Source organism: Oncorhynchus keta, chromosome 24 (genome assembly GCF_023373465.1).
Source record: "Oncorhynchus keta strain PuntledgeMale-10-30-2019 chromosome 24, Oket_V2, whole genome shotgun sequence".
Classification (NCBI taxonomy): Eukaryota; Metazoa; Chordata; class Actinopteri; order Salmoniformes; family Salmonidae; genus Oncorhynchus; species Oncorhynchus keta.
The window spans coordinates 29,253,250-29,361,602 of NC_068444.1; the positions used below are offsets into that span (position 1 = coordinate 29,253,250).

A 108,353-nucleotide genomic window follows, 5' to 3' on the forward strand; every position below is an offset into this window, starting at 1 on the left:
AACAAAAAGAAGGAGAGCCATCTCTGATGAGATTAGGGCAACACTTGTTGATCATGTGATCAACCACGGTTTGACCATGAGAGAGGCACATCCTCCATCACAATGCCACACTGGGTCCGTACAACACCGGCCATATGCTCACTTTTCTGGATGCAATTTACACAATGCTTGTCCCTGATCCAGATCAGGAGCCTGCTAGATTTGTGGTTTTATGGGACAATGTTAGTTTTCACCGGGCTGTTCTGGTCCAAAACTGGTTTGCCACCCATCCACAATTTGTAGTTTTGTACCTACCCCATATTCACCTTTTCTAAATCCCATAGAGGAATTGTTCTCAGCCTGGTGCTAGAAAGTGTATGATCGCCAACCCTATGCCCGCATGCCGCTTCTCCAGGCAATGGAGGACGCATGTGGGGACATAGAGGTTGCCTCTGTCCAAGGTTGGATACGTCATGCTAGGAGATACTTCCCTCCATGTGGGGACATAGAGGTTGCCTCTGTCCAAGGTTGGATACGCCATGCTAGGAGATACTTCCCTCCATGTGGGGACATAGAGGTTGCCTCTGTCCAAGGTTGGATACGCCATGCTAGGAGATACTTCCCTCCATGTGGGGACATAGAGGTTGCCTCTGTCCAAGGTTGGATACGTCATGCTAGGAGATACTTCCCTCCATGTGGGGACATAAAGGTTGCCTCTGTCCAAGGTTGGATACGTCATGCTAGGAGATACTTCCCTCCATGTGGGGACATAGAGGTTGCCTCTGTCCAAGGTTGGATACGCCATGCTAGGAGATACTTCCCTCCATGTGGGGACATAGAGGTTGCCTCTGTCCAAGGTTGGATACGCCATGCTAGGAGATACTTCCCTCCATGTGGGGACATAGAGGTTGCCTCTGTCCAAGGTTGGATACGCCACGCTAGGAGATACTTCCCTCCATGTGGGGACATAGAGGTTGCCTCTGTCCAAGGTTGGATACGCCATGCTAGGAGATACCTCCATGTGGGGACATAGAGGTTGCCTCTGTCCAAGGTTGGATACGCCATGCTAGGAGATACTTCCCTCCATGTGGGGACATAGAGGTTGCCTCTGTCCAAGGTTGGATACGCCATGCTAGGAGATACCTCCATGTGGGGACATAGAGGTTGCCTCTGTCCAAGGTTGGATACGCCATGCTAGGAGATACTTCCCTCCATGTGGGGACATAGAGGTTGCCTCTGTCCAAGGTTGGATACGCCACGCTAGGAGATACTTCCCTCCATGTGGGGACATAGAGGTTGCCTCTGTCCAAGGTTGGATACACCATGCTAGGAGATACTTCCCTCCATGTGGGGACATAGAGGTTGCCTCTGTCCAAGGTTGGATACGCCATGCTAGGAGATACTTCCCTCCATGTGGGGACATAGAGGTTGCCTCTGTCCAAGGTTGGATACGCCATGCTAGGAGATACTTCCCTCCATGTGGAGACATAGAGGTTGCCTCTGTCCAAGGTTGGATACGCCACGCTAGGAGATACTTCCCTCCATGTGGGGACATAGAGGTTGCCTCTGTCCAAGGTTGGATACGCCATGCTAGGAGATACTTCCCTCCATGTGGAGACATAGAGGTTGCCTCTGTCCAAGGTTGGATACGCCATGCTAGGAGATACTTCCCTCCATGTGGGGACATAGAGGTTGCCTCTGTCCAAGGTTGGATACGCCATGCTAGGAGATACTTCCCTCCATGTGGGGACATAGAGGTTGCCTCTGTCCAAGGTTGGATACGCCATGCTAGGAGATACTTCCCTACTTCCCTCCATGTGGGGACATAGAGGTTGCCTCTGTCCAAGGTTGGATACACCATGCTAGGAGATACTTCCCTCCATGTGGGGACATAGAGGTTGCCTCTGTCCAAGGTTGGATACGCCATGCTAGGAGATACTTCCCTCCATGTGGGGACATAGAGGTTGCCTCTGTCCAAGGTTGGATACGCCATGCTAGGAGATACTAGGAGATACTTCCCTCCATGTGGGGACATAGAGGTTGCCTCTGTCCAAGGTTGTGGGGATACGTCATGCTAGGAGATACTTCCCTCCATGTGGGGACATAGAGGTTGCCTCTGTCCAAGGTTGGATACGCCATGCTAGGAGATACTTCCCTCCATGTGGGGACATAGAGGTTGCCTCTGTCCAAGGTTGGATACGCCATGCTAGGAGATACTTCCCTCCATGTGGGGACATAGAGGTTGCCTCTGTCCAAGGTTGGATACGCCATGCTAGGAGATACTTCCCTCCATGTGGGGACATAGAGGTTGCCTCTGTCCAAGGTTGGATACGCCATGCTAGGAGATACTTCCCTCCATGTGGGGACATAGAGGTTGCCTCTGTCCAAGGTTGGATACACCATGCTAGGAGATACTTCCCTCCATGTGGGGACATAGAGGTTGTCTCTGTCCAAGGTTGGATACGCCATGCTAGGAGATACTTCCCTCAATGTGGGGACATAGAGGTTGCCTCTGTCCAAGGTTGGATACGCCATGCTAGGAGATACTTCCCTCCATGTGGGGACATAGAGGTTGTCTCTGTCCAAGGTTGGATACGCCATGCTAGGAGATACTTCCCTCCATGTGGGGACATAGAGGTTGCCTCTGTCCAAGGTTGGATACGCCATGCTAGGAGATACTTCCCTCCATGTGGGGACATAGAGGTTGCCTCTGTCCAAGGTTGGATACACCATGCTAGGAGATACGTTTTCTCTTGCCATACATCGAGGAAAGTATCTTGTGATGTGGACAAAGTATTGTGGCCAGACCCAGACCCAGGCCCCCCCTACCAATTCCTGGACTGCCCCCCGGGACCCCACACACACACAATTGTGTTCTTTACTGTATTCTAAATAATATACTTTTGGTTTACATATGTTTATGGTTTTGTTGTATGCTACTGTATACCACAGTAATGTTTGGCCTAATACATATTTTCTGTTTCTACATTGCATTGGTGTTAACAGTGTACTTGTTACCCCTCTCAGCAGATTACTTTCACTGTAGAACATTGTATTGAAATGTAGATATAAGCCTATGAAAGACCAAAGAGCTTTAGATTTAGAACAGTGTTAACATGGTATATCCAGACATGTGCTATTATGAAAGCAGTGTTTGTCGTTTGATGCAAATGCTTCATTCTGACATGTGTTTATGGCATTTTGAATGCAGTGTTACATTTTGAAGGAGATGTGAGGCATTTTGCATTTTGTGTGTGCAGTTTTGGGAATTGTGTGTAGAGATTTGAAAAAACGGAGACAGTTTTGAAAAAGTGGGTAAGCAGTTGGAAAAAACTGTAATTGTCTGAAATATTGAGGATGAGAAATTGGAGTGAGATGAATTTTTCTAATATATTATGGCTGAATGTGATATTTTTGTGTAGACTGTTTAACATTACTGTAAAGCATTCTGGTATTCTTTCACCGCTTTCCACATGTGCTACAGGAGCATACAGTAGGGCAACAAAATATTTAGTCAGGCACCAAGTTCTCCCACTTAAAAAGATGAGAGAGGCCTGTAATTTTCATCATAGGTACACTTCAACTATGACAGACAAAATGAGAAGAAAAATATCCAGAAAATCACATTGTAGGATTTTTAATGAATTTATTTGAAAATAATTTTTTGCCCCACTGTACATGTCGTAGAAATAAATAGAATACAGGACATGAGGTCAACTACATTTCATTTAAAGGATCATGCTGTTGCTCTTTAACATCTGTGCAGTGTCATGGGTAGTCCCCGTCAGACAGACATACCTGTACTATAATGGATATGTTCAACATCCTCTCTATCCTAAACACGTACCACATTGTAAACATGTCAGGTATTCTATCTCTTTTGGAGGTGTTTATGGTTAGTTATGGCCAACGTGTGAAGTGTTTTAAGACACAGGTCAAATGTACTATGGACAAGAAGAGACACATTCAGAGAACCCAGACAAGTAGGCCAGATCGAAACTGGCCTCAAGACGTGTACCCTTCCAGATGCAAGAACATGGCAGTCTGAGCAGATGTCAAACAAATATGTCTCTCTGATGATGTGTTTAATATGAGGGTTCCTTCTCTCCATTGAAGACTCCAGTCTATAATTACAACATTAAGGCTGGTGGAAACTTAAGATCGCATTCCTTCATGCAACAGAAGATTATTTAGCACCCGTGTTTCCTTTATAATTAGCTGATCAAAAGCAGAAAGTCAGTCAAACATCTGCTGTAATTATAAATCAACCAAGAAAGAAACAACTGAATCCTGCCGTTGCCATTTCCTCTGTTATTGAAGGGGCTCCCTGATGACAGCTTGTCTAATGAAAAGGCCTCTCATTGATTTGTCCATATGTTGAGCAGTGGACATTGGGGTTTCATGACCATGATATCAGCCTGCCTGGTTACTTCACTGACCGTTAAAAGAGGAATCAAAGACATGAGAAAGAGGAAGTAAGAGCTACGGAGAAATATCAGCACAGGGATCAACAGATCATCAGACAAGAGGAGGATCCGAGTTAATTGATGATAAAAGCTGATTCAACCCTTCATGAGATGAAGCAGGGAGAGAGAGAGGGCAGCAGCCAGATCGACCCTCAGGGAGAGTCATTAACGGTAAATTAAGCTTACCCCTGAGTGGATATTCACGAGTGACCTCTGACCTCTTCAGTACATTTTAAAGATCTCTGCCCTCACCATCTGAAACTATAGCAAAACTAATGCCCAGAGACAGATTGCGTGTGTGTGTGTGTGTGTGTGTGTGTGTGTGTGTGTGTGTGTGTGTGTGTGTGTGTGTGTGTGTGTGTGTGTGTGTGCGTGCGTGCGTGCGTGCGTGCGTGCGTGCGTGCGTGCGTGCGTGCGTGCGTGTGTGTGTGCGTGTGTAAGCTAGGAGGACAATGTCTGTTCATTAGAACGGTTGAGTGGCTTCACTCCCCTATAGTACCTATTATTACTATCCTCCGTCTCTGTGTTCAGCCTGTGATTATACGGATGTTTCCGAAGCCTACGCTCACCACCTGTCCTGTACTCTGCCCACTACAAATCCCCTGCACTGCTCAGAGGGAACAAGGGGCTCCCTCACCCCCCTTCCCTCGCCCCTTTCAAAACTGGTCACCCTCCAAAAAGTAAATTAGATCCAATGCCACTTAACAGATGTTCAATGTTCCTTGGAGAGGGAGTCAGATCTCCTCTGGTCTGGTGGATGGAAGGTGATGCCTCAGACTAACGTTCTATGGTCTGGATGGGATGGCCTCTCTATTGTTCTCTCTGAGGAGGGAGACATGGTGCCTGATCAGCTATCAGCCACTTCATTTCCATCTAAGTGAGGAGAGAGGAGGAAAGGAGAGAGGGAGCCCCCTAGGTCATTCAGTGGATGAAGCAGAACACTGGAGACCTGACATAGGGGCATGTTTAAACTAATTCACAACACAGTGAGGTCACTTCCGTGCCAGTTGTATAAACTTAAGTGTTTTCAATTTACTAGATTCACGAGATGGTGTAGAAGTCAAAGATGATTCATTCAAAATGTCTTCTCCTGTGTATGTTAATTTTATCATGTTTTTTTAAATATACGACATATTTATCCTCACAGATCACCAGACAAAATGGGCAGGCCCATACAAAATGCTGACACTCTGCTCACATTGAATAAGTATTTTCTCCAGCGATTAGTGACTAAATCTGAGACAATGTCCACTTCCTGTGGGCATTCCTTGGCTTCGGTTCATTACCACATCTCTAGGTCAAGAAAAAGACAGGCAATATATTGTACCTCAAGCCCCCAGGGCCTGAACTATAGCAGAGAACACCTCCCCAACTCTCATTATTTAATATTAAAGTGCTTGTGTGAGAGGCTGATTGGGGGTCAGAGTTTTATGACGATATTCAATAAGACCCGTGTCACATATGGCCTTGGAGCAGTGGATTTGCTGCCTGCCTGCCCACACACACACACACACACACACACATGCACACACACACACACACACACACACACACACACACACACACACACACACACACACACACACACACACACACACACACACACACACACACACACACACACACACACACACACACACACACACACACACACACACACACACACACACACACACACACACACACACACACACACACACACACACACACACACACACACACACACACACACACACACACACACACACACACACACACACACACACACACACACACACACACACACACACACACACACACACACACACACACACACACACACATGCACACACACACACATGCACACACACACACACACATGCACACACATGCACACACACACACACACACACACACGCACACACACACACACACACGCCTAATGATAATGTTCATAGACATCATCAACAGCCATCAGGATCAGAAACATTTGGCTTCACCATTAAACAGTTTCTGATGTCAAGAAAATGACAAGAGAACCGAGGGTACAATTAATTATTATTCATGTCTTTCTGTCTACCATTCTGTCTGCCATTGTCATACTTTGGAAATAAAGTCAGCCTTAGGCAAACTGTTCCCTAAAGACAATAGATCACTCTGACATTCTGTGATTTGAGGGATGAGAAAAACCAGACATTGACAAAGACAAAAAACGGAATATATGAATACTAATTGCCCATTATTTTAACTGTCACTCCAGATGCCCAAAGACATACAATTGCAATGACATCCTTTCACCACACAAAATTGTAAACAGACTGTTTACAGTTTTTTTCGACTGCTAAACGACAGTGGACACAACTGGAGTCACATGTGCAAAACTCTAACTACAGTCTGCACAGCAGCAGTTCATGTGGACCAAACTCTAGTTCGTTTTTCATTGCTTGAACACAGTTTTCAAAACTCTACACACTTATCCCATGACTTGAACCACAACCTGCACAACACTGTGGATTTACAGCACTTTGTTCAAATGCTAACACACTGCTGTCAAAACTGTGAACCACACATTCAAAACGGAATAGATTTCAGCCTTGTGCCTTTCAAACACTGCTGATTGCAATTTCAGCTGAAAGGCTAAGCAGGTGTCTTGTTTTAGACTTGTTAGTGAACACACACACATATTACAGTATATATAGGTAGAGCTCAGAAAGACTCATTTTGGCAATGGAACAAGGAAGATGGGTTCGTGGAGGGAGAAGGGTGGCAGGGAGAGGGCGGATGCGTGGAGGAAGACAAAGAAGACAAAGAGCTGTTATTTCAGATGAAATAAGGGCTACACTTATAGACCATGTCGTGAACCATGGTCTCTCATTGAGAGAGGCAGGGTTGAGGGTGCAACCCAATCTGCAAAGATCCACAGTGACATCTGTAATGCGAATTTTCCATCATGCAAACAGGTGAGAGTTACATCCTTACAGTAAATTAAAACATTACAGGAATCTATTTTGTATTGCAATTATAGAATATTTACACAGATATATATTACAGTAAGTTTGACTGTAAAATATATTTTTACAACAGGACCCAAAGGCTGCCCCCAACAGGGGGAAGAGGAAAAATATTTTCAGTAAAAAACAACACTAGCATTTCTACAGTAAAACTGTGCACTTACTGTATTTCAGAGAGTAATGGAGGTGGAAGCACTGGAAAGACCACATTCATTTGTATTTATCGATGAAGCTGGATTTAACCTTGCCAAAACACGGCACAGAGGAAGGAATGTTATAGGTCAAAGGGCCACTGTGGAGGTTCCAGGCCAAAGGGGGGGAAATATCACCATGTGTGCTGCAATGGCCAATGATGGTTTGCTTTTCAACACACCACTCATTGGCCCATACAACACAGAAAGGCTTATAGCTTTCCTAGAACAGCTCTATGCTCAGCTAGTGCCAGCAGAACAGGGGGAGCCAGTAAGCAACCCCCAAGTTTTTGTCATAGTTTGTGATAACGTTGCTTTTCACCACTCTGCAGCTGTCACAGATTGGTTTGCAGCACATCACAGATGTATGGTTTTGTACCTGCCTGCATATTCACCCTTCCTCAACCCAATAGAGGAGTTTTTCTCTGCCTGGAGGTGGAAAGTGTTTGGTCACCACCCACATGACCAAATGTCTCTTTTGGAAGCCATGCGTGCCGGATATGAGGACACGAGTCCAGAGGACTGCCAGAGATGGATAAGGCACTCCAGAAGGTTCTTCCCCAGGTGCATGGCAAGAGAAAACATTAGATGTGATTTTGAAGAAAACCTGTGGCCTGATGCTAGAGAGAGGCAGGATTAGCCACTCAATTATTTGTTCGAATTACAGTATGTACTTTTAGTTTCTACCTTTTTTTTCTCATTACTGTAATTCCGTAAATTACTACAGACTATTGAAGCAAACTGCTAATTTTAATTTACCTTAAAGAATTGTTATGTTCTAAAAATTAAAATAAATCATGTGAAAGAATGTCACTCTTTTCTTTGAAGAAAATATTACTTTGTATGAAGTCACTGAAATTGTTCAAACTGTAAAGATGAAAAGTTAGTATTTTCTGTATTGGTGTTTGATGCTAGTGTTTTTACTCTCAGTGTGTTCTGAGTGACAGTGTGTGTTATCTCAGTGAGGGTTGTGCATAGTGTTTGGCTGCACTGAGCGTGTTTTGAGCCATGTGTTAAGAGTTGTGTTGCTTGGAATGAGTTTTGCAGGTGATGTGAACTGTTTAGCTCAGGTGACTGTTGGTAGTGCAGACTGTAGTTAGAGTTTTGCACATGTGACTCCAGTTGTGCCCACTGTCATTTAGCAATCGAAAAAAACTGTAAACTGACATTAAACTCTGGCATTACGCTATGGCCGCATTTGCAATGTGCATATAGGCTAGCTACCTAGAACCGTGACTATGGAGTATCTTAAAACTACATCAGTCCACTGTAAAACACTGACTAGTGCCAAGAGGTTTTAGAGAACTCCTCCAGAGACAATAGGTAACCATCTACACCATGGAGACGAGACACACTGCAATCAGAGACCTTTCACACTCCCAGCGATCGATCAGCAGCTAGCAGCCTGTGACCATGATGCTGTCCAGTGTCCAGGCCACTATCTGACAGTCAGGTTCAGGTAATAGAGCATGTCCTAATCCACACATGGCCAGGCTCAGGGCCTGCTGGGATCAAAACACAACTAAAAGAACAGGTAATGTGATATTGATGGGCTCCCGATGATAAGGGGATATGGAGAAGGGATGGTGTGTGTGTGTGTGTGTGTGTTTAACTTAATGTGTATTCTAACAATATAAATGTATCTTTACACAGGCTGACATTGCCATGTATTTCTAACCACTGCATACTCTGTTTCATCTTGCCTGAGTTGATCAAGCTGACGTATTGGTGTGTTCAGACTAATGGAAATCAATGAGACATAGAGTGTGCTGTTAATAAGAGCAGTGCATTTGCTCTTAATCAAGATGAACCAGTTGGTAAGACCGAACAGTAGCCACAGCCCCATCTGAGTAATGGGATAGCTCATCAGAAGTGCTAAATGCCGTCATTACAGTGTAATGGAAGACAAGCATCACAGTAAGTAATTCACAGTAGATTCACTATAGTCCTTCACTTCAATAGATTAAACTGTGACTACATGCCTGGTGATACGTTATCTAATAACGTGACAATAAAACGAGCAACATATTTTTGCCTTATTTGGTTAGGAAACTAGAAGTTGTCTAAAGCAATAACATACTGGCATCAAGGATCCATACAGCCAGGGTGGCATGAAGGTCAATTTGGAAACCAACTATGATGAGACACTTAGCAATACATAAATACTACATTTAGGGACCCAATACAAGATGATGCAGACAGTCTATGAGAGATAGCGGAGCCAGGGCCCCAGCCTACCGTGCTGTACATCTAACCTGTCACTTCACAGAATGGATGCTGATTTAAGGACAGAGGTGTCAGCCACTTCTCTGCCAACCCACTAGAAATCTCACTTTCACTGGCACAGTGAGTAGTGGTATGTGTGTGTAGGGGCTGATTGAAAGACAGACATGTCACTCGCTCTAGGGACAGGGGTCAGGTCTTCTCTTCCCACCCACAAATTTGGTTTCACTTGTCACCGTTTAGCGCTGACACTGATATTTCTTAATTGCTTTGTTTTTGTGTGTGTGTGGGAGGGGGGGTATCTTTTTGGTTATTGTATTGCTTGATATAATTGCACTGTTGGAGATGCACCTGCAATAACATCTGCTTAATCTGTGTATGCAACCAATAGTATACATTTTGATTCGACACTATCTATACATATTCTGAGGAGCCTGTTATATTCTAGGGAGCTGTTATATTCTAGGGAGCTGTTATATTCTGAGGAGCCTGTTATATTCTGAGGAGCCTGTTATATTCTAGGGAGCCTGTTATATTCTAGGGAGCTGTTATATTCTAGGGAGCTGTTATATTCTGAGGAGCCTGTTATATTCTAGGGAGCTGTTATATTCTGAAGAGCTGTTATATTCTAGGGAGCCTGATATATTCTAGGGAGCTGTTATATTCTAGGGAGCTGTTATATTCTGAGGAGCCTGTTATATTCTAGGGAGCTGTTATATTCTGAAGAGCTGTTATATTCTAGGGAGCCTGTTATATTCTGAGGAGCCTGTTATATTCTAGGGAGCCTGTTATATTCTGAGGAACCTGTTATATTCTAGGGAGCCTGTTATATTCTAGGGAGCTGTTATATTCTAGGGAGCTGTTATATTCTGAGGAGCCTGTTATATTCTAGGGAGCTGTTATATTCTGAAGAGCTGTTATATTCTAGGGAGCCTGTTATATTCTGAGGAGCCTGTTATATTCTAGGGAGCCTGTTATATTCTGAGGAACCTGTTATATTCTAGGGAGCTGTTATATTCTAGGGAGCCTGTTATATTCTGAGGAGCCTGTTATATTCTAGGGAGCCTGTTATATTCTGAGGAACCTGTTATATTCTAGGGAGCTGTTATATTCTAGGGAGCTGTTATATTCTGAGGAGCCTGTTATATTCTAGGGAGCTGTTATATTCTGAAGAGCTGTTATATTCTAGGGAGCCTGTTATATTCTGAGGAGCCTGTTATATTCTAGGGAGCCTGTTATATTCTGAGGAACCTGTTATATTCTAGGGAGCTGTTATATTCTAGGGAGCTGTTATATTCTGAGGAGCCTGTTATATTCTAGGGAGCTGTTATATTCTGAAGAGCTGTTATATTCTAGGGAGCCTGTTATATTCTGAGGAGCCTGTTATATTCTAGGGAGCCTGTTATATTCTGAGGAGCTGTTATATTCTAGGGAGCCTGTTATATTCTGAGGAGCCTGTTATATTCTAGGGAGCCTGTTATATTCTAGGGAGCCTGTTATATTCTAGGGAGCCTGTTATATTCTAGGGAGCCTGTTATATTCTAGGGAGCCTGTTATATTCTAGGGAGCTGTTATATTCTGAGGAGCTGTTATATTCTAGGGAGCCTGTTATATTCTGAGGAGCCTGTTATATTCTAGGGAGCCTGTTATATTCTAGGGAGCCTGTTATATTCTAAGGAGCCTGTTATATTCTGAGGAGCTGTTATATTCTGAGGAGCCTGTTATATTCTGAGGAGCCTGTTATATTCTAGGGAGCCTGTTATATTCTAGGGAGCCTGTTATATTCTGAGGAGCTGTTATATTCTGAGGAGCCTGTTATATTCTGAGGAGCCTGTTATATTCTAGGGAGCCTGTTATATTCTGAGGAGCTGTTATATTCTGAGGAGCCTGTTATATTCTGAGGAGCCTGTTATATTCTAGGGAGCCTGTTATATTCTAGGGAGCCTGTTATATTCTAGGGAGCCTGTTATATTCTAGGGAGCCTGTTATATTCTGAGGAGCTGTTATATTCTAGGGAGCCTGTTATATTCTAGGGAGCCTGTTATATTCTAGGGAGCCTGTTATATTCTAGGGAGCCTGTTATATTCTAGGGAGCCTGTTATATTCTAGGGAGCCTGTTATATTCTAGGGATCCTGTTATATTCTAGGGAGCCTGTTATATTCTAGGGAGCCTGTTATATTCTGAGGAGCTGTTATATTCTGAGGAGCCTGTTATATTCTGAGGAGCCTGTTATATTCTAGGGAGCTGCTATATTCTGAGGAGCTGTTATATTCTGAGGAGCCTGTTATATTCTGAGGAGCCTGTTATATTCTGAGGAGCTGTTATATTCTGAGGAGCCTGTTATATTCTGAGGAGCCTGTTATATTCTGAGGAGCCTGTTATATTCTGAGGAGCCTGTTATATTCTGAGGGGCTGCTATATTCTGAGGAGCTGTTATATTCTGAGGAGCCTGTTATATTCTGAGGAGCCTGTTATATTCTGAGGGGCTGCTATATTCTGAGGAGCTGTTATATTCTGAGGAGCCTGTTATATTCTGAGGAGCCTGTTATATTCTAGGGAGCTGCTATATTCTGAGGAGCTGTTATATTCTGAGGAGCTGTTATATTCTGAGGGGCCTGTTATATTCTGAGGGGCTGTTATATTCTGAGGAGCTGTTATATTCTGAGGAGCTGTTATATTCTGAGGAGCTGTTATATTCTGAGGAACCTGTTATATTCTGAGGGCTGTTATATTCTGAGGGCTGTTATATTCTGAGGGGCCTGTTGTATTCTGAGGGGCTGTAATATTCTCAGGAGCCTGTTATATTCTGAGGGGCTGCTATATTCTGAGGAGCCTGTTATATTCTGAGGGGCTGTTATATTCTGAGGAGCCTGTTATATTCTGAGGAGCCTGTTATATTCTGAGGGACTGTTATATTCTGAGGGGCTGTTATATTCTGAGGGGCTGTTATATTCTGAGGGGCTGTTATATTCTGAGGGGCTGTTATATTCTGAGGAGCCTGTTATATTCTGAGGAGCCTGTTATATACTGAGGGACTGTTATATTCTGAGGAGCCTGTTATATTCTGAGGAGCCTGTTATATTGTGAGGGACTGTTATATTCTGAGGGGCTGTTATATTCTGAGGGGCTGTTATATTCTGAGGGGCTAGTTATATTCTGAGGAGCCTGTTATAATCTGAGGAGCTGTTATATTCTAAGGAGCCTGTTATATTCTGAGGAACCTGTTATATTCTGAGGGGCTGTTATATTCTGAGGGGCTGTTATATTCTGAGGAGCCTGTTATATTCTGAGGAGCCTGTTATATTCTGAGGAGCCTGTTATATTCTGAGGAGCCTGTTATATTCTGAGGAACCTGTTATATTCTGAGGGGCTGTTATATTCTGAGCGGCTGTTATATTCTAAGGAGCCTGTTATATTCTGAGGAACCTGTTATATTCTGAGGGGCTGTTATATTCTGAGGGGCTGTTATATTCTGAGGAGCCTGTTATATTCTGAGGAGCCTGTTATATTCTGAGGAGCCTGTTATATTCTGAGGAGCCTGTTATATTCTGAGGAACCTGTTATATTCTAAGGGGCTGTTATATTCTGAGGGGCTGTTATATTCTGAGGAGCTGTTATATTCTGAGGAGCCTGTTATATTCTGAGGAGCCTGTTATATTCTGAGGGGCTGTTATATTCTGAGGAGCCTGTTATATTCTGAGGAGCCTGTTATATTCTGAGGAGCCTGTTATATTCTGAGGAGCCTGTTATATTCTGAGGAACCTATTATATTCTGAGGAGCTGTTATATTCTGAGGGGCTGTTATATTCTGAGAAGCTGTTATATTCTGAGGGGCCTGTTATATTCTGAGGAGCTGTTATATTCTGAGGGGCCTGTTATATTCTGAGGAGCCTGTTATATTCTGAGGAGCTGTTATATTCTGAGGAACCTGTTATATACTAAGGAGCCTGTTATATTCTGAGGGGCTGTTATATTCTGAGAAGCTGTTATATTCTGAGGGGCCTGTTATATTCTAAGGAGCTGTTATATTCTGAGGAACCTGTTATATTCTGAGGGGCCTGTTATATTCTGAGGGGCTGTTATATTCTGAGAAGCTGTTATATTCTGAGGGGCCTGTTATATTCTAAGGAGCTGTTATATTCTGAGGAGTCTGTTATATTCTGAGGGGCCTGTTATATTCTGAGGAGCTGTTATATTCTGAGGAACCTGTTATATTCTGAGGGGCTGTTATATTCTGAGAAGCTGTTATATTCTGAGGGGCCTGTTATATTCTAAGGAGCTGTTATATTCTGAGGAGTCTGTTATATTCTGAGGGGCCTGTTATATTCTGAGGAGCTGTTATATTCTGAGGAACCTGTTATATTCTAAGGAGCCTGTTATATTCTGAGGAACCTGTTATATTCTGAGGGGCCTGTTATATTCTGAGGGGCTGTTATATTCTAAGGAGCCTGTTATATTCTAAGGAGCCTGTTATATTCTGAGGAACCTGTTATATTCTGAGGGGCTGTTATATTCTGAGGGGCTGTTATATTCTGAGGAGCCTGTTATATTCTGAGGAGCCTGTTATATTCTGAGGAGCCTGTTATATTCTGAGGAGCCTGTTATATTCTGAGGAACCTGTTATATTCTGAGGGGCTGTTATATTCTGAGGGGCTGTTATATTCTGAGGGGCTGTTATATTCAGAGGAGCCTGTTATATTCTGAGGAGCCTGTTATATTCTGAGGAACCTGTTATATTCTGAGGAACCTGTTATATTCTGAGGGGCTGTTATATTCTGAGAAGCTGTTATATTCTGAGGGGCCTGTTATATTCTAAGGAGCTGTTATATTCTGAGGAGTCTGTTATATTCTGAGGGGCCTGTTATATTCTGAGGAGCTGTTATATTCTGAGGAACCTGTTATATTCTGAGGGGCTGTTATATTCTGAGAAGCTGTTATATTCTGAGGAGCTGTTATATTCTGAGGAGCTGTTATATTCTGAGGAACCTGTTATATTCTGAGGGGCTGTTATATTCTGAGAAGCTGTTATATTCTGAGGGGCCTGTTATATTCTAAGGAGCTGTTATATTCTGAGGAGTCTGTTATATTCTGAGGGGCCTGTTATATTCTGAGGAGCTGTTATATTCTGAGGAACCTGTTATATTCTAAGGAGCCTGTTATATTCTGAGGAACCTGTTATATTCTGAGGGGCCTGTTATATTCTGAGGGGCCTGTTATATTCTGAGGGGCTGTTATATTCTAAGGAGCCTGTTATATTCTAAGGAGCCTGTTATATTCTGAGGAACCTGTTATATTCTGAGGGGCTGTTATATTCTGAGGGGCTGTTATATTCTGAGGAGCCTGTTATATTCTGAGGAGCCTGTTATATTCTGAGGAGCCTGTTATATTCTGAGGAGCCTGTTATATTCTGAGGAACCTGTTATATTCTGAGGGGCTGTTATATTCTGGGGGGCTGTTATATTCTGAGGAGCCTGTGATATTCTGAGGAGCCTGTTATATTCTGAGGGGCTCTTATATTCTGAGGAGCCTGTTATATTCTGAGGAGCCTGTTATATTCTGAGGAGCCTGTTATATTCTGAGGAGCCTGTTATATTCTGAGGAACCTGTTATATTCTGAGGAGCTGTTATATTCTGAGGGGCTGTTATATTCTGAGAAGCTGTTATATTCTGAGGGGCCTGTTATATTCTGAGGAACCTGTTATATTCTAAGGAGCCTGTTATATTCTGAGGAACCTGTTATATTCTGAGGGGCCTGTTATATTCTGAGGAGCCTGTTATATTCTGAGAAGCTGTAATATTCTGAGGGGCCTGTTATATTCTAAGGAGCCTGTTATATTCTGAGGAACCTGTTATATTCTAGGGAGCCTGTTATATTCTAGGGAGCTGTTATATTCTAGGGAGCTGTTATATTCTGAGGAGCCTGTTATATTCTAGGGAGCTGTTATATTCTGAAGAGCTGTTATATTCTAGGGAGCCTGTTATATTCTGAGGAGCCTGTTATATTCTAGGGAGCCTGTTATATTCTGAGGAACCTGTTATATTCTAGGGAGCTGTTATATTCTAGGGAGCCTGTTATATTCTGAGGAGCCTGTTATATTCTAGGGAGCCTGTTATATTCTGAGGAACCTGTTATATTCTAGGGAGCTGTTATATTCTAGGGAGCTGTTATATTCTGAGGAGCCTGTTATATTCTAGGGAGCTGTTATATTCTGAAGAGCTGTTATATTCTAGGGAGCCTGTTATATTCTGAGGAGCCTGTTATATTCTAGGGAGCCTGTTATATTCTGAGGAACCTGTTATATTCTAGGGAGCTGTTATATTCTAGGGAGCTGTTATATTCTGAGGAGCCTGTTATATTCTAGGGAGCTGTTATATTCTGAAGAGCTGTTATATTCTAGGGAGCCTGTTATATTCTGAGGAGCCTGTTATATTCTAGGGAGCCTGTTATATTCTGAGGAGCTGTTATATTCTAGGGAGCCTGTTATATTCTGAGGAGCCTGTTATATTCTAGGGAGCCTGTTATATTCTAGGGAGCCTGTTATATTCTAGGGAGCCTGTTATATTCTAGGGAGCCTGTTATATTCTAGGGAGCCTGTTATATTCTAGGGAGCTGTTATATTCTGAGGAGCTGTTATATTCTAGGGAGCCTGTTATATTCTGAGGAGCCTGTTATATTCTAGGGAGCCTGTTATATTCTAGGGAGCCTGTTATATTCTAAGGAGCCTGTTATATTCTGAGGAGCTGTTATATTCTGAGGAGCCTGTTATATTCTGAGGAGCCTGTTATATTCTAGGGAGCCTGTTATATTCTAGGGAGCCTGTTATATTCTGAGGAGCTGTTATATTCTGAGGAGCCTGTTATATTCTGAGGAGCCTGTTATATTCTAGGGAGCCTGTTATATTCTGAGGAGCTGTTATATTCTGAGGAGCCTGTTATATTCTGAGGAGCCTGTTATATTCTAGGGAGCCTGTTATATTCTAGGGAGCCTGTTATATTCTAGGGAGCCTGTTATATTCTAGGGAGCCTGTTATATTCTGAGGAGCTGTTATATTCTAGGGAGCCTGTTATATTCTAGGGAGCCTGTTATATTCTAGGGAGCCTGTTATATTCTAGGGAGCCTGTTATATTCTAGGGAGCCTGTTATATTCTAGGGAGCCTGTTATATTCTAGGGATCCTGTTATATTCTAGGGAGCCTGTTATATTCTAGGGAGCCTGTTATATTCTGAGGAGCTGTTATATTCTGAGGAGCCTGTTATATTCTGAGGAGCCTGTTATATTCTAGGGAGCTGCTATATTCTGAGGAGCTGTTATATTCTGAGGAGCCTGTTATATTCTGAGGAGCCTGTTATATTCTGAGGAGCTGTTATATTCTGAGGAGCCTGTTATATTCTGAGGAGCCTGTTATATTCTGAGGAGCCTGTTATATTCTGAGGAGCCTGTTATATTCTGAGGGCTGCTATATTCTGAGGAGCTGTTATATTCTGAGGAGCCTGTTATATTCTGAGGAGCCTGTTATATTCTGAGGGGCTGCTATATTCTGAGGAGCTGTTATATTCTGAGGAGCCTGTTATATTCTGAGGAGCCTGTTATATTCTAGGGAGCTGCTATATTCTGAGGAGCTGTTATATTCTGAGGAGCTGTTATATTCTGAGGGGCCTGTTATATTCTGAGGGCTGTTATATTCTGAGGAGCTGTTATATTCTGAGGAGCTGTTATATTCTGAGGAGCTGTTATATTCTGAGGAACCTGTTATATTCTGAGGGGCTGTTATATTCTGAGGGGCTGTTATATTCTGAGGGGCCTGTTATATTCTGAGGGGCTGTAATATTCTCAGGAGCCTGTTATATTCTGAGGGGCTGTTATATTCTGAGGAGCCTGTTATATTCTGAGGGGCTGTTATATTCTGAGGAGCCTGTTATATTCTGAGGAGCCTGTTATATTCTGAGGGACTGTTATATTCTGAGGGGCTGTTATATTCTGAGGGGCTGTTATATTCTGAGGGGCTGTTATATTCTGAGGGGCTGTTATATTCTGAGGAGCCTGTTATATTCTGAGGAGCCTGTTATATACTGAGGAGCCTGTTATATTCTGAGGAGCCTGTTATATTCTGAGGAGCCTGTTATATTGTGAGGGACTGTTATATTCTGAGGGGCTGTTATATTCTGAGGGCTGTTATATTCTGAGGGGCCTGTTATATTCTGAGGAGCCTGTTATAATCTGAGGAGCTGTTATATTCTAAGGAGCCTGTTATATTCTGAGGAACCTGTTATATTCTGAGGGGCTGTTATATTCTGAGGGGCTGTTATATTCTGAGGAGCCTGTTATATTCTGAGGAGCCTGTTATATTCTGAGGAGCCTGTTATATTCTGAGGAGCCTGTTATATTCTGAGGAACCTGTTATATTCTGAGGGGCTGTTATATTCTGAGGGGCTGTTATATTCTAAGGAGCCTGTTATATTCTGAGGAACCTGTTATATTCTGAGAAGCTGTAATATTCTGAGGGGCCTGTTATATTCTAAGGAGCCTGTTATATTCTGAGGAACCTGTTATATTCTAGGGAGCCTGTTATATTCTAGGGAGCTGTTATATTCTAGGGAGCTGTTATATTCTGAGGAGCCTGTTATATTCTAGGGAGCTGTTATATTCTGAAGAGCTGTTATATTCTAGGGAGCCTGTTATATTCTGAGGAGCCTGTTATATTCTAGGGAGCCTGTTATATTCTGAGGAACCTGTTATATTCTAGGGAGCTGTTATATTCTAGGGAGCCTGTTATATTCTGAGGAGCCTGTTATATTCTAGGGAGCCTGTTATATTCTGAGGAACCTGTTATATTCTAGGGAGCTGTTATATTCTAGGGAGCTGTTATATTCTGAGGAGCCTGTTATATTCTAGGGAGCTGTTATATTCTGAAGAGCTGTTATATTCTAGGGAGCCTGTTATATTCTGAGGAGCCTGTTATATTCTAGGGAGCCTGTTATATTCTGAGGAACCTGTTATATTCTAGGGAGCTGTTATATTCTAGGGAGCTGTTATATTCTGAGGAGCCTGTTATATTCTAGGGAGCTGTTATATTCTGAAGAGCTGTTATATTCTAGGGAGCCTGTTATATTCTGAGGAGCCTGTTATATTCTAGGGAGCCTGTTATATTCTGAGGAGCTGTTATATTCTAGGGAGCCTGTTATATTCTGAGGAGCCTGTTATATTCTAGGGAGCCTGTTATATTCTAGGGAGCCTGTTATATTCTAGGGAGCCTGTTATATTCTAGGGAGCCTGTTATATTCTAGGGAGCCTGTTATATTCTAGGGAGCTGTTATATTCTGAGGAGCTGTTATATTCTAGGGAGCCTGTTATATTCTGAGGAGCCTGTTATATTCTAGGGAGCCTGTTATATTCTAGGGAGCCTGTTATATTCTAAGGAGCCTGTTATATTCTGAGGAGCTGTTATATTCTGAGGAGCCTGTTATATTCTGAGGAGCCTGTTATATTCTAGGGAGCCTGTTATATTCTAGGGAGCCTGTTATATTCTGAGGAGCTGTTATATTCTGAGGAGCCTGTTATATTCTGAGGAGCCTGTTATATTCTAGGGAGCCTGTTATATTCTGAGGAGCTGTTATATTCTGAGGAGCCTGTTATATTCTGAGGAGCCTGTTATATTCTAGGGAGCCTGTTATATTCTAGGGAGCCTTGTTATATTCTAGGGAGCCTGTTATATTCTAGGGAGCCTGTTATATTCTGAGGAGCTGTTATATTCTAGGGAGCCTGTTATATTCTAGGGAGCCTGTTATATTCTAGGGAGCCTGTTATATTCTAGGAGCCTGTTATATTCTAGGGAGCCTGTTATATTCTAGGGAGCCTGTTATATTCTAGGGATCCTGTTATATTCTAGGGAGCCTGTTATATTCTAGGGAGCCTGTTATATTCTGAGGAGCTGTTATATTCTGAGGAGCCTGTTATATTCTGAGGAGCCTGTTACATTCTAGGGAGCTGCTATATTCTGAGGAGCTGTTATATTCTGAGGAGCCTGTTATATTCTGAGGAGCCTGTTATATTCTGAGGAGCTGTTATATTCTGAGGAGCCTGTTATATTCTGAGGAGCCTGTTATATTCTGAGGAGCCTGTTATATTCTGAGGAGCCTGTTATATTCTGAGGGGCTGCTATATTCTGAGGAGCTGTTATATTCTGAGGAGCCTGTTATATTCTGAGGAGCCTGTTATATTCTGAGGGGCTGCTATATTCTGAGGAGCTGTTATATTCTGAGGAGCCTGTTATATTCTGAGGAGCCTGTTATATTCTAGGGAGCTGCTATATTCTGAGGAGCTGTTATATTCTGAGGAGCTGTTATATTCTGAGGGGCCTGTTATATTCTGAGGGGCTGTTATATTCTGAGGAGCTGTTATATTCTGAGGAGCTGTTATATTCTGAGGAGCTGTTATATTCTGAGGAACCTGTTATATTCTGAGGGGCTGTTATATTCTGAGGGGCTGTTATATTCTGAGGGGCCTGTTATATTCTGAGGGGCTGTAATATTCTCAGGAGCCTGTTATATTCTGAGGGGCTGTTATATTCTGAGGAGCCTGTTATATTCTGAGGGGCTGTTATATTCTGAGGAGCCTGTTATATTCTGAGGAGCCTGTTATATTCTGAGGGACTGTTATATTCTGAGGGGCTGTTATATTCTGAGGGGCTGTTATATTCTGAGGGGCTGTTATATTCTGAGGGGCTGTTATATTCTGAGGAGCCTGTTATATTCTGAGGAGCCTGTTATATACTGAGGAGCCTGTTATATTCTGAGGAGCCTGTTATATTCTGAGGAGCCTGTTATATTGTGAGGGACTGTTATATTCTGAGGGGCTGTTATATTCTGAGGGGCTGTTATATTCTGAGGGGCCTGTTATATTCTGAGGAGCCTGTTATAATCTGAGGAGCTGTTATATTCTAAGGAGCCTGTTATATTCTGAGGAACCTGTTATATTCTGAGGGGCTGTTATATTCTGAGGGGCTGTTATATTCTGAGGAGCCTGTTATATTCTGAGGAGCCTGTTATATTCTGAGGAGCCTGTTATATTCTGAGGAGCCTGTTATATTCTGAGGAACCTGTTATATTCTGAGGGGCTGTTATATTCTGAGGGGCTGTTATATTCTAAGGAGCCTGTTATATTCTGAGGAACCTGTTATATTCTGAGGGGCTGTTATATTCTGAGGGGCTGTTATATTCTGAGGAGCCTGTTATATTCTGAGGAGCCTGTTATATTCTGAGGAGCCTGTTATATTCTGAGGAGCCTGTTATATTCTGAGGAACCTGTTATATTCTAAGGGGCTGTTATATTCTGAGGGGCTGTTATATTCTGAGGAGCTGTTATATTCTGAGGAGCCTGTTATATTCTGAGGAGCCTGTTATATTCTGAGGGGCTGTTATATTCTGAGGAGCCTGTTATATTCTGAGGAGCCTGTTATATTCTGAGGAGCCTGTTATATTCTGAGGAGCCTGTTATATTCTGAGGAACCTATTATATTCTGAGGAGCTGTTATATTCTGAGGGGCTGTTATATTCTGAGAAGCTGTTATATTCTGAGGGGCCTGTTATATTCTGAGGAGCTGTTATATTCTGAGGGGCCTGTTATATTCTGAGGAGCCTGTTATATTCTGAGGAGCTGTTATATTCTGAGGAACCTGTTATATACTAAGGAGCCTGTTATATTCTGAGGGGCTGTTATATTCTGAGAAGCTGTTATATTCTGAGGGGCCTGTTATATTCTAAGGAGCTGTTATATTCTGAGGAACCTGTTATATTCTGAGGGGCCTGTTATATTCTGAGGGGCTGTTATATTCTGAGAAGCTGTTATATTCTGAGGGGCCTGTTATATTCTAAGGAGCTGTTATATTCTGAGGAGTCTGTTATATTCTGAGGGGCCTGTTATATTCTGAGGAGCTGTTATATTCTGAGGAACCTGTTATATTCTGAGGGGCTGTTATATTCTGAGAAGCTGTTATATTCTGAGGGGCCTGTTATATTCTAAGGAGCTGTTATATTCTGAGGAGTCTGTTATATTCTGAGGGGCCTGTTATATTCTGAGGAGCTGTTATATTCTGAGGAACCTGTTATATTCTAAGGAGCCTGTTATATTCTGAGGAACCTGTTATATTCTGAGGGGCCTGTTATATTCTGAGGGGCTGTTATATTCTAAGGAGCCTGTTATATTCTAAGGAGCCTGTTATATTCTAAGGAGCCTGTTATATTCTGAGGAGCTGTTATATTCTGAGGGGCTGTTATATTCTGTTATATATATTTCAAGACTAGTCATTCAACTGAGACTGCTCTTCTCTGTATCACGGAGGCGCTCCGCACCGCTAAAGCTAACTCTCTCTCCTCTGCTCTCATCCTTCTAGACCTATCGGCTGCCTTCGATACTGTGAACCATCAGATCCTCCTCTCCACCCTCTCCGAGTTGGGCATCTCCGGCGCGGCCCACGCTTGGATTGCGTCCTACCTGACAGGTCGCTGTTATATTCTGAGGAACCTGTTATATTCTGAGGAACCTGTTATATTCTGAGGGGCTGTTATATTCTGAGAAGCTGTTATATTCTGAGGGGCCTGTTATATTCTAAGGAGCTGTTATATTCTGAGGAGTCTGTTATATTCTGAGGGGCCTGTTATATTCTGAGGAGCTGTTATATTCTGAGGAACCTGTTATATTCTGAGGGGCTGTTATATTCTGAGAAGCTGTTATATTCTGAGGGGCCTGTTATATTCTAAGGAGCTGTTATATTCTGAGGAGTCTGTTATATTCTGAGGGGCCTGTTATATTCTGAGGAGCTGTTATATTCTGAGGAACCTGTTATATTCTAAGGAGCCTGTTATATTCTGAGGAACCTGTTATATTCTGAGGGGCCTGTTATATTCTGAGGGGCCTGTTATATTCTGAGGGGCTGTTATATTCTAAGGAGCCTGTTATATTCTAAGGAGCCTGTTATATTCTGAGGAACCTGTTATATTCTGAGGGGCTGTTATATTCTGAGGGCTGTTATATTCTGAGGAGCCTGTTATATTCTGAGGAGCCTGTTATATTCTGAGGAGCCTGTTATATTCTGAGGAGCCTGTTATATTCTGAGGAACCTGTTATATTCTGAGGGGCTGTTATATTCTGGGGGCTGTTATATTCTGAGGAGCTGTTATATTCTGAGGGGCTGTTATATTCTGAGGAACCTGTTATATTCTGAGGAGCCTGTGATATTCTGAGGAGCCTGTTATATTCTGAGGGGCTCTTATATTCTGAGGAGCCTGTTATATTCTGAGGAGCCTGTTATATTCTGAGGAGCCTGTTATATTCTGAGGAGCCTGTTATATTCTGAGGAACCTGTTATATTCTGAGGAGCTGTTATATTCTGAGGGGCTGTTATATTCTGAGAAGCTGTTATATTCTGAGGGGCCTGTTATATTCTGAGGAACCTGTTATATTCTAAGGAGCCTGTTATATTCTGAGGAACCTGTTATATTCTGAGGGGCCTGTTATATTCTGAGGAGCCTGTTATATTCTGAGAAGCTGTAATATTCTGAGGGGCCTGTTATATTCTAAGGAGCCTGTTATATTCTGAGGAGCTGTTATATTCTGAGGGGCTGTTATATTCTGAGAAGCTGTTATATTCTGAGGGGCCTGTTATATTCTAAGGAGCCTGTTATATTCTGAGGGGCTGTTATATTCTGAGAAGCTGTAATATTCTGAGGGGCCTGTTATATTCTAAGGAGCCTGTTATATTCTGAGGAGCTGTTATATTCTAAGCCCCTGTTATATTCTAAGGAGCCCGTTATATTCTGAGGGGCTGTTATATTCTGAGGAACCTGTTATATTCTGAGGGGCTGTTATATTCTGAGAAACTGTTATATTCTGAGGGGCTGTTATATTCTGAGGAGCCTGTTATATTCTGAGGAGCCTGTTATATTCTGAGGAGCCTGTTATATTCTAAGGAGCCTGTTATATTCTGAGGAACCTGTTATATTCTGAGGGGCTGTTATATTCTGAGGGGCTGTTATATTCTGAGAAACTGTTATATTCTGAGGGGCTGTTATATTCTGAGGAGCCTGTTATATTCTGAGGAGCCTGTTATATTCTGAGGAGCCTGTCTAGGGTCTGTGGTGTCTGTAGACTCGCTGTGTGTTCCGTGTTTCTGACGTCTGTAGATATGCTGTGTGTTGCTGCAGTAGTAGGGTTTGTGACGTCTGTAGACTCGCTGTCAGTTCTGTGTCTGTGATGTCGATAGACTTGCTGTGTGTTCTCCCCCCAACCACTGTACGAATCCCAAGGGCCTGCTCAGTAATTACTGGGAAGCCTTGCTCTTCCACCAGTCAAATTCCTGCACTCTGTCATCTCTCCAATCCCTGGAATGGCTTTTGGCCACACTTGTGCTCTACTTCAATGGGATAAGTCCATAATTCGTTCCACGCTTTTTTATTAAAACCCAAGCCACACTGTTATTAATGCTTCATGAAGGGTTGCCTATAACAGAATGTGATTGCTACCATATGTGACATATAACGACCAGTACCAGCATACCATCCAGCAGGAGATTAACTGAAAGAGACGGGTGAGACCGACCCTTTCGGTCTAATAGCAGAGTTGGATTTGAAAGAAGCCAATGTGTCATTGAAAAGGGCGAATTAGTGAGACATTTAGTTCTTGGAGGAGGGACATATCGATGCTACTACAGGATTCCACATTTTACCATCCTTTTCACAACCTTACCAGTAACAGATTCACAGATGCTCTCTTGGGATTCATTCCAGTGTACCACAGAATCCGATACCGTCCACCTTCAATAAGCCACTTGAGACCTGGATGGATAACCTGGATTAAAGATGTGATATCCTGGGGAGATTCATGGTGTTTTGGGCTGGTGTGATACATCAACAGTGAAACTGAATGACTCCCCTATAACCAACCAGAGTGGCTTACACATGATTTTGCTTATGCAACTTAATGCACAATAACACAAATATGATTCATGTAAAAAATCTTATTTTCAAACATGTTACATACTGAAGCTAGCATATCGAATCAGCTCATAAACGGTGCAATTATTGTAAGAGCCTAACTCACCATGAAACTGAACTCGCCATGTCCCACTTCATACCCCCCTTTTTGTGTTGGAGAACTAAATGGACTCATTGTTCAGCGGAGCACATGCAGCAGAGAAAAATGAAAGCTTCTGTTTAAAATGTTCTCACAAATATAATTGAACAAATGTGTGTTCCTTCTGATTTGGCACTTCAAAGGCTTGTTTTATTGAGAAAATGAAGAACTCTGGGGTCAAACTCAGAGCGAGATAGTTCTGTCTGTCAAGGACGATTCTGAGGAGAACAAACCTAAACATGATCTGTTCTGACTCTGAATGCATCTCAGATAGAGACCGGGTGAACCTTTGATGCTGGTGAAATACTGCACTGGGTCTTTCCAGAGTAAAGACGAAAACAGGAGAGACATCTCTCTAGGTAACGTCATACTGAGAGTCAGTCACTGCATTTCAAGCTGGAGTTTTATTTTGAGTGGATAAAAAGCGAGTATTGAGTGAGGTGAAAGCAGTTTAAACTGATTTAAACTCATGCATAATGCAAAATGCACAAGCACACTCACTAAAAGTAGACCAGCTAATGTCTCAGCATTGATGTGCTGATTGCTGTCATCATGCAGCGTAATGTCACTGCTCTCTACCTCCGCACTGGTTTTCTTCAGCACCTTATTAAGATGATTAATAAGGCCTCTGCGAAAATAATACCAGGTCTATTGAACCTGATAGACGACAGACAGAGAGCACTGTTCTACTAAAACGCTCAGCTGGATTAGGCCCAAATGGCTACATACTATACTGTAGGCCCAAATGGCTACATAATATACTGTAGGCCCAAATGGCTACATACTATACTGTAGGCCCAAATGGCTACATACTATACTGTAGGCCCAAATGGCTACATACTATACTGTAGGCCCAAATGGCTACATACTATACTGTAGGCCCAAATGGCTACATACTATACTGTAGGCCCAAATGGCTACATACTATACTGTAGGCCCAAATGGCTACATACTATACTGTAGGCCCAAATGGCTACATACTATACTGTAGGCCCAAATGGCTACATACTATACTGTAGGCCCAAATGGCTACATACTATACTGTAGGCCCAAATGGCTACATACTATACTGTAGGCCCAAATGGCTACATACTATACTGTAGGCCCAAATGGCTACATACTATACTGTAGGCCCAAATGGCTACATACTATACTGTAGGCCCAAATGGCTACATACTATACTGTAGGCCCAAATGGCTACTGTAGGCTTAAAGAAAAGCAGTTGCACAGGTGTTAGGAATATTGGAGAGAAGTATACATAGAGTACCTCTATTGTACTTTAGACTTTTTCCACTTTAGAAACACACACCCATTCAACCACCACCATGTTCATTGGCCAGTGATTGTAAAATGCTAGATTTTCTGCTTTGATTTGAACTCTACAGCATCGATGTAGTGGTCAGTGTATTACCATTTTGCACCACTGATTTGACTCTTGACAATAGTTCCATTGTTAGTCTGTGGATTCTAACTCTTTGCTCCACCTGTAACCTAACCCCTGGAAATGTTAAGTAGTTAGCTCTCCCTCCAGTTTCCAAATGGCACATGACTGTACCATAACTTTGCTTCTCTCCCCCTGTTTGGGTATATGGAGTGACAGATAACAGATAACGGCATTACTCATATAACCAAGATAAAAAAGTACATTGGAAAAGTGTTCAAAAGTCACCAGATTATGCCTACTATAAAATGCTTTCACTGGAGGGTTGAGTGAGGACAACACTGACTCTGCCTTACCATAGAGACTGCTGTAGTCCCAGTGGATAACATGGACCTGGCTCTGGGCTGGTCAGAGTCACAGGTCAGGTGTTACATGGCTGCCCTCTAGGCCACTGAAATAGGTTAACTGGTTTGATTAATAGTTCAGGAGGGTGAACGGTCAATAGTCAGGGGCCAGCAGACCACTCCAGTCCTCCTTGGTGTGGACTCATGGGAACCGAGTCAGACGACCCTTAGACGAGGGGCCAGCCAATCACAGAGCATTCCATCAGTGCCTCTGTTTGAAAGCCTGTGTATTTCCTGCTCGACTCATGAAACATGTAAGCAATGTCACAAGTGGCATTCCAAAGCATCCAATAGGTGATAAATGTGATTTCTAAATTCATACAAATTGTGAATTAAAGTGTATAGTAGTAAACGTTGATTCTCCATTATGTTGAATACAAAATAATAGTACGTTAGTATACATGTAGATTTAACATACGTATTTTTTTTGTAATTTAGTATTCGGTGCAGTCAATGGAATCACAAACCCTGTTAGGAAATGCCTAATGAAGTTTTCATTTGTAATATGATAATTGAATACCTAAATGACTCTCGGCCTACATGCCTTTGCATGGAATTATAATGTTTATCACTGCCACTATCAACATTACTTCAAAGCTGTCAAATAAACTATATTTGATATATAGTATAGCATATTGTCATATAACAACATACAGGTGTTGTAGCATACATAGTAGCCATTTATAACATAAGGCTCTTAAGTAGCCTATGTATACAGTGCATTTGGAAAGTATTCATACCCCTAGACTTTTTCCACATATTGTTACATTACAGCCTTATTCTAAAATGGATTAAATCGTTGTTTTTTTTCAATCATCAATCACCACTCCATAATGACAAAGCAAAAACAGGTTTTTTGAAATTATTGCACATTTTTACTTAGTACTTTCTTGAAGCACCATTGGCAGCGATTACAAAATCAAATCAAATCAAATGTATGTATATAGCCCTTCGTACATCAGCTGATATCTCAAAGTGCTGTACAGAAACCCAGCCTAAAACCCCAAACAGCAAGCAATGCAGGTGTAGAAGCACGGTGGCTAGGAAAAACTCCCTAGAAAGGCCAAAACCTAGGAAGAAACCTAGAGAGGAACCAGGCTATGTGGGGTGACCAGTCCTCTTCTGGCTGTGCCGGGTGGAGATTATAACAGAACATGGCCAAGATGTTCAAATGTTCATAAATGACCAGCATGGTCGTATAATAATAAGGCAGAACAGTTGAAACTGGAGTAGCAGCACGGTCAGGTGGACTGGGGACAGCAAGGAGTCATCATGTCAGGTAGTCCTGGGGCATGGTCCTGGGGCTCAGGTCCTCCGAGAGAGAGAGAGAAAGAAAGAGAGAATTAGAGAGAGCATATGTGGGGTGGCCAGTCCTCTTCTGGCTGTGCTGGGTGGAGATTATAACAGAACATGGCCAAGATGTTAAAATGTTCATAAATGACCAGCATGGTCGAATAATAATAAGGCAGAACAGTTGAAACTGGAGCAGCAGCACGGCCAGGTGGACTGGGGACAGCAAGGAGTCATCATGTCAGGTAGTCCTGGGGCATGGTCCTAGGGCTCAGGTCCTCCGAGAGAGAGAAAGAAAGAGAGAAGGAGAGAATTAGAGAACGCACACTTAGATTCACACAGGACACCGAATAGGACAGGAGAAGTACTCCAGATATAACAAACTGACCCTAGCCCCCCGACACAAACTACTGCAGCATAAATACTGGAGGCTGAGACAGGAGGAGTCAGGCTCGAGTCGTCTTTGGTATGGTGCTAAAATTTTGGCACACCTGTATTTGGGGAGTTTCACCCATTCCTCTCAGCAGATCCTCTCAAGCTCTGTCAGGTTGGATGGGGGAGAGTCGCTGCACAGCTATTTTCTCTCCAGAGATGTTCGATCGGGTTCAAGTCCGGGCTCTGGCTGGGCCACTCAAGGACATACAGAGACTTGTCCCGAAGCCACTCCTGCATTGTCTTGGTGTAACAGTTTTGCTTCCATCTCTCTCCTCGCCCCTACCTGGGCTCGAACCAGGGACCCTCTGCACACATCAACAACTGACACCCTCGAAGCATCGTTACCTATCGCTCCAAAAAAGCTGCGGCCCTTGCAGAGCAAGGGAAACAACTACTTCAAGGTCTCAGAGCGAGTGACATCACCGATTGAAACACTATTAGCGCGCATCCCGCTAACTAGCTAGCCATTACACACCGGTTACATTGGCTGTGTGCTTAGGGTTGGAAGGTGAACCTTCACCCCAATCTGAGGTCTTGAGCGCTCTGGAGCAGGTTTTCATCAAGGATCTCTCTGTACTTTGCTCCATTCATCTTTCCCTCGATCCTGACTAGTATCCCAGTCCCTGCCGCTGAAAAACATCCGCATAGCATGATGCTGCCACCACACCACTATGGGATTGTGCCATGTTTCCTCCAGACGTGACGCTTGGCATTCAGGCCAAAGAGTTCAATGTGGGTTTCATCAGACCAGAGAATCTTGTTTCTCATGGTCTGAGCATCCTTTAGGTGCCTATAGCGGGCTGTCATGTGCCTTTTACTGAGGAGTGGCTTCGGTCTGGCCACTCTACCATAAAGGCCTGACTGGTGGAGTGCTGCAGAGATGGTTGTCCTTCTGGAAGTGTTTCCCGTCTCCACAGAGAAAGTCTGGAGCTCTGTCAGAGTGACCATCGGGTTCTTGGTCACCTTCCTGACCAAGGCCCTTCTCCCCCAATTGCTTAGTTTGGCCGGATGGCCAGCCTTAAGAAGAGTCTTGGTGGTTCCAAACTTCTTCCATTTAAGAATGATGGAGGCCACTATGTTCTTGGGGACCTTCAATACAGCAGACATTGGTACCCTTCGCCAGATCTGTGCCTCGACACAATCCTGTCTCAGAGCTCTATGGACAATTCCTTCGACCTCATGGTTTGGTTTTTGCTCTGACATGCACTGTCAACTGTAGGATCTTATATAGACAGGTGTTTGCCTTTCCAAATGATGTCCAATCAATTGAATGTACCACAGGTGTACTCTAATTAAGATGTATAAACATCTCAAGGATGATCGATGGAAACAGGATGCACCTGAGCTCAATTTCGAATCTCATAGCAAAGGGTGTGAATACTTATGTAAATTAGTATTTCTGTTTCTTTTTTATACATTTTCAAAAACCTGTTTTGTCTTCATCATTATGGGATATTGGGTGTAGATTGATGAGGCATTTTGTTTATTTAATCCATTTAATGATAAGACTGGAACACTACAAAATGTGAAAAAAGTTAAGGGGTCTGAATACTTTCCGAATGCACCGTATCTTGCATGACATCCTGATTTCAAATACGACGTAAACTAAAAACAGAAAACATATTTTGGATGAAAATCACAACCAGTCAGTATCTGATCCAAAAAACACAACACACAGCGAAAAGGATTACAGTAAGGAATTTGACTGACGACAAACAATGTGGTTTCCAATTACACCTTTTGTTATCCATTCATCTGTGAAACACACTGTATTGTGTTCCAGCTCCAGCTTAGTGTATCAAAGCAGCTCCCACCATTTGGTGAAGGGAGGAGCTGTCACAGCTGTCTCATCAAATACAGACACCAATGACTGAGAGGCAAGTACGATCATCTTAGGTCTCAAAACAGGGACAATACCGTAGGCTGTGGCACTGCTGTTATCCCCTCTTTGTAATGACAACATCTCAAATGGCAATGCTACGGAACAGAACAGCCAGGCCGTGCCAGACTATTCTACTTGTAGATCGCACCTGTGCATCATCGCCAGTTTCGTCATTGTTCATGTAGGTTTTGTGTTTGTACAGCTGCCTGCTCTGCATGGCCGTTCTTTGGAAGGTTTATTAAACATGGTTGCATCTGAAAGTTAAAGCTTAATTCTAGCAATAATCTTACTGGGGCTAGATCTACAGTATAACATTTAGAATAAAATCTCAAACTGAGTGAGTCAAAGGTGGAGAGTCATAGCCTTCGCATATTTGGTTTGCCCATAGTCTATAAGGATTGGGCTGCTTGCAAAACACAGGACAGTGATTGAGATGTATTTACCTCGTAAAAAAAGATAGAGCCCATTTCTTTTAATGCTCTGGCTATAAACTGCTCTCTGGCTATAAACTGCTCTAGGGCCTCCTCTATGATAGTGTAATGTAATGTAATGTAATGTAATGTCTGGCTATTACAAAGTACACTGTACTTACTACTGAGGTAGCCTAAAGTCTACATGTGGAAACCGGCTGGTTTACATCACGACAGTTCAGTAAGGTCATGTCTCAAAATGGTCTGGATTGACGTAGCAGCCTACTGCAGTAGACCCATTCTCCATGTCAAGGACTAAGTCTGTAGCCAAGGGAATGTATTCATCCTCAACCACAAGTCATAAATCCTTTCAATAAGGAGTGAGAAGTCCTTGGATGCGGCTGATAAATGTTTATCTGTTTTTTAAATGAATGCCAAGAAAAGTGGGCGGTGGAGAAGAGCATTACAGAGAGGAAGTTGTGTCCAAGGAACAGTTTTATCAAATAAGTCAGAGTTGGGCAAAATGTCAACATGTGGTTGTCCATCAGTAGTTTTTTATTGCTATGTCAGTCATTGACAGTCACTCACCCATGTCAGCAAAAACATTTTGATTAGTAAATTGTAGTAATCATTGTCGAAATACCGTCTGGGGGCTCCCATGGATTTTGTTAGTCACTAACACTCAGATATCATATTAAAAAATACTAACATTTCTCCCCACTTCTATGCAAAACTGTGTGGAAATTAGCTGTACAACTGCAAGTGTTTCTCTCCATCATATGGCAAAATGAGTAGAATTGCATGAAATGTGTTATAAAATGGCGAAATCTTCTAAAGTGCCCCATGATAAAATGTGTAGAATTGCAGCAAACTTGCTTTACAACTGCAACATTTTCTCTACGACCATGGCAAAATGTGTAGAATTCCAGGGGGGAAAAAATATTATAATCTCCGCTGTCAAGAGAGGGCCCAACTAAACAAAATTGTGTTATCTCAAAAGACTAAGGCCAGCTCTGACTGCATGTGTGGTTATGGATGTGGCCAGTGGTGGAAAAAGTATCCAATTGTCATACTTGAGTAAAAGTAAAGATACCTTAATTGAAAATGACTCAAGTAAAAGTGAAAGTCGCCCAGTAAAATACTACTTGAGTAAAAGTCTAAAAGTAATTGGTTTTCAATAAACTTTAGTATCAAAAGTAACTGTAATCGCTAAAATGTACTTAAGTATCAAAAGTAAAAAGTAAAAGTATAAATCATTTCAAATTCCTTATATTAAGCAAACCAGACGGCACCATTTTCTTGTTTTAAAAATGTACAGATAGCCAGGGGCATACTCCAACATTTAGACATCATTTACAAACGAAGCATGGGTGTTAAATGAGTCCGCCACATCAGAGGCAGTAGGGATGACCAGGAATGATCTGTTGATAAGTGTGTGAACTGGACTATTTTCCCATGCTGCTAAGCATTCAAAATGTCACTTTTGGGTGTCAGGGAAAATGTATGGAGTAAAGAGTACAATATTTTCTTTAGGAATGTAGTGAAGTAAATGTAAAAGTAGTCAAAAATATAAATAGTAAAGTAAAGAACAGATACCCCAAAAAATGACTTAAGTTGTACTTTAAAGTAAAATACTTTACACCACTGGATATGGGTACACAGACAAACTAGCCACTGTGGCATGATGAGCTCAGTTTTGTTGTGGGCCTCATTTCCATCAAAGTTTCCCGTCCCTGATATAAGCCGTACAATCAAAGAACAAGCACATGATGTAAAGGCCTAAAAGAATACCTTGGTTGAAAGAATCTGAATAAATCCAGTTTCACAACCAAAAAAAGTAAAAGGAAGCGCTCTCTCAATGCAGATGAGACAATAGCATCAGCCATAGAGCACCATGTGTTAGTCTATCAACCATCCACAAGGGTGCAGTGGGTGGGTTAACAACATGGCTCGAGCGGGCGGGATTTTCTTGCAGAAAAAAATCAACTTAAATCCTGAGGCATACCAGGTCATCTCAATGGCTTTTCTAACAAATACTAAGGGTTCTTGATTTTTTTATATTGTAAACTCAGCAACAAAAAGAACCGCCCCTTTTTCAGGATCCTGTCTTTCAAAGATAATTCGTAAAAATCTAAATAACTTCACAGATCTTCATTGTGAAGGGTTTAAACACTGTTTCCCATGCTTGCTTAATGAACCATAAACAACGAATGGACATGCACCTGTGGAACGGTCGTTAAGACACTAACAGCTTACAGACTGTAGGCAATTAAGGTCACAATTAAGAAAACTTAGGACAGTAAAAGAAGCCTTTCTACTGACTGAAAAACACCAAAAGAAAGATGCCCAAGGTCCCTGCTCATCTGCGTGAACGTGCCTTAGGCATGCTGCAAGGAGGCATGAGGACTGCAGATGTGGCCAGGGCAATAAATTGCAATGTCCGTACTGTGAGACAGCGCTACAGGGAGACAGGGCGGACAGCTGATCGTCCTCGCAGTGGCAGACCACGTGTAGCAACATCTGCACTGGATCAGTACATCCGAACATCACACCTGCGGGACAGGTACAGGATGGCAACAACAACTGCCCGAGTTACACCAGGAAAGCACAATACCTCCATCAGTGCTCAGAGTGTCCGCAATAGGCTGAGAGAGGCTGGACTGAAGGCGTGTAGGCCTGTTGTAAGGCAAGTCCTCACCAGACATCACCGGCAACAACGTCACCTATGGGCACAAACCCACCGTCGCTGGACCAGACAGGACTGGAAAAAAGTGCTCTTCACTGACGAGTCGCGGTTTTGTCTCACCAGGGATGATGGTCGGATTCGCGTTTATCGTCGAAGTAATGAGCATTACACGAGGCCTGTACTCTGGAGCAGGATTGATTTGGAGGTGGAGGATCCGTCATGGTCTGGGGCGGTGTGTCACAGCATCATCGGACTGAGCTTGTTGTCATTGGAGGCAATCTCAATGCTGTGCGTTACAGGGAAGACATCCTCCTCCCTCATGTGGCACCCTTCCTGCAGGCTCATCCTGACATGACCCTCCAGCAGGACAATGCCACCAGCCATACTGCTCATTCTGTGTGTGATTTCCTGCAAGACAGGAATGTCAGTGTTCTGCCATGGCCAGCGAAGAGCCTGGATCTCAATCCCATTGAGCATGTCTGGGACCTGTTAGATCGGAGGGTGAGGGCTAGGGCCATTCCCCCCAGAAATGTCTGGGAATTTGCAGGTGCCTTGGTGGAAGAGTGGGGTAACATCACAGCAAGAACTGGCAAATCTGGTGCAGTCCATGAGGAGGAGATGCACTGCAGTACTTAATGCAGCTGGTGGCCACACCAGACTGTTACTTTTGATTTTGACCCCCCTTTTGTTCAGGGACACATTATTCCGTTTATGTTAGTCACATGTCTGTGGAACTTGTTCAGTTTATGTCTCAGTTGTTGAATCTTGTTACGTTCATACCAATATTTACACATGTTAAGTTTTCTGAAAATAAACGCAGTTGACAGTGAGAGGACGTTTTTTTTTGTTGAGTTTATTTGACATAGTTTGTTCATTGATCTTCAAGAAAATGTTTGCCTTACCTGGCTTTTAGCCTGCAAAGGTGAGTCGTGGTAGGTAATCTGGCAGGAAGCAGTTGCCAGAGCAGTTAGCTAGCTTCGGCCAATAATGTCACATTTGCCAGTAATTATTTACTAACTCATACATGTTGAATATCAGACAGGTGTGTTTTCCATTCATCTTATTTCAGCAGCTTCTCCACCTTAGAACAGGATACACATTTTTTAAATGGCATACAACGGGCAAGCTCAGTACTTTGTTGCCATTTCTGACTTACATCAAAACGCAAGACATAGTTTCAGGTGGCAGGTTTCATAGTTTCAGGTGGCACCTGGTGGTTAGAGCATTGGGCCAGTAACCGAAAGGTTGCTAGATTGAATCCCCAAGGTAAAAATCTGTCATTCTGCCCCTGAACAAGGCAGTTAACCCACTGTTCCTAGGCTGTCATGGTAAATAAGAATTTGTTCTTAACTGACTTGCCTAGTTAAATTAAAATAATGTTATATGATACAATTGATACAGTAGCCTAAGTTGTGTGGACTCATTGTCATTGTAACGGTTTTCTAATGGTGAAGGAGAGTCGGACCAAACTGCAGCGTGTAGATTGCGATCCATGTTTAATAAAACAAACGTAACACGAATCAAAACACAAACTCAACAAAAACAATAAATGTAATGAAAGCCGAAACAGCCTAAACTGGTGCAAACTAACACAGAAAGGACATCAAGACACTCAGGACAATCACCCACAACACAACCAAAGAATATGGCTGACTAAATATGGTTCCCAATCAGAGACAACGATAAACACCTGCCTCTGATTGAGAACCACTTCAGACAGCCATAGACTTGCCTAGAACATCCCACTAAGCTACAATCCCACTACATACACACCACATACAAAAACCCATGTCACACCCTGGCCTGACCAAATAAATGAAGATAAACACAAAATACTTCGACCAGGGCGTGACAGAACCCCCCCCCCCTAAGGTGCGGACTCCCGAACGCACCTCAAAACAATAGGGAGGGTCCGGGTGGGCGTCTGTCCATGGTGGCGGCTCCGGCGCGGGACGTGGACTCCACTCAACCACTGTCTTAGTCCCTCCTCGCGTCCTTGAATAGTCCACCCTCGCCGCCGACCATGGCCTAGTAGTCCTCACCCAGAACCCCACTAGACTGAGGAGTAGATCGGGACTGAGGGGCAGCTCGGGACTGAGGCAGCTCGGGACTGAGGGGCAGCTCGGGACTGAGGCAGCTCGGGACTGAGGGGAAGCTCGGGACTGAGGGGAAGCTCGGGACTGAGGGGAAGCTCAGGAGTGAAAGGAAGCTCAGGAGTGAAAGGAAGCTCAGGCAGGTTGATGAATCTACCAGATCCTGGCAGACTGGCGAATCCTGGCCGACTGGCGGATCCTGGCCGACTGGCAGATCCTGGCCGACTGGCAGATCCTGGCCGACTGGCAGATCCTGGCCGACTGGCACCTCTGGCGGATCCTGGCTGATCCTGGCTGACTGGCACTTCTGGCGGATCCTGGCAGACTGGTGGATCCTGGCAGACTGGCGGATCTTTGCAGACTGGCAGCTCTTTGAAGACTGGCAGCTCTTTGAAGACTGGCAGCTCTTTGCAGACTGGCAGCTCTGGCTGCTTCATGCAGACTGACAGCTCTGGCTGCTTCATGCAGACTGACAGCTCTGGCTGCTCCATACAGACTGACAGCTCTGGCTGCTCCATGCAGGCTGGCAGCACCTTGCAGACTGGCAGCTCCTTGCAGACTGGCAGCTCCTTGCAGACTGACAGCTCTGGCTGCTCCATGCAGGCTGACAGCTCCTTGCAGACTGGCAGCTCCTTGCAGACTGACAGCTCCTTGCAGACTGACAGCTCCTTGCAGACTGACAGCTCTGGCTGCTTCATGCAGACTGACAGCTCTGGCTGCTTCATGCAGACTGACAGCTCTGGCTGCTCCATGCAGACTGACAGCTCTGACTGCTCCATGCAGGCTGGCAGCACCTTGCAGACTGGCAGCTCCTTGCAGACTGACAGCTCTGGCTGCTCCATGCAGACTGGCAGCTCTGGCTGCTCCATGCAGGCTGACAGCTCTGGCTGCTCCATGCAGGCAGGCAGCACCTTGCAGACTGGCAGCACCTTGCAGCTCTGGCTGCTCCATGTAGACTGGCAGCTCTGGCTGATCCATGTAGACTGACAGCTCTGGCTGATCCATGTAGACTGACAGCTCTGGCTGATCCATGTAGACTGACAGCTCTGGCTGCTTCATGCAGACTGACAGCTCTGGCTGCTCCATGCAGACTGACAGCTCTGATTGCTCCATGCAGGCTGGCAGCTCTGGCTGCTCCATGCAGGCTGGCAGTACCTTGCAGACTGGCAGCTCCTTGCAGACTGGCAGCTCCTTGCAGACTGACAGCTCTGGCTGCTCCATGCAGGCTGACAGCTCCTTGCAGACTGGCAGCTCCTTGCAGACTGACAGCTCCTTGCAGACTGACAGCTCCTTGCAGACTGACAGCTCTGGCTGCTTCATGCAGACTGACAGCTCTGGCTGCTTCATGCAGACTGACAGCTCTGGCTGCTCCATGCAGACTGACAGCTCTGGCTGCTCCATGCAGACTGACAGCTCTGACTGCTCCATGCAGGCTGGCAGCACCTTGCAGACTGGCAGCTCCTTGCAGACTGACAGCTCTGGCTGCTCCATGCAGACTGGCAGCTCTGGCTGCTCCATGCAGGCTGACAGCTCTGGCTGCTCCATGCAGGCTGGCAGCACCTTGCAGACTGGCAGCTCCTTGCAGCTCTGGCTGCTCCTTGCAGCTCTGGCTGCTCCATGTAGACTGGCAGCTCTGGCTGATCCATGTAGACTGACAGCTCTGGCTGATCCATGTAGACTGACAGCTCTGGCTGATCCATGTAGACTGACAGCTCTGGCTGCGCTGAACAGACAGGAGACTCCAGCAGCGCTGTAGAGGAAGAAGGCTCTAGATGCGCTGAACAGACAGGAGACTCCAGCAGCGCTGTAGAGGAGGAAGGCTCTAGATGCGCTGAACAGGCGGGAGGCTCCGGCAGCGCTGTAGAGGAAGAAGGCTCTCACAAGGATAAACACCTGCCTCTGATTGAGAACCACTTCAGACAGCCATAGACTTGCCTTGAACACCCCACTAAGCTACAATCCCACTACATACACACCACATACAAAAACCCATGTCACACCCTGGCCTGACCAAATAAATGAAGATAAACACAAAATACTTCGACCAGGGCGTGACAGTCATAAAAAAAATCAATACCTTGAAGTGAAATAAACTGTCAAGACTACATCAATAATTTGGATCGTGACTGTTGTATTGATTTGGCTAAATGTTTTAAAGCCTACAAAATGTTGAAATATCTATTGTGTTTTTCAGAGCATGGCTGGAGTGATCATTGGAAAAACTGATGTCAAAAGCCATCCAGACCGGAAAAGTTGAGGATTCAATTTCATTATATTTACCCCATTATTTAATACTGGGGAATACTGGGATCTAATAGTCTATATACATTTTCAAGTATTCATGATTGGTATCAAATACAGTGAGGCCTCTTGACTCTGTCTGTCCTCCCCAAGCATAGACTTTCTCCAAGGCATGCCTGCACTGTAGTCTACTGTGCTCAAGTTTATTACTTGCTCACTGGTATCCTCTTCTGGCAGGTTTCTAAACTGAACTCTCTCCTTTCTCATCATTTCAGGTTTTGATTTTGACCAGTGGTGACCCATCATTCATGGCAGGTGAGGCAAAGCCCAACATTTTTAGCAATTTTTTAAATAGATAATTATTTTTGGCAGGGCTTTCCTGTTTTTCACGTTATTTTGCCATTAATACATGTCACATATCACTTTGTAAACAACGTACAAAAAATATTTAAAATTGAGTTAATAAAGCCGCATACAAACATGGTCTCTTTTTTGTTTTCTTGAGTAAGGCAGCTCCAAAATGCAGGTGTTTCAGCCTAGCTCAGTGCTTTCTGTGGTGTTGGGGCAAGCCAGCAGAAAATACGAAGCGTTGCGCCATGATTGGCTTCGTGTTCTGTCACTCATGGGGACACTACGTCACCACCAAGTCTAAGTGTAGACCTACAAAATTCTAGCCCTTTGGTGCTGTCATAGAGTTACATTAGAAGTGCCCATCCAAGAAGGCTCAAGATCATTGGCCACAGATAAAATGACATCAAATCACATTATATGTACAGTAGCTTTGATTAGACTGATCATGTCAAAATCATACTTTCAAAATCTTAGCTAGCATTCATCATCATGAATCAAGTCGACAATCTACTGGCAAATCATTTTTAATCCTTGTCATATGAAGATAAATAATTAAGAGAAATTAAAGATAAAATGTATCGGTGATCATCGGCCATTCAACATAAACATTACACAACAAGTGAGTGGTTTGGAAGGAAAAAGGAATCAGTGACAGTGGCTGTGTGGTCCCAAATGAGATTAAGGGGCTCTTTTCCAAGTTTAAAATGATAAACATTCAACATTGGTCATGCTGTCAATTAACTGTAAACTCTAAACTTTACTTCAGTGAGTTCAAGACAACTGGGAAGTCGGGAATAAACAAGCTACGACTGGGAAAATACGCTTTGAACGGTCATCCAACTCAGAATGTAAATCCGGCCTCTTTCTAGAGCTACAACCTGAAGATCAATGACATCATCATGATTCAACCTTGTTTTCTTTCCGAGTTCCCAGTTGTTTTGAAAGCACCATAAATCCAGAGAGTGTCAGACTTTGATGACATAATTTGGCCTGTCAGGACCGCTGCGCCACCTTCCTGTTCAAGTGAGCACAGCACAACAAGGTGAGTCCAAAAATGTATTGTATGCTGCTGCATAAATGATGCAATATGCCAGGGAGATATGTATACTATAGCTAAGAAAGTAATACTAAGTGTATGTTGTGTAGTAAGATGTTAGTAGCCCATGTGCCTCACCCTAATAATTTGGTATATTTACCATCTTAATTTTAACTACTGTTCTGACTTGGTGGTGCACATGTAGCCTATGGCCTGTTTTGGTGAAATGTAATCATATAATATCGTAAGAGCTTTCATTGTCTCATTGTCTCATTATGTATATGCCCCCTTTATTTATCCTATGGTTTGGACTTGGTATACAGGGAAAACACTAAGAACGACTCACAGTTCTGAATTCTGTCGCTTATAAGGGCACAATGCGAGACCAAGATGCAGATACAGGAGACAGATGGTTTGAGTCTTTGATATTTATTAATAATCCAAAAGGAGTAGGCAAGAGAATGGTTGTGGACAGGCAAAAGGTCAAAACTGGTTCAGAGTCCAGGAGGTACAGTGTGGCAGGCAGGCTCGAGGTCAGGGCAGGCAGAATGGTCAGGCAGGCGGGTACAGAGTCCAGAAAACATGCAAGGGTCGAAACCAGGGATGACTAGCAAAAGAGAATAGAACAGGCGGGCGCACGGGGAAAAACACACTGGTTGACTTGGAACATTCAAGACAAACTGGCACAAACAGACACAAAACACAGGTTTAAATACCCAGGGGTTCATGGGGAAGATGGTTGACACCTGGAGGGGGTGGAGACAAGCACAGAGGAAACAGATCAGGGTGTTACACGCTATACATTTCAAAAGATCTAAACAAATAGTTATATTGACTACGTCTGTCCTAGCTCTTATCCACTTGTTGTCCCCTTATGCCATAGTTTGAACATCTCAATTCTCATTAGAAACCACATTTCTTTAAGCAAGTCAGCCATATCAGCTATGTTTTTTTAAAGGCAGTAAATGAGGCTGAATTAACTATTTCGCTACCTTATAAGACTCTGCTGATAGCCAAGTGTAGCAGTGGTAAGATTTTGGGACTGCTGTTGGGACAGCTTTATATAGGCCCTAACATTTTGTGGGCACTGTTTGTCACCGTTCAAGTGCAATTCTGTCCTACCAAACAAAAAGACAGTAACTGCTCATAGAGTGGAACTGAGAAAAAATTATTTTATTTACCTTGGTTTCACAGTAGCTTTATGCAGTTACTACTAACATGACCTCCATTTTCTCCAAAACACAATACAATAGAGGCAGGATACTTGTCCACGTGATTAAACATGTATTTATTGTAGAAAAAAATGCCCAAAATGAATTTTTGACCAAATGAGCAGTTACTGCCTTTTTGCTTGTTAGGGCAGAATGAATGTATTGTTTAGTGTTATGTAGTGGCTTTGCTGGCATGCATCCCACTTTCCCCCCACCAAGACCTACATGCTAAAATCGCCACTGGTTTTGACAGATTTACTTTTGTCTTCACAATCAAGGACTCGCCAGACTATTTCATTAATGTCTCCTTGTGGGGCAATGATGAATACATCAATGGACTGTCTAACACTTTCAGCGTAGGAGACTGTGGTGAGATTATACATTCAATTCAATTATATCGCTATGAAGATAGATTATAGATCGTGTACAAATACAATGTGTCAGTCTTTTTTTATGATATTTCTAAGACATTTATAATTACAATAATTTATCTGTATTTGATCCCCCTTAAGTTATTATAGAAAATCCTTTAGTTGCTACCAAAGATCCTGAGAAAGAGGACAGATTCTGCCCCTCAACTCCCAGGTACTGTAGTAAACATTACTATAGTCGAAGTAATATAAGTAACAAAACCAGTTTCTCTGTCTCAGCTTCTACAGGTTGCTGGTAAGTGAAGCTCACTCCCAGCTATCAATATGCTCTGACATCGAAATTACAAACAGAACACTGCCTCTGCTCCACCTGCCTGTGAAGAACTCCAGGGACTTCGACTCTCTGGGAGACATTCGTGGCCAAAGGACAGAGCCTGGACGAGAATGTCATTGACATACTTGCTGCCGTTCAGTCGGTAAGATCTGAGAGTGCATCGAGTGAAGTAGGTCTTGAGTAGGGTACTATCTTATCTGGTAGGGTTGTGTAAGAGCCATAAACTAGGCCTTGTCATCACACGTCCAGCAGTATAAGTACCATATGTAATAGAAACACTAAAAGCATTCAGCAAGAAAAAGAGAAGTGTTGTAAATATTTTCCAAACCACTATTTCTGCCCACTAGATTGCAGAGCCAAAGTATTTCACCACAGCCGATGGACACGAAGGGCAGAGGCTGGAAGGGAAGCTTTTTGATGATTCTGTCACATCCTTTCCCTTAGTATGATAGGAACTAAGATGTACCACTGTACCCCTTCTTCAATATCCCCATCCTCTCCCCTGAGTAACCATAACAACCTCTGTATCACACAGCTGGGACAGAGAGGCGATTCAGCTAGTTTAGACTGATACCAAGAGAAACAGGTTGGTATACAGTGGGCACTTATTCTCTGTTACTTGTTCAATGGAAATGTGTGAGTTTTTGTGTTTGTTTAAAAGGTTTTGGACTGAATTAGACTTTTCTCTGTACTTCCAAGTGTTCTTTATCTCGGATACCAGGATTGGTTTTGACAGCTTCCGGGACTGCATGACAGCTACAGTCAATTCTAAAGCCATAATCACTGTCAACCCGGGTAAGGATATCACTTCATCTGGACTGATCACATCTGTTTACAACACGTGCATTTTCTGCATTGAGAAACAGCAGATAATTGTTTTTTTTTAAGAGCATATTTTAATGTTCACATTATTCATTTAATACAGTACCTAATACTGTAATTAATGTAATTATGTTTGAGATACATAAGATACGAAGGAAGCCAGCCTTCTGTTCAGCTATGCCAACGAGGTCTCTGAATCTTTTGGATGAGGATGACAGGTCTGGAAATGTGCCTGGTATGTAACAACTATGACTGTATTAGTATTATCCTACATTTGAGACTTTGCAATCATGATTTTATGATCACATTTTGTTACATGCGCCGAATACAACAGGCGTAGAATTCACTGTGAAATGCTAACTTAGGAGTCCTTTCGCAACAATGCAGAGTAAAAAAACTAAGGAAATAAGATCAAAAATGTATCGGAAATAGCAACACATTAAAATAATAACAATGAGGCTATATACAGGAGTCAGTACCAAGTCAATGTTCAGGGGTACAAGGTAGTTGAGGTAATATGTACATTTAGGCACGGTTGGGTAGGTTACTTTCTAAATGTAATCTGTTACAGTTACTAGTTACCTGTTCAAAATTGTAATCAGTAACACAACTTTTGGATTAACCAAACTAAGTAATGTAATCTGATTAATTCAGTTACTTTTAGATTACTTTCCCCTTAAGAGGCATTAGAATAAGACAAAAATGTATGTTACCAATTGAACCACATCTATTGCAGGATAAATCAATGTTAAAGTTTATACAGCAGGCCATATGGATGTTACATTTTACTTTATGGGTTGGTTATGTAGGCTTCTAACCCATCGCTTTCTCCTACATATAATAATACGATTAAATGATATATTTACTTTGAAAACCAAAGTCTATCAGAATTCCAGAAATTCCAATAAATGTTATAGCCCTTGATTTTCAAGAATAAGACTTATATGGAAGTATAGATGAGCCAAATTGTTTTACCTGAGCATAACCCCAAAACTAAGAACTTATTTGCCAGCCCTACTCTGTTGTTTATGGAATGGCATGCTTTGAGCACTACTGCATTTAATATATACTGCATTTAATATATTTAACCTTATATTTAAAAAAAAGTGATATTTACATGTGAAAAATGAATGCCATATGCTGCATTTGCTATAGGACTATTGTTTAACTGTTTGTCAGTGACACTTAAATATCTTGATAATATTCAGCTGTTCAAAGGGCAAATCCACAGATGAAACAATAACAAAACAGTTGCCCCACCTCTGTTTTGGTAAAAAGCTGAGGGATGGGCCTGGAGAAATGTAACCACTCTCAGATTAATTGACAAGGATGCAAGTACATCCATCATATCAACATGATTGTTTTAACCATGTTATGTTTACATTTACAGAGAAAAACAAGCTTATATTTTGGGTTCTTATGGAGTGTGAATCTTCAAGAATCAATGTATGTATGTATATACAGTGGGGTAGGGGGGAAAGTATTCAGTCAGCCACCACTGTGCGGTGTTCTCTCATTTGTGTCTGGAAGCAGCTAGCCAACTAGCCACCATCAGCCAGTTAGCTGGGTGCTTGACTGCCCTTGTGAGGTCAGAACGCTCGGATCAACCCTACTCCTCCGTCAGAGCGTCCAATGTGGCTCTGAATTTACAAACGCGGACTCTGGCACTCCAGATTGAATTTACGAACGCACCCTTTGTCTATATTATATTGTTACTTAAAAATGTAAATAAACAAAGATATCGAGCTACCTAGCTATCAGACACATTTTCGTATATGAAGCCAGTAGGCGGTGGTAATAAGCTAGTAAGGAGAAGCTAACCGGAACCAATATAATTTGATCCCGGAACCTAGCGTAAAGTACTTATTGTAGTGAGGGAACTATTAGTCAGACGCCCTACAGTATTTCCGGGGAAAAAAACATAAGCAAGGCTATTTACAGCTTTCACATCACTTTTGTCATTAAAATATTACATATCTTGGAGGTAAGATAATATTTTTCATAGCTAGTGCCATTTGCACATGATTTGTTTAGATGTCAACCATGTCACCAAATGGTTTAACAAACTAAATAGACAAGGCGACTAGCTAGCATAGCTAGATAACTTTGCTCTAGTCCATGGCGCGATGACAATACGAGTTGCCCTTGCTCTCTGTGGCACCTTAAATTGATTATTTCATAGAGTTTTGAATATTTTTTAAATGACTGACTTGAATATATTATAGAAACTCACCAAAGTAAAAATGTTACTACTGTGCTTGAGAAACACTAAATGTAGCTCTGGTTAACACCATATCATGCGCATAGACCAGAGCTACTAAAGGATAGCTCGGCTTACGTCTGGCAAGTTGTTGGCGTGCTGTCAGAAAAACTTGATAGCTAAGTAACAGTGACAAAGTTATTGTTCACTGGCATTATTGCTCTTCAATGCCTCTAATATTTGACACTGTTTTACGGCTCGTTTTGCAGTGACAACATACAGCACTCGAACATGAACGTGAACCAGGGTCAGGGGACAGTGGGGAGTGACCCGGTGATTCTGGCCACCGCTGGATATGACCACACAGTGCGGTTCTGGCAGGCCCACAGCGGCATATGCACCAGGACAGTCCAGCACCAGGACTCTGTATCCTTACCTTCACCTGCTTCACACATCTTTCAAGAGAGACATTGCTTGCTGGTTTTGCCTTTATTTCATTTCAAGATCCCATGTCATTGTTGATTGTAACAACTTAGAAAGGCCTCCAACTCCTTGATTAGAGATCTTTTTTAAATAAACAACATCCCCTAGTGAGCACAATATGTTGATAACATATTTGCAAACAAAAATAGTATTTTGATCCTAAGGCTGTTATTGCACAATCATTATAGCTTGGCTGCCTTGAATTATTTTCTTAACCAATACTTTCAGCAAGTGAACTCCCTCGAAGTTACTCCCGACAGAAGTATGATTGCTGCTGCAGGTTTGTGCAGAAATAAGATATTTACACCCATACTCATCATAATCATTAACATGGTACTTGACTGTGTATCTTTTCTTCTATTCCAAAGGTTATCAACACATTCGTATGTATGATCTAAATTCCAACAACCCAAACCCGGTCATAAACTATGATGGTGTCAGTAAGAACATTACGTCAGTGGGTTTCCATGAGGACGGCCGCTGGATGTACACAGGAGGAGAGGACTGCATGGCTCGCATCTGGGACCTGAGGTACTCTTGATAATATGGCGACTGTCGCTTCCTGCTGTGGTTCTGCTTGCCTGCTATGGAATTCTCACCAAGCTACATATATCGCTCTGGTCCTAGGTCAAGGAACCTGCAATGTCAGAGGATCTTTCAGGTCAATGCTCCCATCAACTGTGTATGCCTTCATCCCAACCAGGTAAGTCAGTGTCTCAAAAGCGATGAATGGAATATGCCACCACTAGAGGGAGCACTGTGACTGATACAGAACTGTCTTGAGTTGTACCAAAGACGATACAGTATGAAGGTAGGCTAAAACTGCTTCTCCAAAATAAATCCATGATCACACGTGTAGGCTAGGCTCATGCGTAGAAACACGTCATTGGGTCTAACTGTCGTCTCGCGCCGAACTGCGCATGTGGAGGCCGTCAAATCAAAGGCACTCCTTCGATATAAAAGTTGTTTTGACGAAAATGAAAATCTGTTTGTCACTTTCATGAGGTTGGCGTAGTAACCTGTTCAATTACTTAAGACAGTGGCTAAAATCTAGGTTGCCCCTTTAGATTTTGAGAAGATGAACAACATTGACTTCTCAAACCCCAGCCTGGTTTGTTTCGCAAGTGTTCCCGGAAGTCTTGCAATGTTGCGCCTCTGAGTTCAGAAATTCTGTGGTTGTACTGTAACTGTTGATAAACACCTAGGTTAATCCTTGCCTTCTTTAAAGCAGCAATCAGCAGTTGAAACAAAAACAAAGCGTACTCAAATCAAACGTTATTGGTCACATGGTGATATTATTGCGGGTGTAGCGAAATGCTTGTGTTCTTAGCTCTAACAGTGCTGTAGTATATAACAATACACACATCTAAAATAATGGAATTAAGAAACATAAATATTAGGCCTCCCGGGTGATGCAGTGGTCTAGGGTGGCGGGCCGGGCGCAATGCACGCTGACCAGGTCGCTAGATGCACAGTGTTTCCTCTGACACATTGGTGCAGCTGGCTTCCGGGTTGGATGCGCGCTATGTTAAGAAGCAGTGCGGCTTGGTTGGGTTTTCGGAGGACGGATGGCTCTCGTCCTTCGTCTCTCCCGAGCCCGTACGGGAGATGTAGCGATGAGACAAGATAGTAACTACTAACAAATGGATACCACGAAAAAGGTGGTAAAATTCAAAAACATACATAAATATTAGGACTAGCAATGCCTGAGTGGCATTGACTATAATACAGTAGAATACAGCAGTATGTAAACACTATTAAAGTGACTATTGTTCCATTATTAAAGTGGCCAGTGATTCCAAGTCTATGTATATAGGACAGCAGCCGCTAAGGTGCAGGGTTGAGTAAAGTCTCATGGCCTTGAGATAGAAGCTGTTTTTCAGTCTCTCGGTGCCAGCTTTGATGTACCTGCAATAACCTCACCTTCTGGATGATAGCGGGGTGAACAGGCTGTGCCTCGGGTGGTTGATGTACTTGATGTTCTCTTTGGCCTTCCTGTGACATTGGGTGCTGTAGGTGTCCTGGAGGGCAGACAGTGCCCCCGATGTTGCGTTGGGAAGTTTGAGGGTCTTAGGGGCCAATCCGAACTTCTTCAGTCTCCTTAGTTTGAAGAGGCGCTATTATGCCTTGTACCCCACACTGTCTGTGTGGACCATTTCAGTTTGTCAGTGATGTGTACGCTGAGGGACTTGAAGCTTTTCACCTTCTCCTCTGCGGTCCCATCGATGTAGATGAGTGTGCTCCTTCTGCTGTATCCTGAAGTCCACAATCAGCTCCTTCGTTTTGTTCATGTTGATATTTTTTTCCTGGCACCACTCCGCCAGGGCCCTCACCTCCTCCCTGTAGGCTGTCTTGTCATTGTCTGTAATCAGGTCTACTACTGTTGTGTCATCTGAACTTGATGTTGGAGTGTGTGGTCATGCGGTCATGGGTGAACAGAGAGTACAGGAGGGGGCTGAGCATGCACCCTTGTGGGGTCCCTGTGTTGAGGATCTGCGAAGTGCAGGTGTTGTTTACTACCTTCACCACCTGGGGGTGGCCCATCAGGAAGTCCAGGATCCAGTTGCACAGTTCAGACGTAGGGCCTCGAGCTTAATGATGAGCTTGGAGGGTACTATGGTGTTGAAGACTGAGCTATAGTCAATGAACAGGATTCTTATATATGTATTCCTTTTATCCAGATGGGATAGGGCAGTGCGATGGCGATTGCATCGTCTGTGGATCTATGGGGGCGGTAAGCAAATTGAAGTGGGTCTAGGATGTCAGGTAAGGTAGAGGTGATATGATCCTTAACTAGCCTCTCAAAGCACTTCATGATGACAGTAGTGAGTGCTATGAGGCAATAGTCATTTAGTTCAGTTTCCTTTGCTTTCCTGAATACAGGAACAATGGTGGACATCTTGAAGCAAATGGGAACAGCAGACTGGGATAGGGAGAGATTGAATATGTCCGTAAATAATCCAGCCAGCTGGTCCCTGCCACTGTTTTGGTAAATAGCGGAGGGATTGGGCTGGAGAAATGTAACCACTCTCAAATTCATGGACAGAGCTATGAATGCAAAGACTGACTATCCATGATAACAAACTTATAGTTTTAGCCATGTTCTGATGGTCTACAGTGTTTCTTTACATTTACTGTGTTTACAGACATAGTAAAATGATCTTATTTTGGGTTTTGATGGGGTATGGAAGTTGAACTTAGCTCATGGGTACATATAATTAATTTAGAAGTCCAAAAATGTATGTAGCAACTGCATATTGACCCTTTTTTTAAATTCTGCTTATTGTATCTAATTGATTCTCAATCAGGCTTGTGTATTTTCCAGGCTGAATTGATCGTGGGGGACCAGAGCGGTGTGATCCATATCTGGGATCTGAAGACCGATCACAACGAGCAGCTTATTCCTGAACCAGAAGTGTCCATCAACTCAGTCCACATTGACCCAGACGCCAGCTACATGGCAGCAGTCAATAGCTCGGTCAGTATGCTGAAAAATATAATTTTGTTATACTGGACACTCTAGTACAGGGATGGGCAACTTTGATGGGGTTGAGGCCAGAAAACATCTGAACTCGTCATGAGGTGCCACAGTTTCTCACGGGTCTGTGCAACTATAGTGCCAGTCAAAAGTTTGGACACACCTACTCATTCAAGGGTTTTTCTTTATCTTTACTATTTTCTACATTGTAGAATAATAGTGAAGAAATCAGAACTATGAAATAACACATGGAATCATGTAGTAACCAATTGTTTTTTAAACAAATCAAAGTATATTATATCTGAGTGAGACTCCATAACCAAATCAACGTGGGGCCCCCAGCCGGTAATATTTCTGTTCAAAATGTTGTATCAAGACTGCCCAAATGTGCCTAATTGGTTTATTAATACATGTTCAAGTTCATAACTATGCACACTCAAACAATAGCTTGGTATTCTTTCACTGTAATAGCTACTGTAAATTGGACAGTGCAGTTAGATTAAAACAAATTTTAGCTTTCTGCCCATATCAGATGTGTCTATGTTCTTGTTACTTACAACCTCATGCTAATCACATTAGCGCACATTAGCTCAACCATCCCGCAGGGGGGACACAGATCCTGTAGAGGTTTTAATCAGCTTCTTGATATGCCACACCTGTCAGGTGGATGGATTATCTTGGCAAACGAGAAATGGTCACTAACAGGGATGTAAACAAATTTGTGCACAAAATTTGAGAGAAAAGCTTTTTGTGCGCATGGAACATTTCTGGAATGGTTTTTTATTTCAGCGCATGAAACATGGGACCAGCACTTTACATGTTACGTTTTATATTTTTGTTAAGAATAATTTACCAATTAAAAAAAAAAAGTGCTAATTTGAGTTTAAATTGTGATCACTGTCCATCTCTCACAGGGAAACTGTTACGTGTGGAACCTGGCAGGAGGGATGGGTGACGAGGTGACACAGCTCATCCCCAAAACCAAGATCCCTGCTCATAAGCGCTACTCCCTCCGCTGCAAATTTAGTCCTGATTCCACGTGAGTACATCACACACATTTTTTTAAGGAATGTGTGCATAATCCAACATTAACTATTTAGAAGTAGGAGGCTTTGATTGCATGTCTTGTATAGTTACTGTATCTTTTCTCCACAGTCTGCTGGCGACCTGCTCGGCGGACCAGACGTGTAAGATCTGGAGAACATCTAACTTCTCTCTGATGACGGAGCTGAGCATCAAGAGTAATAACCCTGGAGAGACGTCCCGAGGTTGGATGTGGGACTGTGCCTTCTCTGGAGACTCACAGTACATTGTAACAGGTCAGTGTTATATTTCTTCCCAGTGTGTTTTATTATGCACGATAACAACTAAATGATTAATGTGTATTTACACTTTATCTAGCTCTGTTCCTGTAGGTTTCCACTCCAACCCTAATCTAGCGCACCCGATTCTAACAATTAGCTGGTTGATAAGCTGATCGGTTTAGTTACAACTGGGGTTTGAGCATCAACTTACAGCAGGGTAGCTCTCCAGGAACAGGGTTGGAGAGCCCTGATCTAGGGTAAGGGATAGTTTTTGCTGTTGGAAAGTGACTGACTTCCATCCTTTCTAGAGTGGCTAGATTGTGATGATTAATCCTGAGCCGCGACTGCATGGAGCCTCACTCATTAGTTAACTCACTTTTGGGCAGTTCTGACTTGTGCTCCAACGGATCAATCAGTAAATGTGATGAATTTCCTTCCAGCCTCCTCTGACAACCTGGCACGGCTGTGGTGTGTGGAGACTGGTGAGATCAAGAGGGAGTACAGCGGCCATCAGAAAGCTGTGGTGTGTCTGGCCTTTAACGACAGCGTGCTGGGCTGAGGAGACAGCAGTGGACTCCAGTGGATGAGAAGGAGCTACACTACAGCGAAGCTCTGTGACTGTATATATATATCTATATCCACACACCCGTCTGTCTGCTTCCACAAAAGCTTTTGATTTATCAGGATAAGAGGGGGGAGAGGCTGTTTTTATATTTCTCATAAGGACCACATTTCGACAGATTGGGGATACAAGGAGGTCTATGGGCTTGCTTGGGCGAGGAGTTCACTTACCATGAAAAACTCTGGGCCATAGCTAGATTCATGTATTTGGGTTCAATAGCTTAATCAAAGGTGAAAAGCCTCAAATGTGAGGTCTTTGAAAAACTGATGGATATCTGTAATGTGGACTGAGTCCCAATGTGTGACTGTACAGGATATGATGAATTCCAGTAAAGACTAACTGGTATGTATAACATTTACATTTGTCTTTTGTCTTGATTCTCTGTTTAATACATCATAACAGGAACTACCACAAAGGCTTTGTTTTTTTAGTCTGAAGTGTTGGAAAGATTCTATTTCCCTTCTCTATAGTAAGAGACAATCCGTATTTTACACAACTGTTCTTTATTGGAGGGATCAAGTCATTTTAACACAATCCAATAAACAGGAATGGTTACACACACAATGACTCATCTGCTGTGGGTTGCAGTACAGGAAATAACAAGCACAAAAAAAACTGACTCTTATACTCTCCAAAACTGCCACAAGGGAAGGTATTAAACATGAAGGGAGGGTGACGAGGGGAGTCTGCAGATAAACTTGACAGCTTGTTTCCGTCCCTCGGAATGGAAAGGACTGGGGCGAAAGCTTAGAAGGGACTAAGGTAGCTGCAGTATTGAGTCAAAGCTGGCTGCTGTTCCCCGGTTGTATTCAAATAGGGTTTTTTTTGCAGCCGGCGACTTAGCAGGGATGAGAAGGATTACTTTGTTTCCCTGATCAGCGTTGGTATGTGCTGCCTGAGAGTGGGATGATGGCAGGTCACTCCGGCAGGTAGTAGAAGCAGACAGACACACAGATGTTACTAGGGAAGCAGATGTCAATACAGAAGTAGACCAGACGCTGTTTACCTGGACCTTCAGAGAGAGAGAGGGTTTGTTACTAAACAGGCAGTTTGGTAGCGAAGACCAACAAAACCCAAGTGGCGTAAAGTAAAAATAGCAGTGAGTTCAGCCTAAAGGTTGTGCTTCTTATTTACTTCTGGCACACTGCAAATGTCACACAGCACTTCAATTTAGCATTATGCTAACTAACTGTAGCAGGAAGATCACCAGTGCAATATCTAACCCGTACTATAGCAGAGAGCACTGATGGCTACTCTGAATCCCCAGGTGAGTAAAACTGGAAATACGGTTCCATTAACAGATGGTAGTTGGCTTGCATACTTTGGGGTTTTGCAGTGATGAAAAAAAGTACTCAATTGTCATACTTGAGTAAAAGTAAAGATTACTTACTAGAAAATGTCAAGTAAAAGTCACCCAGTAAAATACTACTTGAGTAACAGTCTAAGTTTACTGCTGCGACACTGCAAAGGTCACACAGCACAGTAGTTTAGGATTATGTTTCTCACTCTGCCCTATTCTGGAAAGAGCTGCCAACACACAAAGACACAGGGAGCAAGCTCTCCCTCAGTCTGAAGAACTTGTTTTACAAAAGAGCCCCTGGTCTTTCCTTTGTATGAAATATGACTATTGATTTATCCCAGAATTTAATATAAAATTGGTCCCACTTTAAAATAAAACAGTCCACAGTTACAAATGTACATCATTGTGTGAATGTGTATTTAGCATGTAGCTATAAATGTGAAGGGTACTCACCGTCTTGTCTCCTGGTCCAGTGGATGGAGCTGTGTCGACACAGGGCCTGTAGAGGCTCCTCCAGGGTGGACACATCAACCTGACTGCCCCCCATCACCCCCAGGAACTCTGTCTGTCTCTGGGTCTCATTCCCCAACAACACCTCCTGGCAGAAGAGGAACACATTTGTCTCGGGATTATGAATAATGAGAGCAAGCTAAAGGGACAGCAAAATAATTATGATTGCACTGCTTGTGAGGTCACCTCAGTGGTTTTTCTAACAACAAATACAAGTTGTGTCAATTAAGATTATATATAAGGATAGAACAGTGTGCTTTGGCAGACCTGAAACTCAAGCTGCCATTATAGAGCAGTGTCTCTATTAGATCACTTCAGTGGCCTATGCCAGGTTATACACTCAACCCTGCATCATTCTCAGCTGAACTCTGGTCTCTCATTTGGCACAATGGCCATTTAGTAATTGCACCACTTACACTGGTGATGAGTCCGATAGGGACCACTTAAAGTGCCGTTATGCCTGAGCGAGCCTTCTAACAGTCCGATTCCCTCCACTCTAAAGAGCATTATGCTGCAGAACAGATATTTTGCTCTCAGAAAGGCCCAGCCTTTTCTATGTGGATGAAGTCTATCCATTAAATCAGACACTTAATGACCAAAATCAGTGGGTGGTTCTCGTGCTGAAGTATAGTTCTACGAGATACTTAATACCGTGAGAGTCAGAACTCAAATACAAACGACTATATTTCTATCAGATAGCATGAGAAAAGGATAAAACACTTGGAATTTTGGCATACGTGGCATATTTCTCTTTTGAGTTTATATGCAACTTAAGTCTGTACAACCACTTAATGATTGAATGAGTCCAGCTGCACAATGGCCCATAACTGTGGGGTAATGAACCGGTAATTAACTAATGACATGAGTAATCATACACCAGCTCTTGTGAATAAATGAATTATCCTAGGCCCTGATAACCATGATTCAATCTGATATGAGCAAGTAATCGACTCATAAAGTAAAACGTTAATGGGCCTCAAAATAAAATAACTAACAAATACCCAGCAAGGACACTGGTAGATATCGACATGGCCCTATAGATACACAGTACCACAGCAGAAAAGCAACCCATCCATTCTGCAATGACCATTGACATTGACCAAACATAGCAAAAAAATCACACCTCATTAAAGATGTCCACTGTAGGACTGGCCCTTCCCTCGCTAACCAACCATAGTCTCGCCACTTTCTCCAGCCCAGTGAAGCCTTAACAAACCCAGTAGTCCCCAGACAGAGTGGCCATTGTGCAGATCTGAGCCTCACTGCTGTCCCAACCTGTAAGGGGATCCAGGGAAGAGAGAGGTCTAGGAGGATCAGATGCCCTGAGGAATTCAGTCCTGGAGAGACACTACACTATAAACATTTAAGGCCTTGTTCGGCCTATTACCTCCCACTCGTTCTCTGGACAGGGAGAGGAGAGGGATGCTAAAATCAACACTTCTAACTCCAATAGGGTCTGGCTGGCCATGGAGTGAGACAGAGATGGCACTAAGCTATGAGTCACTTACAATTATCCACCCCCACTGCCAACTCACACATTAGCAACAGTGTAAGGTAACAGGGCACCTTCAACTGAGAGCCGGCTGACACAGTAGGGTGTTTCTGCGTACTCTTTAGTTGTTGCCATGCCAATAAGTCCCTATGTGACATATTTCCTTTGCATGGTAACAGGCTCATATAAAGTGAAATCCAAAATAGTATATTTCATACACTGTTATATGTTGGAAAGGTAAAACATCTTTACCGTTTGCATTGACTGCTGGAGAAGGGACTGCATGTTTTCATAGTCAGATTTCTCCATCTTACTCAGGTAGCAATTCTCCTGGTTCATAGGTTTGTAACATATCAAACCCTGCACAAACAAACATAACACAATATCAGTTCAGCACCCATTGAAGCTCAGTTCTAGCATGGGAATCTGTTTCTAGACAACCAGCCTTTTACAATGCAACAATGTGGAACAAGGAAACAGAAAGGTGCACTGCAGCTTGCCTCAGTTCAATACACTTTGAACAGGTCTGCTTCTTACATGTTTGACGTCAAAGAGCACGGTGGATGTGTGGTTGGCCGGTGAGGTCACAGTATAGGTCACCAGGTCGTTGTGCTTGTCCACCAATGCTGATTGTTTGATCAGGGTTCCAGTCAGATCCGGAACTGTGATTCTGACAACCTGTAAGGACCACAGTAGAGGGATAGGTTTACTCAATGTAAACTCATCATCAACATTGTGATTGTACAAGTGTGAGCGAATATTTTGTACATCAACCACAGTCATGTGTGCATCTATGTTAGATTGGGCTACAACACCTCACAGTTTTAATGCCAAATACAAAGCAACGTGTTCCCGACAGGTGAATCAGGTGAGAGTTGTGTCTCCCACCTGTGCGTCGGGCTGTCTGACCCATAGATGCCCCCTGACACCGAGGGCGATGATGACCAGGAGGAGAGTGGCACTGAGGGTCACCCAGAATGCCTTGTGTGGGAACTGGCAGGACACTGTTGGACCCTCATCCTGAGGAGACATACACAACAACAGCTTATCACAATCTACATAGCCACTTGTCTGGGTGAGTGTCTGACTGTTTCTGGATTCAACAAGTTTGTTAAAACTGAAATAGAATGGACTATGACAGTGATCAACGGGATTCAGCCGGGGGAGTATTTTATTCTTGAGCAAATAGTCAGGGGGTCGGAACATAATGACAAGTAATTTGTAGACTTCAAATTGACTGCAAGCCCAAACAGATATATTTAACTAAAACATAATAATTTCAAACCTTGCTTACATTTGTATACAATCATGTCTCTCTCTATATGCTTGGGAATACTTGGGAAAAGATTTCCAAAATTTCAATCACTTGGAGCTGATTTCCTGGTATTTTTTGCTCAGAAAACTTGGGGTGCCAAATAAAGCCGCCAGTTGGGGACCCTGCTCTGTGAGTGTTGCACAAATAACATTACCACAACTTAGTCTTTCTATCTGTATGAAAATAACTTTTCCAATAGCAACAAAATCATTGAGGCTAATAAAAAAAAATCAGACTTTTGCCACAGATCATTTAAGCCACCACTGAGCAAGGTACAGATGAGTCCCACTCCTACCATGCGTTGTGAATCCTCCAACCCGGTGGTTTCTGAACGTTTCCAACACCTCACCATCCTGTGTCCGGTGACTTCTCTTCTCTCACTCCGACTTCACCCTTCTTCTCTCACCTATCTACATCGAGCTGCGGTCATGACCAGCACCGAGTGAGACGCTCTGCGATACACCTGGCCAACTTCTCTCTCTCGCTCTCTGTAGACCTGTCTCCCCCTCTCCTCGCCTACCTCCCCCTCACACAGACACACACGTGACAGTCCAAACCTTTGGCCGGCTACCCTCACCTTAGACAATGGACAAAGGGGTGAGACAAACTCACCTCTGTGGACAGGCTCGGTCATCGGCCATGGCAGGGTGATATGAGGAATGGACTGAAGGACCGTCCAGTCGATGAAAGGCCAAGGTGACTTTAAGAGCTTCTGTGTTAATAACACCAGGGTCCAGCACAGCCCGCTGTGTTGAAGTTGACACAATCCACAGGGAAGCCTTTAATTTTGGAAAAGGTATGTTTATTTTTTATCAGTGTTTGATTGACTTGAGTCAAGGTGAATACTGTTGTCATGGACAGAGGATGATACAGTAGTTTGATTATTGTATTGGCAGTACAGACAATCTAACGTATTATAGACAGTTACTAAAAAAACTGACATTATGTTACATTAAAACACACTTAACAAGATCATTGATTATTGCGCAAACCCCTAACCTTCTAAATGAATGGGAACAAAAGGTAGTTATATTTTTACATGTAGAATACATCAGGATACAATAAGAGTATAACCCAGTTTATGTATACTTCCTCACGTGAATGGGTACTGTAAATGGCAATAGACACAGCATTGGTACAGTGAATGAGAGTGGACAACATAAGATATATAATTCCTGATGAATTGTCAGTGCACTCCAGTTTACTGTATTTCTGCATAGCTCCCTGCTTTAGATAAATATTGAGTGACGTGATTTTAAATGTATGCACACAGATGAGGGAAACACCCAAAAGAAGTGTGTACACATTTCCTCCGACTGTGTTTGAGATCATTGCTACAGAGGGATATTGAGCAAAGAACACAGGCCATTCATAGCACTTCTTCCTTTTCACCCAAACACACAGCACATACTTCACTACCATTTCCTGAACAATTCTTGAAAAAATAATGTGAAATCCATTTATCAACACCGGAAATCAGGAGTGGCTAACCCTCGTCCTGGAGAGCTACTGGGTGTGCTGGGCAGGCTTTTGTTCCAGCCCTACTATTCCTTTCCTTTTTTGCTGCTGAATCTATGTGGTGCATTAGAGCAGGGCTGGAACAAAGGCTTGCACACCCAGTAGCTCTCCATGAGGAGTCGGCTACACCGGCTGTATATCTTGAATATACATATTCAGCCATAGCATACTGTAGTTAAAATAACTTTAATATAGGTTTGTTTTGTTGCAGTCTTAGTATAATCGAAGCAGTTGATTAACTCTCTGTACCTTCCTGAATTTTCACATCCGTAATCCGGAAACAAGCCTGGGTTTTCAGACGCACACAGTCCTTAACGGTCCTTTATAATTAGTCAATATTAATCTAATTATCATCTATCAAGGCTAAAGTCTCATTGAGATAAAAAAACAATTTTTCTTTTCCACACCCTGACTGGTTATCCTTGTAGAGCAGGCAGGAGTTCTGCAATACTCTCTACGTAGTAGTCAGGCACCATCCCAAGGCGTTTTGGACAGCCACTCTCCTGATGGGCCTCAGCGTCGGCCACAGTGGACACCCCGGTCAGGGTCAGCAGGGTCTTCAGGCCACAGTTGGACCCCAGCAGGATGTCCGTGTCCAACCGGTCCCCCACCATGAGGCAGCGGGTGCGGTCCAGGCCGAACTGGCTGGCCACACAGTCGTACATGAAGTGGTTGGGCTTTCCCACAGTCTGGGCCTGGCGCTGGGCTGCGGTCTCCACAGCCTTCAGGATGCAGCCCGTCCCTGGTGGAGACAGAGAGGGGAAGACATTCAGTGTTGTTGACACATGCTTAAACATACAGTAAGAGATGAAAGATCTGACTTGGGGCAGTGGAAAACCCCTCATGTTATCACATCACACTGGCTCGCTATAAGCTACTAAAGATCATTAACAGCACTCATGTAGCCTCCCTGTATGTGAGCACTACGGACTATGCCACAGAGGTCTGGCCCGTTGTGGCACAGATGGTGTGCACTCCATGTGTACGGTAACCACAGTCGTGTTGGTTAATACTTCAGCTGTTGTCTCTGCACAGCCAACATCCTACTTACCTGGGACAGCTTTGCCTCCTTCCAGGGGCAGTCTGGTGTCAGTGTTGGTTCCCACCAGTAGACAGTCAGGGTTGTTGAGGTACTGCAGGGCTCTGTTCAGTTTCATGTAACTGAAGTGCTCATCAAACCCAACAACCACAGCCTTCACCTCAGGGTCCAGGGGCACGTTTGCCCAATCGATCTGGACACCTGATATCGGATCAGGCCCCACACCTGTCTGCTGGATCCCAACCTTTTCTAGTTCCTGCCTCATTGCATTGCTTCCTATGAGATACACTTTGCCCTGTAGTCTGGAGACATGTTTTAGGTACATTGCAGAGCAGTACGCCGTTCCAAACACTTCATCTTCAGTTGCGTTGAATCCCATTAATGCCATTTTGTCTGCATACATCTTTCTAGTTTTAGTGCTGTTGTTGGTGACGAAAAACACTTTCTTTCCATTCTTCTTGAGCAGGTTGATAACGTCAGGGGCGCCAGGGATTGCCTGATCCCCTCGCCAGATGACACCATCACAGTCGAAGAGGACACTGTCCACAGAATCTAACATTTGCTTTATTAAGGGACCGTTCAGCCGGGTGCATTTTGACACAGCCATTGGGAAAACGTGTGCGTACTGTCAGCTACCGGTATCTCTTGTTCCTCGATCAGTCAAGTGTCCAAAAATAACTGGCAAGCTACTGTATGCTACCACTTTCTTGCAGACTAGCTACGACGTTTAGCGAAAAATGTACGAGAACAATCTCCCCGAAGAAATATGACATTCAATTTAAGCACGAGTACTATTTCGTTTGATCTTGCAGTTGAATCATTTGGTGTCTTCAATAACGATTTATTGCGAAGTTTCCTGACCTTATATCATTGCATCAAATCCATACTGTAACACACTTCCGCACCGGTTTAAAGTGACAGGAGCAGTCATGTGCCCTCTTCCGGGTTCCTTGCTAGGTTCAATATATACAGGTTAAGGGTGCGTTCGTAAATGAACTTTGGCTATGTACGATTTCAGAGCACTCTCGTCTGTGTGCAAGAGCGCTGAATAACGGATGCATTTACAAACGTGCAACACGTTACATATGACCATTGTCAGTAAACGTCGGCAAAAAAACCTAATTAAATTGTTACCAGCAGCACAGTTATAGTCACCAAACGATATGGATAACATGAAAACAGCCTAACCAGCTCTGCTAGGGCGAGTAAAATGGTCAGAGTGAGGTGTTCTCTCATTTGTGTCTGGAAGCAGCTAGCCAACGAGCCACCGTCAGCCAGTTAGCTGGGTGCTTGACTGCCCTTGTGAGGTCAGAACGCTCGGATCAACCCTACTCCTCCGTCAGAGCGTCCAATGTGGCTCTGAATTTACGAACGCCAACAGCGCAATTTACGAACACACCACCTAGGTTCCACTTCATACTCCCCCGTCAGCTCTGAGACGCAAAATAGTGTTATTTTATTTTGGAATGTTGAACATTTCAAATTCGCGGATCATTCTTCAGTCAACTGACAGATGATGCAAGACTCACAAACGACCTGGAGGATTTACAAACTGTTACAAAAGTATTTTAATATGTAATGTATGTTTAGCCCAAACAATATTTAGTCCATATGAAGAAATATGTTAATGACATATTGTTTTATATTATGCAGACTCTGGTTAGCTATCTAGTAGCTAACAACTGGCATTAGATAGCATAACAATTATAGTTTAAAAAAAATGATGTAGCTAGCTAGTTATATCTCTGAAAGGCTTGTTACTTTTTTTCAGTTGCCCGTTAAGGTATGCGGGATCAGAAAAAGGAGAAGGGATCATGTCAAATGTCTCAACCTCGGTGATAGCTCAGCCATCACCTCATGATTATATCCAGATTTTTCAAGACATGTTGAGTCAAAGCTGATCTACTCTAACAGCTGACTGCAGTTATTGTATTTTCTGTGCAGTTTTATTTAATAGAGAATACATCTAAATGTTACATGAAAAAATGCCCAAATAGCTGGTGGATTAGATTTTTTTGTTTTGTTGATCAACCTCACGTGCTGCAGAGTAGACTGGATTTATCTGAGTGCTAACCTCTATGCATGGATATGCTGATGAGGTAAATTATGAATGGATGCTTGTATCTGCTTTTTGTTTTTACATGTGCTTTAATAGTTGTGTAATGAACATGGCCCATTTCTCCTTTGTCAGGATATAAGGACGGAATACATGTCAACAACTCCAACAAGGTAAGCGGTCACCCAGCAAATACAAGTGAGAGCAGTGCATCCAAAAATGAACAAGACATGTCATGTTAATTTCTTCCCATGAGAACAGTGCTTAACTGACTCATTATATTTTCAGACTGGACATAGGACCCTAGTTGTATTCTATCTGGTGTCAAACATTAAGCTCTCATGGATGGTAGGGCTTTCTGCTTCAGGTGAGCTATTCAGAATTAAGTTACAAGAAAATAGCAGGGTAGAGGCAGTATTGTTATTGATGTTGCTGTATTTATGATACATAACTACATACTTTCCAGGAGATTAAGCAATAGAAGCTCAGATCCCCAAACAAGAGATGACAATCTGGCTGTAAAGACTTGAAGATAGTTGAGCCCTATAACACATTTGCCAAGTTATTTTGTTGCTTCTGCCTTGTATTTGTCAATAAATCTAGATTACTTTGATTTGGTGTGCAGGTCAATTTGTGCTATGGATGTGCATGAGTTCTGGAGTGAGTGATTAGTATTTAGAATTAATAAAACATCAAGACATATTTCCAAGACGTGTCTAGAGACAGTCTTAGACGTCTTCATTTTAGTCTTAAAACATCAAGATGTCACAAGACATGGTTAGTGATGGCTGGTTATGTTGTGCAAGCACCGAGCAAAGCTCCAAATGCATGTGTGTATACAGCAAGCATTGAATGAAAATGAATTACCTGTAGGCATGATATGCATCCTTGCTTCCTCTAATACACAATTAAACTTGATAGGCATAGACCATCTGCAAATTCATCTCAAGGAACAGACAACAGGGAAAAGGTGTATACAGAAGCTTTATTGCCAGTTAGAAAAATATTTAAGATCCCCCAAAATCCACATACAAACAATATCTTAAAAAAAAAAAAATACAAATGACAAACATTCAGTACTGTAGCTAGTGGGCCTATAAACTGCCTCTGTTGAACTCAATTATCTTTTTTCTGCACAGGGCGGAGGGGGAAAAATATCTCCCCCAGGTTTCTAAGCACCCCTCTACTATAGAACCACCTTTTGGACTGGTCAGAGGCTGGCAGACCACAGAAGTGGTCAGGTGAGGGGTGGCAGTGCTGGCAGACATTCCCTCGTCCCTTGTACCACTCATTGGAGGTCTGGTTGACCAGAGCTAGGTAGGAGTGGAACATGGTGTAGCCTGCCAGGAGCAGGAAGACGAAGACCAGGAAACCCAGCATAAACACAATCCTGGGGAAGGTCAGGAACAGGTGCTGGGGAGAGGCAGAGGAAATATACACTGAGTGTACAAAACATTAACAACTGCTCTTTCCATGAGACTGACCAGGTGAATCCAGGTAAAAGCTATGATCCACTTCAAATCAGTGTAGATGAAGGGTATGAGACAGCTTAAAGAAGGATGTTTAAGCCTTGAGACATGGATTGTGTATGTGTGCAATTCAGAGGGTGAATCAGCTAAACAAAATATTTAAGTGCCTTTGAATGGGGTATGTGTGCTAGGCGCACCGATTTGTGTCAAGAACAGCAACGCTGCTGTGTTTTTCCACACAACAGTTTCCCATGTGTATCAAGAATGGTCCACCACCCAAAGGACATCCAGCCAACCTGTGGGAAGCATTGGAGTCAACATGGGCCACCATCCCTGTGGAACGCTTACTACAAGGTGTCGAAGAGTCCAAGCCCTGCCGAATTGAGGTTATTCTGAGGGGAAAATGGGCTTGAGGGAAGAGTTCTTAATGTTTTGTACACTCAGTCTATATGTGGGAAGTGAATTTACATTCAAATATAATAAAAAAATAAATAGTACATATGTAAACTGAGACAAAGTGTGTGGTGATTTATGTGGCACATTAATGGAACTATATATGAATGTCATGAATTAAATCCTATTTAAATTAATTAAATCAGACTTGCTGGGTTTAAACAGGCAGAAGGAAATACTAACTCCATGTAAACATCAGGCACCGATATCATTGTGTGTGTGTCTGTATGTCCAGTCTTTCACCTGTATGACAAAGAGCATCCCTGCCTGCTGTTGCTGCCCATCATCATCTATGTAACGGGCTTGTAGGATGCCTGACCGCACCACAGCGTGCAGTAACATGTCCACCGTCAGTAGTGCCATGTCTGCTGCCATGGCACACACACTCAGCAGGTAGAGAAGGAAGTACCGGGTGTTCTGAGCGCCAATGCAGTTGTTGACCCAGACACAGTGGTGGTCGAAGCGCTGCACACACCTATTGCAGACTCCTGGACAAAACAAGGGGAACACATTGGCTATTAAATACAGTTTAGAGACAATAATAGTAGCAGTTATACATTATGTAACAATGCATCTTAGGATGTTATACGCTGTTCTGAGAAGTATAGTTTATAGACTGTACTATGCCTATATAGTAGACATTGAGGTACAGTATTAGAGCTAATGCCTGCGACTAAAAGCCAAAGGCCAATCTGTACTACTTACTACAGTGTTTTGAGCGAGCAGGTTTGACCAGCTGACACGTTGGACAGCAGACTCCTGGGTGGAACATCCTCTTGTCATATGGGTATACCTGGAGCTGACCAGCATGTCGCTTCTTTGTAACTGTACCTACAGAGAAAGAGCATACTTAATTATATTCATGGTGGGATTGTATTGCACAATACAATGCGCATCAATAAGAGTTTATAAAAGTACTAGCAGGAGCCTGTTCAGTAGGTGTCATGATATTCCTCAGGAGGAAACTTTACAGAACGTTCACTTCAGATAATGTATTATGTTGTGATTTTCTGTCTACCAAATAGGCCCTACTCTGTGTTATAGTTGACTTACCAGGTTCCCTTCTAATGCAGAGGTAGAAGAAGCAGGATTTGACCACCAGTAGAACATAAGGGACTGATAGGCTGGAGAGAGTGGTGTCCATGTCCCTGCAGTATCCAAACACCTCATAGGTGAACTCTGTGTACACGGCCCCCTCCAGTAGGATATGGAGATAGATAAACATTCTGTTCCTATGAGGAAACAATGACAAACAGTTAATCAGAGGGAGTGTTTTTTAAATCTATTCAATATAACCATTTTCAAAACTAGGGTTGACCCCATTTAGTCGACAGGCTGTTGTTCAACCGATCATTTTTTTAGTCGGGAAGTTGCAAAGAAAACAACTCAATTCTGCCATGTCTCGATTGACACCTGTGGACTAAACCATTGCAGAGATTGCGGGGATGGCACACCAGTAGTACATTTCCCTTTAATTCCCATAATTTCTAATCTACAAATGTTTGTTCAGTTACTGTAATCTTCTGTTAATGTCAATATATTATTATTTTACAATTCTTATTGTCAAATGACAACTTTGTTTGCAGAGCACACAACCTAGGCTACACTTGTGAGAAACAAGTTTAGGTTTGTTTCATTTCATTTACGAGTTATCAAATGTAGGCTTATAAATGTGCCCATTGGGGATCTGATAGCATTTCTGATTATTCTTAACTCACCACCACTAATGAGCTGTAGAGCTTCTAAAAATATATATTTTCAACTCAAAACAGCAAGTTTTTTTTTTTTTTAATTCAAATTTGTTTTACATCCATTGAGGATGACAATAGTTCCTCAATCTTTCCAGCTCTCTCTCTCCCTTGCGATAACCACTTGATGTAAAAGAGAAAGAAAATGTACTTCTCTTATCAGGTGGAAAAGTCATAATAGACCTACCTGAAATGATTATCCCTTGTACAAATAGCCTACAGCTGTGTCTGTCCAGAGCTCACTGGTGTGGGAAACTGAGGGTCCAACATATTTTATACAATGTTGCAAGTTTTTTAGCAGGGCTTAATGGACCAAGTTGATACAATGTTTTAAGTTCCTTGCAGAAAGCCCATGCATAACCAATGTTTATTTTACTAGGTAGGCAAGTTGAGAACAAGTTCTCATTTACAATTGCGACCTGGCCAAGATAAAGCAAAGCAGTTCGACACATACAACGACACAGAGTTAGTTAGTTACACATGGAGTAAAACAAACACACAGTCAATAATACAGTAGAAAAAGAAGTCTATCTACAATGTGAGCAAGTGAGGTAAAGGCCATGGTGGCGAAGTAAATACAATATAGCAAGTAAAACACTGGAATGGTAGATTTGCAGTGGAAGAATGTGCAAAGTAGAAATAGAAATAATGGGTTGCAAAAGAGCTAAATAAATAAATACAGTAGGGAAAGAGGTAGTTGTTTGGGCTAAATTATAGATGGGCTCTGTACAGGTACAGTAATCTGTGAGCTGCTCTGACAGCTGGTGCTTAAAGCTAGTGAGGGAGATAAGTGTTTCCAGTTTCAGAGATCTTTGTAGTTCGTTCCAGTCATTGGCAGCAGAGAACTGGAAGGAGAGGCGGCCAAAGGAAGAATTGGTTTTGGGGGTGACCAGAGAGATACCTGCTGGAGCGCGTGCTACAGGTGGGTGCTGCTATGGTGACCAGTGAGCTGAGATAAGGGGGGACTTTACCTAGCAGGGTCTTGTAGATTACCTGGAGCCAGTGGGTTTGGCGACGAGTATGAAGCGAGGGCCAGCCAACGAGAGCATACAGGTTGCAGTGGTGGGTAGTATATGGGGCTTTGGTGACAAAACGGATGGCACTGTGATAGACTGCATCCAATTTGTTGAGTAGGGTATTGGGAGGCTATTTTGTAAATGACATCGCCGAAGTTGAGGATTGGTAGGATGGTCAATTTTATAAGGGTATGTTTGGCAGCATGAGTGAAGGATGCTTTGTTGCGAAATAGGAAGCAAATTCTTGATTTAACTTTGGATTGGAGATGTTTGTTGCGAGCCTGGAAGGAGAGTTTACAGTCTAACCAGACACCTAGGTATTTGTAGTTGTCCACATATTCTAAGTCCGAGCCGTCCAGAGTAGTGATGTTGGACAGGCGGGCAGGTAGCGATCGGTTGAAGAGCATGCATTTAGTTTTACTTGTATTTAAGAGCAATTGGAGGCCACGGAAGGACAGTTGTATGGAATTAAAGCTCGCCTGGAGGGTTGTTAACACAGTGTCCAAAGAAGGGCCAGAAGTATACAGAATGGTGTTGTCTGCGTAGAGGTGTATCAGAGACTCACCAGCAGCAAGAGCGACATCATTGATGTATACAGAGAAGAGAGTCGGTCCAAGAATTGAACCCTGTGGCACCCCCATAGAGACTGCCGGAGGCCCGGACAACAGACCCTCCGATTTGACACACTGAACTCTATCAGAGAACTAGTTGGTCAACCAGGCGAGGCAATCATTTGAGAAACCAAGGCTGTCGAGTCGAGTCTGCAGATGAGGATGTGGTGATTGACAGAGTCGAAAGCCTTGGCCAGGTCAATGAATATGGCTGCACAGTATTGTTTCTTATCGATGGCGGTTAAGATATCGTTTAGGACCTTGAGCGTGGCTGAGGTGCACCCATGACCAGCACTGAAACCAGATTGCATAGCGGAGAAGGTATGGTGGGATTTGAAATGGTCGGTAATCTGTTTGTTGACTTTGCTTACGAAGACCATAGAAAAGGCAGGGTAGGATAGAGATAAGTCTGTAGCAGTTTGGGTCCAGAGTGTCCCCCCCTTTGAAGAGGGGGATGACCGCAGCTGCTTTCCAATCTTTGGGAATCTCAGATGACACGAATGAGAGGTTGAACAGGCTAGTAATAGTGGTGGCAACAATTTCGGCAGATAATTTTAGAAAGGGTCCAGATTGTCTAGCCCGGCTGATTTGTAGGGGTCCAGATTTTGAAGCTCTTTCAGAACATCAGCTGACTGGATTTGGGAGAAGGAGAAATGGGGAAAGCTTGGGCGAGTTGCTGTGGGGGTGCAGTGCTGTTGACCGGGGTAGGGGTAGCCAGGTGGAAAGCATGGCCAGCCGTAGAAAAATGCTTATTGAAATTCTCAATTATAGTGGATTTATCGGTGGTGAGTGTTTCCTAACTTCAGTGCAGTGGGCCGCTGGGAGGTGCTCTTATTCTCCATGGACTTTACAGTGTCCCAGAACTTTTTGGAGTTTGTGTTGCAGGAAGCAAATTTCTGCTTGAAAAAGCTAGCCTTGTCTTTTCTAACTGCCTGTATATATTGGTTTCTAGCTTCCCTGAAAAGTTGCATATCACGAGGGCTGTTCGATGCTAATGCAGAACACCATAGGATGTTTTTGTGTTGGTTAAGGGCAGTCAGGTCTGGAAAGAACCAAGGGCTATATCTGTTCCTGGTTCTACATTTCTTGAATGGGGCATGCTCATTTAAGATCGTGAGGAAGGCATTTCAAAAAAATAACCAGGCATCATCTACTGACTGGATGAGATCAATATCCTTCCAGGATACCCCGGCCAGGTCTGTGATTTATAAAAAAGATCAGTCGGGATAAGTTCTACCTGAAAGCTGCAATGTTTTAATTTGTTGGCTTTTTTATGTAGGCTATTTTTTACATAGTTGGCAATGTCAAAAGACGTTACTTCTAGATTTGTGTAGCCTCATTTTCAATTAGATATCATTTTTATGAATCACACATGACAATGATTTTGCGATACGAATACATTATTGAAAATCATAACTGGCACGGAGATCAGTAGAAATGGTCAAATAAATTGGCACTCCAAATGTAGAAGGTTGCTGACCCCTGGTGTAGCCCATTTCCAACGATTTTGAGAGGGTAATGGCAAAATCTGCCAAGTCCAGTGTAACAGTACTCTTCTGGCGTTGTGTACAATCAGTCATCGACACGGAACTCCAATATGTAGCTTTATTCTGTTAGGAACGGCACAAAATTGCACATCATGCAATGCACGTCTCACCATCCAACTCTGCACTCACGCACGCTGGTTTGGTGCTTGTTCACTGGGACAGTTACCAAAATAATACAATTACAACATACAATTGAATATCTTTTTAAACCGTCCCCTCGCCCATACCCGGGCGCGAACCAGGGACCTTCTGCACACATCAACAACAGTCACCCACGAAGCATCGTTACCCATCGCTCCACAAAAGCCGCGGCCCTTGCAGAGCAAGGGGAACTACTACTTCAAGGTCTCAGAGCAAGTGACGTAACCGATTGAAACGCTATTTAGCGCGCACCGCTAACTAAGCTAGCCGTTTCACATCCGTTACACCAGCAGTAGTGGGAGGTGGTAGTTCGGGAACATGTTTTTTTCTTCTGGTTAGGTTCTCTCTGGCTCCCTTGAGTCATTTGTGTGTCTTAATTATTTAATCATAGTGTGTTTAAAGCGTCAGACAAGCTCAGTAGACTTCATATAGCCTTGTTGATTTTATTAAAACACATAGGGTGTGTCTATATATGGGAAACTACACGTTTTAAACCAGTCGATTGGTTGAAAGAACAGAATACTGTTTTTATTCGGGACAGCCATAAAAAAACATTTTAAAATTAAAGTTGTGATTTCCAGGTTGTTCACTTACCGTTGATGAAATAGCATGTGCAACGTCCTCTGTGTAAAGCTTTGAAGCCATAGTGGTGTCCAAGGTGTGATTACCTGTCAAACAAAAGAGCATACTTTCATAAATTAACATCTCTATGGTTATGGCTATAATTACAATGGCGCTATAGCACCACTTTGTGTACGTTTCGAGAAGTGCCGATACAGTCGATCTTACCTTTGTCACCGAGTCGAAAAGTAAACCAAAAGGAGTTTGTTGCTGACCAGAATATTTACAAACCAAGGCAATGCAGGTCAGCACAACCCCCACATAGATAGCAAATAGTGTGAGGAAATCCATTTGTTATTAACCTGTCAGAGTAGGAAACACGTCAGGAACATTGTAGGAAACTGCCTACTGTTAGATAACTGGCTGTCAAGCACTGACTAGAAATAACTAACGTTAGCTAGTTAACGTATCATCGTAGTGTAAGTAGATGTAATTATTAGTGTTATTCGATGATAACGAATAACACTAAACCTTTGCTAATGTTAAAAGACGCAGGTGCTCAGGTTGGTTAGCAAAGACAGGTTAACTAGCTAGCTTGCTTCCTTCCTTCCACATTTCACTGCCATAGCTAGCCTAGTTGAACAGTAGCGGAGAGTTAGCTACTTATCTAATCATGACTTAATCGAGTCACCTTGTTACTTACCCTCTTTGTGGGATGTACAATTCATCATTTAAATGTGTGCCTTTAACTAGCGTTGCAGTAAACTTCATTAACTTCCTTGGACCATTCTCTTGCACGGTGTGTGTCTGCACTTCCGTAGCATTCTTCTTCTTCATTGGTCAGATCGGTGGAGTTTAACAGCGGTTGGCGTCCAATATGTCGCATTAGCGCTCCCAACTGGACTATAAATCCATTATACTTTCCGATAGAAAATGGAAAACTTCCGTAGCATGTTGCTAACGTTTCTAACATTTGTTTTTATAGCGCAGCTGTTCTTCTACTACTTTAAATTTGAATTGGCAGATCACAACCGAGAGTTACATATACCGCCACCTATTGTACTGTAGTGTTAGGCCGGTGAAAAGGGAAGAATAATTGCCCTGTCAACTAACCCTACAACTATTAAAACCTCACCACTTTTCCACTACTTGGCCCTATCTGATCCTACACCAGCCCAGCTGCCTGGGAGGACACCAACCTTAATAAACCAACCTTTCTGAAGCACATGTTATTCCTCTCACTCTCTATTAGCCTCTGCCTACTCACAAGGGAGCCTCTTAGGATCCCTCGCCCTGGACCCATCTTCCTCTACTACTCTCTTTACTGCCTCAGCATATGACACTGAGCTGATCCTGGCGACCTCAACCTGTCTTTCTCTCACCAGACACTTCTAATCTCCAACACTATGGGTCCCCTACAGTTAACACACACACATTTTCCCACCGATACTACACATTCTTTTGTCTCAGGCCCTCCTGCACACTTCTCACATCTAGGAATCTCCCTCATACACACTGCTGCAACATGACCATAAGCTTGGCACCTAAAACACCATATTGGGTTCAGGACAAAAGCTCTCATGGGATAACTGACACATCCTAACTGGACTTTGTCGGGTAAAGACTCAGCATCAAAACTTAACAGGACAGACAGTGTCTTCTCTGTTTCACCACGCACTCTACCGGGTCTGCGTCACACCAAACTGCGGGCAGTCACAGACACTGGGAGTCTTCCATTTTAGTTGATCCTCCTCAATCCTTAACACCACCCCAGTTATCACTCCTTTCAACAGTGCCCTGCTCGAGAGATCAAAGCAAGTCACAGTTCTTGTCCCTAGGCGTGTGTGTGGTGCAGAGCGCCTGCTCTGTCTGTACGGAAGAAACTGAAAAAATCATCACGAGGCCACTTCAATTTACTTTCACTGACTCAACAGTCCCCAAACTCTTCTTCACCCAACCTGACACCAGATATGGATCAGTCAGAAGGCAAGGATCCATTCTCTACAAAAAATCTCACTCCTACTGGGAAAGAAACACCTCTGTCATCCTTTCCTTTCTTCCCACTCTTCACAGGCATATCAAACTCAAAACCTTGCAGCTCCGAATCCGCTCCTCCTTCAAACTCTATGTCACTCTCATCAGTCTCAAGTTCTGAGCTACTAAATTACGTTTTTCCATTTTTGTACTTCTCTCTCAACATCCTCTCTTTTGTCCCAGGTTTTTCCCCTTTTGTTTCTTCAACTTTTCCGCTTTCTTCAAAGCTACTGAAATACTGTTTTCCATTTTTGTACTTGACACCTATCCACCTCCTGTTCTCGACCTCCATATTCACAACCCACAGGAGTCAAGCTACCAAAAGTCCCTTGTTTCTCAGAACATCTTCTATTGCTCTGTAACCTCCGGGACGATTAGCACAGCTGTTGCTGGTGTGACGTCAAAAAACCTTAGTGTTGCTTCTCGGCTTATGATGGACTGTTACTCGACACATTGTAAACAAATGGATACATTATAAGTAATTCATGATTGATATTTTATGTTATGCATGGAAAGGTTTGTTGTTAGTCATTTACAGTCAAGTTCCTAAATTCAATTCAGTTAGACTAAAATGCGTTAGACTTGTTTGACTTTACATTAACTCAAGCTTTTTGCAAATTGACTACACATTGAAAATTCATGAATAAGTAGAAATGGTCACCATTTTACCCCATTTCAATATTGTGCACCTGCTCCTCAGTTGCACACAAAACAAAATACATCATGATGACACAAGCTGTTGGATCTGGTTGCTGGGCTTTGCCTGCATTTTAAAACAGGCCCTGCTCTCATGTTACACATTACTGTTAGTGAGAGGAGTGTTACTTAGAGGCACTTGCTCTGGAGTGTATTCCTTCATCTTCTCAGGGACTTGAAAGGTAAGACTGCATCTTATTCTACTCTTTCTGAAATAATAATGTTGCTTGTAGACTACACAGTTTGTTTAGTGTTGGGAATCTCCACATTTTCTTCACTTCCACACTGAGTCACCAGCTGCTTCAATTTAGGCTGTTGTTACATGAGGATGGTTTCAGCAGCTATCAACTCTCGCAGTTGTATTCATTTATTTCCGTATCTAAATGACTTGATTGAATATTGCTGTCGTTTTGGTCTCGTCGGTCTCTCGTCGGTCTCTGCTTTAAACAACGTATGTCTTGCCAATGTTGCTGAATGAACAAATAGTCCAGTACCTACGGACCAGTGTGGGTCATCCTACCTCAGGCTCACTGACCTGTATAATGTCACTTGCTCTCACTTGCTCTTCCTTATTCCTCTATACATGTGATGTGACCATCTTGAGCGAGGTGTAAGATGAGAGTTTGGAGAGACAAGCATGGCTGGAGAATAATTCACCTGGCCCTGTATGTATAACCAGGGCTGTGCTGTTTCTTTAACTTAAATATGACATGGGTACTTCTGCTGTTTTCTGTTGGAAAATAAGTCATTTACGTAGCTGTCTTAGTGTACAGTATTTAGGCCAATTATAGGCCATGTCTTATTACTGTTACTACATCCATTTGTTATTACTATGCTATTACAATGTGATTACTGATTTCATTTAGAAGAAAAACTGAAAACTACTCTCACAGTAGCCCTGTTGCTGTGCTCCATAAAGTCATCTCCAATAAAAGTCTCTCTCTACAATGAACCCCTCTCATTAACCCCCTGCTATTTTGTGTAGGTTTATTGTTACACCCTCCTCTGATCAGTAATTCAATTATCCGGATTGTATGTGTGATGAACCTTTTTCGTTTTGAATTCATGTACTGCACATGCACTGACATACTGTATATACCACAACTCACTGGCAGTGCTCAATTACTATTGACTGAGGGCCATGTGACTAACTAACTAGCCTGCTGATTGCCCCTATGTTTCCCAATACTCTATTTCACTGTAAATTACCCCAGGGACAGGTTGCTGCAGCAATGTTTTAAAGTAACCCAGATCAGAGGAATACATACGCACCACTGAGTCCGTGTGGATATCTCCACAACCCTAACCCTAGTGAAGGGGGGCATGTGTCCCTGTCCTGATGGGGGGTGGAGGGGGAGTTTAAGATTCAGCCTATAATCCCACTAATCCAGAGCAAAGTCTTAAATTGCCCCTGCTCCTTCTCAATGGGACTGAGCATTGTGGCACACACTTATACACCAGCACACATAGACTACAATACACACCACACATATTAACGTGCCCAGGCAGACGCTCCAATTAGTGTGCTCATCGACCCCTTGCCGATCGACACACACAGTGATTCTGGGCCAGTCTCCGTCCCTTGGAGAGGTACCTAGCCGTGAGAGAGAGCAGGAAAGGAGACAGAGGAGTATTTATAGAAGAAAATGGGGCCTCACAATACCCTTTTTGGAGAGAGGTTTTATTAAGGAGCGGAGTGGAGCGAGGGTGTCCCAGTTTTATGATTAACACTGTGCAAACGGGCTGGAGGACTGCAAGGGCACATTCTGAGAGGAGATGCTGGAGCAACTCTGTGTCAAGCCTCCACTGGTGTTTCATGCACTGTCACCCTTTTCTCGTGTTGAGGTGGCAATGTGGATGACTCTGAATATAAGTTATTTTTAATTGGCAACCCCTCTTGTTTAAATGGGGGTTGTTGTTGTGGTCCGAGTTTTTTTTTAAACTCTTGTGACACAGTTAGGGAGCCAGGTTGGATACTAGCTCACATGCAGGCCACCTGCAGTTTGATCAAGTCTGATACAAGATGAAGAAATTTCTGCAGAACAAGAAAGGCAGATACTCTTTCAGGAACCAGAACAAGCCCGCCGTTCCTCGCTATCCATCTAAGGATGACTGTAAGTCTCTGAATGACTTTTATCGACTTGTTGAAACACATGACTGTACTGTTTCAAGGCTTTTGAGGTTGCAAACAGAAACTGTCTCTGTTGTAGGGTTAATGTTAGATTATCTGTTGCACATGATCAAACAAAATAGATATTTGTATAATTCTATATTTGGTATGTGTGACCAGGAACATTTTTGGAAGCAAACTCATGTATTCATTCTGATCCTGTTTTAATGCTGTATACCTGTTATAGTTTATATAATGTTGTAAATCTTCCAAAATGAAACATTAGTGATTGGAGTGTATTACCCCAAAAAGCACAATAATCTGCACTCCTAGATTTAAATGTGTTTTCTGTGTTTGATTATGGCAGATATTTTTGCATAGAAAACATTGCTTCTTGTACACTTGAGTCATTCTCATGCAAGTAATAGAGTGGTATTATTTCCTAGCCTTCCGTCAGATAGAGATTCCGTGAACTTGGATTCACTTTGGAAGAGAGTGCTTCCCGCTCCTCAAGGTCAAGTACTCTGAGATGCCTTTGGAGTTTTGTTCGAGGTCGGCGACCCCAAGGGTTTGACAGGGGCTGAGAGCACCGCACTGCTTCTCTTATTCTCGTCTCAATCCGCAGGCGACAGAACATCTTTCAGTTGATCCTCATCATACTCCATGTGTTTCTTCATTCTCCTCTCCTCTTTGTCATTCCTATTTTCTCTTGTGTAGTCATTGCGATGCCGACGTCCAATCAGTGCTGGCCAGAGGAGTTTGGCTTCCAGCTGGGAGGAAGTGGTCCTAGCTACATTCTGTCTGTGGAGGAGGGGAGCAGTGCCTACTTGGCGGGGCTGCAGCCAGGTGACCAGGTCAGAGAGATTCTAGATTCGAAGCTAAACCGAAAGGCCTAATCAGTAATTATTTAAATCCTTTATTTAACCATTATTTAACAAGGCAAGACAATTGTCAAACATGCATTTAATAGTACTACAGGTATGTTCTGCTACGATGTTATGATAATAGTGTAATAGTATGAACAGGGATTTATACTGGAAAAGCTGTTTCTCGGTCTCTTCCTTATACTGTCTTCCTTATACTTGTGGGGCCCCACAAGGGTGTGTTCTGAGCCCTCTCCTGTACTCCCTGTTCACCCACGACTGCGTGGCCACGCACGCCTCCAACTCAATCATCAAGTTTGCTGACGACACAACAGTGGTAGGCTTGATTACCAACAATGACGAGACGGCCTACAGGGAGGAGGTGAGGGCCCTCGGAGTGTGGTGTCAGGAAAATAACCTCACACTCAACGTCAACAAAACTAAGGAGATGATTGTGGACTTCAGGAAACAGCAGAGGGAACACCCCCCTATCCACATCGATGGAACAGTAGTGGAGACGGTAGTAAGTTTTAAGTTCCTTGGCGTACACATCACAGACAAACTGAATTGGTCCACCCACACAAACAGCATCGTGAAGAAGGCGCAGCAGCGCCTCTTCAACCTCAGGAGGCTGAAGAAATTTGGCTTGTCACCAAAAGCACTCACAAACTTCTACAGATGCACAATCGAGAGCATCCTGTCGGGCTGTATCACCACCTGGTACGGCAACTGCTCCACCCACAACCGTAAGGCTCTCCAGAGGGTAGTGAGGTCTGCACAACGCATCACCGGGGGCAAACTACCTGCCCTCCAGGACACCTACACCAGCCGATGTCACAGGAAGGCCATAAAGATCATCAAGGACAACAACCACCCGAGCCACTGCCTGTTCACCCCGCTATCATCCAGAAGGCAAGGTCAGTACAGGTGCATCAAAGCTGGGACCGAGAGACTGAAAAACAGCTTCTATCTCAAGGCCATCAGACTGTTAAACAGCCACCACTAACATTGAGTGGCTGCTGCCAACACACTGACTCAACTCCAGCCACTTTAATAATGGGAATTGATGGGAAATGATGTAAAATATATCACTAGCCACTTTAAACAATGCTACCTAATATAATGTTTACATACCCTACATTATTCATCTCATATGTATACGTATATACTGTACTCTATATCATCTACTGCATCTTTATGTAATACATGTATCACTAGCCACTTTAACTATGTCACTTTGTTTACATACTCATCTCATATGTATATACCCCACTCAATACCATCTACTGTATCTTGCCTATGCCGCTCTGTACCATCACTTATTCATATATTTTTATGTACATATTCTTTATCCCCTTACACTTGTCTATAAGGTAGTAGTTTTGGAATTGTTAGCTAGATTACTTGTTGGTTATTACTGCATTGTCGGAACTAGAAGCACAAGCATTTCGCTACACTCGCATTAACATCTGCTAACCATGTGTATGTGACAAATAAAAATTGATTTGATTTGATCTCTGTGATCAGGTGCTGGAGATCGAGGGCCAGAATGTGTCCACTTTGGGATTCCAGGCTGTCATCGCCATCGCTCAGACCCAGAGGAACATCCCTCCCAGCATCGGAGTTGTGTCTCGCATTCAGCAGGTCTGAACTCGCTCTGACTGGGACTCACCTGGCACCATTATGTTGTAGCACAATGTTTGATACTTCTGATTGATTTTAAGTTCCTTTTTCTGTATTTCTGTTTGTGCCTACCGAAAATCTGACTCACTGTATTTCTTATTTTTTTCGTTGTTGTATTTTACCCCCTTTTCCTCCCCAATTCTTTCGATCTTGGCTCATCGCTGCAACTCCCCAACGGGCTCGGGAGAGGCGAAGGTGGAGTCATGCGTCCTCCAAAACATGACCCACCAAACCCCACTCCTTATCACCTGCCAGCTTAACCTGGAAGCCAGCCGCACCAATGTGTCAGAGGAAACACCATTCAACTGGCACCCGTTGTCAGCCCGCAGGCACCCGGCCCGCCACAAGGAGTCGCTAGAGCACGATGAGCCAAGTAAAGGCTCACCGGCCAAACCCTCCCCTAACCCAGACGATGCTGAGCCAATTGTGTGCTGTCCTATGGGACTTCCGACCACTGCCGGTTGTGGCACAGCCCGGGATATGAACCCGGGACCGTAGTAAAACCTCTAGCACTACAGCATATAATGCAGTGCCTTAGACTGCTGCGTCACTCAGGAGCCCCTGACTCACTGTATTTCTGATACCTCATGTAACCTCAGAAACTGTAGGGGCAATCCTGGATTTGCTATGCTAATTTCATCGGCAAAGCCATACTTTTCAATTCATTAGTGAAAATAAATTATCTCTATCTTAATATAATACAGTGAAAGTTAAATAAGAATTAAACCTCTGCTTTTCAGATGGATATCACCCCGGGTCCTGACGGTCGTTTTGGCTTCACCATCGTGGGAGACTGCCCCCTCCTGGTGGAGGATTGTTCCCCCTGCTCTCCGGCAGGACGAGGTGGCCTGCGGGCCGGCGACTACGTCATGGAGGTCAACAGGATCCCGGTGAGGCACCACGAGATGGCGGCGGCACTGATCAAGGCGTCCCAGGGGCGTACGCTGAGACTAGGGGTGCTGTGTCTGGGGCCCAGACGGAAAATACGCAGCAGTGAGAGTATGGATGAGATACAGCTTGAGGGAGACGGGATGAGGACGGACCGCAAACACAAGGCCCTGGAGTTCAACAGGAAGGTGATGTCTGGAGAAAACAACATTTTGAAAGAGAATACTTTACTGTTAAAAAAATAATTACGCAAGCCTACTGAGCTTACTTCCTTAGTTAGCTAGTTGGATACTTTTTTGTGAAGGTATACCATCTTTCTTTAGGGAGTCTGTGTACTATATAGGCCCTTCAACAACAGTTATTGATATATTTCAGATTGACCAGATTTTGGGGGAGGAGCCTGAGGTGAAGGAGAAGCTGTTTGCAGTGCTGAAGCAGTATGCTGCGGAGAAGAAGGTTGATTGGTTGGCCTCTGTCCTCCCAGACATCCTCACCACTGACGAGCAGCAGACGCTCATCGGCCACATCAGGTACCTACCCTTGAGTCTCGGCTCCCAATGGTATCATCCATAGAATGTAAATAAAGATACATACTGTAGACTTAATCTGTAGTTGTGTTCAGTATAGGCTCTTGAGAAAGAGGAGGTAGCCTACCACCTGTACTCCCTGCTGAATTTGACTCAGATTATGCCCACAGAGATACATTCAAACCTTCCCATTTTGATATATAGACATCCTAGTACAACCCAGGTGGGATGCAGCCTCCTAAAATCCCAATTTCGGAGTCCCAATGAAAAGTAATGGTAATCTATGGGGATTATTTTGCGATGGGTGTGTAAACAGGCTTTTCCAATTGCTCATTTTGCTGGTGGAGGGATTACGGTGAGCTTGCTTAGTGTCAAGCATTGTGAACGTTATCACAAGACCCCATCTGCTGCAGACAGGGCTCCAAGACCAGACGGAGAGCACACGACACCGGTACCTTGGTCTTGTCTTGAATCTAAATTAAGTTCAGAATCTAAAATGACACCTAGTGTTTTATCTTTATTGCCTGTGAATTAAAATGTGAGGCCAGATTCTCTCTCTGTGCTTTGACACCAACAAGAAGTACCTTGGTCTTGTCTTGATTTAGCTGGAGGAAGTTGTGAGCCATCCAAGTATTTAAATCACAAATACAGTCTAATAATCCGTGGAGCTAAAATCAGACCCCTTGACTTTTTCCACCTTTTGTTACGTTACACTTTTTCCACCTTTTGTTACGTTATTCTAAAATGGATTGAATAGTTTTTCCCCCCTCATCAATCTACACACAATATCTCATAATGACAAAGCAAAACCAAGTTTTTAGAAATTTTTGCAAATGTTTAAAAAATGGAAAACTGATATCACATTTACATAAGTATTCAGACCCTTAACTCAGTACTTTGTTGAAGCACCTTTGGTAGCAATTATAGACTCAAGTCTTATTGGGTATGACGCTACAAACTTGGCACACCTGTATTTGGGGAGTTTCCCCCATTCTTCTCTGCAGATCCTCTCAAGCTCTGTCAGGTTGGATGGGGAGCGTCGCTGCACCGCTATTTTCCGGTCTTTCCAGAGATGTTCGATCGAGTTCAAGCCTGACCTCTGGCTGGGCCACTCAAGGACATTCAGAGACTTGTCCAGAAGCCACTCCTGCACTGTCTTGGTTGTGTGCTTAGGGTCGTTGTCCTGTTGGGAGGTGAACCTTCACCCCAGTCTGAGGTCCTGAGCGCTCTGGAGCAGGTTTTCATCAAGGATCTCTCTGTACTTTTCTCCGTTCATTTTTCCCTCAATCTTAGTCTCCCAGTCCCTGCTGCTGAAAAACACCCCCATAGCATGATGCTGTCACCCCCATGCTTCACCGTAGGGATGGCACCAGGTTTACTCCTGACGTTACGCTTAGCATTCAGTCAAAAAGTTCAATCTTGGTTTCATCAGACCAGAGAATCTGGTTTATCATGGTCTGAGAGTGCCTTTTCTTTTTAGGTGCCTTTTAGCAAACTCCAAGTGGGCTGTAATGTGCCTTCCGTCTGGCCACTCTACCATAAAGGCCTGATTGGTGGAGTGCTGCAGAGATGGTTGTCCTTCTGGATGGTTCTCGAATCTCCACAGTGGAACTCTGGAGCTCTGACAGAGTGACCATCAGGTTCTTGGTCACCTCCCTTACCAAGGCCCTTCTCCCCCGATTGCTCGGTTTGGACGAGCGGCCAGCTTTAGGAAGCGTCTTGGCGGTTCCAGACTTCTTCCATTTAAGATTGATGGAGGCCACTATGTTCTTGGGGACCTTCAAGGCTGCATAAATGTTTTTGTACCCTTCCCCAGATCTGTGCCTCGACACAATCTTGTCTCTGAGCTCTTTGGACAATTCCTTCGACCTCTTGGCTTGGTTTTGCTCTGACATGTGCTGTCAACTGTGGGACCTTATATAGACAGGTATGTGGCTTTCTAAATCATGTCAATTGAATGTACCACAAGTGGACTCCAATCAAGTTGTAGAAACATCCCAAGGATGATTAATGGAAACAGGATGCACCTGATCTCAATTTCGGGTCCCATAGCAAAGTTTCTAAATACTTAAGTAAATAAGGTATTTCTGTTTTTTTTAAATAAATTAGCAAACACTTCTAAAAACTTGTTTTCGCTTCGTCATTATAGGGTATTGTGTAGATTTATGAGGAAAACAAATAATTTAATCAATTTTAGAATAAGACTGTAACATAACAACATTTTTAACTGGAACGGAGAGGCCAACCAACCTCTCCAGTCTGTCCAGAAGGACATCATGGTCAACAGTGATGAATGGAGCACTTAAATCCACAAGAGTACAAGGACAGAGAGCTGTTTGGAATCTGTGTTAGCTCTAAGGTAATTTATCACTTTAACTAAGGCGATCTCTGTGCTGTGGTGGGCACAACAACCAGATTGGATTTCTTCAAAAATATAGTTGGCACTTAAAAAATTATTTTGCTGTTTGAAAACCAATTTCTCCAGAAATGAAAGGTTGGAGATTGGTCGAATTTGCTAAAGAGCTGAAGAATCTAGATGACTTTTCTTCCGAAGGGGTTTCACCATTGCAGTTTTTAGTGCAGTAGAGAAAGTGCGTGTGAACAGGGAGTGATTAACAATAGCTTGCACTTCTTCAGATATGCAACTAAAAACTGTTTTGAAGAAGGTGGTGGGGATAGGATCCAGAAGGCAGGTAGAAGGTGGTGGGGATAGGATCCAGAAGGCAGGTAGAAGGATTAAGTTGTGATATCACTTTCCTGAGCATGTCTGTGTCCACCAGGGAAAATAAATCCATATTAACTTTGCGTGGTAGGCTAGGACACATATCAAACTTCTCATCAGGTCTTGCTTGACTGATACCCAACCTAATGTTGGTTATCTTATCTCTGAAATATGCCACGAACTCATCACATTTAGATGTGGAGAAAAGTTCACATAGGTTTGCAGGGGTAGGATTTATCAGGCCATCAATGGTCAAGAAGAGCACTCTCTCATTATTCTGATTATTAGTGATCCAGTTAGAAAAATTAGCCCGTCTGGCATTTCTAATTTACTTGTTATATATGCCATTTAAGACTGAGATTCGCTTTTCCTGGGTTACAGCAAGGTCAGTGTACTTAGAAAGTAGGTTTTCCTTTTCTCGCAGCCAAGCTAACAGCCAAGCTAACAGCCAAGCTAACAGCCAAGTTAACAGCCAAGTTAACAGCCAAGCTAACAGCCAAGCTAACAGCCAAGTTAACAGCCAAGCTAACAGCCAAGCTAACAGCCAAGAGAGGATCTCTTCCCTAAGATGCATGATGGTGGTGCATTTTCCAGTTCCACCTTGTCTTCATCTTGTGATTGTGTGGAAATCATCTCACACCTGACACATTTGTGCCCAGCCATTTGTGCCCAGTTCACGATAATCACTGGTTGAGTTGAGTGCCATTGATGATCAGAAGTTGAGCTCAACAATGGCAAAGCCAGTTTTAGTGTGGTCATTTCAAATTCTACCCGATGTCGACAAATCTTGCCAGCCTTGTTCCTGTCTGAGATCAGCTCAAGGATCTGCCAATTGTATTCATAACTGTCTCTGCCTTTTTGAATTAAATTGGTTTGTTTGTGACCTCAACTGAACTCAGAGAATACTGGCTGCTATGGCTAAAGACTCATGTTGTCAGACATTTTAATGAAGATAAATTTGCATAACCGTTTTTTCTTGTGTGGAAACGACCAACAAGACTCTCACTAAACCCTTAATCCAAGTACACTTTTTCCTCGCGATTACTGTTACTTCTATACTCTATGAAGGAAATAAATTAGAGAGGGGGATGGGCATATTTAATGTGAGATCACACTTCCTGTCGGTTTCTAAGTCGTTAATCTGATTGGTTGGTCTGAGGAATCCATCTGTGGGAATGTGGACCATGTGGTCATCCGGCTGGGGTCTTACCAGACCATATCTTTGATTATCTGACCTTAACTTGTATTTACTAGAGGGAGGCAACGACACAGAGGTAAAACATGTGGATGTGGTGGATTGTGGGTATTGTATCTCAATGTCACTTACTGGTACAGTCTTTACCGTGAAATACTTGTTTACGAGCCCTTCCCAACAATGCAGAGTTTAAAAATAATCATAAAAATACAAATAAAATAGTAACACAAGAATAATAAATTAAAATACACAAGAATGGAGCCAGTACCAGATCACTGTGCAGAGGTATGAGGTATTTGAGGTAGATACACTACCCTTCAAATGTTTGGGGTCACTTTTTTTCCATGAACTCATACATGAAATGAGTATAGTCAAGACGTTGACAAGGTTATAAATAAAGATTTTTAATATAAATAATAATTGTGTCATTCAAACTTTGCTTTCGTCAAAGAATCCTCCATTTGCAGCTATTACAGCCTTGCAGATCTTTGGCATTCTAGTTGTCCTTTTGGTGAGGTAATCTGAAGAGATTTCACCCCATGCTTCCTGAAGCACCTCCCACAAGTTGGATGGGTTTGATGGGAACTTCTTACGTACCATACGGTCAAGCTGCTCCCACAACAGCTTAATAGGGTTGAGATCCGGTGACTGTGCTGGCCACTCCATTATAGACAGAATACCATCTGACTGCTTCTTCCCTAAATAGTTCTTACATAGTTTGGAGCTGTGCTTTGGGTCATTGTCCTGTTATAGGAGGAACTTGGCTCCAATTAAGCGCCGTCCACAGGGTTTGGCATGGCGTTGCAAAATGGAATGATAGCCTTCCTTATTCAAGATCCCTTTTACCCTGTACAAATCTCCCACTTTACCACCACCAAAGAACCCCCAGACCATCACATTGCCTCCACCATGCTTGACAGATTGAATGAAGCACTCCTCCAGCATCTCACGAATGTCTTTGTGATCCAAACACCTCAAACTCTGTCCCATGTCTGTGTTTTTTTCCCCATCTTAATCTTTTCTTTTTATTGGCCAATCTGAGATATTACTTTTTCTTTGCAACTCTGCCTAGAAGGCCAGCATCCCGGAGTTGCCTCTTCACTGTTGACGTTGAGACGTTTGTTTTGTGGGTACTGTTTAATGAAGCTGCCAGTTGAGGACTTGTGAGGCATCTGTTTCTCAAACTAGACACTTTAATGTACTTGTCCTCTTGCTCAGTTGTGCACCGGGGCCTCCCACTCCTCTTTCTATTCTGGTTAGGGCCAGTTTGCGCTGTTCTGTGAAGGGAGTAGTACACAGCGTCGCACGAGATCTTCAGTTTCTCGCATGGAATAGCCTTCATTTCTCAGAACACGAATAGACTGACAAGTTTCAAAAGAAAGTTCTTTATTTCTGGCCTTTTTGAGCCTGTAATCGAACCCATAAATGCTGATGCTCCAGATACTCAACTAGTCTAAAGAAGGACAGTTTTATTTCTTCTTTAATCAGAACAACAGTTTTCAGCTGTGCTAACATAATTGCAAAATGGTTTTCTAATGATCAAATAGACTTTTATAATGATAAACTTGGATTAGCTAACACAACGTCCCATTGGAACACAGGAGTGATGGTTGCTGATAATGGGCCTTTGTACGCCTATGTAGATATTCCATAAGATATCTGCTGATTCCAGTTACAATAGTCATTTCCTACATTAACAATGTCTACATTGCATTTCTGATCAATTTGATGTCATTTTAATGGACAAAAAACGTGCTTTTCTTTCAAAAACAAGGACATTTCTAAGTGATCTGAACTTTTGAACGCATGTACATGAAGGCAGAGTAAAGTGACTGGGCATCAGGATAGATATTAATAGAAGTAAAATAAAGTTTGCGTATTGTGAATGTGTGTGTGTTTGTGTTGTGTCGTAATGCGTGTGTGTGTTATGTTTGTGTATGTGAATGTGTGTGGGTTTTGTGTGGGAGTGTCAATGCAGTGTGCGAGAGTGAGTATGTATATGGTGTGTATATATAGTCTGGTGAGTGTGCGTAGGGTCAGTGCAATATAAAGTCACATCCTTTGGGTACCATTAATATGGTATATCAGGTAGGTAGTGATGCCTAACAATTTGGGTCCTGAGTTTTTCCTGAACACATGACCAGACCAGAGAAAAGTCTTAGTGATATGATTAGACACTCAGTATAGAAATGGTTATACTGTAAGATCCTGTACTATCTAAGGTTATACGGTTGTGTATGAATAATTTAATATTCAAATGCAAAGCCATTTTGTTCAATAAGACAGTGATTCCTGATCCCCAGAGGACAGCGACACTTCTTTCCTTCTGTATTCTCTAAATATAGACTGAGTGGCATTTAACAGGCCAGGAAAATGTGTTTGTTTTATTCCACTGAATTGGACTCTCTCCCTCCTCTCCTCCTCTTTATTTATTTTTTTCTTTCTTTCTTTCTCTCTCTCTCTCTCGCTCTTGCGCTCGCTCTCTTTTTTGTCGCTAACCCCCCTCTGTGTGGATTTTCTGTGATGGATTTTTATCTTAATTATTGTGCTTTAAGCTCTTGCTCGTCTGTGGTTGGTGACCGTTCTCCCTTGACAGTTCACTGCTGGCGATGGTTCTTGGATGCACCATGCTGATTTTGTCCCATACCGTTATACTGCATTAAGACTTCAACTTACCATTTGTGAACCTATGCACTTACTCACATTTACTATTGTACAATCCTCATAACGTTCCCTCTGATTCTGAAATATGACAGACTACTGACAGTAATGAGCTGTTTGGGGTGAGTACTGGTTTTATTGTTGGGTGTTTTGGGCTGTGGTACTTGCATTTGTCTTGCAGTGGTGTACTGCTGAATGCACACATCTGTTTCAGTACAGGTAGAGACACCGCAGTATAGTGTGTCCGACTTGCCGTAGGTGGGCAGATAATTATCCTGCTACAGTACTGTACCTGTGTATTTTTACTCTGAGGGGTAGTGTGTGTTGGCTGGCAGCCCATACTCTTTTTCAGAGACTTGTTTGAGTGTTTTCTACTATTTATTGTTGTGCAATGATTTAATGCAGTGGTCTGAATTGCTTTTTTGCAGAATTGAATTCAGTGTTAACTGTATACTTTCTTGCTTGCGTATTGACTCTTGTCACTTGAGTGAGACAACATGAAACATTCCAAGGATTTTCTACCAGATTATATGAATCATACTTTTTGTCTCTAGCGATTCCTAGAATACGCGATAACCTAGAACTCATCATGATAAGTGATGAGGCTTTTTTTTGTATCTAATCTCTTGTGTTGTTGTTTTTTCTATAGCTAAAACTGGATTATGGAAGCTCCAGACTATTATGTAATTGTAGTCTGTGGAAAAGTTACCCTAAAAATGACTGAACTTAAGGTGCTATTGATCATTTGATTTATTGATCCTGCCATGTTAGATGTATTGGTATATGAGTTATTGCTGCCATATTGATTGTGTTTAAGGAAGCTAAACTAATGTCAACAAAAAAAGAGTCTTCTTTAATGTGGTGGTGCATACCATAGAAGTGTAATGTACTGTAACTACAAAAGCCTCCTCACACATTTACAGTAAATTACAGCATTACTGCATCTAGCAAATCACTTTACAATTTACATCCACTCTCAACCATTGATCTTCCCTCATAGGTCATCATCACATTGCTCTCCCACTGCAACGCTCCCTTTCCAGGCAGTTTGCAGTGTATTTGATAGGTGTATTAGAGAAATAAAGGAGGTTTCAGCTGCGTAATCACCACCATTACTGGTCAATGCTTTATTGGCCTTAAAAAGCTTCCTAATGCTGGAAGACATCTGGGTCTGATGGCCACTGACCAACGACATAGTGACCCTAATCACTGGTTTTCAAACCACATAATTATCTCCTAAATCCCTCCCCTCAATCTTTAATGTCCACCGGTCATTTAGTGCCTGGCAAGGGACAGTGTGGCAAAGCAAAGTAATAAATAGCGACAGTACAGTCTCTCACATCTGGAATAGAAATTAAATGAGGTCTCCCAGTTAGATTTCTATTTGTCATTTCTCCCTTTGGAGACATCCATCCTCCCTCCACCGTCTTAGATAATTATAGAGCACCACTCAACTCTGCTGCAAATGAGGTCACATTGGCTGAAAACTCAATTAGTTCCGAAGATAAGACAGTTTAGACAACTTTTATGATGAGGCGGCTGTTTGAAAAAAATAAAATCTTGTATTGAGTCGTGAAGGCTCAATTGTAGTTGTGGTGGCAGATAATGTTTTCTTAGAAATACCACTGAAGGACACAAGGATGCCAGATAATAATGTGGCTACAGATGTAGAAAAGCTAGTAGAGAGAAAGAAACTCTGTGGGTTGGTGAGAGACCAAGCTAAACGATGCTGCATAAGTACATCACAACAGTAATGAGTGTCCACAAATCGCTTTCCATGGAACAGCAGGTTCTACACGAGTTCCAGATAGGTCTCCATGTGTCTGGATAACTCAGGAGCACTGTGGAAGAATCCTAGCTAATTAGCAGAACATTCCCCAATGGTGGCTAGAATCCTTATTGTCTCTGTGTCCAATTTGCTTGATATAGCTGTCCAACTGGTTTGAATTTGCATAATTTGCGAGTTCATTTTTACAAGTTTCTGCACGTTGCTTCTCTCTCTCTCTCTCTCTCTCTCTCTCTCTCTCTCTCTCTTCTCTCTCTCTCTCTCTCTCTCTCTCTCTCTCTCTCTCTCTCTCTCGTTCTCTCTCACTCTCTCTCTCTCTCTCTCTCTCTCTCTCTCTCTCTCTCTCTCTCTCTCTCTCGTTCTCTCTCTCTCTCCCTTTCTCTCTCTCTCTCTCTCTCTCTCTCTCTCTTTCTCTCTCTCTCTCTCTCTCTCTCTCTCTCTCTCTCTCTCTCTCTCTCTCTCTCTCTCTCTCTCTCTCTCTCTCTCTCTCTCTCTCTCTATCTCTCTCTCTCTCTCTCTCTCTCTTTCTCTCTGTTCTGTTTGTGTCATATTATTTGTGTTTGTGGCCAATTAGTCTGTTTCCAGGAAATTCTCCACTTCATTATAATTGATGTCTCGCCACTCATCCTCACCTGTGCTTCATGACACTCACCTGGACTCCATCAGCTCCTTTATTATCTTCTCTATATCTGTCACTCTCCTTTGGTTCTTCCCTCGGGTGTTATTGATTCTGTTTCATGTCGGTGTGTTTCGTGTTTATTGTTTTGTTTATTTATGAAAACACTCACTCCCTGAACTTACTTAACCGACTCTCAGCACACTCGTTACATTTATACTGTATGTACTCACATGATCTGTATTGGATGATGTGTTCATTGGGAGCATGTGTTTTAATTCCCATAAACAATTCAATCTGTATTAATGCAATGTTGTTCATCAGTTCTAATTTGCTAATGCATACACACCATTCCTGTTTAAACCAGCTGTCCACTGCCCTCGGTGTGTGTGTGTGTGTTGTTTTCATCGTCAGCTGTTGCTTTTACATCTGTGTCACAATTGCTGTAATGAACCGTATGTTTTATATCTTCAATTAGCAAAGAATTAGTTCTCTGATTAAATAACACCATACCGCTGTTCTCTTGGTTACGTTATTAAAGACAGACAAGACGATGGCTTTTGATCAGTGTGATTGTCTACATGATGAGAAGATGATAATCCTTCACCTCATATCATTCTCCCTCTGAGAATCCCACAGTTCCTAGAGATGCTCAGAAAAGCTATTGTTCTGCTCCTCAGATAGATAGATAGAGAGATGACAGCAAGAGAGAGAACAAGAGAGGGAGAAAGGGAGAGAAAAGTGATAGAGTAATATATTGCTGACTCCCACACCTTTGCTGTCGCTGTGTTGGTATCTCAAGCTGCAGCAGAGTGAATCCACACTGTAGCAAATGACGCCACTGCACAGAGGGCTGCCTCACTGACTGGCTCTATAGACATCTCTCTCCCTCTTTCTCGCTATCCAACCTTCACTTCTCTTCTTTATCCATGGACTACAGCGACTAAATGGAAACGTAGCGACTTTTTAGAAGAAGTGCGTTTGTTTTGTTTCTCGTCAATCTATGGATTTCTAAGTATGTTTTATGATGATTCTCTTTCACCAAGTCAACAGTGATATGTATTCAGCTGCGTGAATTTTCTTCTCCAACCTGGATGCTTGTTTCTCAGTTCTAGCTCTGACTTTTTCCTCTGAATCTCAGATCAGCGCTTTGGTATGAGTGGTGTGGTTTTTTGGCACCAGAGTTGATACAGACTACTGAGGTATCTAGTAATACCTTCTGATTCCCGGAGATCTCCGGAGATCTACATAATCTCTCTCTTCATCATCTCTGATTCCTCTGGGCAGAGGTGACAGACTGTTGAAGGGTGACTGCTGAGGTCTACCTGGTGGTAGCCCCTTGGATCCAGGGGGAACTCCACCCATCCACATCTCCACCCTCCCCCTACTTTCTCTTCCTCTTTACATGCTGGTCCCTCTCTCACCATGTTCACCAGGATCTTCATCCCCAAGAAGCACCGACAGCGGTTTGACGAGGCCGTTTCCCAGAGCCTGATCCAGAGGATCTGTCGCAGTAAGAGCATCAGCGAGCCGGGCCCACAGGGCCGTCTGAGACGTAGCCGCAGCGAGGATCACCCCGACCGCCACTACGGCTCCAAACGGGCCAGCTCAGTACCCCGGGACCCCGGGGAGGACAGAGGGGGAAAGGAGAGAGGAGAGAGGGGGTACAGGAAGTCTATGTCGGGCATACCTGTGCATCAATCAGGAGCCAATCAGAGGTTAGTATACAGTATGGTGTATTTAGCTATGACTCCCACTCACCTGAGAGAGAGAAGATTTAGAATATGCTGTTTGTGTGGTTGGAGTTGGAAATAATGGACATGAATTGGACTTAAAATTACTACTGAAGGACATTTAAAAAACAAGTGTTCCAACCCTATGGTTAATATCTGGGTAATTCTCTAAATGTTTCAATGTGATGTTTGTTGATAGATGATTTGGAAGCACCTGTTGATTAGGGAACCGTCTCTGTTAACCATTGAGTCTGTTTACTCACCTGATATTATAACACCACACAACGATTATATATTTCACGGTCCAATAATAACATGGAGGAATTAAGATTATGACTCAGAAAGTCAGTACCATCCAGCAGGCTCAGCTCAAGCCATACAGTAGCTCACTCCATTCCAGTTTTACAGATATACTTTGCAGTAGACTCAAGTCCGTGTTTTACCAACAGCCCTCCCCTCCCCATGGCCTATATCCTAATGAGCAGCATGTTGGAATATGTCCTGTGTAATCACCTACCATTATTTATGGTAAACTGCCTTTTGAGGGGTAGGTTTCAAGTCAATATGGAATAGTGAATAGAGCAATATTGAAATCTCCAGTGATGATAGGTTACTTGATTGATTGTTAATTGAATCGTCAACATCATGTTTTTAGCTCCTCTTCTGTGCTGCTTCTTGGGTTATGGAATGGTACTGATGTATATAAAGTACAAACGGTAGATGAGGGGAGAGATGAGATCTGTTTTCTTCACCTTTTCTAACCCACCAGGTTCTTATCCCCAGTGCTTTGCAGTGCTGAGCCTACCCTCTGTGTCTCTGTACGTATAGCACAGTACAGTACTCTAAAAGCCCATTTGAATAGTTTTCATCTGTCCCGTTTTACATAACAAGCATAAAGACAATCAAATAATGGATTTTACCCGTTTCCTCTCCTCTCCTTCTTCTGCTTTATGGAACTCCTGTTTATATCATATGATGTTGCCTTGAGTAGTTTCCATGGCAACCGTGATATCTCCATCCCAGTCTTTGATGGTAATGCTTCTTTCTGGGAGCCAGGGAACAGAGGCATCACTGTCTGAGCTGGAAATTATACCTGTTATGTGGTATTCCTACTGGACACACTAGCTGCTGTTTATTTTTTACTCATTCACATTCCTTTATTGTTCAAGTTACATAACAGACAACGTGATGTGGGCATGATAATATGAAATCCCTGTAGAATTGTTATTTACTGTTGAGAATGCTAGGCTATTCTAACCACCCAGTAGTACTTGATAAATACAGTTGAAAGCTGTTGAAAGCCCATTGATAAAACATCAGTACACAACAAAGGTAGTAATGTAGTTCCTGAAATATTACAACTATAATGTTACAACCATATCTTTTACTACTTCTACTGTAAAAAATGTGTACAAATGTATGTACTGACAGAAGATAATACACACTTTGTAATGTTCCCTCAGCCTCCATGCTCCCCCTAGGACAGTAAGGGTTTACAGAGGGAAGAAGAGTTTTGGGTTCACCCTGAGGGGGCATGCCCCTGTCTGTATCGACTCTGTCATCCCAGGTAAGTGATGACACACTGCTGATTACACTTCTCTATGTGGTGCTTTGGGTGGATGAAGTTCTATGTTTTGTGTTGGGTAACACTGTATTGTACTGGGCTGGTATCAGGTGGGTGGTGTTGGCTGTTGGGGATGCTGTAGTCAGTAGTGGGTGTTATGTGTTTGGGATGCTGTGGTCAGTAGTGGGGGTTGTTAGATGTTTGGGATGCTGTGATCAGTATTTTATGTATTTATTTATTTATTTATTTAACCTTTATTTAACTAGGCAAGTCATTGGGATGCTGGGAAAGTGGGATGCTGTGGTCAGTAGTGGAGGTTGTTAGGTGTTGGGGATGCTGTGGTCAGTAGTGGAGGTTGTTAGGTGTTGGGGATGCTGTGGTCAGTAGTGGGGGTTGTTAGGTGTTGGGGATGCTGTGGTCAGTAGTGGAGGTTGTTAGGTGTTGGGGATGCTGTGGTCAGTAGTGGAGGTTGTTAGGTGTTTGGGATGCTGTGGTCAGTAGTGGAGGTTGTTAGGTGTTGGGGATGCTGTGGTCAGTAGTGGAGGTTGTTAGGTGTTTGGGATGCTGTGGTCAGTAGTGGAGGTTGTTAGGTGTTGGGGATGCTGTGGTCAGTAGTGGAGGTTGTTAGGTGTTTGGGATGCTGTGGTCAGTAGTGGTGGTTGTTAGGTGTTGGGGATGCTGTGGTCAGTAGTGGAGGTTGTTAGGTGTTGGGGATGCTGTGGTCAGTAGTGGAGGTTGTTAGGTGTTTGGGATGCTGTGGTCAGTAGTGGAGGTTGTTAGGTGTTTGGGATGCTGTGGTCAGTCGTGGAGGTTGTTAGGTGTTGGGGATGCTGTGGTCAGTAGTGGAGGTTGTTAGGTGTTTGGGATGCTGTGGTCAGTAGTGGAGGTTGTTAGGTGTTGGGGATGCTGTGGTCAGTCGTGGAGGTTGTTAGGTGTTGGGGATGCTGTGGTCAGTAGTGGAGGTTGTTAGGTGTTTGGGATGCTGTGGTCAGTAGTGGAGGTTGTTAGGTGTTGGGGATGCTGTGGTCAGTCGTGGGAGTTGTTGTTGGGGTGATCTGATCTAGAGGGGAGTTACCTGAATATACAGTATGTTTCAGGAGGGGGAGGCGTGTCTCTGAGTCAATAACTAATCAAATCAAATGTTATTTGTTACGTACACATTGTCCAACATCCACCCACTGTACAATAAGACAGACAGGACAGTCATGCTGGGCCATGCTTTTATTGTTCTATTAGTTTGATGAAGGGCCCTTTAAGGGGATGAGAGGAGGGTGAATACATGGAGTGATGGGGATGTTGCTGTATGCAGTGATGGAGATGTTCTGCTGTAGTTCTAAATGAAGAGGTTGGGGCAGCAGATTGTTAAGAGTGTTGGGCCAGAAACCGAAAGGTAGCTGGTTCAAATCTCCAAGCCAACTAGTTGAGAAATCTGTGACATGCCCTTGAGCAAGTTACTTAACTCCAATTGCTCTGGATAAGAGTGTCTGCTAAATTACTAACATGTCAAATGTTGTACCAGAGTATAATAATATGGGGTTTACCGGATGCTCATCTTTGTTAGGACTGAGGCGGGGGAGGAGTGTGTGTGTGTGTGTGTGTGTGTGTGTATGATGCCGACCACCCACTATAGATCTGAGCAGAGGCCAGCAGTAAGTTACTCACTGACTCAGGACAGCTGTATATGGAGATGCTGTGGGTGGATGAGATAAGATCGTGATGTACAGGCATCCATAAGAACACACTGTCTCGTGTCAGAGAGCCTGCATGGCCATGTGGTACTGTACACCTACTTAAGAACGATACATAATAATAATATTATGCTAACTTGGTTCCTGAAGGCCTACAGGCAGAACCCAATACATCAGACAACACATGGTGCATAAAAACAACAACAGTCAAATACCACGGACTGATTTGATTCATGAGGCTTTTATAAATGTTGTGTTTTTGCGTATCATCTTGGATTGTTATGTGTCTTCCCTCCTTTTCTCTCTGACTCTCATCCCCTTGTCTCTCTTCAGACAGCCCTGCTGAAGACTGTGGTCTCAAACCAGGCGACCGCATCCTTTTCCTCAATGGGCTGGACATGAGGTACACAAACCTGTTATGTCTTTACTTTACCTTATGATGCACACAAGAGAGTGAGTCAAGCTGGGCTGGTGTGTTTCCTTGTGCGTGGATGTGTGTGTGGAATGGCATTTGAGAAAATTCTTGTGGGAAGTCCTTTTACGCCCTTTAAACTGACTTATTTTCCCTTTTTATTCTGAACTTGAAGAAGTGTAGGAGTGCCCATTAGAACACAGCCTGGCTGGAATCACATTTGTTCAGGAGGGCTCTGTCAATATTTCACCGCCCATAGCACAATATTACCCACAGTATCACCCACAAATACCTCATTATACCACCCCAGTAACCATGTAAACTATGGGTCACATGGGTGAGTAGTCGAGCATACTACTGAATACTGTAGATAGTAACTCTCTGTACCTTTCAGTGTCTGTAGGAGCTTGTCCAATGACAGCATCCTTGCACATTGATTTTATTACTGACGGTGTGTGTGTGTGTGTGTGTGTGTGTGTGTGTGTGTGTGTGTGTGTGTGTGTGTGTGTGTGTGTGTGTGTGTGTGTGTGTGTGTGTGTGTGTGTGTGTGTGTGTGTGTGTGTGTGTGTGTGTGTGTGTGTGAGTCTTCAGGAGCTGTTCCCATGAGAAGGTGGTGTCCATGCTGCAGGGCAGTGGTGCCATGCCAACCCTGGTGGTGGAAAGTGGCCCCTCTGGTTACTCCCTCCCTGACCAGGGGGACCAGGAGGACACTTCCCCAAGCGTGGCCCCTTCAGTGGCCCCAAGGTCCCGCTCCCCGGTCCCCCTCAGCTCTCTACAGTGGGTGGCTGAGATCCTCCCACCCAGCATCAGGGTCCATGGACGCACCTTTAGCCAGCAGCTGGATCACCTGCTCACTGTGCAGGAGAGATACACCATCTGCAAGGCCCTGGAGACCTTCTTCCAACACAGGTGGGGGGGGTGGGGTATTAGAGGATGGAGAGAGAGACAGATAGGGAGAGAGGGAGAGAGAGAGAGACATAGAGAGAGAGACAGAGAGAGAGAGACAGAGAGAGAGACAGAGAGAGAGAGAGAGAGAGAGAGAGAGAGACAGAGAGGGAGAGAGGGAGAGAAGGAGAGAGAGACAGAGAGAGAGAGAGAGAGACAGAGAGGAAGAGAGGGAGAGAGAGAGAGAGACCGAGAGAGAGAGAGAGACAGAGAAAGAGAGAGAGACAGAGAGAGAGAGACAGAGAGAGAGACAGAGAGAGAGAGAGAGAGAGAGAGAGAGACAGAGAGAGAGACAGAGAGAGAGAGAGAGAGAGAGAGAGAGAGAGAGAGAGAGAGAGAGAGAGAGAGAGAGAGAGAGACAGAGAGAGAGAGAGAGAGAGAGACAGAGAGAGAGACAGAGAGAGAGAGACAGAGAGAGAGACAGAGAGAGAGAGAGAGAGAGAGAGAGAGAGAGAGAGAGAGAGAGAGAGAGAGAGAGAGAGACAGAGAGAGAGAGAGAGAGAGAGAGAGACAGAGAGAGAGAGAGAGAGAGAGAGAGAGAGAGAGAGAGAGAGAGAGAGAGAGAGAGAGAGAGAGAGAGAGACAGAGAGAGAGAGAGAGAGACAGAGACAGAGAGAGAGACAGAGAGAGAGAGAGAGAGAGAGAGAGAGAGAGAGAGAGAGAGAGAGACAGAGAGAGAGACAGAGAGAGAGAGAGAGAGAGAGAGAGAGAGAGACAGAGAGAGAGAGAGAGAGAGAGAGAGAGAGAGAGAGAGAGAGAGAGAGAGAGAGAGAGAGAGAGAGACAGAGAGAGAGAGACAGAGAGAGAGACAGAGAGAGAGAGACAGAGAGAGAGAGACAGAGAGAGAGACAGAGAGAGAGAGAGACAGAGAGACAGAGAGAGAGAGAGAGAGAGAGAGAGAGAGAGAGAGAGAGAGAGAGACAGAGAGGGAGAAAGAGAGAGAGAGAGAGAGACAGAGAGAGAGACAGAGAGAGAGACAGAGAAAGAGAGGTATTTTATCTCCTTTCAAATGTCAGGAATGATGTTTTATTCATTGGAAATGGCTCACACATCAATAGTAGATATTACATACATTTTATGTTTACCTACCCTAAAGGAGAGTTACAGAAAAATAATCTGACAGTTCCCTACCAAATAACATCCTACCCCTCAATAATCTGCTTGAATCCTAATATGGTTCATTACATCTTATTACATGCACTAAATGTAAATGATATAATATCTACATTATATAATGGTAAACTTGTCTAATCTAAAGCAATACATGTTATTTTACAGAGTACAGAATCAAAGAGTCACCAAGACAAATTCCCTATCAACGTTACTGAATAGCAATAAACCTTTTCGAAAGTAGGAATTTCTTTTGATACTTTTATTTTGGCATGTTTGAGAAAGTGAACTTGCAGTTAACAAGCTACCAGGTGCATGGGGGAAAAGTATTCTTAATGATAAAAAGAAGAAAAACTCCAGCACACTGGTAGGAGTTGAGTTGTACCTCCCCAATACCCTGATGAAACATTGGTTAAAAAATCTATTCAATTCATTGTAGAATGAATATTACCAGTGTGCCTGAGATTTTTATTTATTTTTATTTTAGCATGTTTTAAAATACTTTTTGTAGCAACAAAAAGGTCAGATTTCATTTTTTTTGTCTGTGCTGTTCAGAAGTCTCTAAAATAGTGACCTTTTTCATTGTATATGTTCAGGAACGTGGACACCCTGATTGTTGATGTGTTCCCGGTGTTGGACACTCCAGCCAAGCAGGTGATCTGGCAGTTCATCTACCAGCTGTTGACCTACGAGGAGCAGGAACACTGTCAGAGCAAGATCTCACGCTTCCTGGGCTTCAAGACCGCAGGTGGGTTAGCCATTAGCAACATCTCTCTGCCTGCTTGGTTGGGTCTGTTGTGTGTGAGTGATTTGAGTTGGATGTGGGGTCTCTGTCTGGTTATGCTCTCACCAGTTTAGATTTGATATAATGATTTGTCTTCCAGAGTGGAAGATTTCTTTGCATCTTTACAGGCAAGGCCTTGCAGAGGCAAAAACATAGACAACTAGAAGTTACAATGAAAATAGCTGACAACTAGAGAATATATTTATTGTTCAGTGGGAGTTGGGTGGGATGTTCTTAGATATTTCCTCCTGTCATTCTAATTCATTTGAATTATTCTCTCTCTTTCTCTGTGTGTGTGTGTGTGTGTGTGTGTGTGTGTGTGTGTGTGTGTGTGTGTGTGTGTGTGTGTGTGTGTGTGTGTGTGTGTGTGTGTGTGTGTGTGTGTGTGTGTGTGTGTGTGTGTGTGTGTGTGTGTGTGTGTGTGTGTGTGTGTGTGTGTGTGTGTGTGTATGCAGCAGCAGAGCCTGAGCCAGAGCCAGGTGCAGGACATGAGCACCACAGGAGGAGCAGCTCAGTGCGTGTGTCAGGTACCTCCTACAGAGGCACCGTACGGGAGAGGAGCTCTGACGACTGCATCATCGGAACACACTTGGGGATGGGTACGAATGTGATCAGCTCAACAACTATTTGTCCTTATCCTTGATTGGAAGGGTTTCCTCTCAACTAGCCACTCCAGGGCTGAGGGTTGACTTGCTGCTTCTAACAGAGAACATCTATTCAAGCCAAGTATTGCATTAAGCCCATCTTAACTCTCATAGGGCCAAATCCTAACTTGAGAAATGCCTACAGTAACTTGGAATTTAGCATAAACCTCACATTGACGCCAATGGGAGATTTGTGCAGAAATTCAAGTTACAGGTGTACTGTGTAGTGTATAGTAAATCTCAAGTTAGGATCCAGCCCATAGCTCAAAATGCACTAGGCCTCTGTCACTTCTCCATGCTGTTAAGGACATTATGACGCTTCCTGCTGTCTCCTGCTGTCTCCCCTCCTCTCTGGGCTTGAGAGGAGGTGGATCCTCATGACTGTTTGTCCCTTCATGTGGACGCAGGGATTCATGTGGATGCACCAGGGAGTGGGACACCTGGAGAGAGACAGTGTGGAGACGGCACCTCCTTCCCAGAGTCCCCTGACCTGAATCACGTGGGTATAAAACTGCAACACAATGGTCAGCCATGCAGAGCCAGCGGTGCTAATGACGAGCCATCTGTTTATAAAGAGAAATACTTACAGGGCTCCGCTGTACTGCAATGCTTTTACCAGGAAACACTTTATCTGGACGTCTGCTCACGAACTGTCTGGAAATAGTATTACATAATTACAGTATGTTCACATTTAAAAAAAGACAAATATGACGCATGTTGATTAGGATTTTTACTCAAGGTTAATAATGGTTAACAAACTATCTAGCAATGATTCATAAAGAGTTTATAAGCAGACCTTGTGATAAAGAGTTCCTAGTGCTTTGTGCTAACGGCCTGCTCACACCCCCTACGACCCCTAGATGTCAGGAGTGTACACAGAGCTGGAAAGTGTGTACACGGGGAAGAATGCCATGCAACAGAGTCACAATCGTTGCTCTCCACTGACCCTACCAGACTTTGAGGAGCTGGGACAGACTGACGCCTATGGCCAGTCTCCTGCTCGTTCCTCCCTCAGTCAAGGTAGCACAGGTAACACAGACACACACACACCCCCACACACACCGTTGACATGGCAACCACTTGAAGCCAATGGTCAGTATATCATAAAGGTTACAACGACATCACCATTAACGTTGTCACTCATGCTCGCTTTAAGGATGACAAATTAGATCATTTAAGATGGAACCCATCTGGTTTAAGAGACTTCTTTAGAGTAAATTGAACAAACAGCTGCCACGTGGGTCAAGTTTTATTTCAACCAAATAAAACGCAGAGTCACAAAGTCCTTTGTTAGATATCTTTGAAATAATGCAGCGTTTCTTCTCCCCCCCACAGGGAACCGTAAATCAGGATTGTCTCTGACATGGAAGGAGCCTCTGCCCGACCCTCTGTATGAGTTCTATCATGAGGGAACCACCCCGTCTCCCGGTAGCGTTGACTCCAACCCTTACGTGAGCCTGGAGAGCCCCCCTCCGTCTCCCCAACACTCGGATGACCCCACCAGCCCCCTGTCCAGACGCAGGAAGCTCTTCACCTTCTCTAGACCCCCCCGGAGCAGGGACACGGACAAGTTCCTGGACGCTCTGAGCGAACAGCTGGGACACCGTGTCACTCTGGTGGATAACTTCCTCCCTGGAGAGAACGATTATGAGGAGGTGAGAGACAGAAACAGTAGATGAAGAGATAGTCACTGTGAGGAGGTGAGAGACAGAGACAGTAGATGAAGAGATAGTCACTGTGAGGTGAGAGACAGAGACAGAGACAGTAGATGAAGAGATAGTCACTGTGAGGAGGTGAGAGACAGAGACAGTAGATGAAGAGATAGTCACTGTGAGGAGGTGAGAGACAGAGACAGTAGATGAAGATATAGTCACTGTGAGGAGGTGAGAGACAGAGACAGTATATGAAGAGATAGTCAATGTGAGAAGGTGAGAGAGCCAGAGAGTCACAATTAGACAATGTGAGCTCTAAGAGAATTGGTTTGAAATGTTAATGATACCAGATCAAATTCGCCAACAGGCCGTCTGTGCCTACAGTAGTGTCATTGAGTTATTTAAGTATCTACAGTGTAGTAAATCCAATGTTTATGAATAAGATACAGACGGTACAGTATGTGAAGTTGTTATTGTGTCGACAGATACAGTATTTATGGAGTTGATTTCCATTGTTTCTGAAGAAAAGTGGTGCATATGAATAGGAAATGATTAGATACATTATCGTCGTACAATAAAGGTTGTTCATAAGGTGTGTGCAGACTATTCAGGATGTATACAGCGATAAAATGACCATCAGATTATATACAGTATGTGTGCATCTGATTGTAAGGTTTCTGAAAACTGTATAAGGTTATAATATGTAAATCAGATTACATGGGTGTGTCTAATTATAAAGAATGAGAATGATCATTATCTGCTGTGTCCAGATGAGTTTCCAGGATGAGCAGGAAGTGAGCTACCTCCCCCACCAGCTGAGCAGTGCCAGCAGTGAGGACATCAGCAGCAACGATGACGCCACCTCCCTCACCTACTCCTCCGGGTCAGAACACATCCCCATTCCCCCGCCCCCCCAGAGCGCCCCGCCGCCCCCGCCCTTCCCCACCCCCCTACCCCCGCCACCATTCGGCTTCTCCGACCCCCTCCCCATTACCTCGGTCCTCTCTCGCTTTTCCCCCGAACACATCCCCCGGGCGCGCATGTCCTTCCAACCGCAGCACCCCATCATCCCCCCTCCCCCGCCCCCTCCACGGACCTTCACGTACAACAGGCCGACCCTACACAAGGTGCTGCCGACCAGGGATGAACTACAGGGCCGTTTCCACCACCAAGCACCCCAGATGACTCTCCCCCTGGCCCCTTGCTACTCTCCCCAGCCCTCTCGCCCCAGGAACCTGCCCCGCCAGGCCAGCCAGCCTCAGCCCCTGACCCAGCCCATCCTGTGTCCCCAGCCCTCCCCTCAGCCCAACAGGCAAAGCCAGCTCGCCCTCCAGAGACACCACCAGCTTCACCACCAGCCCTACCAGCCCAGGCTGAGCCACCAGCCCCACCAGCCCCAGCTGAGCCACAGCCTGCCCCCCCAGACCCCACACCTGTCCCAGCCCCAGAGTCACCCTCTCCAGTCCCCTCTCCTATCCCAGCCCCAGAGTCACCCCCCCCAGGCCCCTCACCTGTCCCAGCCCCAGAGTCACCCCCCCCAGGCCCCTCACCTGTCCCAGCCCCAGAGTCACCTTCCCCAGCCCCTTCACTCAAAGACCTACGAGACCCCTGTCTCAGTGTCAGAGCTCCAGAAACACAAGGTGCCCCCACCGCCCCCTCCACCACTGCCGCCCCCATGCGACCCGCCTCCACTGCCCAATTCCAGTCCCTGTGCTGGGGACACCAACCACATGAGTGTCAAGAGGCTACGCTGGGAGCAGGTAGAGAACTCTGAGGGGACCATCTGGGGACAGGTACGTGTGGAGTAAATTATATTAACCCTGAACCTGGAATAATACTGTTTGTTGTTCAGACATGTATTGACAGATACTTTGTCTGCTTTAGCTTGGAGAGGACCCTGACTATGACAAACTGAGTGACATGGTGAAGTACCTCGATCTAGAGCTGCACTTTGGTACCCAACAGAGTTCCAGTAAGTTCTTTATTATGACCTCTTTTCATCAAACATCTCATCTCGGGGTGTCATATCATATAATGTATTCATATCACTGTTTCTGTTTTACCAGGTAAACCACCTCTATGATGCAATTGTTTAATATTGTCCTTCTACCGTCATTGTCTCTGATTTGATATTTATTTATTTTAACGTGGAGTCCCACTGAAGGTCTCTTTTGCAAGGGAGCCATGCATATACTGTATAATGCAATATAATGATTTTATATCATCGCTGTGTAAGAGTACATCACATTCATTAATTCAACATGGCTTTTTCTTGTGTTTCATTGTGTAAGTGTATTGCTGATATTCCATGTTGTTGCCTTCACAGTTCACCAAGTTGTCCCATGGTCTACTAAGCGCCTCCATTCACCTGCTCATCAAATCCATTATCCATATGGCACCACCTCCCATCCCATCTCTCCTCTCTTCTCTCATTACCCATCCATCTTTAGTGCCTGTTAGTGTTTCCACCTCTGGTGCCTGGAGAGCAGCATCCTTACACTGTGATTAAATGTGTCAGTCTCTCTTCCAGAGCCAGCCTTCCTACCTGAGAGCTTCAAAAAGAAAGACGTGGTGGAGATTCTGTCTTATAAGAAGGCCTACAACGCCTGTGAGTATGACCATACCGTAGCCCCCAGGGATCTGAACCTTTCTCTCAATGATCTGAACATACCCTCTATGGCCACGTGGCTCAAACACAGGTTCTCTGATTTCTACAGAAGCAGTTGAATGGTATTGTTATTGTTGTTGATTTTGATCAATGGAGGCCTGTGACTGTCAATGACTGTTTTGTAGTGTGTTTTCTGTGAACCCCAGGATGAGTATCAGTTGCTTTTGTAACAGATCCAAATCAAATACAAATAAACCTAGTCTCCTCCATCCCTCCATTCCATTCCTCCTCTCCTCAGCCATCCTGATCGCCCACCTGAAGCTGTCTCCAGGTGAGCTGCGTAAGGTGCTGATGACAATGACCACAGACAGGCTAGAGCCGGCCCACATCAAGCAGCTGCTGCTCTACGCCCCCGATGACCAGGAGGTCAAACAGTATCAACGCTTCGACCAGGACTCCGCCAAACTCAGCGACCCTGACCAGTTTGTCCTGCAGGTAACAGACACACTGTTGTGTCAATGTTTCCCAAATGGTGGATCGGGACGTTGTTTATATTGGTCCAGTCACGTGTTTAGCAGATGTTATTGCGGGTGTAGTGAAAATCCGTCTAGGCTGTGGCTAGAATGTTTAAAAATATCTATTTCAGTATTTTACTGTATAATATAGTAGTAGTTTACCACAGTATTATGCTACTATCCTAGCAATAGTAACAATATTTTTCAAGTTCATAATCTGTGTGCCCAGATGCTGATGGTCCCTGAGTATAAGACTCGTCTGCGGAGCCTCCATTTTAAGACGACCCTGCAGGAGAAGACAGAGGAGATGAAGGCTGGATACGAATGTATCTATAAGGCCTCAGTGGAACTCAGGAGCAGCAAGAAACTGGCCAAGATTCTCGAGGTAATACAACCACTGTGACTCGCTCCGTGGGAGATGAATACAGGAGCTTAATGGTTGAGAAATGGCAAACGACTGTTGATTTCATATTCTTTATGGTACCCTGCTGTCAAAATCTAAGATTATTAAAGAACCAGGAGGATTTAAGACCAAAGACCCAAGATGATTCAGTTAAGAATTGCAATTTTGAAGATTTGTCTGTCTGTAAAATCATATAGGATAAGGTAACAAGAAACAGACTCGGAGGTATGCATAATGTTTTTATCGTGTTGTGTTACCTGTAAACGGTTTCTAAACCTCTGTTTCTGTTGACAGTTTGTGCTGGCAATGGGGAATTACCTGAATAATGGTCAACCCAAGACGAACAAAACCACTGGCTTTAAGATCAACTTTCTCACTGAGGTATGGATGGATGTTCATGCTCTTGCTGACTGTGCTTTAGCCTCATTTGCCTCTATAGCAGTGGTTCTCAAACTAATTCTCAGGGATCCCCAAATGTTTCACAATTTTGTTGTAGCCCTGAACTAAGTCACCTGATTAATCTCGTCAAGGACTTGATGATAAGTTGACCATTTGAATCAGGTGTGCTAGCTGTGGAATAGTTCAAATACGTGGAATGACTAGAGGTCCCCGAGGAGAGGTTTGAGAACCCTTGCGCTATAGTATTTGTGTTGTCTTTGCTTTCTAATGCCAAATCCTATCTCACCTTAATTCTTACAGCTCAGCACCACTAAAACAGTGGATGGTAAATCCACCTTCCTCCACATTCTTGCCAAATCGCTATGCCAACACTTCCCAGAACTGTTGAACTTTGCCAGGGACCTCACAACCGTACCACTCGCAGCCAAAGGTACAGTGAGACGACACCACACAATGTTCTTTACCTGGTTCCATCCTTCAGCGGGACTCTGAGGTTCACTAGCAGAATGAACACCTTCTATTTAGTACATTTACACAGTCCACAATATGTTCTAAAAGTCATGTTCATATACGTTTCCTGATAATCCCCGGTCGTTTCCTGATAATCCCCGGTCGTTTCCTGATAATCCCTGGTCGTTTCCTGATAATCCCCGGTCGTTTCCTGATAACCCCCGGTCGTTTCCTGATAATCCCCGGTCGTTTCCTGATAATCCCCGGTCGTTTCCTGATAATCCCCGGTCGTTTCCTGATAATCCCCGGTCGTTTCCTGATAATCCCCGGTCGTTTCCTGATAATCCCCGGTCGTTTCCTGATAACCCCCGGTCGTTTCCTGATAATCCCCGGTCGTTTCCTGATAACCCCCGGTCGTTTCCTGATAACCCCCGGTCGTTTCCTGATAACCCCCGGTCGTTTCCTGATAACCCCCGGTCGTTTCCTGATAGTTCCTTTTCAACATTCCGACATGCCTTACAGCAGTCATCGCATAAGACTGAAACACGACAGCAATTACTTTATAATGAATGGCATTCACATTAGACACTTGAATTTGCAATGGATTTGTCTCATATGAGTCATACTGTGTGGTTTTGTATTGAACTTTCTCTGCAGTGAATCAGCGTATCCTGACAGCTGAGCTGGGTGACCTCCACTCCACCATCCAGGACATCAGGACAGCGTGTCAGATGATCCCTGCCACGGCTGAGGACCACTTCGCTGCTGTCATGAGTGTATCCTTTTATCGACAACAACAATTCCCTTCACAACAGAACATTTCCCACACACACACATAATCATGGTAGACAGTATAGTTAGTGTGTGCCACACAGTAACACACTGTAGTGATTAGTAGTAAGTAATTACACTGTAATTGTATATAATTACACCATACATAACAGTCATCAGGATGTTACTAGTCAGAATGTTTCACTGTGCTTCAAATGGTCTGACAGTTTGACAGTTTGACCCTTGACCCTGGAGATAAAGGGCTTCCTGGAGAACAGTCACCCAGCGGTTCAGTCTCTGGACTCTCTGCAGCTGAGAGCCATGGATGAGTTCACTAAGGTGGCCTCTTACTTCGGAGAGGACAGCAAAGTCACCTCCACTGAGGCCTTCTTCGCCATTTTCGCTGAGTTTACTTCCAAGTTTGAGGTGAGCCGGTAGCCATAGTGATGCCCTTGATAGGTCTCTGACCGTACAATTTGACAGCAGCAAATCAAATCAAATCCAATTTTATTTGTCACATACACATGGTTAGCAGATGTTAATGCGAGTGTAGCGAAATGCTTGTGCTTCTAGTTCCGACAATGCAGTGATAACCAACAAGTAATCTAACTAACAATTCCAAAACTACTGTCTTATACACAGTGTAAGGGGATAAAGAATATGTACACAAGGATATATGAATGAGTGATGGTACAGAACAGCATACAGTAGATGGTATCGAGTACAGTATATACATATGAGATGAGTATGTAGACAAAGTAAACAAAGTGGCATAGTTAAAGTGCCTAGTGATACATGTATTACATAAGGATGCAGTCGATGATGTAGAGTACAGTATATACGTATGCATATGAGATGAATAATGTAGGGTAAGTAACATTATATAAGGTAGCATTGTTTAAAGTGGCTAGTGATATATTTACATCATTTCCCATCAATCCCATTATTAAAGTGGCTGGAGTTGGGTCAGTGTCAATGACAGTGTGTTGGCAGCAGCCACTCTATGTTAGTGGTGGCTGTTTAACAGTCTGATGGCCTTGAGATAGAAGCTGTTTTTCAGTCTCTCGGTCCCAGCTTTGATGCACCTGTACTGACCTCGCCTTCTGGATGATAGCGGGGTGAACAGGCAGTGGTTCGGGTGGTTGATGTCCTTGATGATCTTTATGGCCTTCCTGTAACATCGGGTGGTGTAGGTGTCCTGGAGGGCAGGTAGTTTGCCCCCGGTGATGCGTTGTGCAGACCTCACTACCCTCTGGAGAGCCTTACGGTTGAGGGCAGAGCAGTTGCCGTACCAGGCGGTGATACAGCCCGCCAGGATGCTCTCGATTGTGCATCTGTAGAAGTTTGTGAGTGCTTTTGGTGACAAGCCGAGTATTCAAGTGTGTCTGTGACTCATGCATGATTTTGATTGGTTTATGTTTTCCAGAAAGCACTGAATGAGACCCAGGCTACAGAGAACCCCTGTATCCCCAGAGTGGCCTCTCCCCTGGCCTGGTAGAGATGAGAGACTGGATAACCCCTCTGCTCTCCTCAACCAAAGTGCCAAGACAACACAAAGAAACAGTCACAGCTACTGGGACACAAACAACATGATCTTCAACACTGCGGAATGACCTATGGCCAGGAATTCTTCCTGAACATGTCATCTGACCAGAAAGAACTCTGAGCCCTAGGGCCCACAGTTGTCCCTGGTAAGGTCAAGTAGTACAATAAATTAGTAATGAAGATTAATATGTTTAGATAAGAGTATATATTTGATATTGGATTATATGAAATTGAAATTATATTGAAATTGTAAAGCATAGATGTATATGGAAATTACATTTTAGATGGCTGATAGTCAAACATATATGAATGTTATCTAGAGCTGAGCACTATTTTTAGGACTTGATCTGAAAAGTGCACAACAACAGAAACTCAAATTCCATTCACACACACTCACTGCCTCTTAGATTATGTGATGATAGAACGCAGTATTAACCTACCAAGAATCATTACATTGGCATGACAATAGTACTGTGAATTATTATTTAAAAAATGAGAAGCTTTCTGGTGTCAACGTACCTGCAGTCATCCTGACGTACCTGCAGTCATCCTAATGTACCTGCATTCATCCTAACGTACCTACAGTCATCCTGACGTTTGGCATTTCAAAAGTTCCACTCGGCAGGGGAAACAAAAAATAATGCCAGACTCCTGCGGGTTTTAAGCATTTTATAGTATGATGAACCACATGAAATAAGAGGGTTAACCCACCGGGGCTAGTATATGGATAGCTGATAACAGAAAGACATCAATTCATTTGAGTGGTCTTGGCAGCTCTTACTGTCACTGTGGTTGGTATTGATGAACCGTCCATCTCTGCCATAAATTCACCTGAATTTGTATCTTGTTTTAGAACAAATGTTCACTTTTTTTCTGATGTTAATTTAAAGCTGTTTTGATGGAAATTCTTTAATACTGTACGTGTTTCTACTTTCCCTTCATAATTCCTTTTTACATTGGAATTTCAGTCAGAGCTGCCATCATGAAAATACAGATGTATTTATTTACAGACCTGTCGTACCAGGCAATTTGTCAAAAAAAGACACTGCAACACATTTAAATATTGCCACTAGTGCAGTACAGTGTTGACAACTGTCCGAAGCATTTGCATGTTTGTATAGGTGTTGTTTTGTGTTATATCTGGATTTGTTTACTTTTATTATATTCTGACAAATTGGGTCTGAAATGTAGGCCTATTATAACATTTGGTCGATTGAAGTTTATTGTTAATTTATTGAAATGTTCATTTTGTAAAAGTGTGTTTTATATGTTTTCATTGATATGAGTACTTGATATTGAGTACTTTGTATAGTTAAAAAAATATTGACTTTTTATGTTGGCCATATGGTTGCTTCTGGATCGGTTGTATTTGGATCTGTAAAAAAAAAACATGAATGCTTGACAAATAAATCTGCCTGATACCCTCGTGCTTCTTTGGCACTAATGACAATCATGGACCAAATAAAGTGGAATTTGTTTTGTGGTGATGCTGTAGTAACAGGAAATGGCAGTAAATCCTTTGCCATCATCAAATCAAATCAAATTGTATTAGTCACATGAGCCGAATACAACAGGTGAAATGCTTACTTAGGAGTCCCTAACCAACAATGCAGGTTAGTTGGGGTAGTATGTACATGTAGGTAGAGTTATTGAAATGACTATGCATAGAGAACAACAACAGAGTAGCAGCGGTGTAAAGGTGGGGGGCAATGCAAATAGTCTGGGTAGCCATTTGATTAGAAGTTCAAGGCCTCTTATGACTTGGGGGTAGAAGCTGTTTAGAAGCCTCTTGGATCAAGACTTGGCGCTCCGGTACCGCTTGCCGTGCGGTAGCAGAGAAAACAGTCTATGACTAGGGTGGCTAGAGTCTTTGACAATTCTTAGGGCCTTCCTCCAACACCGCCCACAGTGATGTACTGGGCCGTTCGCACTACACTCTGTAGTGCCTTGCGGTCGGAGGCCGAGCAGTTGCCATACCAGGAAGTGATGTTACCAGTCAGGATGCTCTTGATGGTGCAGCTGTAGAACATTTTGAGGATCTGAGGACCCATGCCAAATCTTTTCAGTCTCCTGAGGGGGAATAGGTTTCGTTGTGCCATCTTCACGACTGTCTTGGTGTGCTTGGATTATGTTAGTTTGTTGGTGTTAGTCCTTTTCCTGTAGTCCACAATCATCTCCTTTGTCATGATCACGTTGAGGGACCGGTTGTTGTCCTCACACCATACGGCCAGGTCTCCGACCTCCTCTCTATAAGCTGTCTTGTCGTTGTCAGTGATCAGTGCTGTGTCATTGGCAAATGTAATGATGGTATTGGAGTCGTGCCTGGCTGTGCAGTCATGAGTGAACAGGGAGTACAGGAGGGGACTGAGCACGCACCCCTGAGGGGCCCTTGTGTTGGGGATAAGCATGGCGAATGTGTTGTTACCTAGCCTTACCACCTGGGGGTGGCCCGTCTGGAAGTCCAGGATCCGGTTGCAGAGGGAGGTGTTTAGTCCCAGCGTCTTTAGCTTATTTATGAGCTTTAAGGGCACTATGGTGTTGAACACTGAGCTGTAATCAATGAATAGTATTCTCACATAGGTGTTCCTTTTGTCCAGGTGAGAAAGGGCAGTGTGGAGTGCAATAGAGATTGCATCATCTGTGGATCTGTTGGTGCGGTATGCAAATTGGAGTGGGTCTTGGGTTTCTGGGATAATGGTGTTGATGTGAGCCATGACCAGCCTTTCAAAGTACTTCATGGCTACAGATGTGAGTGCTACGGTTCTGTAGTAATTTAGGCAGGTTACCTTAGTGTTCTTGGGAACAGGCACTATGGTGGTCTGCTTAAAATATGTTGGTATTACAGACTCGGACAGGGGGAGGTTGAAAATGTCAATGAAGACACTTGCCAGTTGGTCAGCGCATGCTCTCAGTACACGTCCTGGTAATCGGTCTGGCCCTGCGGCCTTGTGAATGTTGACCTATTTAAAGATCGGCTGTGGAGAGCGTGATCACACAGTCTTCTGGAACAGCTGGTGCTCTCATGCATGTTTCAGTGTTATTTCCCTCGAAGCGAGCATAGAAGTAGTTTAGATCGTCTGATAGGCTTGTGTCACTGGGCAGCTCTCTGCTGTGCTTCCCTTTGTAGTCTGTAATAGTTTGCAAGCCCTGCCACATCCGATGAGTGTCGGAGCCGGTGTAGTACGATTCAATCTTAGTCCTCTATTAACGCTTTGCCTGTTTGATGGTTCGACGGAGGGCAAAGCGGGATTTCTTATAAGCTTCCGGGTTAGAGTCCCACTCCTTGAAAGCGGCAGCTCTAGCCTTTTGCTCAGTGCAAATGTTGCCTGTAATCCATGTCAACAACAAAAACAACCAAAAAAATGTTACAAACAACGCAAATAAACTACCAAAAGAAACACAATAGGTTAGGGGACACGTAAAACCTCTGCCTTCCTCTCCGGTGCCGTCAATCCATATGGCAGCATCAATCCATATTTCAAAGCCTTTGAGTTGCTCACCGTTTGCTCGGCGTCATTCCAGAATACTATGAGCAATTTTTGTCAAAATTCCTGAAAAGCACACTGAAAAAGTCGCTGTCATACTATTATATCCCAAAGGTATGTATCATTTAGTTGATGGAGGTATGTTGAGATGTTGTTGAGATGTTAACAATTTTACTTTGCTTACAGATGTAAGAGGATCTATATTAGCCTATTAATATTCATATTATAAGTGACATTTGTTTGGTTTTAGTCCTCATCAGAAGTTCTCCACATTATTCTGGAAGATCTGAATGTCATTGAGAAACGCCCAAAGTAAGTTTTCCTCTGACTCCTCATTGAGGCATGGCCCTTGCTTTGCTCGGTTATCTGACTGTGGTTGTTTTTGGCCCATCTGCCCACTGAAGGAGGTTTGTATCCTGGTGGTGTCTCATTGTGTGCTGAGCCGTATGTTCCCGTTGTGGGGATACCACTTCGTGATGCAGCCCCTCAGCCTCCAGGACCCCACCCCACAGACCCTGGTTCCAGACAGCCTGGCCATGATCTGCGCGTGCCAACTCAAACACAGGGTAAAGCAGATGCACTGTTGGTGGCAAATTTCAACATCATTGTTGCATGTCAATTTGTCCATATCATAGACATACCAGTTGTAAGACAAATTCATTGTTTCCTTTGTAAGGTATTTTGATATGATGTAAACCCTCCATGGTTTTGTGATCTTTGAGGGGTTGTGTCACAGGCCTCTCTGTGTGTGTATTATATAACAGGGGTATTCAACTCTTACCCTACGAGATCCACAGGCTGCTAATTTTCTGTTTTACCTGATAATTTAACACACCTGGTGTGAGGGTGTGAGGGGAGCAACAACAAAAATGCAGCGGAACTGGCTTCGAGGTCTAGATTTGAGGGTTCTATAGGTTAGCTGTTCAGTGTGTTGTTCTATAGGTTAGCTGTTCAGTGTGTTGTTCTAGGTTAGCTGTTAGTGTGTTGCTGTTCAGTGTGTTGTTCTATAGGTTAGCTGTTCAGTGTGTTGTTCTATAGGGTAGCTGTTCAGTGTGTTGTTCTGCTGTTCAGTGTGTTGTTCTATAGGTTAGCTGTTCAGTGTGTTGTTCTATAGTGTGTTGTTCTATAGGTAGCTGTTCAGTGTGTTGTTCTATAGGGTAGCTGTTCAGTGTGTTGTTCTATAGGTTAGCTGTTCAGTGTGTTGTTCTATAGGTTAGCTGTTCAGTGTGTTGTTCTAGCTGTTAGTGTGTTGTTCTATAGGGTAGCTGTTCAGTGTGTTGTTCTATAGGTTAGCTGTTCAGTGTGTTGTTCTATAGGTTAGCTGTTCAGTGTGTTGTTCTATAGGTTAGCTGTTCAGTGTGTTGTTCTAGTGTGTTGTTCTATAGGGTAGCTGTTAGTGTGTTGTTCTATAGGTTAGCTGTTCAGTGTGTTGTTCTATAGGTTAGCTGTTCAGTGTGTTGTTCTATAGCTGTTCAGTGTGTTGTTCTATAGGTTAGCTGTTCAGTGTGTTGTTCTATAGGGTAGCTGTTCAGTGTGTTGTTCTATCAGTGTGTTGGGTAGCTGTTCAGTGTGTTGTTCTATAGGTTAGGTTAGCTGTTCAGTGTGTTGTTCTATAGGGTAGCTGTTCAGTGTGTTGTTCTATAGGTTAGCTGTTCAGTGTGTTGTTCTATAGGTTAGCTGTTCAGTGTGTTGTTCTATAGGTTAGCTGTTCAGTGTGTTGTTCTATAGGGTAGCTGTTCAGTGTGTTGTTCTATAGGTAGCTGTTCAGTGTGTTGTTCTATAGGTTAGCTGTTCAGTGTGTTGTTCTATAGGGTAGCTGTTCAGTGTGTTGTTCTATAGGGTAGCTGTTCAGTGTGTTGTTCTATAGGTTAGCTGTTCAGTGTGTTGTTCTATAGGTTAGCTGTTCAGTGTGTTGTTCTATAGGTTAGCTGTTCAGTGTGTTGTTCTATAGGTTAGCTGTTCAGTGTGTTGTTCTATAGGTTAGCTGTTCAGTGTGTTGTTCTATAGGGTAGCTGTTCAGTGTGTTGTTCTATAGGTTAGCTGTTCAGTGTGTTGTTCTATAGGTTAGCTGTTCAGTGTGTTGTTCAGTGTGTTGTTCTATAGGTTAGCTGTTCAGTGTGTTGTTCTATAGGGTAGCTGTTCAGTGTGTTGTTCTATAGGTTAGCTGTTCAGTGTGTTGTTCTATGGGTTAGCTGTTCAGTGTGTTGTTCTTAGGTTAGCTGTTCAGTGTGTTGTAGGTAGCTGTTCAGTGTGTTGTTCTATAGGTTAGCTGTTCAGTGTGTTGTTCTATAGGTTAGCTGTTCAGTGTGTTGTTCTATAGGTTAGCTGTTCAGTGTGTTGTTCTATAGGTTAGCTGTTCAGTGTGTTGTTCTATAGGTTAGCTGTTCAGTGTGTTGTTCTATAGGTTAGCTGTTCAGTGTGTTGTTCTATAGGGTAGCTGTTCAGTGTGTTGTTCTATAGGTTAGCTGTTCAGTGTGTTGTTCTATAGGGTTAGCTGTTCAGTGTGTTGTTCTATAGGGTTAGCTGTTCAGTGTGTTGTTCTATAGGTTAGCTGTTCAGTGTGTTGTTCTAGGGTAGCTGTTCAGTGTGTTGTTAGGGTTAGCTGTTCAGTGTGTTGTTCTATAGGTTAGCTGTTCAGTGTGTTGTTCAGCTGTTCAGTGTGTTGTTCTATAGGTTAGCTGTTCAGTGTGTTGTTCTATAGGTTAGCTGTTCAGTGTGTTGCTAGCTGGTGTGTTGTTCTATAGGTTAGCTGTTCAGTGTGTTCATCTAGGTTAGCTGTTCAGTGTGTTGTTCTATAGGGTAGCTGTTCAGTGTGTTGTTCAGTGTTCAGTGTGTTGTTCTATAGGTTAGCTGTTCAGTGTGTTGTTCTAGGTTAGCTGTTAGTTGTTCTATAGGTTAGCTGTTCAGTGTGTTGTTCTATAGGTTAGCTGTTCAGGTTAGCTGTTCAGTGTGTTGTTCTATAGGTTAGCTGTTCAGTGTGTTGTTCTATAGGGTAGCTGTTCAGTGTGTTGTTCTATAGGGTAGCTGTTCATTGTGTTGTTCTATAGGGCAGCTGTTCAGTGTGTTGTTCTGTAGGT

At 43.4% G+C, this 108,353-nt stretch overlaps 5 protein-coding genes and 1 long non-coding RNA gene across 10 annotated transcripts; 3 read left to right on the forward strand and 3 right to left on the reverse strand.

Moving 5' to 3' along the window:
• Nucleotides 1–43,748: 43,748 nt before the first annotated feature.
• Nucleotides 43,749–50,369, forward strand: mlst8 (MTOR associated protein, LST8 homolog (S. cerevisiae)). The gene is made up of 9 exons (XM_035801349.2): nt 43,749–43,908; nt 44,394–44,550; nt 44,836–44,887; nt 44,976–45,138; nt 45,235–45,310; nt 47,933–48,085; nt 49,000–49,124; nt 49,241–49,404; nt 49,830–50,369. The coding sequence occupies exons 2-9, from the start codon at nt 44,416–44,418 to the stop codon at nt 49,946–49,948; spliced, it is 987 nt and encodes a 328-aa protein (XP_035657242.1). The 5' UTR covers nt 43,749–43,908; nt 44,394–44,415; the 3' UTR covers nt 49,949–50,369.
• Nucleotides 50,370–50,539: 170 nt separating this feature from the next.
• On the reverse strand, nt 50,540–55,219 carry bricd5 (BRICHOS domain containing 5). Of its 2 annotated transcripts, XM_035801352.2 has the most exons (6): nt 54,924–55,219; nt 54,202–54,333; nt 53,851–53,991; nt 53,566–53,673; nt 51,765–51,909; nt 50,540–51,023 (listed from the first exon to the last, which is right to left on the reverse strand). In XM_035801352.2, the coding sequence occupies exons 1-6, from the start codon at nt 54,978–54,980 to the stop codon at nt 50,929–50,931; spliced, it is 678 nt and encodes a 225-aa protein (XP_035657245.1). In that variant the 5' UTR covers nt 54,981–55,219; the 3' UTR covers nt 50,540–50,928. The 2 variants fall into 2 exon arrangements, with proteins under 2 accessions (XP_035657245.1, XP_035657244.1); XM_035801351.2 differs by lacking the exon at nt 54,924–55,219 and having other exon boundaries at nt 54,202–54,577.
• Nucleotides 55,220–55,408: 189 nt separating this feature from the next.
• Nucleotides 55,409–58,363, reverse strand: pgp (phosphoglycolate phosphatase). The gene is made up of 2 exons (XM_035801350.2): nt 57,198–58,363; nt 55,409–56,888 (listed from the first exon to the last, which is right to left on the reverse strand). The coding sequence occupies exons 1-2, from the start codon at nt 57,790–57,792 to the stop codon at nt 56,563–56,565; spliced, it is 921 nt and encodes a 306-aa protein (XP_035657243.1). The 5' UTR covers nt 57,793–58,363; the 3' UTR covers nt 55,409–56,562.
• LOC118402957 (uncharacterized) lies at nt 58,363–59,898 on the forward strand. The gene is made up of 5 exons (XR_004829582.2): nt 58,363–58,765; nt 58,957–59,284; nt 59,377–59,414; nt 59,530–59,608; nt 59,708–59,898. It is a non-coding gene; the product is annotated as an uncharacterized LOC118402957 (long non-coding RNA).
• A 309-nt stretch (nt 59,899–60,207) lies between these two features.
• zdhhc4 (zinc finger DHHC-type palmitoyltransferase 4) lies at nt 60,208–67,746 on the reverse strand. Of its 2 annotated transcripts, XM_052478064.1 has the most exons (8): nt 67,491–67,746; nt 67,016–67,149; nt 66,821–66,894; nt 62,217–62,395; nt 61,869–61,994; nt 61,407–61,651; nt 60,908–61,006; nt 60,510–60,654 (listed from the first exon to the last, which is right to left on the reverse strand). In XM_052478064.1, exons 2-7 carry the CDS (start codon nt 67,136–67,138, stop codon nt 60,917–60,919), a joined length of 837 nt encoding a protein of 278 aa, XP_052334024.1. In that variant the 5' UTR covers nt 67,139–67,149; nt 67,491–67,746; the 3' UTR covers nt 60,510–60,654; nt 60,908–60,916. The 2 variants fall into 2 exon arrangements, with proteins under 2 accessions (XP_035657241.1, XP_052334024.1); XM_035801348.2 differs by lacking the exon at nt 60,908–61,006 and having other exon boundaries at nt 60,208–60,654; nt 67,491–67,742.
• A 1,880-nt stretch (nt 67,747–69,626) lies between these two features.
• grid2ipb (glutamate receptor, ionotropic, delta 2 (Grid2) interacting protein, b) lies at nt 69,627–103,241 on the forward strand. 3 transcript variants are annotated; one of them, XM_052478067.1, is made up of 25 exons: nt 69,627–69,699; nt 72,345–72,481; nt 74,018–74,134; nt 74,914–75,249; nt 75,437–75,591; nt 86,005–86,286; nt 87,765–87,868; nt 89,887–89,956; nt 90,557–90,874; nt 92,189–92,260; nt 92,617–92,768; nt 93,260–93,403; nt 93,856–93,947; nt 94,309–94,477; nt 94,784–95,103; nt 95,871–96,893; nt 96,985–97,072; nt 97,631–97,708; nt 98,007–98,203; nt 98,453–98,608; nt 98,921–99,007; nt 99,326–99,455; nt 100,133–100,251; nt 100,508–100,672; nt 101,673–103,241. In XM_052478067.1, exons 2-25 carry the CDS (start codon nt 72,353–72,355, stop codon nt 101,742–101,744), a joined length of 4,575 nt encoding a protein of 1,524 aa, XP_052334027.1. In that variant the 5' UTR covers nt 69,627–69,699; nt 72,345–72,352; the 3' UTR covers nt 101,745–103,241. The 3 variants fall into 3 exon arrangements, with proteins under 3 accessions (XP_052334027.1, XP_052334028.1, XP_052334026.1); XM_052478068.1 differs by lacking the exon at nt 92,189–92,260 and having other exon boundaries at nt 97,619–97,708; XM_052478066.1 differs by lacking the exon at nt 69,627–69,699 and having other exon boundaries at nt 72,284–72,481; nt 97,619–97,708.
• The last annotated feature ends 5,112 nt before the right edge of the window (nt 103,242–108,353 follow it).

Excerpts from the sequence above, each read along its gene's own strand:
- mlst8 (XM_035801349.2), top strand. The coding sequence starts at position 44,416 with ATGAACGTGAACCAGGGTCAGGGGACAGTGGGGAGTGACCCGGTGATT. Across the intron at positions 44,888-44,975 it reads AAGTATGATTGCTGCTGCAG|GTTATCAACACATTCGTATG; the intron begins GTTTGTGCAGAA and ends TCTATTCCAAAG. Across the intron at positions 45,139-45,234 it reads GCTCGCATCTGGGACCTGAG|GTCAAGGAACCTGCAATGTC; the intron begins GTACTCTTGATA and ends CTCTGGTCCTAG.
- bricd5 (XM_035801351.2), bottom strand. The coding sequence starts at position 54,519 with ATGTTCCGACCCCCTGACTATTTGCTCAAGAATAAAATACTCCCCCGG. Across the intron at positions 53,992-54,201 it reads TCAGACAGCCCGACGCACAG|GTTGTCAGAATCACAGTTCC; the intron begins GTGGGAGACACA and ends TGGTCCTTACAG. Across the intron at positions 51,024-51,764 it reads CTGGACCAGGAGACAAGACG|GTCCAGGTAAACAGCGTCTG; the intron begins GTGAGTACCCTT and ends CTCTCTCTGAAG.
- pgp (XM_035801350.2), bottom strand. The coding sequence starts at position 57,792 with ATGGCTGTGTCAAAATGCACCCGGCTGAACGGTCCCTTAATAAAGCAA. Across the intron at positions 56,889-57,197 it reads AGGAGGCAAAGCTGTCCCAG|GGACGGGCTGCATCCTGAAG; the intron begins GTAAGTAGGATG and ends TGTCTCCACCAG.
- zdhhc4 (XM_035801348.2), bottom strand. The coding sequence starts at position 67,138 with ATGGATTTCCTCACACTATTTGCTATCTATGTGGGGGTTGTGCTGACC. Across the intron at positions 61,995-62,216 it reads CTGCATTAGAAGGGAACCTG|GTACAGTTACAAAGAAGCGA; the intron begins GTAAGTCAACTA and ends CTTTCTCTGTAG. Across the intron at positions 60,655-61,406 it reads GGATGCTCTTTGTCATACAG|CACCTGTTCCTGACCTTCCC; the intron begins GTGAAAGACTGG and ends GCCTCTCCCCAG.
- grid2ipb (XM_052478066.1), top strand. The coding sequence starts at position 72,353 with ATGCCGACGTCCAATCAGTGCTGGCCAGAGGAGTTTGGCTTCCAGCTG. Across the intron at positions 75,592-86,004 it reads ACGCTCATCGGCCACATCAG|GATCTTCATCCCCAAGAAGC; the intron begins GTACCTACCCTT and ends CATGTTCACCAG. Across the intron at positions 92,769-93,259 it reads CCTGGGCTTCAAGACCGCAG|CAGCAGAGCCTGAGCCAGAG; the intron begins GTGGGTTAGCCA and ends GTGTGTATGCAG.